The following is a 144,179-nucleotide window of genomic DNA, read 5'->3' as shown; positions in this document are numbered from 1 at the left end:
TCTTCACTTTCTGCCGTAAGAGTGGTGTCATCTGCATATCTGAGGTTATTGATATTTCTCCCGGCAATCTTGATTCCAGCTTGTGTTTCTTCCAGCCCAGCATTTCTCATGATGTACTCTGCATAGTTAGTTAAGTTAAATAAGAAGTTAAATAAGCAGGGTGACAATATACAGCCTTGACGTACTCCTTTTCCTATTTGGAACCAGTCTGTTGTTCCATGTCCAGTTCTAACTGTTGCTTCCTAACCTGCATATAGATTTCTCAAGAGGCAGGTCAGGTGGTCTGGTATTCTCATCTCTTTCAGAATTTTCCACAGTTTATTGTGATCCACACAGTCAAAGGCTTTGGCATAGTCAATATAGCAGAAATAGATGTTTTTCTGGAACTCTCTTGCTTTTTCGATGATCCAGCAAAAGCTGTCTGTATATGTTTTCTTTTGGGTTTCCCTAGTGGCTCAGATGGTAAAAAATCTGCCTGCAGTGTGGAAGACCTGGGTTTCATCCATGGGTCAGGACAGTCCTCTAGAGAAGTGAATGGCTACCCACTCCAGTATTCTTACCTGGAGAATTCCATGGACAAAGGAGCCTGGCAAGCTCCATGGGGTCACAAAGAGTCAGACACAACTGAGTGACTAAAACACACGCACACGTACACACACACACACACACACACACACATTTTCTTTTAGCTCATTCAGCACCTTTAAAATAGTTACTTTAAATTCTGAGAGGGTAACAGGCAGGAAGGCCAGGGGTCTCCAAATAGAGGAAATAGCCTGCAAATGTCAGACATTTTTATCTCTCTTAAGCGGCAGGAGGAAACAAACTAGCAATATTTTTTCCTTCTCTATACAAATTTAAAGGGAGGTTTCTCTTAAAATACTGTGTTGCCATAATGACACCCGGTTTCACCTGAAGTTAGCTATTGTCGAGCCTAGAGATAACCAATGCCTTTTTCTTATGGAAATGTTTGTCTTAAGCTATGCTAATGTACCATGCCTTTACCCCAAACTCTGTCTCCAAGTCGGTTCCGCCTCTTGGCCCAGAACCTACTTGACAAACCAGTATGGATATTGTTCCCCTAATCTATGTAAATGAAACTATTTGTATGGTGGTCTGCCCTTCTTCAAGATTCAAGTTAATCATTTTATGGCCCAGGATAAACCATTTGGTGCCAAGATTATCCCAAAATACATCTTATGGGTGAGGGGCCTGGTGCCATTCTGAATTTTAAGACATTCCTTTCTTTCATTAACAGACTGCTAGTGACTATATAACATCCAGCTAAAGACTAGCAGGGAGGTACTCTTTCTGCCCCCTTCTGATGCCTATGTCAGAAGCTTTCTCTATCTCCTTTATACTTCAATAAAACTTTATTACACAAAAGCTCTGAGCGATCAAGCCTCGTCTCTGGCCCCGGATTGAATTCTTCTCCTCCGGGGGCCAAGAATCCTGGTGTATTTGCGTGATTCAACAACAACCTTTCATCTTGGGGGCTCGTCCGGGATCCTTCAGGACAAGGTAAGGAAGCTTGGAGCTTTAGTTCTTTGTTCTCTTAGCAAACACGTTTTCTGCTGTGCTTTACTAACTCAACCGTGTGCTTGTGTGAATGAATGGCATGCCCTGCGTGAAACAAGTAAGGAGCCCTGCTCTGCGGTTCCACGGTGATCTCATACGGCTTATGACAGAAACCTGTCGGGGCGTTATACCGACCTGCCAATGCCAAGAGGCACCCAATGTCTCCTTCGGGAACCGACCAGAAATGGGCAAAGCGTGTGGACCAAACTCTCCTTTCTCGGTCAAACTTTTCGGTCTCTTTGACCATTTCATAACTCCTTGGGAATTAGAAGTACTAACCTAATCTATCGGATGATAGACTTTCAAGGGACTTGTGATCTATACTGTTACTGTGTACTGTGGCTTAGGTCCCAAACTTGGATTGGTAGTCAAGAAAGTGTCTAGCCTCGCTAGGAATCGAAAGTTCGGAAGCTAGATGGAGCTCTAGCTCCCAGAACATCTCTGAGGTTAAAGGTTACTCAGATTGGGACTGCGATGGGTTTTTTTTTTCTTTGGTAATGCTGGCTCTTAGTGGATCAGAGGAGGCTGTTATACTGGTGTGGTGATGCTTGGAAAGAACATCTCAGTTTTATGTTCGCGTCGGTCTTATTGTGGTCAGGAAATACTCAGGGTCGTGCACAGGCACTCAGGTGACGAATGTTTCCTACAGCGGTCTTAGCTTGGGAGGCATTCCGGAAGGTTACTCTGATTCACCCCGGGTGACATCAGAGGCAAGCAAGGTTAAGGGTGAAGAGCTGGACGTCAAGTAGGGATGCTATCAAGTCTACCCCTGGTACATCCCCACCCCGTCTCGGTGGTAGAACCGGGAGGGACGAGTACGGCCCCTGCGTCGGTAAGGGACAGACTAAGTCCGACCAGGAAGGAAAAGCTTTTGGTGTAATGTCTGTCTACAGCCCCATCTAGAGCAGGGAGGGACGCCTCCGGTAGAAAAAACGGCGCTGGTCGCTTTTTTTCTCTCTTACAGATGGGAGCTAACAATTCCAGCCTCACTCCTTTGAACTGTATCCTGAAAAACTGGGATAGATTTGATCCCCAGGGCTCAAAGAAGACACACCTGGTCTTCCTATGTGATACTGCATGGCCACGGTATCCATTGGAGGACGGCGAACGGTGGCCAGTTGGAGGGTCTCTTAAGTATAATACTGTTCTACAATTAGACCGGTTCTGTAAGGAACAAGGGAAATGGGTAGAAGTAGCATATGTGTTGCCCTTTTTCTCTCTGCGAAATATGCCAGACTTATGTCCTAAGGGTATAGATTTGGGCGTGAAACCTTCAGCTCCCTCCTGTCCTCTTCCTTTGCCCCTGTACCTGAGACTCCAAACTGGGATTCAAACTGCCCACATGGAGGTCCAAACAACTCCTGTCTCAGTACGACCTCAGACTACTCTGGTTTCAGTAGAAACTCAGACCATCGAAGTAAGCGATGAGATGGAGGACAGAAGACAAAGAAAAAAAAAAAAAAAAACAGGTTTCTCCAATCTATCCCTGGGACCATATGCGCAGAGCAGCCAGAGAGACTGAGGAACAGCCACACAAGCTGTTGCCTCTTTATGAAACACCCACCGGGAGAAATAATCAGTCTGTGAGAATTAATAAGCCTTTTTCTTATCAAGAAATACAAAGAATCAAGGAAGATCTGGGAGGACCCAGAAAAATATATTAGAGCTTTTAAAGGTGTTACTCTGCTTTATGACCTCACTTGGAAGGATGTGATGTATATCTTGGGACAAACGCTGACTCCTGAGTCAAAGACTCGAGTTTTGGGAAAAGCGGTTGCTTATGGAGATGAGTGGCTTGGTAATGAATCAGTAGGGAAGAGGGAGAACGAGATAGCGGCCCTCCCCACTGGGAATCAGGCGGTCCCAACTACAGAACCAGACTGGGACTACAACACAGCTAAAGGAAGATGGGATCAGAGTCATTTTGTTAGATGTATTCTTGAAGGACTTAGGCAGGCGCGTTCTAAGCCTTTAAACTATGGCAAATTGGCAGATATAGAACAGGAAGAAAAAGAAGCTCCTGGTAAATTCCTAGATAGACTGAGAGAAGGCCTTCGCAGATTCACTGAGATTGATCCCGAAAGTGAAGAGGGAAAAGTGATCTTAAAGGATAGATTTCTCACTCAGTCGGCTCCAGATATCCGCCGTAAGCTATTAAAACAGGCGTATGGACCAAATCAGTCTTTAGATACTCTGTTACAGCTGGCTCAGACAGTCTATTATGGTAGGGAATATGAAAAAAAGAAAGAAAGGCAAAAAAAGACAAAGGAAAAGGCGGAAGCCTTCGCCATGGCTATGAAAAACGTTCTTAAACAGCCTGAGAAAAATGCCCAGAGGGGCCCAGGTGAAAAGGGATGGGCTTGCTACTGCTGTGGAAAGGAGGGGCACCTCAAGCGGGATTGCCCTCAGGCATCTAAGCCGCCCCCGGCTCCATGTCCGGTCTGCAAAGGACCACACTGGAAGAGAGACTGCCCCCAGAGGTGTAGGTCTCCCGGGTCGGACTCTCAAGACAATCAGGACTGAAGGTGCCCGGGGGTCCCCACACAAGCTCCCGTCCTAATTACACCTGAAGAACCCCGGGTATTAATAGTTGTGGGGGGCCAATCCGTCGATTTCCTTTTAGATACTGGGGCAACTTATTCTGTGCTTACTGAAGCCCCTGGCCCACTTTCTTCCCGATCCGCTTCCGTAATGGGACTGTCTCGACGAGCCAAAAGGTATTATTTCAGTTAGTCTTTATCTTGCAACTGGGATTCTGTGCTGTTTTCACACGAGTTTCTGATTGTGCCAGAATCTCCCTCACCCCTTTTGGGAAGGGATATACTGAGCAAGGTCCATGCCTCTGTTTTCATGAATATGGAGCCCTCCCTTTCTCTCCCTTTAGTTGAACAAAATGTAAATCCCAGAGTATGGGCTGATGGAAAATCTGTGGGTCGAGCACAAAATGCTATTCCTGTAGTTGTTAAGCTCAAAGACCCACACGTATTTCCACATAAGAAGCAGTATCCACTGAAACCTGAAGTTAAAGAAGGGTTAAAACCCATCATCGAAAATTTAAAAGAACAGGGACTATTAATTCCCTGTAACAGTCCTTGCAACACTCCTATTTTGGGTATAAAGAAATCAAATGGTAAATGGAGACTAGGTCAAGATTTATGAATAATAAATGAGGCTGTAGTTCCTTTACACCCCATGGTGCCTAATCCTTATACTCTATTGTCTGAAATTCCTGAACGGGCCAAATATTTCTCAGTAATTGATTTAAAGGATGCCTTCTATTCAGTGCCTTTGGCGGAAGAAAGTCAATTCCTATTTGCCTTTGAAGACCCTACGCAGCCAGCTTCTCAGTTAACCTGGACAGTTTTGCCCCAGGGATTTCGTGACAGTCCTCACTTATTCGGACAAAGTTTGTCACGGGATTTACAAAACTTTAACAGCTCTGAAGCAGTGGTGTTACAATATGTAGATGATATTTTGCTCTGTGCTGAGACAGAGGAAGCTTGTTCGCGAGCCTCAGAAGATTTCTTAAACTTTCTGGCAGGCTGTGGTTACAAGGCATCAAGAGAAAAGGCTCAGCTTTGTCAACAATCGGTTAGATATCTGGGCCTAATGATATCAGAAGGGACTAGGCCATAGGCCCTGAGAGAATTAAACCTATACTAAATCACCCCCTACCTATGACTTTAAGACAATTGAGAGGATTTTTGGGAATCACAGGTTACTGTCGCATTTGGATTCCGGGTTATGGGGAACTTGCCTGGCCTTTATATAAACTTATAGCTGAAACTCAGCAGGCCCAAACCGACAAACTGGTTTGGTCTCCAGAAACTCAAAAGGCTTTTAAGGTTCTTCAGACTGCTGTCCTGCAAGCTCCAGCTCTGAGCTTGCCCACAGGGTCAGAATTTAATTTGTTTGTCACTGAAAGAAAAGGTGTGGCATTGGGAGTTTTGACACAACCCCGAGGGCCTCACCAACAACCTATTGCTTATCTAAGCAGAGAATTAGATGTAGTTTCATGTGGGTGGCCCCACTGCCTAAAAGTAATTGGGGCAGCGGCTTTATTAGCACCTGAAGCTTTAAAAATAATTAATGGACGAAACCTTACTGTACTGACTTCTCATGATGTGAGTGGAATCTTAAATTCTAAGGTTAATATTTGGATGACAGACAGCAGGCTTCTTAAGTATCAGTCATTGTTGTTAGAAGGACCAGTAACTAAGCTTAAAGTTTGTGGAAATTTAAATCCTGCCACTTTCCTTCCTGAGAAGGAAAATGAAACACCTGATCACGATTGTTCTCAATTCCTAACTTTAAACTATGCAGCTCGGGAGGATCTAAAGGATATCCCATTAGACAATCCTGACATGGAAATATTTACAGATGGCAGTTCTTTTGTTCAGGATAGAAAGCGTAAAGCAGGTTACGCCGTGGTGACTGCTGAACAGGTTTTAGAAGCAAAATCTCTCCCCCAGGGAACTAGTGCTCAGTTAGCGGAGCTTGTGGCCCTGACCCGAGCTCTAGAGTTAAGCAAAGGGCAGCGGGTAAATATCTATACAGATTCTAAGTATGCTTATTTGACTTTACATGCTCATGCTGCAATATGGAAAGAGAGACACTTTAAAACAGCAACAGGAGAACCTATTAAGCATTTCAGAGAGATCGAGAGACTTTTAACTGCTATATATTGTCCTAAAGAAGTAGCTGTTATGCACTGCAAAGGGCACAGCAGGGATGAGAATAAAATAGCCGAAGGTAATCATCTGGCTGACTGTCAAGCCAGAAAAGCGGCACTTTACGAAACCCCTTCACTATAGACGCCTTTGATCTGGACAGGTCCTGTGGAACAGGAAAGACCACAATATACTGAAGAAGAATTAAAAAGATATGAGAAACGAGGAGCAAAGATTACTGATAAAGGATGGTTACAGTCCGAGGATGGACGATTAATAATTCCTGAAAATGCTCAGTGGAAAATTCTTAAGGGTTTACATCAGAGTTTTCATTTGGGTGCTGAGAGTACTTACCAAATGGTTTCTCGTTTGTTTGAAGGTAAAAATGTAATGAAAACTTTAAAAAATATTATCAAAAGGTGTGAGATTTGTCAAAAAAAATAACCCAAAGACTGAAAAGCTAGCAAAATCTAGATTACAACGAAGTGGGAAGTATCCTGGAGAGGATTGGGAAATTGATTTTACTCATATGCCAAAAGCCAATGGATATTCTTGCTTACAAGTTTGGGTAGATACCTTTACTGGATGGATTGAGGCTTTTCCCTGTCGTAGTGAACAGGCTAAGGAGGTTATAAAGATTTTAATCCATGAAATTATCCCCAGGTTTGGGCTGCCACGGAGCCTTCAGAGTGACAATGGCTCCGCCTTTAAAGCTGCTGTAACCCAGGGGGTATCTAAAGCTCTAGGAATAGAATATCACTTACACTGTTCCTGGAGACCCCAATCCTCCGGGAAAGTTGAAAAAGCTAATGACATTATCAAAAGGCATCTGCGCAAATTAACTCAAGAGACGCAGGACAAATGGATTAAAGTCCTACCCATAGCTTTAATGAGGGCTCGAACTACTCCCCAAAAAGAGGGACTGTCCCCCTTTGAATGTATTTATGGAAGGCCTTTTTTACGCACAGACATTGTTATAGACCCTGAAGCCTTGGAATTAACTAATTATGTAACTCAGCTCTCAGCTTTTCAACAGACATTAACAGAACTCCGGGAGAAGACTCCTGACCCAGCCTCCGAGTCAAGCAGGCCTCTATTTGAGCCAGGAACCGAGGTCCTCATAAAAACAGTGGGATCTGGGGGGCCATCCCTCGAGCCTCTCTGGGAAGGTCCTTACCAGGTTATTCTTTCCTCTCCCACAGCTGTCAAAGTGCCAGGAATTAATTCGTGGGTACATCATACTCGAGTTAAGAGGTGGCACCCTGACCAAAATTAAGTGACTTCATTTTATGTCTTTACTTTCTATGCTCTGACTTTGTACCTTTTAGATGGACCTGATAACCTATGTGAGCTTACTTCTGCTGACTCCAAATATCCTGAGTCTGCCGTTGGATCCTCAAGACAATGTCTTCCTGTCCTGGGCTCACTCCTATGCTGCATTCCACAATCGGTCTAACTGCTGGGTCTGCGGAGCGCTCCCCTCTTCGTCAATGGAAGGCTTCCCGTGGTGGACATCCCCACTTCAAGGAAAAGACTTTCTCCAAGTCTGTGAATACCTTCGACAACAATCACATGCAATGCCTCTTCGTCATCTGATGACATCTACCAACCCTAAAATGGACTGGTGCAACACTTTGTACTCTAACTATGGACATAATATGACTTTTCATTTTGATTATACATTGTCTCGGTTCAATGACTATTTTGCTACATATAAGGTAAATAGGTCTAGATCTAATGGCTTTTTACCTGACGTTTATCAAATATGGGATGAGGTTACATGGCTAACTCCTGAAAAAGGATGTTTAATATCTACTGCCTCTATATGCTGGGGACAAACAGAGCCGTCCCCAAAAGTTAGCCAACAACTTAATTACAATGATTGGAAACAAATGGGATATTTGTCTCAGGAAACATGCAATGTAATCATTCCCGTGTTTTCCAATCCCAGTTCAGGTTCTCCCTTTGTCTGGCCAGGCACAAATTGGGACTGGATATCTCAGTCGCGCTGGCTTGCTCCAAACGGGACTTACTGGATATGTGGCTCTTACCTATGGGCATGGCTCCCCCCTGGTTGGATAGGGAGATGCACCCTGGGTCTAGCCTTTACTCATGGCTTTATATTTTCAGAGCTTCCAGAAAAGCCTGCTAATTTACCCCACCTTAGAACTCGCTGGGCAAGGTCTGTATTTCATTGGTATGATTATTTGGCTGCAGCGTTTGTTCCCTCTTTGGGAACTACAGATGTTATGTTACGAGTGGATGTTTTGACTAATTTTACTCAACAGGCATTACAGGATTCTCAAAAGGCTATTTCAGCTCTTAATGCTGAACAAGCACAAATTAGAAAGGTGGTTTTACCAAACAGATTGGCTCTAGACATTCTGACAGCTGCACAAGGAGGAACTTGTGCCATTATTCATACCCAATGCTGTACATATATACCTGATATGAGCACGAATGTTACTCATTTTACTAACCACATGAACAAGATGATTAGGGCCATGGACACTCCTGAAGCCTCAATTGCTTCACTTTGGAAAACGTTAACTAGTTCCCCATGGTGGACAACTATCTTAATTACAATAATTCTGGTTGTTTTGTTCTTGCTGTTTGCTCCCTGCATCTGTAATTGTATAACTGGATTTGTTTCTAGCCGCATGAAAGCTTTTAAGTTACAAATGGTTGCTCAAACTCCTGCTACTACTGTAGCTTCCTCCAGCTACTATTTGGGGCCCCTGGATCAGATATCCTCAATATGAGGATTAGGAGAATATGTTGCCTCACCAATTTAGGGACAACACCCCTTGTCAGCTCGGAAGTAGTTATGAAGTGAGAATGACGCCCCTTTTCCCTAGGCAACATAATTCTCCTAAAAGAAAAGGGGGGAATGAGAGGGTAACAGGCAGGAAGGCCAGGGGTCTCCAAATAGAGGAAATAGCCTGCAAATGTCAGACATTTTTATCTCTCTTAAGCGGCAGGAGGAAACAAACTAGCAATATTTTTTCCTTCTCTATACAAATTTAAAGGGAGGTTTCTCTTAAAATACTGTGTTGCCATAATGACACCCGGTTTCACCTGAAGTTAGCTATTCTCCAGCCTAGAGATAACCAATGCCTTTTTCTTATGAAAATGTTTGTCTTAAGCTATGCTAATGTACCATGCCTTTACCCCAAACTCTGTCTCCAAGTCGGTTCCGCCTCTTGGCCCAGAACCTACTTGACAAACCAGTATGGATATTGTTCCCCTAATCTATGTAAATGAAACTATTTGTATGGTGGTCTGCCCTTCTTCAAGATTCAAGTTAATCATTTTATGGCCCAGGATAAACCATTTGGTGCCAAGATTATCCCAAAATACATCTTATGGGTGAGGGGCCTGGTGCCATTCTGAATTTTAAGACATTCCTTTCTTTCATTAACAGACTGCTAGTGACTATATAACATCCAGCTAAAGACTAGCAGGCGGGTACTCTTTCTGCCCCCTTCTGATGCCTATGTCAGAAGCTTTCTCTATCTCCTTTATACTTCAATAAAACTTTATTACACAAAAGCTCTGAGCGATCAAGCCTCGTCTCTGGCCCCGGATTGAATTCTTCTCCTCCGGGGGCCAAGAATCCTGGTGTATTCGCGTGATTCAACAACAACCTTTCAATTCCTAGTGAGTCAACTCATAGACTTCCAATTTCTTTAAGGTTAGTTTCTCTAGTATTGGGTTTCCCTTGTGGCTCAGCTGGTAAAGAACCTACCTGTGATGAGGGAGACCTGGGTTCGATCCCTGGGTTGGGAAGATCCCCTGGAGGAGGGAACAGCTACCCCCTCCAGTTTTCTGGCCTGGAGAATTCCGTGGACAGTATAGTCTGTGGGGTTGTAAAGAGTCGGACACAACTGAGAGACTTTCACTTCACTTCTCAAGTATTATTTTGTTCCTTTGGGTCATGTTTCCCTGTTTCTTTGTAATTTTTCTTTGTGACATTTTCTTGAGATCTGTGTATTTGGAAAAAACAAAAAACAACCACTTATTTATGTCTTTATGAACTGGACTTGTGCTGAAGTAGCTCTTCACCAAGGAATACAGATAGAGGTTTTAAGAGTTCTCAAATGTTGACTGATCTCTTGCTTCCCTTGGGTCTATCTCTAGAACTACAACTCTAATATTTCCAGGCACTGTCCTCTGTTTTAGAAATTTCCAAACTATGTCATCTCTAGGGCTAGGGCTCCAGTTTAGGTGATACAGGTATCAGTCCCTTAAGCAATCCCCAGACAAGCCAGAACCTTGAACACTTTTGTTTCCACCCTGAGGATGAAATCCCATTATGGAAGTTTCCTCCTAGTTGAGTGATGCTATGCTTGGTAGAGGAAGGGGCATGGGTGTTTAAAATATTACAAATTTCTCTACCTCTTGTTGGAATCCTTGTTGGATTTGCAGAGGCTTTGGCACTGCATTTTTTCAACTTGACTCTATAGTTCTCACAAAGGTATTCTAGGCTAAATAGTGTTAACCAAGTGTCTCTATGGGCTTCCCTGGTAGTTCAGCTGGTAAAGAATCTGCCTGCAGTGCAGGAGATTCCAGTTCAATTCCTGAGTCAGGAAGATCCCTTGAAGAACGGATAGGCTACCCACTCCAATATTCTTGCTTGGAGAATTCCATGGACAGAGAAGCCTACAGTCCATGGGGTCCCAAAGAGTTGGACTTGACTGAGCGGCTTTCACTTTCACTTTCTTTTTAAGTGTCTCTGTGGGGTACATGTGTCTGTTTCTTCCTTGTCTGCCAGCCAGCTGAAATCCTCAGAGATGACTTTTAGTTCCAGATCTTAAGAGGATTTCTCTTGCCTCCAATATTGACATTAGTGGGAATTCATATTCCACCACTTTCTCACAGTTGGAATTTCTTAAAATGATCTCTAAATTTTCAGTTGATTCCTAATGGAAACGCAGTGGTGAAATCAGTGGATTAAATCATAAGCTTAATATTTACAATTTTTTTCAGAAACAGCAGGTAAAGCAGGAAGTAATTTCTGAAGGCAATTCTGCTTCACATGGCATCACTTAGATGGATAATCATTTACCCTTTCTATGGCAGCAAAAGAGTTTATATATGACAAAAGATACTTAAACATCTTCTTTGAAGTTTTAATGGTTGAATGTTATTATCTGGCCATTCACAGTTAGCTGTATCTGTAATGAATATAACAGGCACAGTGCTTTTTAATCCTAGACGTTGTTAGCATCCTGTGCAAGTTTGACGTATGAAGCTGGGCACTCAAAGCTGGTGCTCTGGGACAGCACAGAGGGATGAGGTGGGGAGGGAGGTTGGAGGGGGGTTCAGAATGTGCACTCATGGCTGATTCATGTCGATATATGGCATACAGCATCACAGTATTGTAAAGTAATTATCCTCCAATTAAAATAAGTAATTTAAAAAAAAAAACTGCACCTTTATATGTAAACTAATCAAGCCAAAACTCATAACTTCTACCACCCTCTTCATCTAACTCTCATACAGCAAGCCAATATTTCCTCTAAGTCACTCCAGGACAACAAGATGGCAGAGGAGTAAGTGGACATAGGGTAGTTCTCTCTCCATGGATGCATCAGGAATACATCTTCAGATGCAGAGGATCTCACAAAAGAAAAAGCCCTAGCTCTGGCAACAATGGACATTGGAGGTAAAAACATGCAGGAGCAGGGCCAGATTAGAGTCTGAGCTGTCCCCACAGCAGGTCCAGAGAAAAGCCCAGTATTGAAGGGCCTCATAAAGAAGCAGAGGTGGAACTACCACTCTGCTTAAGGAGAAAGCAGGCACAGAGCTATTTTTATATTTTCCCCCCTTTTTCTTGGTTCTTTCTTTTCTTTTTCATACTTTTATCATATTCTGTCTTTATTAACCCTTCAATTTTTATTTTTATAACCTATTATTTCCACTTTTAAAATGCCTTATTTTTAAATAAAGTCCTTTTTCCTGTTTTTACATTCTTGATTGCTCTCCTCTTTGTTGACCCCCATTTTATCCTTTTTTCCCTTTTTTTCTCTTCTCTTTGTAAGTGTGCAAGTTTGTCTCAGTGTTCTTGGTTGTTGAGTATTTCTTTCACCATTAGTCATGGGGTTTTGTCTTCTGTGCTGTGAGGCCTGTGAAGTCTTCACACTACAGTAAGGGACTGGGCCTGAGCTCCCAAAGTAGGAGACCTGAGTCCAGGACTTTGGACCACCAGAGAATCCTCGACCCCATAGAACATTAATTAATGAGAACTCTCTTAAAGGCCTTCATCTCAACACTAAGACCAAGTCCCAGCCAAAGGCTAGAAACCTCCAGTAACAGATGCCTCACACCAAACCATTAGCAAGACAGAAACACAATCCTGCCCATTAGTAGACAGGCTGCTCAAAGCCATACTGAACCCATAGACACCCCAAAACACACTACTGGATATGGCACTGCCCTTCAGAGAAACAAGATCCCACTCCAGTCACAGGAAAATAGGCACAAGTCCCCCCAGCCAGGAAACCTGCATGTGGCACTGGTCCAACCCCACTCATGGGGCCACACCCCACAATCAGGAGGAACTACAACCCTCCAACCTGCAGAAAGAAGACTCCAAACACAGTAAATTAAACAAAATGGAAAGACAGAGAAACATGTAGCAGATGAAGGAACATGATACAAACCCACAAGACCAAAAAAATGAAGAGGAAAAAGTCTACTTGAAAAAGAATTCAGAGTGATGATAGTAAAGATGATCCAAAATCTTATAAGCAAAATGGAGGCAGAGATAAATAGACTAGAGGCACAAAGCAAGAAGTTATGAGAAATGTTAACAAAGACCTAGAAGAAGTAAAGAATCGACAATCAACAATGATCAACACAATAACTGAGATTAAAAATACACTAGAGGGAAACAATAGCAGACTGTCTGAGGCAGAATAATAGACAAGTGAGATGGAAGATAGAATGGTAGAAATAACTGAGGCAGAGCAGAATAAAGAAAAAAGAATAAAAAGAAATGAGGATGGTCTCAGAGAACGCTGTGACAACATTAAGCATATAAATATTACAGTTATAGGGGATCCCAGAAGAAGAGGGAAAAAGGTATGAGAAAATATTAGAGATTATAGTCAAAAAGTTCCCTAACATTGGAAAGGAAATAGCCACCCAAATCCAGGAAGCCCAGAGAGTCTCATATAGGATAAACCCACAAAGAAACACAAGACACATACTAATCAAACTAATCAAAATTAAACACAAGGAACAAATATTAAAAGCAGCAAGGAAAAAGCAACAAATAACATATAAGGGGATCCTCATAAAGCTAACAGCTGATCTTTCAACAAAAATACTGCAGGCCAGCAGGGAGTGTCAGGACATACTTAAAGTGATGAAAAAAGTTACAAACAAGATTACTCTTTAGCAAGAATCTCATTCAGATTCGAAGGAGAAATGAAAAGTTTTACAGACAAGGAAAAGTTAAGAGAATTCAGCATCACAAAACCAGCTTTACAACAAATGCTAAATGAACTTCTCTAGACAGGAAACACAGTGAAAGAAAAGGCCTAGAAAAACAAATCCAAAACAATAAAATAAATAGTAATAGAATCATACATATCAATAATTACCTTAAATGTAAATTAGTTAAATGCCCCAACAACAAGAAACAGATTGGCTGAATGTAGAAAACGACACCCCTATATATGCTATCTACAAGAGACCCACCTAAGAACTAGGGACACACACTCACTGAAAGTGAAAGGCTGGAAAAAGATATTCCATGCAAGCAGAAATCAAAAGAAAGCAGGAGTAGCAATACTCATGACAGATAAATAGACTGTAAAATAAAGTCCGTTACAAGAGACAAGAAGGACACTATGTAATGATCAAGGGATCAATCCAGAAGAAGATATAACCATTATAAGCATATATGCACCCAACTTTGAAGCACCACAATACATAAGGCAAATGGTAACAAGTATTAAAGGGGAACTTGACAGTAACACAATAATAGTGCAAGACTTTAATACCTGACTCACACAAATAGACAGATCTTTCAGATAGAAAACTGATAAGGAAACACAACTTTAAATGATACATTGAACCAATTGGACCTAATTGATATCTATAGGGCATTTCATCCAAAAACAGCATATTTCACTTTTTTCTCAAGAGCACATGGAAATTTCTTCAGGATAGATAACATCTTGGGTCACAGATCAAGCCTTGGTAATTTTTTTTTTTAATTGAAAGCATTTCAAGCATCTTTTCTAACTAGACCAGATATCAAGTACAGGAAAAAAGTACAAAAACACACAAGCACGTGGAGACTAAATAGTACACTTCTGAATAACCAACAGATCATTTAAGAAATCAAAATACACCTAGAAACAAATGATAAAGAAAATATGACAACTCAAAACCTATGGGATGCACTAAAAGCAGTGCTAAGAAGGAAGTTTATAGCAGTATAAATCTACCTCAAGAAACAAGAGAAACATCAAATAGACAACCTAACCTTACACCTAAAGCAACTAGAAAAAGAACAAAAAAACCTCCAAAATTAGTAGGTGGAAAGAAATTATAAAGATCAGGGCAGAAATAAATGAAAAGAAAATGAAGGAGACCATAGCAAAGATCAATAAAATTGTAAGAAAACTAGTTCTTTGAGAAGATAAACAAAATTGACAAATAATTAGCTAAACTCATTAAGAAAAAAATGGAGAAGATCAAAATCAATAAAAGTAGAGCTGAAAAAGCAGAGGTTACAACAGGCAATACAGAAATACAAATGATCATAGGAAACTACTGCATGCCATAAGAAGCAACTATATGCCACTAAAATGGACAACCTGTAAGAAACAGACAAATTCTTAGAAAATTATAATCTTCCAAAACTGAACCAGGAAGAAATAGAAAATATGGAGACCAATCACAAGCATGGAAATTGATACTGTAATCAAAAATCTTCCAACAAACAAAAGCCCAGAGCCAGATGACTTTACAGGGGAATTTTACCAAAAGTTTAGAGAAGAGCTAATACTTAACCTGTTCATCAAACTCTTCCAGAAAATCTCAGGAGAAATAAGACTCCCAAACTCGTTCTATGAGGCTACCATCACCCTGATACCAAAATCAGACCACAAAAATGAAAATTACAGATCAATATCACTGATGAACATACATGGAAAATCCTCAACAAAATTCTAGCAAATAGAATCCATCAATACATTAAAAAGATCATACACCATGATCAAGTGGGCTTTACACCAGGGATGCAAAGATTCTTCAGTATACACAAATCAATAAATATGATACACAATATTAACAAATTCAAAGCTAAAAATCATATGATCATTTCAGTAGATGCAGAGAGAGCTTTTGACAAAATTCAGCACCCATTTATGATAAAGAAAATAATAACAATAACTCTCCAGAAAGTAGACATAGCAGGAACCTACCTCAACATAATAAAGGCCATATATGACAAATCCACAGCAAACATTATTCTCAATAGTGAAAAACTGGAAAGCGTTTCCTCTAAGATAAGTAACAATACAAGGGTGCCCACTCATAGCCACTATTGTTTAACATAATTTTAGAAGCCCAAGCTATAGCAATCAGAGACAAAAAGGGATAAAAAGGAATCCAGATTGGAAAAGAAGAAGTGAAACACTCATTGTTTGCAGATGAGATGGTACTATCTATACATAGATAACCCTAAAGATGACACCAGAAAATTACTAAAGCTAATCAATGAATGTAGCAAAGTCTCAGGATATAAAATTAACACAGAGAAATCTCTTGCATTCTTATAAACTAACCATGAAAAATTAGAGACACTAAGGAAACAATCCCATTCACCACTGCAACAAAAAGAATAAAATACCTAGGAATAAACCTACCTAAAGAGCCAAAACACCTGTATGCAGAAAATTATAAGACACCAATGAAAGAAATCAAAGATATACAAATAGATGGAGACATATACCATGTTCCTGGATTGTAAGAATTAATACTGTGAAAATGACTATAGTATCTGAAGCAATCTACAGAGTCAATGTAATCTCTATCAAAATACAATGGTATTTTTCACAGAAGTAGAACAAAAAATTTCACAACTTGTATGGAAACACAAAAGACTCCAAAGCAATCTTAAGAAAGAAAAACGGAGGTGGAGGAACCAACCTTTCTGACTTCAGACTGTACTACAAAGCTACAAGTCATGAATACAGTATGATACTGGCACAAAAATAGAAATATAGACCAGTGGTACAAGATAGAAAGCCCAGAGACAAACCCATGCAATTATGGGCACGTTATGTTTGACAAAGGGGGGAAGAACACACAATGGAGAAGATACTGTCTTCAGCAAGTGGTGCTGGGAAAACTGGACAGGCATGTGTAAAAGAGTGAAATTACAACAGTTCCTAGCCACCAAACAAAAAGATAAACTAAAAATGGATTAAAGACCTAAATGTAGAGACCAGAAGTTATAAAACTTTTAGAGGGAAACATAGAACACACTGACATAAATCACAGCAAGAACCTCTATAACCCACCTTCTACAATAATGGAAATAAAAACAAAGATGAACAAATGGGACCTAATTAAACATAAAAGTTTTCGTTCCAATCCCAAAGAAAGGCAATGCCAAAGAATGCTCAAACTACCGCACAATTGCACTCATCTCACACGCTAGTAAAGTAGTGCTCAAAATTCTCCAAGCCAAGCTTCAGCAATACGTGAATCTTGAACTTCCAGATGTTCAAGCTGGTTTTAGAAAAGGCAGAGGAACCAGAGATCAAATTGCCAACATCCTCTGGATCATTGAAAAAGCAAGAGAGTTCCCCCAAAAGACATCTATATCTGCTTTATTGACTATACCAAAGCCTTTGACTGTGTGGATCACAATAAACTGTGGGAAATTCTGAAACAGATGGGAATACCAGACCACCTGACCTGCCTCTTGAGAAAGCTGTAAGCACATCAGGAAGCAACAGTTAGAACTGGACATGGAACAACAGACTGGTTCCAAATAGGAAAAGAAGTACGTTAATGCTGTATATTTGCACCCTGCTTGTTTAACTTTTATGCAGAGTACATCATGAGAAACGCTGGGCTGGATGAAGCACAAGCTGGAATCAAGACTGCCAGAAGAGACATATCAATTACCTCAGATATGCAGATGGCACCACCCTTATGGCAGAAAATGAAGAACTAAAGAGCCTCTTGATGCAAGTGAAAGAGGAGAGTGAAAAAGTTGACTTAAGGCTCAACATTCCGAAAACTAAGATCATGGCATCTGGTCCCATCACTTCATAGCAAACAGATGGGGAAACAGTGGAAACAGTGGCTGACTATTTTTCTGGGCTCCAAAATCACTGCAGACAGTGATTGCAGCCGTGAAATTAAAAGACGCTGACTCCTTGGAACAAAAGTTATGACCAACCTAGATAGCATATTCAAAAGCAGAGACATTACTTTGCCAACAAAGATCCGTCTAGTCAAGGCTATGGTTTTTCCAGTGGTCATGTATAGACGTGAGAATTGGACTCTAAAGAAAGCTGAGCACCAAAGAATTGATGCTTTTGAACTGTGGGGTTGGAGAAGACTCTTGAGAGTCCCTTGGACTGCAAGGAGATCCAACCAGTCCATCCTAAAGGAGATCAGTCCTGGGTAGGGACTGATGTTGAAGGGACTGATGTTGAAGCTGAAACTCCAGTACTTATGGCCACCTGATACAAAGAGCTGACTCATTTGAAAAGACCCTGATGCTCAGAAAGATTGGGGGCAGGAGGAGAAGGGGACTACAGAGGATCAGATGGTTGGATGGCATCACCTACACAGAGGACATGGGTTTGGGTGAACTCCGGGAGTTGGTGATGGACAGGGAGGCCTGGCGTGCTGCGGTTCATGGGGTCTCAAAGAGTTGGACACGACTGAGCAACTGAACTGAACTGAAACTTAAAAGCTTTTACACAGTGAAGGAAACTTAAAAAGGGTGAAAAGACAAGCCTCAGAATGGAAGAAAATAATAGCAAATGAAACAATGGACAAAGGATTAATCTCCAAAATATATAAGCAGCTCATTCAGCTCAATACTAGGAAAACAACCCAATCAAAATTGGGCAGAAGACCTAGCCAGACATTTCTCCACAGAAGACATACAGATAGCTAATAAACACATAAAAAGATGTTGACATTGCTCATTAGTTAAGAAATACAAATCAAAACTACAATAAGTTATCACCTCACACCAGTCAGAATGGCCATCATCAAAAAATCAAACAATAAATGCTAGAGAGGGTGTGGAGTAAAGGGAACCCTCTTGCACTCTTGGTGGGAATCCAAGTTGATACAGCCACTGCTGCTGCTAAGTCACTTCAGTCGTGTCTGACTCTGTGTGACCCCATAGACAGAAGCCCACCAGGCTCCTCCATCCTTGGGATTCTCCAGGCAAGAACACTGGAGTGGGTGATTCAGCCACTAGGGAAAATAATATGGAGATTCCTTTTAAAACTAGGAATGAAAGTACCATATGACCCAACAATCCCACTACTGGGAATATACCCTGAGGAAACCATAATTGAAAAACACATACATACCCCACTCTTCACTGCAGCACTATTTACAATTGCTAGGATATGGAAGCAACCTAGATGTCCATTGATGAATAAATGAATAAAGAAGCTGTGGTACATGGTACACATACACAATGGAATATTATTCAGCCATAAAAAGGAATGCATCTGACTCAGTTATAATGAGGTGGATGAACCTAGAGCCTATTATACAGAGTGAAGTAAGTAAAAAAACAGACAAATATCATATATTAATGCATATATATGGAATTGAAGGGGCTTCCCTGGTGGCTCAGATGGTAAAGAATTTGCCTGCGATGCAGGAGATCTGGGTTTGATCCCTGGACCAGGAAGATCCCCTGAAGAAGGGAATGGCAATCCACTCTAATAATCTTGCCTGGAGAATTACATGGACAGAAGAGGCTGGCAGGTTACAGTCCATGGGATAGCAAAGACTCAGACATGACTGAGCAACTAACACACACACTCATGGTATCCATAAAGATGATGAACCCACATGAAGGCCAGCAGTGGAGATGCAGACATAGAGAACAGACTTGTGGACACAGAGGAGGAAATAGAGGGTGGGACAAATTGAGAGAGTAGCATTGAGACATTTACATTAGTATGTAAAATCAGATAGCCAGTAGGAATTTACTGTATGATGCAGAGAACTCAAATCTGGTGCTCTGTGACAACCTAGAGGGGTGGGATGGTGTGGGAGGTAGGAGGTAGTGTCAAGAGGGAGGGGACATACTTAACACCTATGGCTGATTCATGTTGATATATGGCAGAAACCAACACAGTAGTGTAAAGTAATTATCCTCCAATTGAAATTTAAGAATTTAAAAAGTAGATCACTCCAGTGCCAGGTACCAGGAAACTAAGGACCACCTCAGTAGTCTGCGGAAATTGTTATAACTAGCCCATTATAAGCCGCCTGCTTTGGCTTTTCCATTTCTTACCGCAAAAGAACCAAGGAAGGAAAGAAAAAAAATAAAGATTTTGCTCACACTTTCTTCTTGTTGCTTCTGTTTCCTGACCCTGTGCTTCTTCATGTGGTCCTGCATGCTGTGCCTTGCCCCCTTCTTTGGGGAACTGTAAGTGATACATTATTTAAATGCAGTTGTATCCATGTCTGTCATCTTACCATACCTCATTAACATAAAATACTGGCTATATTTTAGAACAATAATGACTGATAGCCATAACTGAAAGTCATCTTGAGGTGATAAGAGAACAGCTGACACATTTGCTTTCCCAGTAGAGTGGAGAACTAGACTACTTAGTCTAGCCTGATACCAGGGAGTAGAAAGCCACTGTATTTGCCTCACCTTTGAAACTGGAAGCAAAGGCTTTTCAGATTGTTCCAGTTTTTTCTCCCTAGACACTATGCCATAGAGTGTGGTGAGATAAAGGAAAGAAAGGGACTCTATATTCTAACAAACATTTAACACCTATCTTTATCAAACTATTTCAAAAAATTACGAAGGAAGGAACACGAGCAACATCATTCTATGAGGTCAGCCCCAACTCCCTGGCAATTATGATTAAGAGCTAACACTTCCCCAGGGTATTTAATTATCACTCAGAGGCTCCTATAAGATATAAGATATAAAGTTTAGCCTGCTAAACCACTGGGAAGTTTAAAAGTTGTCTGAGCTGTAGTACCTTCTTTCTATGAGAATAAAGTATGGCAGAACGATCTAATAATTTCAGTGATATAGTGGTTTTAACAAAACTTGAAATAAGGCGTTTCTTACATGCTATTTGCACCAGACATTCAGCACACTGTGTTTTTCCAGTGAGTGGGAATGGTACTCATCCTGTAATGCTTGCAATAAAATGTCTAAAGAGACTTGTGATAAAGAAGTTCCTTACAAATCCATTCCAAGCTACTCTCAGCAGTGTTCTTTTGGTGAATGGAAGTGATAGCCCATCTGTGATGCAAGTGTGAACTATTTAAAAACACTTATAAAGTCATTCCTTACAAGTTAGGTGCACAGAGTTCAGCACCAAATTTTTTCAGTGTTTGTAGTAATACGCATTCTGTAATACATGTGGTGATGTGTTAACTAGACATGTTAATAATAAGATAATTCTTACAAACTACAGTTGACTCTTGAATAACATGGGGGTTAGGGACACCAACCTTCCACACAATCAAAAATACACAAATGACTTATAGTAGTCCCTCCATATACATGGTTCCTATGAAACCGAGGTTCCTCTGTATCCATGGTGCTGCATCCTCAAACTGACCGATCATGGCTTCTGTGATAGTACAGTATTTACTATTGAAAAGAATCCATGTGTATGTGAACCCACATAGTAACCTTTGTTACTCAAGGGTCAACTGTACCAGCAATAACTGTTCAATACTATGTTCTTTAGGAAGTGGAAGTGATACCCATTCTCTAATGCATATAGCATTGTTAATTGAAACTTGTAATAAAGATGCTTCTTTTTAAATTTAATTTAATTTTATTTATTTATTTTTTTGTATTAGTTTTGCCAAATATTGAAATGAATCCGCCACAGGTATACATGTGTTCCCCATCCTGAACCCTCCTCCCTCCTCCACTGGGACGACCCAGAGGGATGGTATGGGGAGGGAGGGGGAAGGAAAGATGCTTCTTACAAGTGAATTGAAGTAGCACTCAATGTTCTTTCATGAATGCAACTGAAAACCATTCTAGATGCAAAGTATTAATAAGACTTGTAATAAAGATTTTTAAGTTGAGATATAACATACTATATTAGCTTCAGGACACAATGTAGTGATTTGATATTTTTATACATTATGAAATGATCGCCACAAAGAAACTAGTTACTGTTTGTCACCATACAAAGTTGTTACAATATTACTGGCTATATTCCCCATGTGTACATTTTTTGTTGTTCATTTGCCAAGTTGTGTCCGACTCTTCACGACTCCATGGACTGCAGCATGCCAGGCTTCCCTGTCCCTCACCATCTCCCAGAGTTTGCCCAAGTTCATTGAATCAGTGATGCCATCCAAGCATCTCATCCTTTGTCACCCTCTTCTTCTGCCTTGCCCTCAATGATTCCAAGCCTCAGGGTCAGCTCTTTGCATCAGGTGGGCAAATCGTTAGAGCTTCAGCTTCAGCATCAGTCTTTCCAAAGAGTATTCAGGGTTGATGTCCTTTAAGATTGATTGGTTTGATATCCTTGCTTTCTAAGGGACTCTCAAGAGTCTTCTCCAGCACTACAGTTCAAAAGCTTCAATTTCTCGGTGTTCTGCCTTCTTTATGGTCCAGCTCTCACATCTGTACATGACTACAGGAAAGACCATAGCCTTGACTATATGGACATTTGTGGGCAAAATGATGTCTTTGGCTTTTAACACACTGTCTAGGTTTGTCATAGCTTTCCTGCCAAGAAGCAGTTGTATTCTAATTTCATGGCTGCAGTCACCATCCAAAGTGATTTTAGAGCCCATGAAGAGGAAATCTGTCACTCCTTCCACTTTTTCCCCTTCTACTTGCCATGAAGTGATGGAGTCAGATGCCATGATCTTAGGTCTTTCAATGCTGAGTTTTAAGTCAGCTTTTTCACTCTCCTCCTTCACCTTCAATCAAGAGGCTCTTTAGTTCCTCTTCTCTTTCTGCCACTAGAGTGGTATCACCGCTGTATTTGAGGTTGTTGATATTTCTCCTAGCAACCTTCATTCCCACTTGTAATCATCCAGCCTGGCAATTCACATGATGTGCTCTACACATAAGTTAAATAAACAGGGTGAAAATAAACAGCCTTGTCGTACTCCTTTCTCAACCCTGAACCAGTTAGTTTTTCCATACAGGGTTCTAACTGTTGTTTGTCACACCGTTGTTTGTAACACTGCCTTGTTGTGGTGAAGGGGCTGGCATAACTCAATGAAGCTATGAGCCATGCCATATAGGGCCATCTAAGATGCACAGGTCACAGTGGAGAGTTCTGACAAAATGTGTTCCACTGGAGGAGGGAATAGCAAACCACTCCAGTATACTAGCTGTCAGAACCCCTGTGATTCCACATATGGGTTTCCCTGGTGTGAGTGAGTGTGAAAGTCGCTTAGTCGTGTCTGACTCTTTGTGACCCCATGGACTATACAGTCCATGGAATTCTCTAGGCCAGAATACAGGAGTGGGTAGCCTTTCCCTTCTCCAGGGGATATTCCCAGCCCAGGGATCAAACCCAGGTCTCCATATTGCAGGCAGATTCTTTACCAGCTCAGTGTTAAAGAATCCATCTGCATTGTAGGAGACACGGGTTTGTCCCTGGTTGTGAAGATCCCTTGGAGTAGGACATGGCAATCCATGCAAGTATTCTTGCCTGGAGAACCCCATGGACAGAGGAGCTTGGCAGGCTACAATCCATGGGGTTGTCGGACACAACTGAGCAACTTAGCACACATGTACATATGCACCATTCCAGATATAAGTGAAAACATGGTATTTGTGGTTTTGTTGAGGATTTGTGCATTTATATTCATCAGTGAAATTGGCTTGTAATTTTATTTTTTCATGATATCCTTGTCTGGTTTTGATATCAGGGTGACGCTGACCTCACAGAATGATTTGAGAAGTGTTCCTTCCTTTGTAATTTTTAGAATAGTTTGAGAAAGATAGGTGTGAACTTTTCTTGAAGTGTTAGATATAATTCACCAGTGACCTTGTCTGGGTCTGAACTTTTGTTTATTGGGAATTTCCTTATTACCAATTCAATTTCATTGTTGATTATTGATCTGTTCATATTTTCTGTTTCTTCCTGATTCAGTCTTGGGAGATTGTAAATTTCTAGAAAACTTTCCACTTCTTAGGTGTTGTCCATAGTAATCTCTTGTGATCCTTTTTATTCTGTGGTGTTGGATGTCATTTTTCTCTTTTTATTTCTAATTTTATTTGTTTGGCCCCTCTCTACTTTTTTCTTGATTAGTCTGGCTAAAAGTTTATCAATTTTGTTTATCTTTTCAAAGAACCAGCTCTTACTGTTATCAATTTTTCTACTGTTTTGTAAATCTCTATTTATTTTTTATCTGACTTTCATTGTTTCTTTCCTTCTATGTCTTTGGGTTTTGCTTGTTCTTTTTCCAGTTCCTTTAGGTGTAAGGTTAGGTTGTTCATTTGAGATCTCATTTCCCGAGGTTGGCATGTATCGCTATAAACTTTCTTTCCTCTTAGAACTACTTTTCCAAATCCCATAGATATTTGGATCATTGTGGGGTTTTTTGTTTTCATTTGTCTCCAGGTATTTTTTTAATTACCTTTTTCATTTCTTCATTGACTTATTGGTTGTTTTGTAACATATTTTTAACTGCCATATGCTTGTGGGTATTAGTCTTTTTTTCTTTCCTTGTAGTTGATCTCTAGTCTTAGAGTATTGTGGTCGAAAAAATATGCTTGATATAACTTTAGTCTTCTTAGTGTTATTGACACTTGTTTTGTGATCTATCCTAGTGAATGTTCCAGGTGAACTTGAAAAGAATGTGTTTTCTGCTACTTCTGTTTTATTAATAATGTTAATTTAATAATTTTTTTTTTTTTTTTTTTTGGCTGTGCTGTGTCTTCCTTGCTTTGCATTGGCTTTCTCTAGTTGTGGAGAAAGGGGGCTACTCTTCATTGTGGTGTGAAAGAGTTAAAGCTTAGGCAGGCAGTCCAAGGCCCTTTAAGGAGGAGGTGAACATTCTGGATCATGCCTTCCTTAAGCCTTGTGCAACAATGTGCCTTACCCAAGAACTGGCCTTTCTTTAGGTCCAGAACTAATGATAATACAGCACAATGTCCTACTCATGGAAATGCTTTTCTTAGGCTCTATGTTAATGATTATAATTGTAACAAATCATGCGTGGGAACCTGTTTCTCAAGACTTGTACCCCTGATCACACAGCAACAGTATGTCTATCCCAGAGATGTTGCCCGGAACCCATTCTCCCTGGCTAATCATCTCAGGATGTATGCCATGGGAAATGGTCTGGTGGAACTTTTACAACATTGAGGTATTCTTTTTATCTATTTTCAGCAGCAAATTGAAAAGTATATAAGGCCCCACTTAAACTAGTGAGGTGGGGACTCTCCTGCTCACTTCTGATGTCTATGTCAGAAACTTTTCTGTCACTTTCACTTGAAATAAAATGTACACAAAGTTCTGAGTGACTGAGACTGTCTTTGGTCCCAGAGTTAAATCTTCTCCTTTGGAGATCAAATCTGGTGACACTGTTCACTGAACACCGTAAACTATCATCTTGGGGTCGCATCCAGAATCATCAAGACAAGGTAAGAATGCTCAGAGCTGGGACTCCTTTGTTCTTTTACTGTAAAATCTCTACTTTACTAACTCAGAAGCATATGGACTGAGCTGCTTTCCCTGGTCAGCTTTTCCTGGTCTCTCTGACCATTTCATAACTGTTTGGGGAATTAAAGCTACTAACCTAATGTGCTGGATTGTAGACTTTCAGGGGACTTGCAATCCATGCTGTTCTTGTGTTTTTCTAGCCAGACCCCCATTTCAAGTTTTACAGGACACTGCAAGTACGAACACATTAGGGAACTAGCTGGAGCTCTAGCTCCAGAGACATCTCTCAGACTGGAAATCACCATCCTGACCCCAGAGACCCAGAGGCAAGTTCTTGTCATGGCTATGCCTCCGGACTGTATGGATGGAGACATTGCTGGTGAGCATGAGATTCCTCAGAACACAGATTGGGGAACCCCAGATTTGGGCAGATTGGAAACACAGCAAGCTTCTTCCCTTGGTAGTGCTAGCTCTTAGTGGACCAGAGAAAGCCCTCTGGTGGCTCTTGTTTCAATTCCTTAGATTATATATATATATATATATATATTTTTTTTTTTTTTTTTTTTTTTTTTGGTACACTCTGCTAGACAGGAATAGAAAGGTTGACTTTGACACTCCATGAACGTGAAAGATTATTTTTTCCTCACAGGCCAGCCCTCCATCACCTCCTTTGTTATCGCATAGACTCATGTGGCAACTTTCAGAAGGGATATCTTGGGTTTTCTGTTCATCCGTTTATGACTATTCACTTCTACTGTGGTCAGGAATATGTTCAACAATGTGCACAGGCACACAAAAGACGGATGTTTCCTCTAGCGGTCTTAGCTCGGGAGACATTCCAGAAGGCTACTCTGCTCTACCCAGGTGGCACCAGAGAAAAAGGGGAAATGAAGCCAAGGTTTTAATGGTGAGGAACTGGACATCAGTCTGGGATGCCATCAGGTCTACCCCTGGTGCATCTCCACCCCACCTCAGTGGTGGAACAGGGAGGGGTGACAGTGAGACACCCGCATCAGTAAGAGACAGGTTAGGGGAGGAACCTTAGGTGGGAGACCTGTCTCCACCCCCATCTAGAGCAGGGAAGGGTGCCTCCAGTAGAAAAAAGCCATGGCCCTGGATGCTGCTTTTTTCTCTCTTACAGATGGGAGCTAGCAGTTCCAGAGCCACCCTCTTTGAACTGTATCTTGAAAAGATGGGATAAGTTTGATCCTCAGACCCTAAAAAGTCCCCAGCTTCCTTTGCTTTAAGAGAAGACTTCACCTCCCTAGACAGACAATCCCTGCTGGGACAACATCTTATAGTCAGTCCCCACCCCTGTCATCAGAACCAATTCGAACAATCTTTGGTTTAATTTTAGCTATGAAACTATGACTAGAAAAAGGAGAGATGATATTTTTGACACTGAATGGCCATGATATCCTGAGAAAAGTGGTTAAAATGAAATCTTTTTGAAATCGCAAAACTGGTTCTTTTTGCATGTGCAATTAGGAAAAAACTGGCTTATTAAAATATTTTTATTGGAGCTCCAACTCTGCTTGAAAAACAAAAACTGGCCTGGGGAAAAACCTGAAGTTAACTCTTATCATGTCCTTCACATGTACAGCCCACTCTTTCTGGGACTTCAGCCATGAGAAAATTGGTAGAACTTCATGACAAGAGGAGAGAAAAAGGGCAAAGAGACATTTTAAAGTTCAAGTGGAAAACTGTGAGGTCTCTCTCTGTCTCGATGTATGTGTGTCTCAGTGTGTGTTTCCATCTTTGGATAACATTGTTGAAGGCTAATTGGTCAATGAGCTCTTTTTAATTGGCCTAAAGAGAAGTAAGTGCTTACAAATCAAACAATTCTAAATTCAAGAAAATTAAACTAAAACGAATTTCAGGCTTGTGTGTACTGGGAAATATTCACTATTGAATTGATACCTGGTATTGATGTTTGTTTATTGATCTAATTAACATAGACATTGTGAAGATACTTTTGCAAATGACATAGCTTTGGGTGATTTATGTTCACCAATCTACAAAATGATAATATAAAGTACAGTTCATTGTTGCTTAAGTAAGATGTGTGTTTTTAATAAAAAGGTATAAGGAATGGAATTACATTCTATTAAGGAAAAAGGAAGCAAGGCTAAACTTACACATGGCTGTTCTCTAAATGGGCAAATGAAGTGATAAGTACAGAAGTGTAAAAAGGTTTTTGGCTAGTAAAAGAAGAGTTTTGTACATGGTACAAGTTTCTTAAGACATTAAACTGCCTTTGAAACCTTTGATTGTTTCTTTGACTAAGTAAATAACTATTGTTTCACAGTGAATATAAGCTGGTACCAAACTGGAATTTGGTTTTCTTTCCCTGATTAAAAGAACAAAGTTTTCTTGAAACATAAGCTAAACTAAGTTGCTTCAGTCGTGCCCGACTCTGTGCGACCCCATAGACGGCAGCCCACCAGGCTCCCCGTCCCTGGGATTCTTCAGGCAAGAACACTGGAGTGGGTTGCCATTTCCTTCTTGAAACATGGCTTTTGATAATAGACTGTGGCACACATAGACAAAGCTCACTCTGCTTCTACAAAATTAAACCATCAGGGAATTTTAAATGGATAAACAATGGCTATAAACCAAATAGTTGGGGCTATGGGAAATACAAGATGGCCGCTTGGCTTTTCCTGGCTCCCTGACAGACTTCACTTTTATTTAATAGGATAAAGCCTTTCCTGGCTGTAGGGTTAATATCTCACAATGGAGAAAACATGGTTAAAATGTGTTTTCTGAGATCTCCAGTGATTGGGGCACCCACTTTGCTGGACAGGTCATACAGACATTGGCAAAGAGCTTCACGAGCTTCTTAGAGACTATTGCTTTCACTGGCATCCTCGGTTGTCAGGCAGGGCTGGCAAAACAAAGGGATTGGTTGCATGAGATTAGACTGCTTAATATGGTTAGAATTTTCATGACTTTTTGTCTGACATATTACTGGCTTCTAATCTTTGTTTTCAGATATAAAGAAGCTCTTCTCAAGTTACTGATGATTTAAAACAATTTAGTAATTTACACCTGTGGGTAAAATTAAAACATTTTTTCTTTCTGCCTCGTCCTTCCATAAATTTGAGACATTTGGGTTCTGAACAGCCTCATCAAGTTAAAAAAGACTGTCTCCCATCATACACAGAAATCTCAAAGTGTACTGGGGAGCACTAAAGAAAAACCCACACAAATAGAGGCCTGTGGCATCTATTATATTTCACTGAATACTAAGTTCTAGTTTTGTTAATTAAGGTCTGTATTTATTAAGATTCACTTCTGAAATAGTTCCTTGTGATTATGCTACATCACTGAGGGGTTTAATTAAGTTATTAAAAAGGACACTCTGAGTTTGTTTCTAAAGCTTATCTCAGTAACCAGTCTTTGAATAAAGATCAGATGCCCCAAGATCTTCAACCAGGAGATTAACAGCAGGCTATAGTCATTAAAGAAACTAAGTCAGATGACCTGGAGGTGTCACTGGGCTACACCTAATGGAAGTTCTTACTTACGATTTTACTATTACTGCTAACTAGTTGCTACACTGCCTGCTTTAGGAAGTGTTGTCCCTTACATTATCAAGTGTGTGACTGAGGCACTGATATAATGATGGTATACAGTTCCATATGAAATCCATAGTTATAATGGTGTGACTCTGTATATGAGAAGAAGCAACACGAGGGAATATTTTCTGGACCAAGAGACTAGTGAGACAGGTGCGGTCCACAGACTTGACACTCACAGGGCCTAGTCCAGTAACAGCACACCCAGTGGCCTATCAGTGAAATCTGTGACAGACCTGGGAATGAGCCTTCCCAGCACTGTGGGACAGATGGTCATGAAATGCCCCCAAACCATGGTCAAACTCGTGGCCATAAAGGGACTCCGCAACTGGAAACTGGCACTTGCTGTCTGCCTCTACAAAGGTTAAATCATGGACACTAAAAAGGTTAAATCACGGATGCTGATCTTCAACATCCCCTGAATGGAATTCAGGGTGGAAATCAGAAATTAGGTACTCACTCTGTGCTCTGGGAAAATGGACAAAACAGGCCTTCAGATAGTTAGATATTTTCAGGTAAATATTTTCTAGAGCCCATATTTTTGCATCTTCTCATACTTAGAAAAACGCTAAAATTGTTAATGGTGACAACTACTTAGCTTATATGTTAATACCATAATAAGAGGCTAAAGCCTACTTGGACAAACTTAGACAACTGGCTACCTGCATATAAGTCTCCCTAAACAGCTGTCTACATTGGGGTTTAGACTCCTTCTAAAAAGAAATGGTAAGATTTATTTTGTCTGTTAAGGTTCATGTTATCAGTCTTTCAACTACTTCTAACTGGGTTTGTTATACCTACATTCAAAATGTATATGAACATGCCAAACAGCTCCAATCTTATAAACAGGGCAGCCCAAGTGCTGACTCTAACTAGACCAGGATCAAAGTTACTACCAAATGTGACCTGATTCTTACTCTTGCTTGGACCCAGGTTTCTTTTAATTTCTGTTTGCATGGAATATCTTTTTCCATTCCTTCATTTTCATTCTGTATGTGTCTTTAGATATGGAGTCTCTTGGGGCAGACTATTTATAAGGGTCTTATTTTTGTATCCAATCTATGGGCTTCCCTGGTGACTCAGCAGTTAAGAACCCACCTGCCCATGCAGGAGATGCAGGTACAACCCCTGGGTCAGGAAGATTTCCTGGAGAAGGAAATGGCAACCCTCCAGTATGCTTGCCTGGGAAATACCATGGACAGAGAAGCTTGCAGTCCATGGGGTCACAAGAGTCAGACACAACTTAGCAACTAAAGAACAACAACAACAATCCAGTCTACATCTTTTAATGGAGAATTTAGTTCATTTACACTTCAAGCAATTATTAGAAAGATTGTACTTACTGACATTTTGTTAATTGTTTTGAGGTTATTTTTCTAGTTCTTTGTTTTTCCCCCCTTTCTTCATTTGTGGTTTATGACCATCTTTCAAGTTATGTTTCAATTTCTTTCTCTTTTTTGTCTGTATTATAGGTTTTTTTGGTTTGTGGTTACCATATTTATACATATAGAAAAAGATGTATATATGTATATAATGCATTATATATATGCTTATTTTAAGTTTAGCAGCCTCAATTTTTACTCTATTCTCACCTCACACTTACTGCTTCTGACATATTTTACATTCTTGTTTTATGTATTCCTTAACTATTTATTTTGGATATAGGTAACTTGACCAATTCTTTCTTTTAGCTCTCCTACTAGTTTTATGGGCTTCTCATGTGGCACAGTGGTAAAGAATCCACCTGCCAATGAAGGAGATGCATGTCCGATTCCTGGGTTGGGAAGATCCCTTGGAGTAGGAAATGGCAACCCACTCCAATATTCTTGCCTGGAAATTTCCATGGACAGAAGAGTACGGTGGGCTACAGTCCACGGGGTTGCAGAGTCAGACAGGACAGAGCACACACACACACGCACGTTTTATAAATGGCTGAACTTTACTAGATGTTTGGCTTTACAAATGAGATTATTCCTTTTATAATTTTCATATTTCTTATTGTAAGCTTTTCTGCTTAAGGAAATCCCTTTAACATATCTTGTAAGGCTGGTTTCATGGTGACAAATTCTTTTAGCTTTGCTGTTTTGTAAAATTTTTGATCTCTCAATCAAGTCTGAATGAGAGACTTCCTGAATAGAATATTCTTGATTTCAGATGCTTTCCTTTCATGACTTAAAATTTATTGTGCCACTCCCTTCTAGTGTCCAGAGTTTCTGCTGAAAAATCAACTGATGATCTTATGGGTGTTTCTTTGTATGTAACTCATTACTTTGCCCTCACTTCTTCTAATATTCTTTTTTTTTTAAATAAATTTATTTATTTTAATTGGAGGTTAATTAATTTACAATATTGTATTGGTTTTAATATTCTTTATTTTTGCTGTTTAAATTATAATGCTTGTTGGTGTGATCCTCTTTGAATTGATCTTGTTGGGATTCTATATGATTCCTGGGCCTAGAGTGTGTGTTTTCTTTTCCAGGTTTAGAAAAGTTTTCACCTGTTACATCTTCAAATATGTTCTCTGTTCCTTTCTCTCTTATTCTGCTTTTGGGACCCCATAATGTGAATGTTAGTACACTTGATATTGTCCCACCAATCTCTTAAAACTGTTCTCATTTTTAAAAAATTATTTTCTGTTCAGCCTGAGTGACATCTACTACTCCATTTTCAGTTCACTGATTCATTCCTTTGTATCATTTAATCTATTGTTGATTCCTTCTTGTGAATTTTTAATTTCAGTTACTGTATTCATCATCTCTGGTTCTCTTTGTTAGAAACTTCTAACTTCTCACTCTGTTATTCCTTTTTCCCCCCACATTCTTTGAGCATCTTTACGATCATTACATTTATTATTTATAGAGTAGATTGTTTATCTCTACTCATTTATCTCTTTTTCTTGGATTTTACTTTGTTCTTTTGTTTGAAGCATATTCCTGTGTCATCTCATTTTGCCTAATTGTTTTTATTTCTATGTATGTGGGAGGTTGGTTGTTTCCTGATCTTGGAGCAGTGGCCATATGCAGGAGACATCCTATGAGGTCCAGCAGCACCCTCTAGTTACTAGAGCTACATACTCTAGGTGTGCCCTCTGAGTGTGCCTCATGGGCCCTTCTGTTGTGGTCGGCTGACTACTATGGACATGCTGATTGATGTGGCTAGTCTCCAGCCCTGTTGATTGCCAGGCCCGGCTTAGTATGAAATTTGTTGACTGCTGGTGGGCGGGGGCAGGTCCTGTCACAGCTGGTTGCATGGTCTGAGGAGTCCCAGTTCTGGTACCCACATGCTGGTGGATGGTACCATAGCCCAGGTGGGGGGAGTCCTCAGATAGTGTCAGACTGCTGGTGGATGGAGCTGTATCCTAGGATAGCTTTCTGTGGGGCTGGGAGCCCTGGGGCTAGTGTCAGCCTGCTACTATGTGGGATCACGGCCTAAGGGCTCACATGACTGGTGTTGGCTTGCAGCTAGATAGGTTCAGATCCAGGAGTAGCTGTTTGTGTGGTCCCGTGGGCCCTGGAACTAGGGCCAGCCCAACTATGAATGGGGGTGGGTCCTGGGCCCTGTGATGGGAGGGGCAGGGTCTCAGTGCTGCAGGGGACTTAGCACTTTCTACGGCAGCCAGTCTGCTGATGGGTGAAACTGTGTCACTATCTGGCTAGTTGCTTGGGCTGGGGCATCCCATGACTAGTGTTGACAGGTTGGTGAGCTGGGCTGGGTCCTGTTCTGAATAAACTAGAAGGAGGATAGAAAAATGATACTTGCCAGTGTTCTTATGGTAGGATGAATTCCCAATAATGAATAATGACTCTCACCAGCATCTGTGTACCCAAGGTGAGTTCCAGTTGCTTCCTGCCTCTCTGGGAGGCTTTTTAATGTCAGCAAGTGAGTCTGAGCTGAGCTCTTTTCAAATTACTGTTTCTGTCCTGGGTCCTGGAGCATGTGAGATTTTGTGTGCCCCTTAAGAGTGGAATCTATTTTTGATATAACATTTTATATCTTTTTATTTTGTGTATCCCTTAACTACTTATTGTAGTTACAGTTGATTTTACTACTTTTGTCTTCTAACCTCCATGCTGACTTTTTAAGTGGCTGGTCTACTGCCTTTACCATGTACTTGCCTTTACCAGTGAGATCTTTTTTGTTGTTTTGTCTTTTTTTTTTTTTTTTTTTCCATATGCTTTGTAATTCCTAGTTGTGGTCTCTTCTAATCTGCATAAAGAAGACTAATACTTCTTGTAAGGTGATTTTATTAATGCTGAACTCCTTTAGTTTTTCTTCTCTGGGAAACTGTCTTTCTTTCAAATCTAAATGATAATTTTGCTAGATAGAATATTCAGCCTTTTAAATATATCTTACCACTCCCCCTGGCTTAGAATTCTCCATTTATTCTCCTCCTGTCTGCTGAAAAATCAGTTGATAGTCTTATGGGGGTCCCTTTGTATTAGCTGTTTTTTTCTTGATGTTTTAAGATTGTCTGTTTATGACATATGCCATTCTAATCATAATATATCTTGGTGTGGAGCTCTTTGTGCACATCTTGTTTGGAACCCTCTGTGCTTCCTGTACCTGGATTTCTGTTTCATTCCCCAGGTTAGGAGGAATTTTAGTGATTATCCCTTCAAATAAATTCTCTCTGGAGAAACAGACATAGAGAACAGACCCATGAACCTGGGGGGGGGGGGGGGGGAGGAAGGAGGGGAGACAGAGAGGGGGAGTTGTATGGAAACAGTAACATGAAAACTTACAATGACATATGTAAAATAGAGAGGCAATGGGAATTTGCTGTATGACTCAGGGAATTCAAACAGGGGCTCTGTGACAATCTCGAAGTGTGGGATGGGGAGGGAGACAGGAGCGAGGTTCAGGAGGGAGGGGACATGGGTCTACCTCTGCTGGATTCTTGTTGATGTATAACAGAAAACCACAAAATTCTGTAAAGCAATTATCCTTCAATTAAATAAAGTGGCAAAGATTTTTTTCTATCTCTTTCTCTGTTCATCTGAGACTCAGTTCGGTTCGGTTCAGTTCAGTCGCTCAATCGTGTCCGAGTCTGTGAGACCCCATGAATCACAGCATGCTAGGCCTCCCTGTCCATCACCAACTCCCAGAGTTCACTCAAACTCATGTCCATAGAGTCGGTGATGCCATCCAGCCATCTCATCCTCTGTCATTCCCTTCTCCTCCTGCCCCCAATCCCTCCCAGCATCACAGTCTTCCAATGAGTCAACTCTTTGCATGAGGTGGCCAAAGTATTGGAGTTTCAGCTTTAGCCTCAGTCTTTCCAACGAACACCCAGGACTGATCTCCTTTAGAACAGACTGGTTGGATCTCCTTGCAGTTCAAGGGACTCTCAAGAGTCTTCTCCAACACCACAGTTCAAAAGCATCAATTCTTCAGTACTCAGCTTTCTTCACAGTCCAACTCTCACATCCATACATGACCACTGGAAAAACCATAGCCTTGACTAGATGGACCTTTATTGGCAAAGTAATGTCTCTGCTTTTGAATATGCTATCTAGGTTGGTCATAACTTTCTTTCCAAGGAGTAAGCGTCTTTTAATTTCATGGCTGCAGTCACCATCTGCAGTGATTTTGGAGCCCAACTATGATCCAAATGTTAGTACACTTGATGTTGTCCTAGAGGTACCTTAAACTCTTCTCATTTTAGAAAATTATTTCTTCTTTTTGCTGTTTTGATTGGGAAATTTCCTATTCTTTCAGATTTCTTATCCATTCTTCTGTATCAGCTAATTGACTGTTGAATGCCTCTATGATTTTTAAATTTCAGCTCTTTAATTTGGTTAGTTCATTATTATGTTTTCTAAGATTTTGTTGAAGTTCTGAGTTCCTCCATTCTTCTCACAAGTTCAGTAACTATTTCTCTGAACACGTTGTCAGGCAAATTACTTATCTCTGTTTCATTAGGGGGTTTTCCTGCATTTTTGTTGTTGTTCTTTCATCTGAAACATGTTCATCTCTCTTTGACATTTGTTTGGTTTTTATTTGAGTTAGGCAAAACAGCTACTTTTCCTGGTCTTGTGTGAGATCATCCTGTGTCGATCATTCCACCTGGTGGCTCTTTCAGGTTGGCTGGGGCTGAAGTGGGTGCAGCCTGAGGGAGATGGAGCTGGAGGGGTAAAGGACAAGCTCAGTCTACAGGGCGAACTGTCCTGAGGCTGAATTGGCAGGTTGGTGTGAGCTGAAGTGGGCAAGAGCTGTGGGCAGCCCTAACGCAGCACAACCCCCAAGGGTGTGGATAGAGCTGGAGTAGGTCTGGGACAAGGAGACTCTCAGGGGCCTCAAAATGGCACTCATCAACGCCAACAAACAGGGATAGTTTCATCAGGTTCCTGCCCATTTGGCAGAACCTCTAGTGTTAGTAAATGGATTTCCTTTCAGATAGTGTAGGTACCTTTTAAACCACTGTTTTTTCAAATACCCAAAAGCAGGTGTGTGCAGGCTGGTGCCTCAGCAATATGCCTCTTTACTACAGATCATTGCACTGAGCGTGGGATTCCTATCTCCATCTTCCAAATCTGGTTCTGTGGTCCCTTTATGTGTAGCGGTTGTTCATTCTGCCCTCAGGTAGGTCTTCAGGAGAAAGTGCTCTGTGTGTAGGAGTAGATTAGTGTGTCCGTAGCAGTAGAGTATTCCTATGCCATCATCTTAGCCTCCTCTGACTATAAAAAAAAAATTTTATTGGCTAATTGGAACATGTTTTCAACACTGTGTTATCTAAGTAAATGGGAGTGACAATATTCCAGAATGTATTTACTGAAGTGTTTAAAAAGACTTGTTATAAAATTGTTTCTTAAAAGCTATTTGCAACAGGTGTTCAGTAGAGTATTCTTTCAGCTGAGCAGGGAATAGCCAATAGAGGACAAGAAGGGAAAGAAAGAGTAATATGGAAATTAGAAAGTGAAGTGATTCTTGGGACCAAAGTTTGCTTGTTCTAAGAAAACATTTAAGTTCTACTTTTTAAGCAAACTTTAATTGTACAATATGGTGTTATCAACTGTAATCATCAGATTTTTCCATTAGATCCTCAGACCTTACTCAGTTTATAGCTCAGAGTTTGTACTATTTTACCAACTGCTCCCTGATTCCCCACACTCTGGCACCCACTTTTCTACTGTTTCCATAAGTTTGATGTTGTTGAAGTTCCCCACATAAGTGATACCACACAGCACTGGTCTTTCTCTGACTTATTTTGTTTAGCAAAATACTCTCAATGTCCATCCACATTGTTGCAAGTGGCAAGATTTTTTCTTTCTTTCTCATGGCTGAATTTTACACACACACACACACACACACATCATATGCCTTCTTTATTCATTCACCAATTGAACACATTTCCTTTGGCTATATACCCAGATGTATGACTGCTGGATCCTAAGGTGTGGAGAATCTGTACATCCTCACCGACACTTGTGATCCCTTCTCTTTGTGGTGATAACCATTCTAACGTGTGTGAGGTGACAATGGTAATTTTGACATGCATTTCCGTGCTGATTAGTGCTGGTAAGCATCTTTTCATGTACCTATTGGGCATTTGTATGTCTTCTCTAGAAAAATGTTAATTCACTTCCTCTGTTTTTAATCAGATTGTTTGGGTTTTGCTATTGAGTGTATGAATTCTTTACATATTTTGGATTTTAATCCTTTATGAGAAACATGATTTTCAAATATTTTCTCTCATTTCATAGACTAACTTTTCTTTTGTTGATTGTTTTCTTGACTGTGTAGAAAGTTCTTAGTTTGAGGTAGCCTCACTTGTTTATTTTTTATTTTTCCTTTGCTTTTGATATTCAAAAAATTATTGCTAAGACCAATATCAAGGAGCTTTCCCTCTGTGCTTTCTTCTAGAAGTTTTACAGTTTCAGGTCTTATGTTCAAGTCTTGAATTTATTTTTGTAAAAATTTCCCCAGAAAACTGGAGAAACTTAAGCATCTACCAGGACTTCCTTCTCAACAGTTAGGGCTTCCAGATAAACTTGACTACGACATCTTACTACTTCTAGACCCTTAACTGTAATATCCTTGACATCCTCTTGGCCAAAGTCAATTAGTTCTGACTTCAGGTCCAAGATAGCAACATAGGAGGCTCCTAAACTCAATTCCTGGAGAAGGCAATGGCACCCCACTCCAGTACTCTTGCTTGGAAAATCCCATGGATGGAGGAGACTGGTGGGCTACAGTCCATGGGGTCGCAAGGAGTCAGACACGACTGAGCGACTTCACTTTCACTTTTCACTTTCATGCATTGGAGAAGGAAATGGCGGCCCACTCCAGTGTTCTTGCCTGGAGACTCCCAGGGATGGCAGAGCCTGGTGCGCTGCTGTCTATGGGGTCGCACAGAGTCAGACACAACTGAAGCGACTTAGCAGCAGCAGCAGCAGCAGCAAACTCAATTCCTCCTCTGGGTACACTAAATCTATAGCTACACAAGAAGCAGTTCCCTCTAAAAGAAATCTTGAAAGTAGTTGAGCAATGCCCACATCTCAGCTGAATAAGAAAATACTCCCAGTGAAAGTGCTCACCAGTCTCCCAAAGGAGTTTGTGAATACATCTAGCTCCCTAGTTTTAGCAGCTGCCATCCAAAGGACACACTCTTTGATCACCTGTCTCTGGTGGCCAGTGAGGCTTGTGTTTGCCGGGCCCCACAGGTCTGTTAAAAAAAACAAACAGATTTTAACCCACTATCCTCCCAAGGTTTACAGAGGACACAGACAGAAATTCCTTCTTGCTGTCCTTCCTTGCAAGAGGCTTATTTACCTATTTTAAAATCTTCTGCCAGAGGGTTAGGCTTCTAATGTAGGATACACCCAGAGGCGATCCTCACCTCTGACACACTGACATGTCTTGGCACACCCTCAACTACTGCTGCTAAGTCGCTTCAGTCGTGTCCAACTCTGTGCGACCCCATAGACGGCAGCCCACCAGGCTTCCCAGTCCCTGGGATTCTCCAGGCAAGAACACTGGAGTGGGTTGCCATTTCTTTCTCCAACTACTGGGAGCCACTAAAAACAAAGAAGATATCTTGGACTATCACAAAGGTTTGAGAGAAAACCAAGAGCTCAGGACAGGCTAAGTGATAAGGTTCATCTCCTTCATGAGACCACTCTATTAATATCAAGACTGAAAGAGGTGACTATTTCATCTAATGCACAGAAACCAACATAAATAATGAAGAAAAATGATCAATAGAGGTGTCAACGACAAATTGGTACTTGCCATGGGCATTTGCCATTTACCTCTGCAAGGATTAAATTACAGGTGCTGCTGCAGCTGCTAACCTTAAGCATCCTGCAGAGAATTCAGGGTAGAGATCAGGAAGGAGGCACTCTGTGTCTGGAAAAACTGGCAGGACAGGTCTTTAGATAGATGTTTTCAGGAGGAGATTTTGCAAGCCCAAATGTTGCACCTCCTCATATCTAGAAAAGCACTAAATTCCTTCATGGTGACATCTGCTCCTTGTGACTTACAGAACTATTCCACAAAAATATGTGCTTGACTGTAAGAACTCCCTTTCACCAAAATCACATATATATTGACCTTCCCCCTTTAACTCTTTGGAGCAGTTTCTCAGAGCTATCTGAAGTGCTCTCTGCCAGGCTGCAGTCCGCATTTTGCCCCAGATAAAACTTAACTCACAACTCTCACCTTGTGCAATTTTTTTTAAGTCAGCAGAAAAATATGCCCCCTCTCCTAAAAATAAGATATAACTCTAGAAACAGATCTAAATGAAATGGTCATAAGTGATTTACCTGATAAACAGTTCAAAATAATAGTCATAAAGATGCTCAGTGAGCTCAGAACAATGCATAAACTAAGAAAGAATTTCAACAAAGAGACAGAAAACATAAGTACTGAACAGAAATCACAAACCTGAAGAATATAATAACTGAATTGAAAAGTTCAATAGAGAGATTCAACATCAGACTAAACAGAAAAAAAAAAAAAAAAAAAGATTAGCTAACTCAAATACAGGGAAGTAGAATTTGTCCAATCAAAAAAGAAAGGAAAAAACAAAAACAAGTGAAGAGAGTTTAAGGGACTTAGGGGACAGAATCAAGTGGGTCAACATATGCATCATAAGAGTCCCAGAAAGAGAAGAAAGTAACCAAAAGGTTATTCAAAGAAATAATGGCTGAAAACTTCCTTAAGCTGGGGTAACAAATAGACATGCAGATCCAGGAAGCACATAAAACTTCAAATAAGATGAATCCAAAATGACTCACACCAAGACACATTATAATTAAGTTGTCAAAAATTAAAGACAAGGAGCAAATCTTAAAAGCAGCAAAAGGGAAAAAAAGACCTGTGATACAAGGGAATCCCCCAGCAGAGTTTTCATCAGAAACCATTGCTGGGAAAAATAAAACCTGCCAGTCAAGAATACTTGGCAAAGCTGTCCTTCAGAATTGAAGAAGAGATATAGAATTTTCTAGATAAGCAAAAGCAGAAAGAGTTCATTACCATTATACCAGCCTTACAAAAACTATTAAAGGAACTTCAAGCTGAAACAAAAGGACATTAATTAGTAACAAAAATCTAAAACTATAAATCTCACTGGTAAAGTTAAATATATAATTAAATTCAGAATAATGTTGTAATAATGGTTATGAACAAACAGTTAAAAATCTACAAATCACTTTTAAGTCTAATAAAAGTTAGAAGGCAAAAGTATTTAAAATAACTAAATACAGTAATTTATTAACTGATACTAAATGCAAAAATATTGTAACGTTAAAGACATAAAACATTGAGGGGGAGTGTATGAAAATGTACAGCTTGGTCCAGAGGATCAATATTGCTGAGTAAGATGTAGAGCTCACCTCTCCCCCACAAACACATCAAAAATACATCAACAGAGTGAACAACTCTCACAGAAATTTACTAGAAACTGGTAGATCTCCTATACTACCAAAGTTGCATGGAAAATGTCCATGTTAGTGGGCAGAAGTGGGAGAAGAAAAGGTATCAGAATGGGACTGGTACCCTGGGAGGAATCTGTGAAGAAGGGAAGGTCCATACTAGCAGACTCTCACCTGGAGAGTCCCTTTGCCTGTTCAGAGGGCTGCTGGGACACATAGAGAGGCTGGAAGAGCCTGGATTCTGCTTGCAAAAAGTGTACTCATGCTGACCTGCTTGCAATCAGAGTGAAGAGAAACCGGTGATAGCAGCTGCCACCTCACTGAAACATGTGAAGAGAGGATGTTAGTACTTACAGTGGCTAGGCATTAAATCCTGGGTGGTTGATCCCTGGGAGAGAACTTGGTATAGTTGTGTTGAGAGAGCCCAGAGTGTCTGAGGTGGTCCAAGCCGAACTGAGGAGTTCATTAGCAGGGGCATGGCTGGGGTGGGTCTGGCCTTGAGCCCAGTGACAGCACTTGCACTGTGAGAATGGGTCCAGTTGTGGTGGGCTTTGTTGCAGCACATACCGGGTGGCACCACAGAAATGCAAATCTCCATGGACAGGACCTGGAGAGGAGTACACAGTAGTTTGCTTCCCTGTAGAAGCACTCCAGCTGCACCAACCCTGCACTGCAGTTTGGAGCCAGACCTGGGGCAGAGAGGTCCTGGGGAAGGTCTGCCACAGAGTCAGCCCAGGTTGGTCCCAGGTGGATGCAAAATCTCAATTCTTACCTCCTCAGTACTCAGCACCAGCCATTCCACACCACAGCCTAGCACTAGATCTAGGATGAACACAACAGAGAAAGGATATTTACCTTGAGCTGCTTTGGGCAGAACTGCAGATGCTCACACAGGTGGCACATAAGTTCCCTGTGGCCATATGGGCTTAACGTGCTTTAGCAGTCACCTCCTTTGAGACAGGGCATGCACTCAAGGGCAACAAAGCCTTACCAAACCCAACCTTCAGGATTTCTAGTGCAACAACTGCAGAGCAGAACCTACCCCCCAGCAGGGCTGTGGTAGCCACTGAGCAAAGAGGAGGCCCTGCCTACATCCAGCACAGGTCTGAACTTCACAACAGCAACCACACTCTTTTTTTTTTTTTTTTTGAGAGTTGTAAGTTAACTTTTATTTGGAGTAAAACATGAAGACTATAGCCGGACAGACAGCACTTCAGACACCTCTGAGAAACTGCTCCTGGGTTATAGTCTTTCAGTTCAGTTTAGTTCAGTTCAGCCGCTCACTCGTGTCCGACTCTTTGCGACCCCATGAATCGCAGCAGGCCAGGCCTCCCTGTCCATCACAATCTCCTGGAGTTCACTCAAACCCACGTCCATCGAGTCGGTGATGTCATCCGGCCATCTCATCCTCTGTCGTCCCCTTTTCTTCCTGCCCCCAATCTCTCCCAGCATCAGAGTCTTTTCCAATGAGTCAACTCTTACAGTCTTTTTTGTTTGTTTGTTTGTTTGTTTTGTTTTGTTTTTAATTTTATTTTTAAACTTTACATAATTGTATTAGTTTTGCCAAATATCAAAATGAATCCATCACAGGTATACATGTGCTCCCCATCCTGAACCCGCCTCCCTCCTCCCTCCCCATACCATCCCTCTAGGTCGTCCCCGTGCACTAGCCCCAAGCATCCAGTATCGTGCATTGAACCTGGACTGGCATACATGATATTTTACATGTTTCAATGCCATTCTCCCAAATCTTCCCACCCTCTCCCTCTCCCACAGAGTCCATAAGATTGTTCCATACATCAGTGTCTCTTTTGCTGTCTCGTACACCGGGTTATTGTTACCATCTTTCTAAATTCCATATATATGCGTTAGTATACTGTATTGGTGTTTTTCTTTCTGGCTTACTTCACTCTGTATAATAGGCTCCAGTTTCATCCACCTCATTAGAACTGATTCAAATGAATTCTTTTTAATGGCTGAGTAATACTCCATTGTGTATATGTACCACAGCTTTCTTATCCATTCATCTGCTGATGGACATCTAGGTTGCTTCCATGTCCTGGCTATTATAAACAGTGCTGCGATGAACACTGGGGTACACGTGTCTCTTTCCCTTCTGGTTTCCTCAGTGTGTATGCCCAGCAGTGGGATTGCTGGATCATAAGGCAGTTCTATTTCCAGTTTTGTAAGGAATCTCCACACTGTTCTCCATAGTGGCTGTACTAGTTTGCATTCCCACCAACAGTGTAAGAGGGTTCCCTTTTCTCCACACCCTCTCCAACATTTATTATTTGTAGACTTTTGGATCACAGCCATTCTGACTGGTGTGAAATGGTACCTCATAGTGGTCTTGATTTGCATTTCTCTGATAATGAGTACAGCAACCACACTCTTATCAAGGGGATAACAGCCAGCATACTCTAAGGAAAGACAAGGCTTGCAACATGTCCAAAGCAGTCCTTACACCAAAAACACTGGACTCACACAATCTACACAGTGATGCTCCCACTTAAGCAAACCCCTTTAAGACCACAGTAGATAACTGTTTCTCCTTAATTCATAGAGACAGAGAAAGTTAAGTAAAATAAGAAAAGGAAAAGAACTATTCCCAATGAAAAGAACAGGAGAAATCCTGTGAAAGAACAAACAATAAAACAGACCTCACCAGTCTACGAAACCCCAACTTTTAAAAAAGGTATTAAAAATGCTAAAGGAACTAAAAAAGGTTACTCATAGAAATGCAGAACACATAGCAAGGAACTAGAAATTATAAATAGAAATGTATAACATGTAACAAGGAACTAGACATTATAAAAATATGCCAATCAAAATTAGGCAAGTCAACTGCCAAGGTAAAAACCAACCTTGAGGCAACAAGCAGCAGACTAAGTAAGAAATAAGTAATCTGGAAGATAGAATATTGGAAATGACCTAATCAGAGCAGCGTATGGAAAGACAAACTTAAAAAGTGAAAGCAACATGAGATCTATGAGATAATTTAAAGCATGCCAAAGATTGAGGGCAGGAGGAGAAGGGGAAGACAGAAGATGAGATGGTTGGATGGCATCACCGACTCAATGGATATAAGTTTGGGTAAACTCCAGGAGCTGGTGATGGACAGGGAGGCCTGGCGTGCTGCAGTGCATGGGGTTGCAAAGAGTTGGACACAACTAAGCGACTGAACTGAACTGAAACTACATATAATCAAGGACAATGAGAAGAGAGAAGGGGATCAAAAATGTATTTAATGAAATAATGGCTGAGAACTTCCCAAACTTAAAAAAAGAACACCAATACTCAGGCACAGGAAGCACAGGAGCCCCAAACAAGATGAACCCAAACAGACCCACACCAACATATATCAGAAGTAAAGTGACAAATTTTACAGAAAAAGGATTTTAAAGAAAGCAAGAAAAAAATCTTAAACTCAATTACAAAGAAACCCCCATAAGGCAATTAGCTGATTTCTCTGCTGAAACTCTGCAGGGCAGAGGGAGTGGCATATATTCAAAATTTGAAAGAGAGAAATCTGAAACCTAGTATATTCTACCAAGCAGATTATCATTAAGAATAGAAGGAGAAACAAACAATTCCTCAGACAAGCAAAAATGAAAAGAATTTAGCAATATAAAACCTACCCTAAAAGAAATATTAAAGGATCTTCTCTAACAGAAAAGAAACGAGAGTCTATGGGAAGGGGAAAATCACAATAGAAAAAACAAATATAGAAAAGGATTGAAGATCACTTAAATAAACCAGCACATAGATTAAAAAACAACCAAAAATTTTTGTAAAAGTGATTATAACTATTAACAGCAAAAGGATAAACATGAAGATGTAAAATAGGGCATCAAAATCACAAAATGTGCAGAAGGAAAGTAAAAAAAAAACAACAACTGATCTTTAGAATGTGTTTGAACTTACATGACTACCAGTTTAAAGTAAGTAGGTATGGTTATTGGTTGCCATATTAGAAAACCATGGTAACTAAAACCCAAAAACATAAAAGAGTTATAAAAACCAAAAGTCAAGGAATTCAAGCATAATACAAAAAGAAACCATCAAACCAGAAAGGACAAAAAAAAAAAGTAATGAAAAAAATCAACTGGGAAATCAAATTTAAAATTACAATAAGTACATATCTATCAGTAATTACTTTAAATGTTTGAGTAATTGAGATACTATTTGATTGACTATCTCAATAAAAAATATTTGAAATAATTAAGATACTCATATGGTTTCTATCTTTCAATTAGTTAACATAGCGTATCACATTGATTGATTTGCAAATATTAAAGAATCCTTGAATCCCTGGAATAAAGCCCACTTGGTCATGATGTATGATCTTTTTTAATATGTTGTTGGATTCTGTTTGGTAGAACTTTGTTGAGGATTTTTGCATCTATGTTCATCAGTGATACTGGCCTGTGGTTTTCTTTTTTGGTGGCATGTTTGTCTGGTTTTGGTATTAGGGTTATGGTGGCCTCACAGAATGGTTTGGGAGTTTACCTTCCTCTGCAATTTTCTGGAAGAGTTTGAGTAGGGTAGGTGTTAGCTCTTCTCTAAATTGGTAGAATTCACCTGTGAAGCCATCTGGTCCCAGGCTTTTGTTTGTTGGAAGATTTTTTATTCCAGTTTCCAATTCCATGCTTGTAATGAGTCTGTGAAGATTTTCTATTTCTTTCTGGTTCAGTTTTGGAAAGTTTTGGAAACTTTTCTAAGAATTTGTCCATTTCTTCCAGGTTGTCCATTTTATTGGCATATAGTTGCTGAGAGTAGTCTTTTATGATCCTTTGTATTTCTCAGTTGTCTGTTGTGATTTCTCCATTTACATTTCTAATTTTATTGATTTGATTCTTCTCCCTTTTCTTCTTGATGAGTCTGGCTAATAGTTCGTCTATTTTATTTATCTTCTCAAAGAACCAGTTTTTAGTTTTTATTAATTTTTGCTATAATCTCCTTCTTTTTATTTCTGCTCTGCTTTTAATGACTTCTTTCTTTCTACTAACATTGGGGTTCTTCTTTTCGTCTTTTTCTAGTTGCTTTAAGTGTTCAGTTCAGTTCAGTTCAGTCACTTAGTCGTGTTCAACTCTGCGACTCCATGAATCGCAGCACGCCAGGCCTCCCTGTCCATCACCAACTCCCGAAGTTCACTCAAACTCATGTCCATCGAGTCGGTGATGCCATCCAGCCATCTCATCCTCTGTCGTCCCCTTCTCCTCCTGCCCCCAATCCCTCCCAGCATCAGAGTCTTTTCCAATGAGTCAACTCTGCGCTTCAGGTGGCCAAAGTATTGGCGTTTCAGCTTCAGCATCACTCCTTCCAATGAACATCCAGGACTGATCTCCTTTAGGATGGACTGGTTAGATCTCCTTGCAGTCCAAGCGACTCTCAAGAGTCTTCTCCAACACCAAAGTTCAAAAGCATCAATTCTTTGGCACTAAGCTTTCTTTATAGTCCAACTTTCACATCCATACATGACTACCGGAAAAACCATAGCCTTGACTAGATGGACCTTTGTTGGCAAAGCAATGTCTCTGCTTTTTAATATGCTGTCTAGGATGGTCATAACTTTCCTTCCAAGGAGCAAGCATCTTTTAATTTCATGACTACAATCACCATCTGCAGTGATTTCGGATTCCAGAAAAATAAAGTTAGCCACTGCTTCCACTGTTTCCCCATCTATTTGCCATGAAGTGATGGGACCAGATGCCATGATCTTAGTTTTCTGAATGTTGAGCTTTAAGCCAAACTTTTCACTCTCCTCTTTCACTTTCATCAAGAGGCTCTTTAGTTCTTCTTCACTTTCTGCTATAAGCGTTGTGTCATCTGCATATCTGAGGTTATTGACATTTCTCCGGGCAATCTTGATTCCAGCTTGTGCTTCCTCCAGCGCAGCGTTTCTCATGATGTACTCTGCATAGAAGTTAAATAAGCAGGGTGACAATATACAGACTTGACGTAGTCCTTTTCCTATTTGGAACCAGTCTGTTGTTCCATGTCCAGTTCTAACTGTTGCTTCCTGACGTGCATACAGCCTTCTCAAGAGGTAGGTCAGGTGGTCTGGTATTCCCAGCTCTTTCAGAATTTTCCACAGTTTATTGTGACCCACACAGTCAAAGGCTTTGGCATAGTCAATAAAGCAGAAATAGATGTTTTTCTGGAGCTCTCTTGCTTTTTTGATGATCCAGCAGATGTTGGCAATTTGATCTCTGGTTCCTCTGCCTTTTCTAAAACCAGCTAGAACATCTGGAAGTTCCTGGTTCAGGTATTGCTGAAGCCTGGCTTGGAGAATTTTGAGCATTACTTTACTAGCATGTGAGATGAGTGCAACTGTGCAGTAGTTTGAGCATTCTTTGACATTGCCTTTCTTTGGGATTGGAATGAAAACTGACCTTTTCCAGTCCTGTGGCCAGTGCTGAGTTTTCCAAATTTGCTGACATATTGAGTGCAGCACTTTCAGAGCATCATCTTTTAGGATCTGAAAAAGCTGAACTGGAATTCCATCACCTCCACTAGCTTTGTGTGTAGTGATGCTTCCCAAGGTCCATCTGACTTCACATTCCAGGATTACTCAGTCATTAAAAGGAACAAAATAATGCCATTTGCAGCAGCACAGATGGATCCAGAGATTGTCATACTGAGTGAAGTAAGTCAGACAGAGAAAGACAATTATATGATGTCTAGTATATGTGGAATCTGAAGAAGAGGTACAAATGAACTTCTCTATGAAGCAGAAATGGAGCTACAGATGTAGAAAACAAACATGATTACTGGTGGACTGGGGAAGAGGGGAGAGAGAAAAATTGGGAGGTTGGGACTTATATGTACAAACTACTATATATAAAATAGATAACTAGGGAGATCAGATCAAGATGGTGGAGGAATAAGATGTGGAGCTCACCTTCTCCCCACAGATACATCAAAATACATCCACATGTGGAACAACTCTCATACAACTTCTACTGAATGCTGGCAGACCTCAGACTTCCAAAAGGGCAAGAAAACCTCCATGTAACTGAGCATGGCAAAAGAAAAAAGAACAAAAGAAAGAGAAAGGAATCTGGATGGGCCTTGTGCCTCTGGGAGGGAGCTGTGAAAGAGGAAAGGTTTCTGCACACTGGGAAGTCCCCTCACTAGCAGGAATTGAGAGAGCTTCAGAGCCTTGGAGGACAGGGCAGCAACAGGTGTATTGAGGTCAAAGTTGAGAAAGACCCTCAATTAGGGTCAGTGCCAACTGGCACTCCCCAGCTAAGAAGCTGTCCACTCCCCCACTGGGGTAGGTGAGGGCTGGGTACTGAGGCTCAGGCTTCAGGGGTCACACCCTGGAGAGAGGATTGGGGTTGTGTGAAGAGAGCCTGAGGGGGATAGGGTGTAGTGCATCACACCTGAGGGAGTCCAGGAAGAAGCCTGGGCCTGCCAGACAGATAAGGGATCATTGTTGGGAAGCATGCGAGGACAAGAGTCGGCCCACAGTAGGAGCTTCTTTCTCCAAGCTCACAGGCAGCAGATAGCACCTGCATGAGCTCCAGGGGCCAACCCAAGTGACAGCACAGACTGCTGTTGCTGCTGCCTGTGAGCAGGCGAGGGCACCTGCTCAGGTCACTGCCTCCACCTTCCTGGGAGCTTACACAGCTACCACCACTAAGGGCTCTGTAATCTAGGGCCAGCTTCCCTGGGAGGGGGTGTGACCTGCCACTGATTCTGCTGAGGAGGGACCCCCTGCCCCCACCTTCCTGGGAACCTGCGTGAGCTGTGAACCTGAGCATCTGCACATCCCCTTATCAAGGTGGTAATAGCCAGAACATGGTGAGGAAAGGACAGCAAGCATCCAAACCCAAAACAGCCCTCATACCAAAAAATATCAAACCCATACAAGCTATGCAGGGATGCTCCAATTTATAAATAATCCTGCAAGACTACAATTGTTACTGTTTTTCCTAAACTAACAGACTAAGAGATATATAAGCAAAAATGAAGAAGCAGAGGAACCACTCTCAGTTAAAACTAAGAAAATTCCTCTGAAGGAAAAGTGAAATAAACCTCTTCAGTCTAACACTCAGTTCAAAAAGAAGGTAACAAAATTGCTGAAGGAATTAAGAAAGGATAGTGACAGAAATGAAGATTACTGTAAAAAGGAACTAGAAACTATAATGAGGAAACAAGAAAATTTAGAAAATCCATTTGCCAAGATGAAATCTGAGCTCAAAGGAATGAATAGCAGAATGAATAATGCAGAAGAATAAGTGACCTGGACGATAGACTAATGTAAATTACCCAATCAAAACAGCATACAGAAAGAAAAAAAAAAAGCAAGCAATATTAGAGACCTATCAGATAATATAACACAGGACAATCTATACATAATAGGGATTCCAGAAAAAGAAGAAAGAGAAATGGGATTAAACATGTATTTGAAGAAATTATGGCTGAAAATTCCCAAAATCTAAAGAATATATCCAGAACAGATACCCAGAACAGAAAGCACAGATGGTTCCAAACAAAATAAACCAAAACAGACCTACACCAAGACATATTATAATAAAAATGACAAAGATTAAAGATAAAGAGAGAATTCTAAAGGCAGCAAGAGAAAAAAGAGTTCCTTACCAAGAAACCCTCATAGGGCTATCAGGTGATTTCTCTATAAAAACACTGCTGGCCAGAAGGGAGTGGCAAAATATATTTAAAGTCTTGAAAGAGAAAAATCTGCAACCTTCCCACCAAGATTATCATTTAAAATAGGAGGAGAAATAAAGAATTTCTCAAATAAGCAGAAGCTAAAAGAATACATTAATACTAAACCTATCCTAAAAGAAATAATGAAAGGTGGTCTCTACATAGAAAAGAAACAAGAAGAAAACAGGCGGGAAGAAATCACAAGTAAGTCACTTAAACTGGGCTTCCCAGGTGGCACTAGAACCTGCCTGTCAATACAGGAGACATAAGAGACAGATAACCTATTTATACGGAGAAGGCGATGGCACCCACTCCAGTACTCTCGCCTGGAAAATCCCATGGATAGAGGAGCCTGGTAGGCTGCAGTCCATGGGGTCGCTAGGAGTCAGACACGACTGAGCGACTTCACTTTCACTTTTCCCTTTCATGCATTAGAGAAGGAAATGGCAACCCACTCCAGTGTTCTTGCCTGGAGAATCCCAGGGACGGGAGAGCCTGGTGGGCTGCCATCTATGTGGTCGCACAGAGTCGGACACGACTGAAGTGACTTAGCAAGCAGGCAAGCAACCTATTTATGAAAACAATGATAAACACAAGCAACAGCAAAAGGATAAACACAAATATGTAAAAAGGGACATCAATATCATATAATTCAGGAAAGGAAAATAAGAAAGTGAAGATTCTTTTTTTAGAATGTGTTTAAGTCTATAGGACTATTAGTCTAAAGCAAGCAGATATAGGAAGGGGTTAACATAATTTAAAAACGGAAACCACAAATCAAAAACAATAGAACAGATTCACAAAAACCTAATAGAGAATACAAGCATTAAAAAGAAAGAAATTGATCAAACCACAAAAAGAAGCCAAAAAAAAAAAAAAAAAAAAGGAACAAAGAAGAAACAAAGAATCAACCAGAAAACAAGGTTTAAAATGGCAATTAATACATATGATTCATGTCAATGTATGGCAAAAACCACAATATTGTAATTAGGCTCCAATTAAAATAAATTAATTAATTAAAAAATAAAAATCTATTTAATTGTAAGAAAAATACATATGCATCAACAATTAACTTAAATGTCAATTGACCGGATATTTGGCTCAGCTGGTAAAGAATCCACCTACAATGTGGGAGACCTGGGTTTGATTCCAGGGTTGGGAAGATCCCCTGGAGAAGGGAAAGGCTACCCACTTCAGTATTCTGGCCTGAAGAATTCCATGGACTATACAGTTCATGGGGTCACAAAGAGTCGGACACGACTAAGCGACTTTCACTTTCACTTTCTTTCCAATCAAAAGACAAAGAGTGACATACTGGTTTAAAATAAAAAACACAAGAGCTTATAATATTCTGCTTACAAGAGATCCACCTCAGGACAAAAGACACATACACTGACAGTGAGGGGATGGAAAAAGATATTTCGTGCAAACGGAAATGACAGGAAAGCAAGAGTTGCAACGCTTATATCGGACAAAGTAGACTTTAAAGCAAAGGCTATAAAGAAAGATAAAGAAGGACATATATAACGATAAAAGGATCAATATAAGAAGATATAAAGATAAAAGGATCAATAAAAAAAAAGATTTTACACTCATTAACATATATGTACTTAACATCAGTTCAGTTCAGTTCAGTTGCTCAGCTGTGTCCGACTCTTTGAGACCCCATGAATCGCCACACACCAGGCCCCCCTGTCCATCACCAACTCCTGGAGTTTACCCAAACTCATGTCCATCGAGTCGGTGATGCCATCCAGCCATCTCATCCTCTGTCGTCCCCTTCTCCTCCTGCCCCCAATCCCTCCCAGCATCAGGGTCTTTTCCAATGGGTCAACTCTTCGCATCAGGTGGCCAAAGTATTGGAGTTTCAGCTTCAGCATCAGTCCTTCCAATGAATACCCAGGACTGATCTCCTTTAGGATGGACTGGTTGGATCTCCTTGTAGTCCAAGGGACTCTCAAGAGTCTTCTCCAACACCACACTTCAAAAGCATCAATTCTTTGGCACTCAGCTTTCTTCACAGTCCAACTTTCACATCCATACATAGAAGAACCCAAATAATAAAACAAATACTGACATAAAGGGAGAAATTAATAACAATACAATAGTAGTAGGAGACTTTAATATCCCACTCATACCAATGGACAAATCTTCCAGACAGAATCAATAAAGCAACAGAGGTCCTAAATGATACAACAGAACAATTAAACAATTAATATTTTTCAGGACACAAAATCCCAAAAAACCAGAATACACATCCTTTTCAAGTGTACACAGAACACTGTTTAGGACTGAACACATCCTAGGGCACAAAACTAACCTCAACAAATTTAAGAGTACAGAAATTATATCAAGCATCTTCTCTGATGCCAATGGCATGAAACTAGAAATCAACCACAGGAAAATAAATTAGAAAAAAATGATTACATGGAAACTAAATAACTTTCTATTAAAAAGCAAATGGATCAAAAAGGGAATCACAAAGGAAATTTAAAAATGCATTGAAACAAATGACAATGAAAACATAATCATACAAAACCTATGGTCCACAGCAAAAGCAGTGCTTAAAGGGAAGTTCACAGTGATATAGGCCTTCATTAAAACAAACAAAACAAGAAAAATCTCAAGGAAGTCTAACCTATCACCTAAGAAAATTAGAAAAATAAGAACAAACAAAACCTAAAGTCATCAGAAGGAAGGAAATAATAATAATCAGGGAGGAAATAAATAAAATAGAGGTTAAAAAATAATAGAAAAAATCAACAAAACCAAGAGCTGGTTTTGAAAGAGTAAACACGATTGATAAACTTCTGGCCAGGCTTACCAAGAAGAAAAGAGAGGAAACCCAAATAAACAAAATAACAAATGAAAAAGGAGAAATCTCAACTGTACCACTAAAATACAACCATTAAGAGAATACTATGAACAATTACATGACAACAAATTTGACAACCTAGAAGAAATGGACAACATTTTAGAAACACACAGCCTACTAAAACTGGATCAAGAAGAAACAGATAATTTGAACAGACCAATCACTAGAAATTAAATAGAATCTGTAATAATAATAATAATAAATTTCCTACAAACAAAAGTCCACGACCAGATGGTTTCACAGGCACATTCTACCAAACATAAAAAGAAAGTATACTGACTATTCTCAAATTCTTCTGGAAGACTGAAGAGGAAGGAACATTCCCAAAGTCATTCTATGAAGCTACCATCACCCTGATACGAAAACCAGACAAAGACACCACCAAAAAAGAAAACTACAGGCCGATATCCTTGATGAATATAGATGTAAAAATTCAACAAAATATTAGCAAACTGAAGCCAACAAGATATAAGAAAGATCATACAGGGGATTACTCTGGTGGTCCAGGGGTTAATACTTAACCTTCCAATGCAGGGTGTGCAGGTTTGACCTCTAGCCAGGAAGGTAGGACCCCACATGCCTCAGAGCAAAAAAAAAAAAAAAAAAAAGTAGCAATATTGTAACAAATTCCATGAAGACTTTAAAATATGGTCCATTTAAAAAAAAAAAAAAAAAAGATTATACACCCTGACAAAATGGGATTCATCCCAGGTTCACAAGGGGATGCTTCAACATATGTAAATACATCCATCAATGCAATACACCAATCTATCCTAAAGGAAATTAATCCTGAATATTCATTGGAAGGACTGATGCTGAAGCTGAAACTCCACTACTTTGGCCACCTGATGTGAAGAACTGACTCATTTGAAAAGACCCTGATGCTGGGAAAGATTGAAGGCAGGAGGAGAAGGGGATGACAGAGGATGAAATGGTTGGATGGCATCACCACCTTGATGGACCTGAATTTGAGCAAACTCTGAGAGTTACTGATGGACAGAGGAACCTGGACAGATGGACATGCTGCCGTCCATGAGGTTGCAAAGAGTCAGACATGACTGAGCAACTGAACTGAACTGAACTTTATACTAACAATGTATCAGAAAGGGAATGTAAAAAAAACCAATACCTTTTAAAATTGTACCAAGCCCCACTCAACCTAGGAATAAAACTGACCAAGGAGGTGAACAACTTACACACTAAGAACTATAAAACATTTTAAAAAGAAATAAAAGATGATTTAAAAAAAAAAAGATGATTCAAAGAAACAAGAAGATATCCCGTGCTCTTTGACTGGAAGAATTAATACTGTCAAAGTGGCAATAATACTCAAAGCAATCTACAGATTTGAGTCCTATCAAATTACCCATGATATTTTTCACAGAATTGGAACAAATAACCCCAAAATATATATGGAAAAATAAAAGACCCAGAATTGCTAAAGCAATCCTGAGGAAAATGAACAGAGCACAAGGCATAACTCTCCCAGACATCAGACAATACTACAAAGCTAGAGTATCAAAACAGTGTGGTATTTGGTACAAAAACAGGTATATGGATCAATGAAACAGAATAGAGAGCCCTGAAATAAACTCAAACATCTATGGTTAATTAATCTTTAACAAAGGATACAAGAATATAAAAGGGGGAAATGGCAGTCTCTTCAGCAAGAGCACTGGGAAAGCTGGACAGCTGCATGTAAATCAATGAAGTTAGAATACACCTGCACACCAAGCACAATAATAAACTTAAAATGGCTTAAAGATTTAAACACAATATATGACACTATAAAACTCCTAGAAGGCAGAATAGGCAAAACATTCTCTGACATAAATCATGTTTTCTTAGGTCACTCTCCCAATTCAATAGAAAGAAAAACAAAAATAAACAAATGGAACATTATCAAACTTATAAGCTTTTGAACAGCAAAGGAAACCAGAAAAAACAAAAACAAAAGATAACCTACAGAAGGGGAGAAAATATCTGCAAATGATACGACAGACAAGGGATTGATCTCCAAAATCGCTTATCAGTTCAGTTCAGTTCAGCTGCTCAGTTGTGTCCAACTCTTTGCGGCCCCACTGACTGCAACACACCAGGCCTCCCTGTCCATCACCAACTGCCAGAGTTTACTCAAACTCATGTCCATTGAGTCCGTGATACCATCCAACCATTTCATCCTCTGTCATCCCCTTCTCCTCTCACCTTCAATCTTTCCCAGCATCAGGGTCTTTTCATATAAGTCAACAATAACAAACATTGGATGAAATCTCAAAAATGACAGAATGATCTCTGTTTGTTTCCAAGGCAAACAATTCAGTATCACAGTAATCCAAGTCTATGCCCCAACCAGTAATGCTGAAGAAGCTGAAGTTGAACAGTTCTATGAAGACCTACAAGACCTTTTAGAACTAACACCCAAAATAGATGTCCTTTTCATTATAGGGGACTGGAATGCAAAAGTAGGAAGTCAAGAAACACCTGGAGTAACAGGCAAATTTGGCCTTGGAATGCGGAATGAAGCAGGGCAAAGACTAATAGAGTTTTGCCAAGAAAATGCACTGGTCATAGCAAACACCCTCTTCCAACAACACAAGAGAAGACTCTACACATGGACATCACCAGATGGTCAACACCGAAATCAGACTGATTATATTCTTTGCAGCCAAAGATAGAAAAGCTCTATACAGTCAACAAAAACAAGACCAGGAGCTGACTGTGGCTCAGATCATGAACTCCTTATTACCAAATTCAGACTGAAATTGAAGAAAGTAGGGAAAAGCACTAGACCATTCAGGTATGACCTAAATCAAATCCCTTATGATTATACAGTGGAAGTGAGAAGTAGATTTAAGGGCCTAGATCTGATAGATAGAGTACCTGATGAACTATGGAATGAGGTTTGTGACATTGTACAGGAGACAGGGATCAAGACCATCCCCATGGAAAAGAAATGCAAAAAAGCAAAATGGCTGTCTGGGGAGGCCTTACAAATAGCTGTGAAAAGAAGAGAAGTGAAACGCAAAGGAGAAAAGGAAAGATATAAGCATCTGAATGCAGAGTTCCAGAGAATAGCAAGAAGAGATAAGAAAGCCTTCCTCAGTGATCAATGCAAAGAAATAGAGGAAAACAACAGAATGGGAAAGACTAGAGATCTCTTCAAGAAAATTAGAGATACCAAGGGAACATTTCATGCAAAGATGGGCTCGATAAAGGACAGAAATGGTATGGACCTAACAGAAGCAGAAGATATTAAGAAGAGGTGGCAAGAATACACAGAAGAATTGTACAAAAAAGATCTTCACGACCCAGATAATCATGATGGTGTGATCACTCACCTAGAGCCAGACATCCTGGAACATGAAGTCAAGTGGGCCTTAGAAAGCATCACTACAAACAAAGCTAGTGGAGGTGATGGAATTCCAGTTGAGCTATTTCAAATCCTAAAAGACAATGCTGTGAAAGTGCTGCACGCAATATGCCAGCAAATTTAGAAAACTCAGCAGTGGCCACAGGACTGGAAAAGGTCGGTTTTAATTCCAATCCCAAAGAAAGGCAATGTCAAAGAATGCTCAAACTACCACACAATTGCACTCATCTCACACGCTAGTAAAGTAGTGCTCAAAATTCTCCAAGCCAGGCTTCAGTAATACGTGAACGGTGAACTTCCAGATGTTCAAGCTGGTTTTAGAAAAGGCAGAGGAACCAGAGATCAAATTGCCAACATCCACTGGATCATTTAAAAGCCAAGAGAGTTCCAGAAAAACATCTATTTCTGCTTTATTGACTATGCCAAAGCCTTTGACTGTGTGGATCACAATAAACTGTAGAAAATTCTGAAAGAGATGGGAATACTGGACCATCTGACCTGCCTCTTGAGAAACCTGTATGCAGGACAGGAAACAATAGTTAGAACTGGACATGGAACAACAGACTGGTTCCAAATAGGAAAAGGACTACGTCAAGTCTGTATACTGTCACCCTGCTTATTTAACTTCTATGCAGAGTACATCATGAGAAATGCTGGGCTGGAAGAAACACAAGCTGGAATCAAGATTGCCAGGAGACATATCAATAACCTCAGATATGCAGATGACACCAGCCTTATGGCAGAAAGTGAAGAGGAACTAAAAAGCCTCTTGATGAAATTGAAAGAGGAGAGTGAAAAAGTTGGCTTAAAGCTCAACATTCAGAAAACGAAGATCATGGCATCTGGTCCCATCACTTCATGGGAAATAGATGGGGAAAAAATGGAAACAGTGTCACACTTTATTTTTTTGGGCTCCAAAATCACTGCAGATGGTGACTGCAGCCATGAAATTAAAAGACGCTTACTCCTTGGAAGGAAAGTTATGACCAACCTAGATAGCATATTCAAAAGCAGAGATGTTACTTTGCCAACAAAGGTCCATCTAGTCAAGGCTATGGTTTTTCCAGTAATCATGTATGGATATGAGAGTTGAACTGTGAAGAAAGCTGAGCGCCGAAGAATTGATGCTTTTGAACTGTGGTGTTCGAGAAGACTCTTGAGAGTCCCTTGGACTGCAAGGCAATCCAATCAGTCCATCCTAAAGGAGATCAGTCCTAGGTGTTCTTTGGAAGGAATGATGCTAAAGCTGAAGCTCCAATACTTTGTCCACCTGAAGCGAAGAGTTGACTCATTGGAAAAGACTCTGATGCTGGGAGGGATTGGGGGCAGGAGGAGAAGGGGACGACAGAGGATGAGATGGCTGGATGGCATCACTGACTCGATGGACATGAGTCTGGGTGAACTCCGGGAGTTGGTGATGGAGAGGGAGGCCTGGCATACTGCAATTCATGGGGTCGCAAAGAGTCGGACACGACTGAGCGACTGAACGAAACTGATCACTTATATGTGGAATGACTTCCCTGGTGACTCAGACAGTAAAGCATCTGCCTACTATGTGGGAGACCTGGGTTCGATACCTGGGTCAGGAAGATCCCCTGGAGAAGGCAATGGCAACCCACTCCAGTATTCTTGTCTGGAAAATCCCATGGACAGAGGAGCCTGGCAGGCTACAGTCCAGGAAGTCGCAAAGAGTCGGACACAACTGAGAGATTTCACTTTCCATATGCGGAATGAACCTATCTGCAAAACAGAAACAAACTCATAGAAACAGAGAACAGATTACGGTTGGCAAGGTAGTGGGGAGGGCGAGGGAGGGGCCAGGAGTTTGGAGTTGGTAGATGCAAACTGTTACATTTGCACTGGATAAACAAAAAGGTCTTAACATACAGGGAGCTATGGTCAATATCCTGTGGTAAACCATAATGATAAAGAATATTTAAAAAGAATGTATATATGTGTATAACTGAGTTATTTTGCTGCACAGCAGAAATTGGCACAACATTGTAAGTCATCTATACTTCAATAACAAAACTAAAATACATAACAAATAAGGACCTACTGTTTTCACAGGGAACTCTACACAACACTATAATGGCCTATCTGGGAAAAGAATCTAAACAGTGGATATACATACATATATATAGCTGATTTACTTTGCTCTCTCTCTCTATATATAAACACACACATATATATAAAGAGATGTAGAGGTTATTGCATAAAGATAAAAGGGTCAATCCAACAAGGGTAATTTTAAATATTTACTCAGCTATTAAAAAGTATGCATTTGAATCAGTTCTTATGAGGTAGATGAAACTGGAGCCTATTATACAAAGCGAAGTAAGTCAGAAAGAAACACACCAATACAGTATATTAACACATACATATGGAATTTAGAAAGATGGTAATGATGACCGTATATGCAAGACAGCAAAAGAGACACAGATGTAAAGAACAAACTGTTGGACTCTGTGGGAGAAGGCAAGGGTGGGATGATTTGAGAGAATAGCATTGAAACATGTATATTAACATATGTGAAATAGATCACCAGTCCAGGTTCGATGCATGAGGCAGGGTGCTCAGGGCTGGTTGCACTAGGATGACCCTGAGGGATGGGATGGGGAGGGAGGTGGAAGGAGGTTCAGGATGGGGAACACATGTACACCCATGACTCATTCATGTCAATGTATGGCAAAACCCACCACAATACTGTAAAGGAATTAGCCTCCAATTAAAATAATAAAAAAAGATGAATACCCCCCCAAAAATATTTTGTACCTGCATTAGGGAAAGCAAATATATATTTTTAATATATGTATATTATTATATATTTGTATAACTTACATCTTTATTAAATATGTTTATGTTTATATTAACAGACATTAAGGGAAAATAGAAATACAGAGTAATAATTGGGGACTTTAGTATCCCACTTTCAACAAAGGATAGATCATATAGACAGAAAATAAGGAAAAATTAGACTTAAAACTATGTATTACACCAAATGGACTTAATAGACATATACAGAACATTTCATCTATCAACAGAATACACATTCCTCTCAAACACACATGGAGTATGCTCCAAGATAGGTCATATCCACAAAGCAAATTCTTAAATAATTTTCTTAATAAATTTCTTCTGCAAGAAGAAACCTGGAAAATTCACAAATATGTGGAGATGTCATAATATACTCCTGAATAATCAATGAATCAAAAAAGAAGTCAAAAGAGAAAGCAAAATATATTTTGAAACAAATGGAAATGAAAATACAACATACCAAAGCATACAGAATGCAGCAAAAGCAGTTCGAAGAGGGAAGTTCATAGTAATATACACCTACATTAAGAAAAAGAAAGAGCTTAAATAAGCAATCTAACCTTACACCTCAAGGAACTAGAAAAGTCCAAAGTTAGTAGAAGGACAGAAGTAACAAAAATCAGAGCAGAAATGAATCACCAGATAACAGTAAATACCAGTGAAACAAAGAGCTGGTTATTCGAAAAAAGAAATGAAGCAGACAAAACTTTAGCTACTCATCAATGAGAGGAATCAAACAAAACTATAAATGAAAGAGGAAGAAGATACATTACAACTAAGAACACATAAAAGATCTTAAGAACTACTACGAACAATTATATACCAACAAATTCAACAATCTAGAAGAAATCTAGAACTGTCAGAACTAATAAACTCAATGAAGTTTTGAAATACAAAATATACAAGTATCAGTTATGTTTCTATATACTAAAAAATAGAAAAAAATTAAGAAAACAATCCTATTTACAATTGTATCAAAAAGAATAAAATAACTAGAAATAAATTTAATCAAGGTGGTGGAAGATCTATACACTGAAACCTAAGACACTGATGAAAAATTTGAAGATGATACAAATAAGTGTAAAACTATTCTATGCTCATAGACTGGAAGAATTAATATTGCTAAAATGTCCATGCTACAAAAAGCAATTTATAGATTCAATACAGTCCCTATCAAAATTCCAGTGGCATTTTTCTCAAAACAGAAAACAAAACAAAAAGCTAAAACTTTGTATGGAACCTCAAAAGACCATGAATAGTTAAAGGAATTTTGAAAAACAGGAACAAAGCTGGAGATACACAGTTGTTTGTAACTATATTACAAAGCTACAGTGATCAAAAAAGTATGATATTGGCATAAAACACACACATAGGCCAACAGACAGAATAGAGAACTCAGAAATAAACCCATGAGTGGTCAACTAATTCACAACAAAAGAACCAAGAATAGACAATAATAGGGAAAGGACATGCAATAAATGGTTTGGGAAATACTAGACTGCCACATACAAAATTGTCCTAGGTATTTCGGATATTGAGAGTCTGTTTAAATTCTAAGGAGAACGTTGATCTTATCATTTTGGCAGATAATCAGGTCACCAGTGGGTCAGTCTAGGTCGAAGCCCACAAGTTCGGGGAGCCCAGGAATTCACCTGTAATTGTACTGAATCACTCACTGAATCTGTCTCTTCCCCATGCTTGCCCAGATACTTGACAGTTCCCTGGTCCTTGCTTTTCAAGGCCACTGGCCAGCAATTTGGGGTCTTATTCCCCCTCCATCCCCAAGCTTGCTGCACAGCTCCTGTAGCTGCATGCAGTCCTCAGCTGCAGGAGGGCAGAGAGAGAAAGCAGTGGGTAGTTGCCATGCACTCTTGCAGCCTCTCCTCCTCTGGCTAGAGGGTAGCTCTTCTCTCAGGGTTTTAGGTACCTGCCTGGCTGACAGGGCCACCTCCACATTACTGCCCAGGAGCTGTGGTGGTAAGAAGGGGAGAAAAGGAAGGGGCTTGTAGGAACTTTATTTCTATTCCTTGGACCAGAGATATTCTCTGGAGCCCTTTCTGTCCACATTGGGCACACTTCTAGGTTTCAAGTTGGGCAATTCTGAAAGAAAAAACATGCAACTTTGAATCTGACCTGCTTCATCTGCCTGATACTTTTCAGTTCTCTGAGATCTGCATTCTGCCTCTGTCCAGGATTTACAGCTCTGGTCATGGGGAGACCAGTGGAGGGTGCTCACTTCATCCTCCCATTAAAGAGCAGTCCTCCTGCCCCTCTGCTTGCTTCTCCATGGACCTCTTAACTGTCCACCATGCTACACACATCACGTTGTTGTCCATGTCCCTTCACTGGGACGGAGACCCCCCCAGGCAGAGCCTTGCTTGCCCAGTGCTTGAACAGCCCTGGCACACTAGACATGCCCAGCAAATGCTTTTTTGAATGAACAAGACAGGTTGAAGTGTGCCACGACTGAGAAGCTGTGTGTCTACTCGATCTTAAAACTTCCTTTGAGGTCCCCTGTTTTCTCAACATACCTCAGACAGACAGAAAGGCATGTCCCATCTCTTCCTTTGATTTGCAGTAAGCCCACTGGCTCCCCAGTCTATCACCTCCTCACCAGGCCATCTGCACCCAGCCCAGGCTAAGCAGCCTCATTTGCACCTAACCCAAAGCCACCACCTCTACCAGGGCCGCTGGCTTGCAATCCTGCCTCCACAGCTGCAACTGACTTTACAGTCATGCTTCAGACTCTCCAGTGATTCTCACTCATTAGGGCACATGACCCAGGCCCTCCATGCCTCTTTACCACACACTTGTTTGCTGTTCTATAAAGACTGGTTCTTTGCTGGTGCAGTTGCAACTTGGCATCTTAACCCTGCCCCTCTGCTTGGTTTCTTCACTGCCAAGACCCCAGCAGCCCTTGTCCCCCCAAAAGCTGAATGCAGAAGTCCTGGGCCTGTACCCAACTCTACTGCCCCCAAGTCCCAACCTCAGCTGACCTCTGTATGCTTCTGTTAAGTTGGGTACAGACCTAACATGCAGTACCTCTGATTCTGGGACCCATTATGAGTCCTGGATTTCTTTTTCTTTTTAAAGGTACTTTCAATTGAGAATATGCCTGTCTTGCATGAAAGCAGGTAAGGTGGGAGAGTGTGGCAGATGTGGGTAAGAACTTGACAAAAGGATGTGAGAGCTGAAAACCTTCTGCCCCTCTCTGGACCAAGCAGCCAGGCCCGCAGCTCTCATTTGTCCTGGAAACCCACCTCAGCCCTTGCCCCACACTGCTGCCACTTCCCACAGGGCCAGACTCTCCCTTCAGGGCTGCGGCCCTCACCCATTCCCTTGTTCTGTCCACAGCACTCTTTCCTTCTCCCCTGTCCTTTGAGGGGATTAGTGGAGATATCAGAGTTCCTCCCAGCCTGGCTGTCAGCCAGAGGCTTCCATACCACCCATCCTGTGAGCAGGCAAGGCAGAGCAAGAGTCTGCCAGGGCAAGAGGGACCTGAGGAGGGAGGTCAGGAGTGCTGCGGAAGGTCCCCTGCCAATATACAGACCCCATTCATAGGTTAAGAGAGCAGAGCCACGGGGGTAGCCTTGTGGCAGCTCACATGTATGCACGTATGTGAGCACACAGGCAACACAGATGTGAGTGCAAGGCACAAATATGTGTACATGTAGTATATGCATGCACACACACACGTGCTCACAGGCACGCACACGTGGGTGGGCAAACACGTGTGCATACTCATATACTTTGGTTCCTTTGACAGCATAGTAGTATCCTTACTGAAATGCAGGCTTGTGCCCCAATTGTGTTGAGTGATTTGAAGAAAGCAGTTAGGATTTTATTGTGCCTCTGCCTAGGAGTGACAAGTTCCCTGGGAGCAAACGGTGACAGGGCTGGGAGCGCCAACCTCTGGGGGTCTTTCCCCAGAGTCCCTGTTTCTGCTAGCCCTCGCATTTCAGGTTTGTCAGAAGCCCTGGCTTCTGTTCTTCACGCCCAGCCCTGCTCAGCAGCCCCACCCAGCCTGGGCTGTGGGGAGTGGGGACTGGTGAGGCTATTTTAAGTCCAGCTCTTGGCCTGCCTTACACCCAACTCTGCTACTGGCCACCTGCCGCTGCCTGTCAGGCCTGGAATGCTGATTGGCAGTTGGCTGGGGCGGGGGCTGGGGACAGACCGTTATAAAGCTGGGGCACCCTGGAGTCACCCGCCCCTGTCCACAACCCACCAGTCTCCACCACTATGTCTACCCACCGCCTTGTGATGGTTCGGCATGGTGAGAGCACCTGGAACCAGGAGAATCGCTTCTGTGGTTGGTTCGATGCAGAGCTGAGCGAGAAGGGGGCTGAGGAGGCCAAGAGGGGGGCCCAGGCCATCAAGGACGCAAAGATGGAATTTGACATCTGCTACACATCGGTGCTGAAGCGGGCCATACGCACCCTCTGGACCATCCTGGATGGGACGGACCAAATGTGGCTGCCTGTGGTGCGTACCTGGCGCCTCAACGAGCGGCACTATGGGGGTCTCACTGGCCTCAACAAGGCAGAGACGGCTGCAAAGCACGGGGAGGAGCAGGTGAAGATCTGGAGGCGCTCCTTTGACATCCCACCACCCCCCATGGATGAGAAACACCCCTACTACAAGTCCATCAGCAAGGTGAGGTGCTGGGATGTGGGAGGGCAAAGGGAAGGCCTGGGGACCAGGGCTTCAGGGATGGAAGCCGGGTTGAGGCGGGGGTGCCCACCTGGGGAGTGAACAGCAGCATGGATGCCCCCAGGAGCGTCGGTATGCAGGCCTGAAAGCTGGGGAACTGCCCACGTGTGAGAGCCTCAAGGACACCATTGCACGGGCCCTGCCCTTCTGGAATGATGAGATCGCCCCTCAGATCAAGGCTGGCAAGAGAGTGCTCATTGCAGCCCACGGGAACAGCCTACGGGGAATCGTCAAGCACCTGGAAGGTGAGGCCCATCCTCACATTCGGAATGGGCAGAGGCGGGTGGGATGACACATTCCCATGAACCAATCAACCCCCAACTGCTCTTTTCATAGGACAGTCACTTCGTTGAGGCAGCTTTGTAGACATTAGCATCAGGGTAGGGTTTTTTAATTGTGAACTCCAGTTCACAGCCAGGAGGGTTGAGAAACCTTCTCTGTTAAAAAAAAAAAAAAAAAAAAATTTCTCTGTGTACTGGGACACCATGTAACATGAGTCTCCTTCTAAGGATTCTGGGTGAAAATGTCTGCCACCAGACTCAGGGCCCAGGCCCTGTACAGGGGTCCACTGGCCTGGATTCCCTAGGTGAGAAGGGGGAAGGCCCAGGGGCTGGCATCCTGCTGAAGGACACCGACTCCTGAAAAGTCAGGGCCATCTGGTTCTAAATCCCAGTTTGCTGAGTGAACTTGGTCAAGTCATGTTACTGGTAACCAAGGGCAAGGTCCTGCCCACACCCGGGCTCATACCCACTCCAAACAAAGATTAGTCAAAAGAAGGGAACAGGGTGTGGAGAACAGTGGAGACCTTAGGTTTGTAACTTGGCTTTCATTAAGAGAGCAACACGTCCCAGCATGACGGGCTCCTTCATGGACGCCCCAGCTGCCTTTCTGATGCTGAGTCCACACAAGCGCCTCACATTTGGCGTTGGGCCAGGCGGACGGAAGACCACCTGCCCTCCCTCCTGGGACTTCCTGCAGCCTGGTCTAGGAGAAATGAATGCACTGAGGCAAAGCTGATTGGGGTCTTGCACTGACCAGAGCATGTTCTCTTAAGCTCTCCTTGCATTAAGAGTGGGGTGACAGGAATACCAAAGGTCGAGCTGCTATTCCAGGCCACGGACTGGAGGCCAGCAGGCTTGGGTTTCCTTGGAAATCTCTCCTTTACATGTGGCAGGACCTCCCATCCGCCGTGGCCGTAAGCAGCCCTTCTCGCTGTCCCTCCCTGCCCCCTCCCCCTTCTCAATGCACTGGTACTCCTTTGCTCAGAATGTCCAGAAACTGTAACTCTCTAGAAACCAAATGGTTAATGTTTTCCCTGATCCCAAACATCCAGAGTCTGGCCAGAGTTCACGCTGGGCCAAGGGGGCTGATGGCCTTGCCCCAGATCAAGACAGCTTGGGGTGGAGTGAGGTCCTTGGTGTGCCACAGCTATTTCTGTAGGCTGCTGTCTCAGTGCTGCCTTGACCTTCTCCGGGCATACTCCTGTGGCTTTGCTGTCAGGGGTGGGAGGATTGCTGCCTGGCTGACAGCACTGTGGCCATAAAGGTCACGAAACCTGCTAAATGCACGAGCAGGTGGCTAGCTGCTCAGCAGGCTGGGCAGGACTAAGGACCCTATTCCTCTGGTCTAGGGATGTCGGACCAGGCCATCATGGAGCTGAACCTGCCCACGGGGATCCCCATTGTGTACGAGCTGGACCAGGCACTGAAGCCCACCAAGCCCATGCGCTTCCTGGGGGACGAGGAGACCGTGCGCAAGGCCATGGAAGCTGTGGCTGCTCAGGGAAAGGCTAAGTGAAGGGTGGGTGCTGGCAATAAAGGCACCTCCTTCCACAGCGTCGAGTTCAGCACGGCCCCAGACGTCCGGCAGGTGGCTTGGCAGAAGCCCACCCTCTACCCCAGCACTCACTCAGGGCTAGTTCCACAGGTCTGCAGCCTGGGATGCCATAAGCACAGCCCCAGGCCTGTGCTGCTTGCCCAACCCACCCCCAGTGATGGTGGCCAAGAGACTCCCTATGCCTGGCTATCAGGTGGCTCCTGACAACTCACCACATAACCCCTGAAGCTGAAGAGCCACTTGGTAGCCTTCCTCTAAATTAAGAGTGCCCAAGGTCACCTAAGGGGTGTTCAAATGATGCAGCCCACCCCGTGGTGAGCCAGGACACCACTTCCTTCACACTGGTTGTCCTCTACTGTCTTTGCAGCCCCAGGGTGGGAAGGGCAAGATGGTACCCTGGGCCCTGCCCTATGAGTGTCCCCTTGTCCAGGGACAGATAAGCCCACAGGTGGTCTTAAAGCTGGCAATACATGATTCATGGAGCTCCCATGGCTGGGTTGAGCCTTGGAGCTGTCCTAGGAAATCGGGACATGGTAGGACCTGCCTGCAGCTCAGCCTAAGTAGACAGGAAGTGCCGTCTGCAGCCAGGCAGGTGAGGGGGCACTGGGGTTGGCCCCCAGCCCCATTGGGTGGGGCTGGCAGCCTCCTCAGCACATCCTTTGTCCCACGCTGCTTCCGTCCGGCACTAGCAAGAGGAGCTGTAATTGCCCAGACGTGGTGGTGCAGGTGCCTCGCTCCATGCACACAAGGACATGGGCTGTCCTGGGTGAGGGGAAGTTCCCTATGGCAGGGATCAGAGTGCTCCTCGGCCCCTCCCAGAGAACTGAGATGCAGGAGGCTGACTTCAGTCACATGTAGATCTTTATGCCTCTTCAGGTGGCTAACGGTCGGTCAGAGGGTGTACACGTGAGGGCTACAATAGGATGAATCAGAGCTAGCACCTGTGTGGGGCAGGTGTTACTCCAAAGCAGACATGAGTGGGCTGGGGCAGAAATAAGGAAAGACAGCAACAGGCCACCAAGGTTACTTTTCCTGAACCTCTCAGGCACACTGGGGCCAGGAGACAAGACTGAGCCACATGGAAGGAAATGCAGTGTCTCTTGATGTTTTTACCTCCTTCTTCATATATTCAGATGGGGGCTTGGTTGTCCCTGTCTCCACTGCCTACAGCCCAGGCAGAGGGACAAAGAAATGGGGAGGACAGAGTAGGATCCAGAAAGACTGTGGTCAAAATTGTCATGACCCACTCTGACTTTGGTCATAAACTAAGTTCATTGTTCCCAATGATCACTGACATTCTAGTTATAGAAATCATCCCTTGGAGCCAAGAGGAATAGGAAAAAAAGGCAAATGCAGGAGGCCTCGAGGTGCCCCTGCTCAGACCCCCCGCCACCTGGCAGTGCCATACTCCTGGGGCAGAGGTTACTGAGGACTGGCTCTGGGCAGGCCTTGGCTCAGTGTCTTCTGTTGGGGGTCAAGGGCCAGGCTGGTTGGGTCAAGTTTGGGAAGCTCTGGTAGCACGTTTGGAGATCACCAGGTTATTGCTGCATTTGGGGTAACAGAGGCCAAGCCACCCAAGCCAGAGGGAGCCAGAGGACTTGTCCTCACCAGCAGATACCATTCCTGGAAAAGTGCCATATACAACCCTCACCCGACCTCTTCCAGCAAGAAGGAAATCACATCTGGGTGGGCAAGGGAAGGACACCCCTTGGCTTCAGCCAGCAGTCGAGAGTCCTTACTCAATGAGCTCCACATAGTTGGCAGGAAACATGCCAAAGTGGCCATCTGGCCCATAGCCACGCCACCAGCCTTCGTCAATCACCTCAATGCCGGTGATGAGGTTCTCAGGGTCAAAGGAGATCTCGGTCTCGTCGGCTGCAAAGAAGGTGAGCCCAGATGCTGTGCTGAGAGCTCAGGGACCCTGGCCACCAGCCTGTCCTGATGCTGCTCCTGTGGCCAGTCCCCAAGGACACATCTTTCTACACAGTCTGGCTCTGGGACCACTGTCCCAGTGAAAGGCTAGAGTATAGCACTTCCACACATCAGCCTGCTCCCCGAAGCCTCCACCCGAGGTCAACGGGAGGGGTACCAGCATCTAGGCCTGACCCATCCCTCTGGTCATATTTCTAGTTCCCGAACAAAGTGGGCAACCAGGATTCACACCAGTGGACAGCAAGCAGCTGCTCAGAGCATGTGGGGAGGCCTGAGTTGTGCAGGACACCCACCCATTCTTCCTTCTCACCCTCCTGTTTTCATTTCCGACACCTCCTAGGGCTATTTCCTTGAGGGGACCCCTAAATCCTGCCTCCTGATCTTGAGCCCTGTGGTCTGAGGTGGTTGGACAGCACATTACCTGCCTGGTAGTCATACAGGGCCCGGGCACAGAGCCCTTTCCCACTCAGCCCAGGGTAGTGGTCAATGGGCTCAGAGCTGGCATCTTGCTGCTGCACCTGCCCATGGACGGGAAAGAAGAAGCAAAGTCTAAGGTCTTGATTACCCCAGATTCAACCCTGCTTGTGACCAGGGCTCACCACAGACTTGTGGGGAGGGCACGTGGGACAGGGCCTCCTCCAGAACTAAGCAAGATAATTCACAGGTAGTGAGTCACGGAAGTTAGGTGTCCCATGATGCGAGAGCCAAGGAGTGCATTTCTGGGTATGTGGCCCCTTCACAGATCTGCCCTGCTGCAGAGAACCCACCGCTGGAGGCTCCTCATAGAAAGTCTCCTGCTCTGGGGGCTCCTCATACACAGCCTCTTCTTCCACCTGCACCGAACACGGAGGGATGCTGGGCACCGGCTCCTCGCGGAGATCTGTGTGAGGGGACACAGCTCACTCTGATCCAGGGGAGGGGAGAGGACAGCCCACGTCTCCCTTCCACCCTCAACCCCCAACGGGGCAGCCAACAGCCTTGCCTGCCCTGGGCCTTGAGGTGGCATGAGGTGACTCTCTGCTGATGGGGGTATCTGGTTGAGTGAGTTGCTTCTGCAGGAAGGGGCTCTTCAGCTTGCCTACAAACCAATGGCAAACATGTAAGACATGACACAGCTGGAAAAGAGGAAGAAGCAAGTACTTGCTTTTTCTGTGCTCTGTATTGCTCAGAGGGGGGACCTGTTCTGGGACAGTGAGCATCACACAGGGAGTCAATGTGGACATGCAACAGCTACAGGAATACTACCTAGCATGCACACATCATATATGTGTATCGTGGGCTTTGTACAGTGTTCGAGGGCTGGCCAGCAGTGTAGTCTGATACAGCCTTTGAGGGCCAGAGAGAGGACTGATCCAGGCCCCTGAGGCCCAGATAACAGCCCAGCACGGGAGGTGTGCCAGGTGTACAGGGCTAGGACTGGTGAGTATTCTTTCCAGAGCCACACATGGCCCCTCCTGTCCCACCAGGTCTCTGGAGGAAGAGGTCAAGAGCAGGAAGGTGACACTTGGGTCCCAGGCTCGCATCCCAGAAGCTACCCACACGAGCACAGGTTCTCCTTACTCATCCCTTTCACGTTCTGATACATCTGTCACTAATTCAGGGCGGCCTGTACTGGGACCCCAGACCCCCTCAGCCATCCCCTGCTTCACAGCTGGACCAAGGGAAGTCTCACCTGGCTGGGGGCTGGAGATGGATGTGGTAGACATGGCCCTCTCCTTCTGCTTGAAAATCTCCCGTGGGTGTGCTGGCTGTGAACAAACAAACTCCTAGAGGAGTGCACGTGGACCCGGTAGTGAATGAGGCCCAAAAGTCCATCGGCCTGCCTGGCTCCCTGCAGCTGTGCAGGGGGGTCAGGAAGCAACACCCCAAAGCTGAGGGGCTCACAGGTCTTTTCCAGGACCACAGGAGACCCACATCGGGCCAAACTTCTGCCCTCAGCCTCCTCTCCACTGCCAGCTCTGAGACACCACATGTCCTGTGTTCAGATCTGCCTAGCCCCCTGCAGGCCCCTTAAAGGAAGCCCCTCTCTTGGGCATGTGGGGCAATATGCGTGCATCTGGAGGAATCCATATGGCTATCATCGCTCCCAGCAGGCAGCCTGCACACCTGTCCTGGACAAGCCTCCACGTATTACTTCGGCCTCTCAAGGTGGGAGCATCCAAGACTCACCTGCTCCTCTCTGTTCCTTGAAAGCACCTCATGCTGTTCATACTTCCTGCTGGGAGGGGCAAAGGGAAGAGCTGCAGCTGGCCTCAGCATACTCCTTACCTGCTTCTGGGGGACACTCCTAGGGAGAAGGAGAGTTAGCCCCTCCGGTAGGTGCCGGCCCCAACCTCACCTCTGGAGGCCAGCCTCGCCTCCCTGCTCCTGATAGCGCTGCTCCCGGAGGGCAGCCTCACGCAGCTCCCGCTCCCGGCGCTCCTGCTCCAGCTGCTGCCGCTCCTCCTCTGCGCGCCGCTTCTCCTCTAGCCTGCGGTTCTCCTCCTCCTTCTGCAGGGAGAGTCGCACCCGCCTGTCCCACTCAGCCTCTGCACTGCCAGCAACATAGACCTGCCCTCTCACCCCTGTCCTATTCAGGCAGGCTGCATAGGCTGTGGTCAAGCGTGAGCTCTAAAGCAACGCCCACTAGCTATGTTACTTAACACCTCTAACCCTTAGTTCAACCATTTGCAAAAGGGTGCTAAAAGGGTTATTTATTCAAATCCCTTATTGAACAAATATCAGTGAACTTATCATAAGAAATACTGAGATGTAGCAGCTCATGTTTGGTGCACAGACAATGCTTCATAAATGGCAGCACTTACCTCTGCTTTGGCCCAGAAGCTGTCTTTGCCAACCCTTTTGATCTCAGACACAGCATTGGTCTTCTGGTACACTGAGCCCTGAGAGGGACAGAGAATTCACTACAGGGCCACTGACAGGAGCACAGAATGGCGAAGAACTGCTGTGATGGCCATGGCAGAAGCAGTGGCACTTGGCCCAGTGCCTCTTAAGGAGGCCTGAAACAAAAACAGCCTGAAAGGCCCTGGAAAACAAGTGGGGATGCTCAGCCCCAGAGAAAACTGGAGTCGTCTCTGGTTGCACCAGACCCTTGTGCACGGAAGCCAAGGCAGGAAAGGCCCGTGGACCTGCCTGAGAATCCTGGAATCTGGGCCGTGCTGAGGCAAACTCTGGATAGGGGTCCCCTCAGACAGCTAACTGCAATGCAGCACCCACAGAATACCCAAGAACCTCAGCTTTGTGTTGGGAGACTCAGCTCCACACCAAGCACCAGGCCACAAGCCCAGAGGTGTCTGGCCACAACTCAAGAGAGGCTTGCCCTGAACACCAACAGGAGTTTCTCCAAAGCAACCACTGTCCAAGGCCGCACAGGATACTCTGGTGCCATGGCCTGGAGGGTGGATGGAATTTCTCTGCTGAGAACCCCTGACCACACAGGCACAGCATAAGAGGCTCCAGCACCACCACACAGGGTGAAAGGCTACTCCTCATGCACACTGGTGCCTGCCTCAAGGAGGGAATTCCTGCTCCTGTCAGGCACAGGGTCACCACAGGCACCTCAATCAGGCTCCAGGACTAGAAGCCAGACAGGTGGCAGCCCAGTCCCTTTGGGAATAAAGCACTGAATGTGCGTTTAATCAGTCTGAAGTTAGGGATTGCACACTCCTGTCCGGTTGCCCTCAGGCCCACACAGCACTCACCACTGGGGCCTGGGGGCCCGTGTCCTGGAAGCGGCTACTCTCCTTGTGGAAGGTGTAGTTAGCACCTGAGGCCCTGGCCACCTTTTGCATGATGCACTCGGGCTCCACATCCTCCTCGGCCCTGGCATTGATGGTCACATGGGCCCCCTGCAGCAGGAGCAGGACTTGATGAAAAAAAAACCATTGCAGCCCCGAGAGAGGACAGGCTGCACACCTCAGTCTGCACAGCACTGTGGCTGCACAGGGCTCAGGGTCAGGAGGCCTGCTCTCACCAAGGCCTCAGGAAAACCAGCTGAGGGAAACCTACCGTTCTTGTCCCAGCTTTCATGGAAGGCCCATGCCCTCCACAGTGTGGCCTGTTCAGTGGTGCTACAAGACAGCCCTGGCATTAAAGAGCTTCTTTCTAGTGAAATGAAAACTAACCTCAAAAGGCACCTGGAACCAAACACATTTTCTGCAAAAAGCAAGTTACTATTTCTCCATGAGAAATGAGAACTATGAACTTATTGGTACTAAATACCAATAAGCTTGGGACCCTCTCTTTTATCTCCTAGATGGAGAAACTGAGGTATATCTGAAGAAATGTTGGCAGAACCAGAAAACAAAGTCCTGTATCTCCTTGCCAGTAACCAAAGAAATGCAAAGAGTAAGCTAACAAGTGAACAACAAATACTTTTTGATCACAATGCTTTTGAAATGAAACAAAGTTCCATTATATGATGACTAAAATAAATATATGCAGAAATGGACTGGGGAAAAAAAGCATTAAAGGGAACATGCACATTGAGGTTGTGGACATAAGCAACTATCCTTCTCCTCCAGATCCTGAAAGTACTGCTGAAAATTTGTACTCATAAAACAAGTGGAACCCAAGGCTTAGCCCTGCCGTAAGACCTGCTCCAGCATGGCCTCCTTGTGGTCCTTCGTCCCTAGTGAGACCAGCTTGCAGGGGCTCTGGCTACATCCTGGGCAAGAGTGGAGCAGCCTCAGATGTAAGGCACACTTCCAACTCTGGATGGGATTCCTGCTATCTCATACCCTGGAACCTGGGGATCTGGTGAATGCTGGGAGGCCCCGTATGGAGCAGCCCTCACCTTCAAGAAGCCGGCCATGGTGCTCACGTGGTTGGCGCATGCTCCCTTCCGCACGTCATTCACGCCCTCACCGGTCTGCAACACAGCACATTCCTCGGTGTGACCCAGGTCTCCTTGCAAAGTCACCGCCCACCCCAGGGACTCGGCAGATTCCCTGTGTTCCAGGAAAGAGAAAACTGCAACCCTAAAGCAGAGGACATGGTGAGACCCCAAACCTCCAAGTTAGGGGGAGTCTTGGAGAAGGACGGTCACCTGTGGTAAGTTTCCTTAGAATTCCGCAGTCCCCACCCAGGGGAGCCATTTCATTAGAGTCCCTGTCCTATACTCCCAGAGCCCTCCTAGCCCTTATCCAGGCCCTCTGTTCCCTCAGGATGACTACACTGAAAGGGACAAGAACAAGAGTGTCCTATGATTGCCTGTACTCCATTTCACAGGAATAATTCGGGGCCAGGACAGTGAAGTCTGCACAAGTAAGGCCCCAGGTGCCCTTTGGGCCACACTGAATGAAACCACTATTCTGTTCAGTCACTAGATTCAAGCTGTTGGGAAGTCAAGTTCTCCCCTGCTCCAGTCACAAAAAGCAAAGAAGGAAATAAGAAAAGGGAGTTTTTCTGGATCACATCTAGATGAGAACTCGGAAGCCCTCAAGTTCCACATACCCAGTTGATGAGGACAAACTTGGGCAGGCCGGAGTTGGGGTCCTTGACCCTGCAGAAGGCGTACATCACCTTCCCACTGTTGAGCTCCTCCACCATCTCCTCCAGGCCCCCCTCTGCAGCAGTCACAAGGAAAGTCAGAGGTGGCCCAGGCACCCCAGCCCACCCTGGCACCTAGTCCACCAGGAAAGGAAACCCAAGCTGCTTCTAAGCCAGGGTTCTCAGTCCTATCTGAAACAGAATCAGATTCCTAGGCCTATCCCCATCAGGCTGACTTATGAGAACTAGATGGAATCCAGGGTCTGCATTTGTGAAAAGCACCTCAAGTGATTTTTAAGCTACGCTAGTCTAAAAATCACTCCTCCTGCAAACCCACAGGTAATTCTGGAAGTAAAAATGTCATTTCTGCTGCAAACCAGGCAGGCACAAGACCTCCGATGGAGGAGCTCTGCAATAGTTTTACCACAGCCTGAACTCCACTAACCGCCCTGGGACAGCAGGGCCTGCTCTGAGTCACCCTGTCCTCACATGTCTGCTCAGACTCCAGGGCTACCCAGAGGCTCCTGAGCAGATGTTAACTGCCCATAGCCATACAGGGGCTCAGCTCTTAGACTCCCTGAGTAGGGACAAGGGAATGATGCGGAAATAGGAGTGGACGACCCTATGCCACTCTACCCTGACACTTAGGCTGTAAGCCCCAGCATGTACTGGAGTTCTGGATTCTTCTCAGGTACCCCAAACATTCCCAGGTTGTGAGAAGGTGCTGGATCAGGTATTTTATCTATTGGGCTCCACAGAACCTGGGGCAGTCCTGCGGCCCTGCTCTGGGCACCCACAGCAGAGCCTGTGAATACCACTGCGAATGGTGGCATGAAAACTGAACTCTGCAACTCAGTTCCCTATGACATCACAGTGCACCTGATACCACTGTCAGTGGCAGTCCTTCTAGAAAGATGACCACCAAGAACAACTGCTCATGGAAGAGGTTTTCTACCAACAAGTTACTAGAATCATTCATGCAGCAAGCAGAGAACATGCCAGTGAGCATGCACTGAATAATGAAGCTATGTCACTCAGGTCAGGTGAGCTGGCCTTGAGAATTGAGGAGTCAAGGGTATGAGGTGGGGGATCTACAGTTTATACCCCTCTGCCCAGCACTGGCCAAGAGCCTGTTCTTCCCAAGACTTCCTATCTCTCTGTATTTGAACAGCATTTTTCCAGGTCACCCCATCCCAGCTGACCATATACACTGATGTGACCTCTCCCAGGTGAGGGTATGCCCAGCAGATATTCAGTCCAGCAGAAAGAGGGCAGAAGGAAGGATGTGTCTGCACCTTCTCTTCCTCCACTAACACCCAGCTCTGTGGGACTGTCATTTTGTCTCAGCTACAGCCCGGGGATAAGGACAGAGCACAGGCCAGGCCTTGGGCTGTCTGCAAGCTAGAGAGGGCAGGCCTATTCCCCATTTCAGCTCTTCCCAATTATGACACAGAGAACACTGCTGCCTTGCACCTCCAGGCAGAGACAGCCAAAGAGTATGTATTTGCACTTAGAAACATCTGAAACCCAAAGCAAGCCAGAAGGAGCTGTGGGCACTGTGGGCTCCACACTGCTGGGGGAAAGCCTCTGTCCTGCCTAGCTGGCTGCAGTCACTCAGATCAGGGGAGCAGGGAATTCCTCAGCATTGACACTGATGTGGGGTAGGCTCATTGTTAGCCAGGGAAGGTGTCACTGGTCATGCCACGTGCAGGGAATACCTCTGCACCCTGAATGTCCTTCCTCCTGCTGTGATGGCGTCAATGCCAGCAGAGATAGAGCACTGATGTCACAACTCTCCCTGCCGCCCCCCCATCTCCTGATGCTCTTGTAGCCCATCCACTTCCTCATTTGACCATACTCACCTCCAGTGCCAGCCACACGGATGTCATTGCTGTTTCCTTCATAAGTAAAGAGGGCCCTGAAACAAAACACAAACAAGCTCATAACCAGTGCCCTGGTAACCTTGTGCCCTCACTGAACCCACCAAAGCTTCAAGCTGCACCCCAAGAGCTCGGCCTGACAGTAACAAGTGGGTTGACACAAGCCCCACTCTGAGGCAGGATCTCAGTAGGCTGCTGGGGCTCCCAGAGCTGAGCCTTCTCATCTGGAATTGGCCCAACTTACCAGAGCAGCTTGTCGTGAGGACCAAATCTATGGAGATGGGAAGCATGCATCTACTTTGCAGAAAACTAGGCTGTGAAATTTTATGGCAACATTCTACACATTTATGTGTGAAACATTTACCTGTCAATGGTGGTAGTGGTTTACTCATTAAGTCCTGTCTGACTATCGCGACTCCATGGACTGTAGCCTGCCAGGTTCCTCTGTCCATGGGATTCTCTAGGCAAGAATACTGGAGTGGGCTGCCATTTCCTTCTCCAGGGATCTTCTCGACCCAGGAATTGAAACTGGGTCTCCTGCACTGCAGACAGATTCTCTACTGAATGAGCTATGAGGGAAGCCCACGTATGTCCATATGAACAAGCAAAAAATACTTGCATATTCCTGAAACCAGAGCACACCAAGGAGAAGTAGGAAAGAGAAATATGTGCATTTTTAATAACCAATGCCCTTGTGCATGTCTGCAGTCTTCTGGAAAGTCTGAAAGATTGGTGGAGCAGGTCTGTCTGGGCTTGAAACTCTTCCAGCAAATGCAGAATTTTATAGGTTGCATCTGGCATCAGAAACCATAGAGGCCATGACTCAACATGAAGTCAGTTTCCTCACACGACAGGCTCCTATGGGCAAGTTCTATAACCTAGCAGAGCCTTAGGTCTCCACAGGTGACCCTGGGTCATACCTTCCTTCTATTAGACTATTCATAAGAATGCTGGCAAAGATTTGGGCTTATAAATCTGTGCTCTATTAGTGTTGAGAAGTATGGTAAATTGTATTAAATCTGGGCCATGGAAGGTCCTTTGACCAGAACAAAGGTTAGTCAAAGAGAACATTCTAGAAGAGATAGCATCCATGCAGTCCACATAAAGCCCAGCTATCAGCATGAACTCTGCAGAAGCTAAGCTCCAGAGAGTGCTGGCAGACCCCAAGGTGAAGATGATAATCCATGGGACGGTAAGTCAAAGGCAAAACCCAGTCTGGTGTGTCATCTCCCCATGCTCCAGAGCACAGGTGTGCCAGACAGAAACTGCAGGGTCAATAGTCTGAGAGGAACCAAATCAAGTTCCACTCAGCTTTCCAAGGGCCTAGAAAACACCACTGGGCAGAGCTGCCTAAGCCTAAGAAAGTCAGAAGAAATTATACTCAGGTCTAAAGATCTGGTAGACATCCAGAATCTGGTGGCCAGAGTTCTGACCAGCCTTCCTCCTGGAGGAAAGAAGCCCATTCCTCTTGAAGGCCACAAACCTTGGCTGCAGAAGACAGGCACACTGGACAAGCACCAAGAAACAGAGACTGCGGCTCAGGCTTAGCTTTTCCAAGAAAAGCTCCAGCAGCTAACGAGCCACGCCCCATGCCTACCATCTACCCCTCTGACTTCATTCCCCTTTACTCTAGGCTCTAGCCTAAGCCACCTTCTTGAATGTTCCCAGTTCAGAAGTTCATCCAACATTCAATCAAACAATGCTTCTTCTAAATCAACATTAAAAAAAAAAAAAAAAAAAAAGATGTGTTGGCTTGTGCAGGCACACAGCACAAGGAGCATGGGGGCACTAAGTATCTTATCATTCAATCACTTTCAGAAACAGTCTGAAAACCTGTTACTTGCTAGTGATGGAATGCAGCTATGAATAATCCTTAATAGGACATAACCACAGAACTTACTAATGGGAGACAAAACACACACGCAAACACATCACACTAACATATTGTCAGGTAGTGAAGTGGGTACAGGAAGTGAGCAAACATGCCACAACCCACGGGAAGAATCTGGTTTCTCCAGGAGAAAGACCCAGTATAGACAGCTGATGTTAGGTCTGCTCCCTATTCCACCTTGCTTTAGGGCCTGTTCCAATGCACCCACTCTGAATGTGAAATTTTATGACTGGAGACCACTTCTTCCTTCTCTGCCATTTTTTCTGTATTCCTCTCAGTACCCCTACACCTGGGACAGAGATGGGGCCCACTCTACCCTTTCTGGTGATGAGAAAAGGTGACAAGAAAATCAATGAGGATGCCTAGTGTGTGTCTGAGGAAGTCAACCAGGGAGATGGGAATATTTGACTGCAACCAAAGGGACAGGAATCCAGAAAGGCCTCTCCAAAAAGGCAATACCAGAGCTTGAGAAATAAAGTTTGGGGAGCCCCCTTGGATGATGTAGAAAGGCGCTCCAGGCAGAGGAAGCAGAAAGAACAAGGGTTGTGAGGAACACCAGCTTGCAAGTTTAAGGAAAAGAAAGGCTGCTGCTGCTAAGTCACTTCAGTCGTGGCCAACTCTGTGCGACCCCACAGACGGGAGACCACCAGGCTCCCCCGTCCCTGGGATTCTCCAGGCAAGAACACTGGAGTGGTTGCATTTCCTTCTCCAACACATGAAAGTGAAAAGTGAAAGTGAAGTCGCTCAGTCGTGTCCGACTCTTAGCTACCCCATGGACTGCAGCCTACCAGGCTCCTCCGTCCGTGGGATTTTCCAGGCAAGAGTACTGGAGTGGGTTGCCATTGCCTTCTCGAAAGAAGGCTAAAGTTGTGGTAAACAGGTGGGGCAGTTAGGAGCCAGGTCATGCAGGGCCTGTCAGCCATGGCAAAGAGTCCAGGCTGTATTTATGCAACAGGAAGCCACTGCGGAGTTTAAGCAGGGAAGTGACATGGTCAGATATTTTTTCAGCAGGTCTGTACATGCAGACCTGCCCACACTGACGTAGCACCAGAGATTCTGCAGACCCAGGAAGCTGGTATTCTGAAGCTCTTCCCTAAAATGCCTGGGAGTGAAGGAAAGGATAGGCACTAGTGTTCTCAATATCCCAATAGTACACTATACAAAAGCCACTGGGCTGGGCACCAGGGAAAGCAGAGATGAGAAAGCAGTAGCACTTGACATGTGGAGAAAGCCACAGTTGTTCAGCCTCGCCCAGAGAGCCCTTTCCCGGGCAAAGGAATAACGCTCCTAAAAGCTGGTCACCTTACTTCTTTATACTCAGCATATTTCTTAGAACTGTAAATGCTTAAAACTGGTCTGTGAATGCAATTTAATACATATGGAAAGTAACAGAATTACAATGCATACAACGACCCTTGTTGCAGGACAGAACAAGGGTCTATGTGTGGGCTACCCTGGGCTCTGCCAGAGATTTCAGATTCAGGCCTTCTGTACTATAAAGGCCCTATTACCAACATTCCAGCAAAGGATGTTACTGGAGGTGAAGACGGGACCTTTTTCCAAACACACAACCAGCATCTTCCTTTCATTCATTCCCCTATAGTTCACGCATATGAAGTAGTATTCTTCTTGATGAAAGGGAGGTTCTTAAAATCCCTGGAGAGCCAAGGACCTAAACCCCTCGATCTCTCTGTTTGACGCCCCCAAAGCAAGGCTCCCATTTCCAGTCTGGCTGCTAGACCACCCTTCATTCGGAATGAAGGCAGATGTAGCTTCCGCTTTCTCAAGGAGGGCTGAGAGGGCTTTCTCAAAGTGCCCCATTGTCCACGGAAGTCCCCGAGCAGGAAACGAGAACCAGGCGAAGCCATCAGGCACAGCCAGGCCCAGGATCCAACAAGGCCCGCGGGCCGAGACCGGTGGCTAGCTGAGTGGAAGGGCTGGGGACTTAGCGGGCCCCCACCCGGGTTTAAGCTGCACAAGCAGTGGGGCACAGCGTGACGGAGGTGGGAACCTAATCTCGCGGGGTGTGGCGCAGGTGCGCGGCCGTCAGCGTTCCGCGCGCCCTGGCTCCCCGGCCCCGGCCCGTTCCCGGCCCGCTCCCGGCCCGCTCCCGGCCCGCCCCGTCGCCCACCAGTCGGTCGAGGACTTCTCGTTGACCACTTGCTGGTAGGCCTCCAGCAGCGCCGGCCCATTGCGGCTCAGGTTCACAGCCATAGCCCACACCTCAGTCTCCGCGACAGTACCGCCGCCACCGCCTCCGCCGCTTCCCCGACCTGCCTCGCTAGGCAGCCCAAGGCCCCGCCCGGCGGCCGGAAGCCCCGCCCCGACGGCCGGAAGCGGAAACGGGGCCGGCGGGACCCTGGGTGAGCGGGCGAGTGTAGGCTGGGCGTTTGTTGGGCTGCGGACGGGTTGGAAGCTCTTGGGGGTGTCGAGGTGTGTAGATAGCTGTATGTGGCGTTGGAGGGAAGGTGTGGCCTTCTGCGTGTCCCCGTGCTCTGTCCTGCCGAGCCAAGGCACGCTCTCTGAGTCTGGCCGAAAGATACTACCCAGCCCCTTATTAGTTACACTCGTGGAGCACTTTCTTACTCTTACCACAGTTAAAAGCACTTGTTAGAGGATCCTGTGACGGGCACGGGGGTCCCTTGATCGTCTATGTGAACTCCGAATAGAAGTTTTATCTAAGAATGAAGCATGCGTGAAAATTAATGAGCAGAAGAATAAAAACAAACACTGAGTGATGGCCACACTGCCACAAAGAAAGAAAGTGAAGTCGCTCAGTGGTGTCCGACTCTTTGCGACCCAATGGACTGTAGCCTACCAGGGCTCCTCCGTCTATGGGATTTTCCAGGCAAGAATACTGGAGGGGATGCCATTTCTTTCACCTGGAGATCTTCCTGACCCAGGGATTGAATCCAGGCCTCCCGCATTGTCAAATCAGATCAGATCAGATCAGTCGCTCAGTCGTGTCCGACTCTGCGACCCCATGAATCGCAGCACGCCAGGCCTCCCTGTCCATCACCAACTCCCGGAGTTCACTCAGACTCACGTCTGTCGAGTCAGTGATACCATTCAGCCATCTCATCCTCTGTTGTCCCCTTCTCCTCCTGCCCCCAATCCCTCCCAGCATCAGAGTCTTTTCCAATGAGTCAACTCTTCTCATGAGGTGGCCAAAGTACTGGAATTTCAGCTTTAGCATCATTTCTTCCAAAGAAATCCCAGGGCTGATCTCCTTCAGAATGGACTGGTTGGATCTCCTTGCAGTCCAAGGGACTCTCAAGAGTCTTCTCCAACACCACAGTTCAAAAGCATCAATTCTTCGGCACTCAGCTTTCTTCACAGTCCAACTCTCACATCCATACATGACCATAGGAAAAACCATAACCTTGACTAGACGAACCTTTGTTGGCAAAGTAATGCTCAGCTTTTCAATATGCTATCTAGGTTGGTCATAACTTTCCTTTCAAGGAGTAAGCGTCTTTTAATTTCATGGCTGCAGTCACCATCTGCAGTGATTTTGGAGCCCAGAAAAATAAAGTCTGACACTGTTTCCACTGTTTCCCCATCTATTTGCCATGAAGTGATGGGACCAGATGCCATGATCTTCGTTTTCTGAATGTTGAGCTTTAAGCCAACCTTTTCACTCTCCTCTTTCACTTTCATCCATAAAAAAGTTCCTCTTTACTTTCTACCATAAAGGTGGTGTCATCTGCATATCTGAGGTTATTGATATTTTTCCTGGCAATCTTGATTCCAGCTTGTGTTTCTTCCAGTTCAGCATTTCTCATGATAGGCAGACACTTTACCATCTGAGCCACCAGGGATGTCCACAGACCTACCTCAAAGTGCAGTTGTGTTTCTCAGACCTCACCTGCATTTTCTAGAGAGGTCAAGGATGGGGTAAGGAAAGAAAGATGAGAACCTGCCCAGTGCTGGTCCTGTTACCCAGCCAGACTTGGGTCCACTTGTCCGTTGGTCCCAGTGCAGTAGAGCCAGTCTACTAACATGAGGTTGTGGTGGGAAAAGTGCAGCAGTTACTGTCAGCACCAAGCAAGGAGTCCAGGCAACTAGTGCCCAGACCACCCACTGGCTTTCAGAAGGTTTTAAAAGATAGGGTGAGTGAGGGGGGTTGTGGGGTTCAAGATCAGCCTGTGGACATTCTTCTAATTGGCTGGTGGTGAGGTAATCAACAATCAGCATCATCAACCTTCTGGTTCCAACCAGTCTGAGGTCTACCTGCCAATGAGCAGCATGCAGTCAACTTCTTCCACTTGGCAGGGGTTTCAGTATCTGTAAAAAAGAAATAGCTCAAGGATGTAGCTCAGAATATTGTCTATAGCTCTTAAAAGGAACTAATGGTCCTTGACTTTATTTAGTGATGAAACTTATTATTTCACCTTGTTTGACTTTTCCTTTGTTTCTGCATTGTCTCACTTATCTGCTTAAATTTCTTCTTTGAAACTCAGGGAAGGCCTAGGAGGCTAAAGTTTTTCTACAGACAAGAGGCACGCAGAGGACCCGGTGGTGGTGGTGGTGGGGGGGTGGGGGTGGTGGTGTCTGTCCCAGGGAGGCCTCCTAGGGTCTTGCTATTATGGTTCTTATTCTTTCCAGGCCCTAGCTGACTGATGGAAGGAGCTCCCCATGCGTCAATCTGCACCTGACTGTGACTGACCTATCTGGAGAGAAACAGAGACACATGCCTGGCCTATAGCAGCTCACAGCTTCCTTCTCGCCTTAGAGAACTCTCATTTCCCTAAAATTCATATCCACAGTCCCGTAGCCCGTTAGAATTCCATGTTTGAAATTCAGTCTTTCAGTTTCAGAAAATATCAAGTATATCCTTTGTACTATATAAACTGTACCACAGGATCCTGAGCAGGATCTGGTAGTCAAATATGTTCATTTTTCTGCAGCAATGTCTGAGAAATCAGCTAAGTGGCTTATAGAAAGACTCTAACAGCCTCATGACAGTTCAGGTCAGATTTTGCTGCTAAATCAATTACCACAATCTTAAGGTGTTGGGGTCTGGACTGCATATTTAAGGACTTGTAAGCCTTATTTGGGGAAATATACTGTTCATTTGTTACATCTATTTTCATTTCTGTTCACATCACTGCTTGTCTTACAGGCAGAAACTCTGACATCTCTCTGATGGGCAGAGCAGTTACCTGGTCCCACCCTGGGGAAACCCTGGGTCCTAGCCAAATACTCCCTCCGTTCAGCAACTCTATCTCCAGCCCTCCTCCCTCCCCCGGTTCACCCTGGATCTTTTCTTCTACAGTGTACAGGTCTCATTTCCCCACTTTGACTTCACCAATGTGTTTGCATCAGAAAACCAAACTCTTGTAAATAGAGGACTCCCAGATCTCCCAATCTCTAGTCTTTTTTGTTTTGCTTAGTAACATCTATGCTATCATTTTTCCCTCAGACCCAACCTTCAGGTGACTTCCTGATCCACCACAGTTCAGTTCAGTTCAGTTGCTCAGTCATGTCTTTGTCATGACTCTTTGTGACCCCATGGACTGCAGCACACCAGGCCTCCCTGTCCATCACCAACTCCTGAAGTTTATTCAAACTCATGTCCATTGGGTCAGTGATGCGATCCAACCATCTCATCCTCTGTCATCCCCTTCTCCTCCCGCCTTCAATCTTTCCCAGCATCATGGTCTTTTCTAAGGAGTCAGTTCTTCGCATCACGTGGCCAAAGTATTGGAGTTGCAGCTTCAACATCAGTCCGTCCAATGAATATTCAGGATTGATTTCTATAGGATGGACTGGTTGGATCTCCCTACAGTCCAAGGGACTCTCAAGAGTCACCTCCAACACCACAGTTCAAAAGCATCAATTCTTCAGCACTCAGCTTTCTTTATAGCCCAACTCTCATATCCATACGTGACTATTGGAAAAACCATAGCCTTGACTAGACGGACCTTTGTTGGCAAAGTAATGTCTCTGCTTTTTAATATGCTTTCTAGAATGGTCATAACTTTTCTTCCAAGAAGTAAGCGTCTTTTAATTTCATGGCTACAGTAACCATCTGCAGTGATTTTGGAGCCCCCCCAAAATAAAGTCTGCCATTGTTTCCACTGCTTCTCCATTGATTTGCCATGAAGTGATGGGACCAGATGCCATGATCTTCGTTTTCTGAATGTTGAGCTTTAAGCCAACTTTTTCACTCTCCTCTTTCACTTTCATCAAGAGACTCTTTAGTTCTTTCTCGCTTTCTGCCATAAGTGTGGTGTCATCTGCATATCTGAGGTTATTGATATTTCTGCCAGCAATCTTGATTCCAGCTTGTGTTTCATCCAGCCCAGCGTTTCTCATGATGTACTCTGCATAGAAGTTAAATAAGTGTGGTGACAATTTACAGCCTTGATATATTCCTTTTCCTATTCAGAACCAGTCTGTTGTTCCACGTCCAGTTCTAACTGTTGCTTCTTGACCTGAATACAGATTTCTCAAGAGGCAGGTCAGGTGGTGTTGTATTCCCATCTCTTTCAGAATTTTCCACAGTTTGTTGTGATCCACACAGTCAAAGGCTTTGGCATAGTTGATAAAGAAGAAATAGACATTTTTCTGGAACTCTCTTGCTTTTTCGATGATCCAGCGAATGTTGGCAATTTGATCTCTGGTTCCTCTGCCTTTTCTAAAACCAGCTTGAACATCTGGAAGTTCACAGTTCACATATTGTTGAAGAATGGCTTGGAGAATTTTGAACATTACTAGTGTGTGAGATGAGTGCAATTGTATGGTAGTTTGAGCATTCTTTGGCACTCCTTTCTTTGGAATTGGAATGAAAACTGACCTTTTCCAGTCCTGTGGCCACTGCTGAGTTTTCCAAATTTGCTGGCATATTGAGTGCAGCACTTTCACAGCATCATCTTTCAGGATTTGAAATAGCTCAACTGGAATTCCATCACCCCCACTAGCTTTGTTCAGAGTGATGCTTCCTAAGACCCACTTGACTTCGCATTCCAGGATATCTGGCTCTAGGTGAGTGATCGCACCATCATGGTTATCTGAGTCATGAAGATAATTTTTTTTATAGTTCTTCTGTGTATTCTTGTCACCTCTTCTTAATATCTTCTGCTTCTGTTAGGTCCATACAATTTCTGTCCTTTATTGAGCCCATCTTTGCCTGAAATGTTCCCTTGGTATCTCTAATTTTCTTGAAGAGATCTCGTCTTTCTGATTCTATAGTTTTCCTCTATTTCTTTGCACTGATCACTGAGGAAGGCTTTCTTATGTCTTTTTTGGAACTCTGCATTCAAATGGGTATACCTTTCCTTTTCTCCTTTGCTTTTCACGTCTCTTCTTTTCACAGCTATTTGTAAGGCCTCCTCAGACAGCCATTTTGCTTTTTTGCATTTCTTTTCCATGGGGATGGTCTTGATCTTGTCTCCTGTACAATGTCACGAACCTCCGTCCATAGTTCATCAGGCACTCTGTCTATCAGATCTAATCTCTTGAATTTGTCACTTTCACTGTATAATCATAAGGGATATGATTTAGGTCAAACCTGAATGGTCTAGTGGTTTTCCCTACTTTCTTCAATTTAAGTCTGAATTTGGCAATAAGGAGTTCATGATCTGAGCCACAGTCAGCTCCCGGTCTTGTTTTTACTGACTGTATAGAGTTTCTCCATCTTCGGCTGCAAAGAATATAATCAATCTGATTTTGGTGTTGACCATCTGGTGATATCCATGTGTAGAGTCTTTTCTTGTGTTGTTGGATGCGGGTGTTTGCTATGACCAGTGTGTTCTCTTGGCAAAACTCTATTAGCCTTTGCCCTGCTTCATTCTGTACTGCAAGGCCAAATTTGCCTGTTACTCTAGGTGTTTCTTGACTTCCTACTTTTGCATTCCAGTCCCCTATAATGAAAAGGACATCTTTTTGGGGTGTTAGTTCTAGAAGGTCTTGTAGGTCTTCATAGAACCATTGAACTTCAGCTTCTTCAGAATTACTGGTTGGGACATAGACATGGATTACCATGATATTGAATGGTTTGCCTTGGAAATGAACAAAAATCATTCTGTTGTTTTTGAGATTGCATCTAGGTACTGCGTTTTGGACTCTTTTGTTGACTATGATGGCTACTCCGTTTCTTCTAAGGGATTCTTGCCCACAGTTCAGTTCAGTTCGGTTCAGTTGCTCAGTCGTTTCCGACTCTTTGTGACCCCATGAATTGCAGCACGCCAGGCCTCCCTGTCCATCACCAACACCCTGAGTTCTTCTTTTTCTGAATGTTGAGCTTTAAGCCAAACTTTTTCACTCTCCTCTTTCACTTTCATCAAGAGGCTTTTTAGTTCCTCTTCACTTTCTGCCATAAAGGTAGTGTCATCTGCATATCTGAAGTTATTGATATTTCTCCCAGCAATCTTGATTCCAGCTTGTGTTTCTTCAAGCCCAGCATTTCTCATGATGTACTCTGTATAGAAGTTAAATAAGTAGGGTGACAATATACAGCCTTGACATACTCCTTTTCCTATTTGGAACCAGTCTATTGTTCCATGTCCAGTTCTAACTGTTGCTGCCTGACCTGCATATAGGTTTCTCAAGAGGCAGGTCAGGTGGTCTAGTATTCCCATCTGTTTCAGAATTTTCCACAGTTTATTGTGATCCACACAGTCAAAGGCTTTGGCATAGTCAATAAAGCAGAAATAGATGTTTTCTGGAACTCTCTTGCTTTTTCAACGATCCAGTGGATGTTGGCAATTTGATCTCTGGTTCCTCTGCCTTTTCTAAAACATCTGGAAGTTCACAGTTCACACAGTAGTAGACATGGCCATCTGAGTTAAATTCACCCATTCCAGTCCATTTTAGTTCGCTGATTCCTGAAAGGTCAACGTTCACTCTTGCCATCTCCTGTTTGACCACTTCCAATTTGTCTTGATTCATGGACTTAACGTTCCAGGTTTCTATGCAATAGTGCCCTTTATAGCATCAGACCTTGCTTCCACCACAGTCCTTTTAGAATCTCCATAGTTCAGAGGAGTTCAACCCACAGTCTTATTGTTTTTCTTCCTTATTCTCTTTGGCCTCTCGTGTCTTTGTTTCTCTTCTTTCTCTGGTAATATTGCTATAAACACATCCTAGTTACCAGTTTCCCGAATCCCTAGTGCCTACTAGGGAGCATTTTTCAACACTTTAGTCAACTTGGGGAGGGCCCACCTTGCCTGAATCAGGTTGTTCAGACAAAAGAGGCAGGTAGGTCTCTTTGTTCTGGAAATAGATCAACTCAGTGTGGTGACCAGGTTTATCCATACTGATGAGGGAAAAGCAGGGGGACCCAGGCTCCACTGAAAGAAGACTGACCGTGAAGAGGGGTCCTTGGTGTGGGAACGTGGGGGCATTAGGATTCTGTTTTCTGCTTTAGTGTGTGGTAGCCTATTTCAACTTGACAGATTAGGTAGGGCCTCTCAGAGGTAACACTGGAGCAGACTAGATATGAGGGCTGGAGGGTGGCAGATGTGGCTATGGAAGATCTTGGTGGAAGTGTTCTAAGCAGAGGAAACAGAGCTCTGAGGTGAAAGCACAGAGAGAAAGAGAAGGAAGGAGGAATGGGTGCAGGTTGGATCCTATACCACCCTGTGAGTTAGGGAGGACTTTAGGTTTTATTCTTAGGTGTGATGGAATCCTTGTGTGCTGTGCTTAGTCACTCAGTGGTGTCCAACTCTGTGACCCCATGGACTATAGCCCGCCAGGCACCTCTGTCCATGGGGATTCTCCAGGCAAAAGTACTGGAGTGAGTTACTGTGCCCTCCTCCAGGGGATCTTCCCAACCCAGGGATCGAACCCAGGTCTCCCTCATTGCAGGTAGATTCTTTACTGTCTGAGCCACCAGGGAAGTAGGATATTTTTCAAATTTTCCTCTAGCTGCTGTGTGTAGATCCTCTCCATGTTCTTCTCCCTCCTACTCCAGCTTTTTCTGGAGTTTCTGTTTCCTTTTGGCCGTCTCTCTCTTGTTGGTTGATTGTCCCTTGGTTTGAGAATGACCCTCAAACTATGACCCTCTTCACAGTCAGTCTTCTTTCAGTGGAGCCTGGGTCCCCCTGCTTTTCCCTCATCAGTATGGATAAACCTGGCCACCACACTGAGTTGATCTATTTCCAGAACAAAGAGACCTACCTGCCTCTTTTGTCTGAACAACCTGATTCAGGCAAAGTGGGCCCTCCCCAAGTTGACTAAAGTGTTGAAAAGTGCTCCCTAGTAGGCGCTAGGGATTCAGGAAACTGGTAACTAGGATGTGTTTATAGCAATATTACCAGAGAAAGAAGAGAAACAAAGACACGAGAGGCCAAAGAGAATAAGGAAGAAAAACAATAAGACTGTGGGTTGAGATGTTCCCAGAGGTCATTCCTAGGACTCTTCTCTTTTCTTAGCAAATTGGCCCCATCATTCACACAAGCCTCTATACTTTTCTTGCATGTAGGTAAACTCAGATCTGCTTTGCTTCTTGAAGCTCTCCTAGTGGGTTTAGGTAACAGATCCAAGGAATTAAAGCAGAACTCCAAATAGTCAGTGTCCTTCGAACTCTGAGGGCAGTTGACTGCGTCCTGAAGGCATGTGAGCCCAACTGTAGAGGGAACATGCTGGCAAACTCCCTTTGTAGTCCACTGTCTAGAAGGAATCGACAACAGCAGTGTCCCCCAGTGTTTACATCCATTCAAGCTGATACAATAAAATACCACATGCTGGGTGGTTTATGAACAACACAATTCCTAGAGCCTGGAAGTCCAAGATCAGGGCACTGGTAGATTTGGTGTCTAGTGAGAGCCCACTTCCTGGTTCTGATAGGCAGGAAGTTAGCTGAGAGCAACAGAGAGGTGGACCATTCAGCTACCTGTCCAATAGCTGCCTAATCCCACAAAGCAATTTACCAGCCCTGCCCCTAATACACCCACTAGTACTACAAAAATAGTCAGGGGGCTGTAAAAAGCCCCCACCTGCCAACTGGTGGGACTTTCCCCACTTTAGCACATGTACTCACCTCACAGTATCCTGTACTAAAGTAATCTTTGTCAGCCACTGGACTCATTAACTGCTCATAAATATTCCATGAATGTGCTGTGCTTAGTTGCTCAGTTGTGTCTGACTCTTTGTGACCCCAGGGACTGTAGCCCGCCAGGCTCCTCTGTCCATAGGGATTCTCCAGGCAAGAATACTGGAATGGGTTGCTCTGACTTTCCTCCAAGGAATCTTCCCAACACAGGGATCAAACCCAGGTCTCCTGCATTGCAGACAGATTCTTTACCAGCTGAGCGACCAGGGAAGCCCATTGCATGAATATATACATCTAATTATAACAGACTAAATTATAGGAAGAACATGCACAGTAGAGCACCTTGTTATATAAACTGCAGCTATCAATCAATGACACCCCCCAATTACGCAAATGACCCTGCCTTAAAAACTGTACTCCAGCCCTCCAGGGCCATTTGCCTCCCCTGCACGGCCCTCCTCTCGAAGTGTTCTTTCTGTACTTTTTATGTGTATACTCAGTTCAGTCGCTCAGTCGTGTCCAACTCTTTGCAACCCTATAGACTGCAGCACACCAGGCTTCCCTGTCCATCAACTCCCGGAGCTTGCTCAAACTCATGTGCATCGAGTTGACGATGCCATCCAACCATCTCATCCTCTGTTATCCCCTTCTCCTCCTGCCTTCAATCTTTCCCAGCATCAGGGTCTTTTCTAAGGAGTCAGTTCGTCACATCAGGTGGCCAAAGTATTGGAGCATCAGCTTCAGCATCAGTCCTTCCAATGAATATTCAGGACTGATTTCCTTTAGGATTGACTGGTTTGATCTCTTTGCTGTCCAAGGGACTCTCAAGAGTCTTCTCCAACACCACAGTTCAAAAGCATCAATTCTTTGGCTCTCAGCTTTCTGTCCGACTCTCACATCCATACATGACTACTGGAAAAATCACAGCTTTGACTATATGGACCTTTGTTGGCAAAGTAACATTTCTGCTTTTTAATATGCTGAGTTGTCATAGCTTTTATCCAAGGGGCAAATGTCTTTTAATTTCATGGCTGCGGTCACCATCTACAGTATACTCAGTCTTGTCCAACTCTTTGTGATCTGTTCTTTCCTGATTGTTAATAAACTTCCTTGCAACAGGTAAGACCTTAGATTCTTCTTTGCATCCTTACCAAGAGGCCCATAGGAGAAAGGGTCTTGACACTCTCCTTCTGCTGACAGTTCATAGTGTTCTCACATGGCAAAAGGGACCAAGAAGCTCTCTGGGGCACCTCTTTTATAAGCACACTAATGCCATTCATGAGGGCTCCACTGCTGTGACCTAATCACCTCCTAAAGGCCCCACCCCGCAATATCATTACCTTGAGGGTTAAGATTTCAACACAGGAATTTTGAGGGTACATAATCATTGACACCACAACAATCTGTAGAAAATAATAGGTTTTTATTCAAAGTCTTCATCCACAGAAGTGTCAATTAGCAAGAAAATAATTTTCTTAAAAACCACCAGGATTACATCTCTATGCTCCAGCCACACATGGCCATATTACTACAGAAAGGGGGAAATGAAATCATTGGTTTTCCTGCCCTAAAAAGAAAACTTATTTATGCTGCATGGTAAGTAGAATCCAGTAAGCAAATACTTCACATCTTGAGAGATTAAAAACAAAACAAAAAAACCCCAAACCTTTCTAGTTGAATCCCTGTTATGATTTAAACAGAGGGTAAGCAGTCAAGGGTAGAAAGGTGGGAAGGCTGCAATCCTGAGCTTGATCTGTGACTCAGGCCTGCAGGTAGGGAATGGCCAATGTGGTCTGCTTGTCATTTAAGGCTTGGCTATGAGGGGCTGCCACAAGTCAGTATGTGGTGTCTCACAGAAAGGGCAAAACTGCCTCCTTCAGGAGAAGCAGTGCTCTTTCCTGCCATCCTAACCCTTTAGAGAGGGCACACTTGCTGCTCACATAGCTCTTGCTGTGAGGGCTTCTAGCTTCTCAAGTCTTACTGAAGCCTTGACCTCAAAGACCTGGAGACATGTGTGCCTCAGCCAAGCTCCCTGCTGTAGACAGATGGGCTCACAGCAAGGAGTCAGCAGAAATTTTAGGTTCAAAGGGAACAGAAGGTACAGGTGATGGGGATTTTGCAGTTTAACTACAACTCTGCCAACATTTTAAACCCAAAGATGTTGACAGGTTATTGTTAGTTCCTCCTGTTCCAGGATGGTGTCCTGAGCTTGCTTCTGGTCACATGGCATGTGGGATCATAGTTTCCCGACTAGGGATTGAACCTGTGACCCTTACAGTGGAAGCACAGACTGCTAACCACTGGACCACCAGGTTATTCCTACTGCTGGATATTTGACACAGAAGGAAGAACTAGCCAAGTTCCCTCAGATGGGTAGTTAGCCTTTCACCCCTTGCCTCTGCCACCCCCAACTTTACAGCCCATGCCTCCATCTACATCCTTATTTCTGCAGCTGGTAGATCATTTTGCCCATTGAGCATGCCTGGCCTTCTAGGGCCCTGGCCAGGTCATTATTGCTCCTGGGAACAAGATTCGAGATGAGGCTGGGCCCAGGCCTAATGTCATTTTGTTCCTTTCTTCATGTGGATGGAGGGACAGATGTAGCTCTGCGCCCGTGTCCTTGCCCCTACAAAGCCCCTGGCCCAGTGATGTGCTTGTTTCCCTGGGAGTCTATGGTGCAAAATGGTTTTACACACCAGCTTATATGAACTATGCCATCCACTTAATATGAAAATTGCTGTTCATCCTGCACTCCTCTGCCTTCAATGATTCTCCAGAAAGGTGAGCCCTGTGCCACCAAGAAGGTAACAGGGCCCCAATTTCAGAAGGGCCATGTGTGGGAGTGTTGCCAGGTTGCTGAGTGAGGTCCCAGAATGTGCTGTGCTTGTTGGGGAACACAGTCCTTTGCCTGTAGGACCCTCCTTCCTATCCATCCATCAGGTCCTACCCTAGTTTTAGCTCCGTCCTGAGGCCTGTGTAGTTCCAGTGAACTCCCAGAAAGCAACCACATTTTCTTTGTATAATTCTTTTCCTTTCCCCTCCTCTTCACACCTTGCACTTGGCAAGTGCTCATTCATTGCCTGGATAAAGCCACCTAAAGTCAATAGAAAGTAATGACCAGCCAGTGGTGATGGACATTCCCCGTGACTAGCCCCTTGAGCTACTGTGGTGGCTGGTGGTGGTGGGGTGGGCAGCATGGGTGAGATGCAGGCTCTGTGAGGGCAAGTCTGTCATTACCTCCTAAAGTGGAGCCCAGTCAAGCCTGTGCACCCAGAGGTAAGCTCTGTTGCATGGAGCTGGACAGCTCAAGTGGGCCTATCTGAAGGTAAGGATTAGGAGCCTGGGAGAAGTGCGGTGGAGATGGGGTAATATGGAGATGTGACAGTTTTTAGGAAAATCAAGAAACCACTATTTGGTTTGAGAAAGGTTGTGCAGATTTTCTGTGGCTTTTAGTTTTGTTTTTAATAAAATCCCTCTGCCAACAGAAAAGAAACCCCAATGGTGGTCATGATGAGGCCAGAAGACTGGCTGGGAAGATCACCAGGCCTGAGGGAGCCAGTGTGCATGCCTGCCTGCATGGCACCAGGCTGCTGTTGTGAGGGTGCTGGTGAGATAGGTTGGGGCCTGGGTCCCTTTACTGGAGTGCTGGCACCTGGACAAACAGCTCCTTGAGCAACAGAACACAAAGAAACTATAAGGGACTAAAAATAACTTGATGAATGCACAGTTGGGGTCAATTCTGACTAATACAAAAAGACCAAAACCCAACTGTCATTTCTGAGGTACGGGGAGCACATAGCACTGCCATGTGGGCTGGCAGACCACCCAAGCCACCCTTCCAACCTGACCCACTGGTCCACCCCACCCTCAACCTCATTTAAGGGACCAGCTTGCCCTGCCACCTGCAGGGGTCAAGCAAGGGCACCGGTTCACTTGTTCTTACTCCCCACTGCTGCAGTGTGAGTTCCAGTAAAGCCTTGCCTAAATTTCTTGTCTGATCTCTTATCAGTTTCTATTGATTAGAGTCCAAGGACTCAGGTTGGTAACACTGGTAAGCCATCCTGTTTCTCAGACTAGCTTTCATAGCTAGATCTAATCCTCATTCAACCAGTGCTGCCAGGGAGGAAGCATGTGTCACAGTGAGAAGAGCTGGAGGAACAGAGGCACAGAAGAGGGGGTAGGCGAGGGCAAAGGGACAGGTGGCCCGTGCTGCTCCCAAGGCTTTCTCTGCCTCTCCTAGAACAGGCCTTCCGGCCAGGAGCTCTGTTGATCAGTCTCACAAGCACCTCTTTATCACTTTAGGATACTTTGTCCTGAATTTGAGAGACAGAAACCTGCCCATCCTTGAGCCTCTGTGGTCAGGTGGTGTGGGATCCCATGGTGCTGACACATGGGTCAGCTGTGAGCTGCCAGGCCCATTGGACATGGGTGTTCTGGTGTTTTAATCCCTTGTCGGGAGATTTTGACCCTTTGCTATATTCTTGGAACTCTTGGGTCTTCCTGTAGTCTGCCAAAGGATCAAGATCACAGCTCCATCCAGCAAACGGAGACACTATTGGCCACAGTTAAGCCATTTGTTCATGTTGGATTAATTGCTTAAGATCATGCAATTCCCTGCTATCTCTGGTCCATGGAGAAAACAAAGTATCACTGCACAGTTAGATTTTTAGATCTGCTGTTAAGTTACTGACCTGGGACTCACCTTGGAAACATGATATCTACACCTGTGTGATAACTGGGAGCTGCCTGCACACAATGCATTTTAAAATAAGGGTTTCAACTTAAGATGCCTGTCCTTCAGGCTGACCTGAGCCCTGGAAGGCTTGAAAAGCAAGTTTCTCAGGGGTACGGAGTCCAAGGAACTTGCCAGGGACAGGCCTGCAGAACATCACTGTGCTGGCCTGTCTATCACTTGGCCTGGCACAAGTAAAGGGCTGTCCAAGTACGGAGTGCAAATCAAGCAAAGGGTGAATGGTAATTCATAGTGGGGATCCCAAAGGATAATTTTACTTTTTCTACTGCATTATCTCCAACAGAGATAGCAGGCTTGGGAAAATTTTAACTAGACAGAGAAAATTCATGAGCTTCTGGGGAGTCAAACCTATTATGCTTCAAAGGCTGAAAATGGCACCCTCCAACTCAACACCAACTTGGGCCTGGATATTCTTCTGACTTGTCTCTGAAATTTGAATCTGTCCCACCTTCCCATACTTTGTTATATTTGGTTCAAGGAGCATTATGGCCACTGTCTGAAATGGCAGAGTTGTGTGATGGCAGTGTTCCCAGGGGACACCTGAAGTTTATCATTTTGTTTAAGTAAAGACCAAAGGGGTAGCAAAGAGAGAAAAAATTAACAGGGCAAATCCTCACCATGGTACAAATCAGGGAATGGGTCCCATGGAACACAGAAAGCAGCCCTGTAACTGAGGATCCTAAATGCGGGCCCCCGTAAAGTAAATGCAGACCAGGCTCAGACTGCTGCCTGCTTTGCTAAGGAAGTGGTGGTGACTAATCCCAGTGAAGCTGTGCTACAACTTCAGAGTTTCTGGAGCAGGTCAGGCTCACATGGTCACCCCAGGTGCAAGGTCTGCAGGCCTCCTTCCAAACTCCACAGACCTGGCCATCTGGTTGAAGAATTTTAGTGTTTCTCCACTTCCTGGTCCTACTTTCCCAAACATTATTCTCATAGGGCTGTTCTGGGAGTGGACTAGCTTTGAAAACCACTTAGAAAAGACTAGGCCAAATTGGATGTTTAGAGATGTGAAGTCCCTCAATTTTCCTCCTCTCTTTGGAGGTTCAATTAGAATAATCCCTTTACTACCCTTCTCCTCACTAACCTAATCTCAAACCTCTGAACTCTAAAGGCAGCTCTTGAAATGTGTTACATCAGAAACTTAAGAGAGGAGGCCAGTTACCCGATGGGCTACCTGTTAAAAGTTTCCGTATCTTCTGTTCTGCCTGGAAAAAAAAAGAGACTTAAATGTCAGTTATCATTTAGGGTTATGAGTACATTACATTTTTATTTACATTTAACAGTTCCCCTCTCTCCCTGTGTTGTGTTCAGTGAATGGCTCACACTTTAACTTTATGTGGGCTCAGAGTGGGAGGAGGTAGGGGTGGTGAAAATCTCATCAGATAGAAAAGCATAACCCCAATCTTTTCAGGTTTCATAATTTTGTTCTTGCTTCTAAAAGGACAGTCATCTCTCATGGCATGTTATGTGCTTTATATCCTGACTTTCTATTTACAGCTTCTTGGTGTGGGAGGAGAGTGCCAGCACGTGGCACTGCCGAGGAAGACTGGTGGGAGCTGTGGGGCAAGGCCTCCACTTCCCAGTGACACTGTTTCCAATTCCCAGAACTCCTGGGATGAGGTGAGAGTCCTCAGGATGTGGTTTGTGGCAGACACGATGTGAGGAAAGCCTGCCCGCTCCTCCCTGGGCACTGAGTTCTAAAAGACAAAGAGCACGTGGTAAGGGGCCAGACTGGGGCCCCTGTGTGGCGCCATGGTAAGCGATGCCGCCTAAAGTGAGGCCAGGCAGGGGAGGCACACAGGTCCCCCGAACAGGTGAGCAGTGAGTTGGGGTGGAGGGACCGATTCCAATGTAGCCAGGAAGGCTGCAGATCACAACAGTGACTACTGATCTGGCACCAGAGACATGACGTTGTCAAAACCATGATGGCTGAGAGTGGTACCAACATGCTGTGGTTGGAGAAAGTGGGTAATCAGCATTTGTTTGCAGAAGAGATGACGCTCTGTGAGTGGCTCAGCCAACAGCTCAGCTCAGCTTCTCTTGGACAATGTCTCCTGTAAAACCTCTGAGGCACTTACATAGCATATTTCTGTGTCCATTCTCTTGCTAGTCTGTTGTACCTGGAAGAAAAAAGCAGAGGAAGTGACACCCTAATTCATAAAGGTCACTTCGTTTCAACGCGCAGTAGAGAAAAGAACTGATACAGGAGAAATGCTGTTGCTTCTCATCAAATGCCTAAGATGGATGAATGAATGAAGTAGACCACCTGGAGCAGGAACATGTCATTCACGGCCACAATCCCGAGCTTGGTGAGTCCTAGTAGTTCTTCACAACGATCTGCTGTGGAATATTTAAGAGCATAATAGACCTCCTCCCTCCCTCTCTCTTGTCTTTCAACATGGATGCATTTGGATCAGGAAGAGATACACAGAGGTCAGCTTGGGACAGTCCCTCGTATCCAGCACATGGGCTCCATGAATCTGGCCACCAGAGTGTGAGTCAGTGCCACCACTGGCAGCCACAGAGCAGGTTTGGTGCCCATTGAGAATATGTGCATTTATCCACATTACTGTAATGAAACCTGGTGCCATGACACTGTAAGAGAGCTATGTAACCAGAGGAGACAGTGAAGAGAATCACTTCTAGTATATCTAAAATATATCATAATAAGTGTTGAAATAAATACAAATTAAGATCTCATCAATTAAAAATCACTTTTTCATACAGGAGAATTGAAATGAGGGAAATAATGAGCTCTATAAAGGTTTCAAGAAATATATGCTGGAAATAGCACATTCCATTCTAATCTCTTTAAATAGAAGAAAAACAATGAACTAAAAGACCTACTGGAGAGTTCTTTTAAAAGCCAGCAACTCCACCCTCTGCACCCTGCTCCTGCCCAGAGCTGCTCACAGGGCTGCCACTGCTGATGCCTGGGGCCCTGCCACGTCTGGCTCTTTCTCACAGTGCTGTCAACGCTCAGAGGTTTTCACACAATGTACCTGCCCCAGCAGCCACAGACATCTGCTCAGGCTACAGTGCACACAGTTGTGTCTGGCCACATGAGTCAGAATTCTACAGTTATGAGTCTGGTAATCAGAGTTAGCAGTGAGGGTCTGTCAATAAATCAGGAATACACTGCTTACTTCTTAGCCTCATCTAGCAAACTGAGCACAGCAGTGTTTCCCACCTCAATCAGCCTTGGCCTCACCCTGGGCATATCTGAGCAGACACCCCATTATCTTGTGATAAAATCCTTGTATTTTAATCCAGAATTTTTTTGCTGTCAGATTCTTCTGAGTCCATTGTTGGCTGACCACTGATATTATTGGCCTCAAGGGCAGGTTTGGCAATAATATTTTAGGATTCAGTAATGGCAGCTAATGAGCTATAACAGGAGGGAAAACTGCTTTTATCTTCTTCTCCCTCCTCAGAGTCAAAGGATATGTTAGTGAGAGAGGCAGGAGTCTCAGCCCAGCTCAGAATGGGCAGGATGATGTCCATGGGAAAACCTTGTTGGCCTGGAAGCACCAGCTTAGGGTATTTCTGGGAGCTACCTGGAGCAGCTGGGGCCCAAAGGCAATCCAAAGAAGACACATACTTCTCTCTATCAGCCTTGTAGGTATGGGCTATTTCTGGCACGAGAGGGTCATCAGGGTTGGGGTCGCAGAGCAGAGAACAGATGGATAAGAGAACTGGAAAGAAAAGAAACAATGAGTCAACTGCAGTCACAAGGCTCCCAGGTCACCCCAGGTCCAGTGAGCCCCTCAACTTGAACTCTCTGTTGACAGAGCAATTATTTTCTCTTCAACATCCCATCAAAATGATTCTGATACCCCAAGAGTCATGAATGTATTTACTTTGTCCATCTACCAGGTGAACAGCAACTGTACCCTGTGGTGTCCCACCTACATCTGCTCTAGGGCACGTCTGGCCTCCCTTTCCTGATCTCAGAAGTTCTTTGGCTCCGTGCCATGTATCTTTGTTGTTTGGTCCCAGGGGCCCTGTTCACTATTAAAGAAACCAGAACTCAGAAGATTCTGGTGACCTGTCCAAGGTTACAGACTTGGAACACCCACCAAATGGGTAAAAACAAGATTCAGAATCAGGTCTGTGTGACTGCCAAGCAAACGCGCACTGCCCTACACTCTCAGTTCTGCTCTGGACCTGTGAGGACACTCCCACCAGGGCTGTGGTTGGAGGCTGAGGAAGCGGTGCTGCTGGGATTGTTAGGGTCTAGGCTAAATGCATTGTCAATCCTAGATTTGCTCTGGAACCCTCTGTACCACCCCAAACAAGTATCATCCTTGCCTCAGTGAATCTATCCAAGCCTTGACCACAGTTAAACTATGGTAAACCAGGTATGCTATGACTGAGGGATGATTTGTCTTTTTAAAGCTATTCAACTCTCCTGCTGTTCTGAGCTCAAAGGATGTGTCATGAGAGGGCTAATTTCTTCCTTCCTTCCACATTCAAGTGCCTACTCCTGGCCATTCTGATTTCCTCTCCCTACTTTCTTAGAGAGTGTCCTGACCCCCCACATCCAAAGGCATGCTAGGCAGTGGGGTGAGGATTCAGCTCAGAGAGGAGCAGGCCCCCAGTGTGGAGTTGTCTCCTGGAGGCCTGAGTACTAGAGTCAGCTCTGCCTCCACGGCATCTGCACCAGCACATGGGAGTGGGCAGCTTTCCCTGTAGATTTACCACGCAGTCTCAAAGAGCCTGCTCCGGTCAGCTGTCCTGGTGCCTTGTAGCCTACCCCCTGCTGCCTAAAGCTCTGCCACCTGCACTGCCTCACACTCCACTCGGTTTGTTGGGCTCTGGTACCCTGGCTGCTTTTTTTACCACCTTACTCACTCCACTGACAGGTAACTCACACCTTCTTTGTTCAAGTCTCAGTATTCATACAACCATGTTCAGTCTGTCTTAGTTGGGAAGGAATATCTGCATCCTTTAAGCCCAGTTTAGACTGGTTTCTTCACCCTCGCGCAGAGCGCAGGCCCTGTGTCCTCTTCACTCAGGGCTGGTTCACAATCCATGTTGCATAAATGAATAAATGAGAGAATGGAAGAGGCAATGTAATATTTACTATTTGCCTTTTTTACTTTTAGATCAAAAGTATAAATAGGATCAATATTTTCTTTTGCACCCGTGCAACAGTCTGGCTGGAGCACCCTGCTGCAACAGATCCAGGGGGACACGGTGGGGGTGGGGAAAGCACCACTTCAGCCTCCTCCCCTCCAGGCTGTGACCACGGGCTAGGACTGTGGCTGCTTCCCCGGAGCCTGAATTTGCTCTCAGGAGTGTGGGGGTAGAAACACAGCTGTGACAGAGACGGGCATGAGACAGGCACTCACAGCATCAGAACCTAGTGTACACATCTACCTTTTTACCTTTTGACACAGTCAGTGCTGGAGACCACTGGGACCGCAGGATGTCAAGGCAGATGCTGCCGTTGCTGTTGATGTTGGGATGATAAATTTTGGTTGTGAAAACAACCTGCAGAGATGAGAGACCTCAAGTCAGACAGACCACAGGGACATTCTAGATTGTTTATCTGTCTGGAAAATGAACCAAGTAAGGTGGAAATGACCACTACTGGGGTATACCTGGCCCTGCACAATCCTGGGTGAGCTGGGCATTATTCCAAACCAGAATGGGATACAGGAGGGTGCACCTGGAGGAGAAGTTCCCCAACCCATTCCCTGCTGGGCTCTTGAACTAGACGCGGGGACTGACACCATCTCTCCCAGAATAGTGTGCTCTGAGGGCTAACAAGAAGAGCAATGGCCAGGACTCAGAAGTCTTCTTGAATAATGGAGTTCTTAAGCCAGATGATGAATACGTAGGCATCCATTATATGATTATCTACAATACTTTACATGCCTGAAATGGTTTATAATAAAACAGGATTTTTTTTTGTTGGTTTCATTTTAAAACAACTCACTTCAGAATATGAGGAGAAGGAAGGCTGTGTATGTGAGGCTCAGCATCTGTTACCAAATGACTTTTTCCAGGAAGGGTTTCCCTGGTGGCTCAAAGGGTAAAGAATCTGCCTGGAATGCAGGAGACTTCCTGACAGTCCCTGGGAGGGAAGATCCAGTATACCCACCGTAGTAGTCTTGCCTGGAGAATCCCATGGACAGAGGAGTCTGGCAGGCTACAGTCCATGGACTGTATAGAGTTGGACATGACTGAGCGACTAACACTTTCACTTTTCACTTTTTTCCAGGAAGCATCAAACTTCCAAAGTGACTCAGGCACTAAATATTTGCCTTATTCTTTATTATCTCCTGTAGAGAAGATCATGCAACCTTGCCAGATTCCCCCCATAGACCCAGAAAATTCTTGCCCAAACAGCAATCTTACTTTATCTTGTTCTCCTGTGGAAAGGAGATTTTTAAAAAGACAGAAACTCTTCTATTGTAGAAGACACAACATTTTGGCACACAACTCTCCTTGTTACAGTAAATCCAACTCACAGGGCTGACTTCAGTTTCTAATAATAGGTGCTGCTTTTACTTTGTCCTTGGGCAATCAGGAATCCTGAAAATGCCCAACAGACATACAGGATTATATCCTATCTGTTTATTTTTAAAAATATCAGCAGCAACTTACACACGAATGAAGGGTATAAGATGCTACTTTACAAGACACTGCAGCAAATCTCAACAGGGAAATGGGAGAGTGGGGTAGATTCAAGACCATGAAACATGCTTTTTCAACCAAACCCCTGAAATAACAGTTATACTTAAAAGAGGTATTTTACTATCTGTCCCCCTGTGCCCAGCACAACCCAGTCTTCTTCGTTAAAAGCTGGCAAAGTCTCCAGAATCTTAACCACATTTAACTCTGATTTAAAATATGGAGGCACCAATGGCATCTGGTGGCAATGACCAAGAAGAGCTGTGGGCTGGGAAGCCCAGAGGGGCTTCTTCTCATGGCTTAGATAGAATGTGCACACAGGGGTGAAAGGTCTGACTTTAACTGAGCCATTAAGGTCAACCTCAGGGCAGTAAGACACATCACAAACCCTGAGACAGGGGGCCCTGGCACAGATTCAAGACTTCTGTGTAAGTCTTGCTAAAATGCAAAACCTTAGGTCAATCCTAAGAAAACAGCACACAAACCCCAAATGGGCGGGGGGACTCTGACAATGATCATTACCTCTCAAGAGCATCAAGGTCATGAAAGACCAGAGGAAATGGAGGTTCTGTTACAGACTGTGGAGATGGAGGAGACAAGACAATAAATACAGTGCAGGGTCCTAGAACACGAGGAAAACTGGTAAAAAAGTAAGGCCATCAGTTTAGCTCTGAGCGTGTGGCCAACACTGACTTCCTGGATTTATACTTGGACTTCAATAAAGTAAGATGTTGACTTCAGGGAAAGCTTGACAAGGCATATATGGAAAGTCTGTACTATCTTTGCAACATTTTTCTAGGTCTAAAATTAATTTAAAATAATTAGTTACCAAAAAATAGGATGACATATCTGGGTTCAAGTCCCACCCTCCACTATAAGCCACACCATTTTCAGGAAATGGAGTGCCCATTCAAAGCCTCAGTTTCCTCATTCACAACCAGAACTGACCATTTTATTTTAAAAATAAGAATTAAAATATATATTGGTATATGAAGCAAAACCCTGGACGAATGTACATTGTCCCTATCCCCTGTCCTCACCCTTGGGGGCTTGAAAGGATAATCGGTAGGGCTATTAGCTGTGATATTCTCTGGGGATAGGTTTATAAATAGACTGATTTCCATCTGTGTATTAGTTAGTTCTCCATATGCTCTAATTTTTAAAATAACCCACTTTTATCAATTTTTCAATCAGAAAGATAAAAATATGTTAAAAATGATACGAATAACATACAATCACTGCTGTGTGACCACATCTGCCTGTGCTGTTGGCTCACCTTGGAACATGCCACCTGCGTTGCCATAACAACCAGTCTCTGTCCTACCCAGCCTCTCACCACAGCAGAGCAACTGACTGCACACCGTGGGTCCCCTTGGGGTCATCGTTCCCACCCTCAAAGGCTTGCCCTCCAGTTCCCTGTGACCCTTTCCATGCTCAGGGTGATCCCACCACCACCTGCCCTCACTGTCCTATCCCACTTTCCTGCTCTGCGCTTTTCCTCAGCATGGCGTAGCTCTCATACTAAACTTCTCCCGCATGGGACTATGAATCTCATGAAGGCAGGACTCCTCCAGGTGCAGGAAGGAGGTGACGTGCCAGGGTCCTAGGCCATCATCTCTCCACCTGTGAACATTCAGGGCCATCCTGTGCAATTCAGGATGCTGAGCAGCATTCCTGGCCTCCACTAGATACTAGAAGCAATCCTCTCCTCACCTCCCATCTCAGGCTTTATTACCACAAAAATCTCAGTGTCCCTGGGGCAGGGGCTGAGAAGCCCTGTCCTAGACTGAAAGGGACTCCAGAGAAGGGAGCTGGAGCCTGAGACACATCTTAACTCAGCCACCCGACAAGGAACACCCCTGAAAACATGGCTTCAGTAGGAAGCCCTCACCACGCCAGCCCTTGCTCACATGAAGAGTGAGTCCTGAAAGTCCAGAGTTTAATTCCTGGAAAGCTGTACTCCTGGTGGTGGATAAGGGCCCCTGGGAAAAGCCCCAGGTGCAGCTTTCTGTACCAGTGACTTCATCACACACTGTCCCTGTCCCCTGTCCTCACCTTTGGGGGCTTGAAAGGATAATCGGTAGGGAAGTGGATGGTCAGGAAGAAAACGCCTCCTTGGTAAGGACTGTCATTCTGGAGGATGAGACACCGAAAGCAGATTAGTACAAGTGCAAGAGGCACAACAGGCAAAGCAAGGGCTGCGCTCAGCAGCTGCTACCTACCGGGCCCATGATGGTAGCTTGCCAGTGGAACACTGCAAGACAAAAAAGAGACAGGAAGGTGAGCCTCTCCAGCAAACACGTCTCTCCACCAAAGAGGAGCTGCTCTGTTCAGAGGGTGCTGTTTACACACAAGCCTGCCCTCACTTCTGACACCAACCACTTCTATAAGGGTTTCTGTAATTTAATTGGACTCCAGACTCATGAAAGATTGTTGTGCTCACAGCTCTGATTTATCACAGTGAAAGGCTGAGGTCAATGTCAGCTAAGGAAAGAGCTCATGGGGAAAGTAACAGGCAGAGTCCAAACGTAGACCTTCAACTGTTCTCTTCCCTGGAGTCCTGGCATTGATGTGTGACAACACACAGAATACTGCCTACAGGGATGCTCACCCCTGGCTCAGCGTACAGAGTTTCTACTGGAACTCCATCAGGTTAGCAGGATGGATTAATGGACTATTCACATGGCTGATCTATGTCTCCAGTTCCTCTGGCAATGATCCAAAACCTCCATCTTAAACCAGCTGGCTGGTCTGTCTAGTGTGGCCTGCCCCCACCTAACTCACATTGCTGGTTTGGGTCAAGGCCTTCAGCTAAACAGACAGTCCTATCAGGCAGGGTAGTTTAGACATCGCCTTCCTGAGGCTAGGGACAAAAGCCAGATCTTTTAAGGACAAAATTAAATTCTTTACTATCCAGGTGCCAGTGAACTACAATTCAATCTTCTCTCTGCACAGAATTAAGCCTTAGGTAGGCTTTAGCCACTTTCCACATTACTTTTATAAACCTCTCTTCTCCTTAGTTCTTCATTATTTACTCTGAAGCCTTCTCCAAAGGGTCTCTTCCAGGAGTCAATCACTGCCTGTGGCCCGGGGCTTCAATGGCTATTTCCCACCTGTGTCCTCTCACACATCCCCAGGACTAGGTGACAAGCCAAGAGCAGCCCCTCGTGTTCTTCCCTCCCAGGTTCCCACCAACCTGGTGGTCAAGCCATGTCCCTCCTTACAGCGTTAGAGCTTTCTCCTGCTGCACGTCACGCCCGCTGCCCTCTCTGGAGTCAGGCTACTTTTACTGCTGTACACATCCCTAGAAAAGCTACTGTATGCTCAGCAAGACTGGCCTAGAGCAGGCGGATGACTCAGTTCCAAAGCTCCCAGGACACTGTCCAGTCTTTGTGGAAAGTGCCTATATACCCACCTGGGGGGTGTGCTGAGAACATCTGAGGGATCTGTTATTCTCTAGGGAATTCTGTCTCATGGATCCATCATGGGTGTGAAATCAGCCCCAATTTTCAGACCTGGTCCTGTACTGGGTTTCCTGCCATCTATTCAAATATCCCACAGACTCTGCCCTTGCCAGAAATTGCCACAGCATGAGGAGGGGAAGGAACTGAAGGGACAAGAGAAGAGGTTTCCCAAGCCCCTACAGGTATCCAAAGATAGTCACAGCAGCCCTTGCCCTTTTTCAAATGTTTCAAGAAATGCTACTGATGGGAACACTTTTATCTACAATGAGGCTGCCTAAGCTAATAAAGTGTCACTTCTTTCTCTTTTGACTGCTTTTATTCCAACTCATACTAATCATTAGCTGGTAGGTATACATTTTCCTAATGATAGTATAGAATGGAATTCCTTATTAAATGTTTTTTGATAATTAATATACAGAGAAGGGGAGGAGTAGATAATATGAGTGGTTCCTTCTGGCAAACAGGCGACCCTTTGGTCTCATTCACTTTAACCTCTGAAGTCTGCTGAGGGGCTGAGCAGAACCCAAAGGCACAGTCAGAACAGAAGGCTCCAAAAGAGACAGGAAGAGAAAGGAAATTGCAGAGGGATGCCGGAAATGGGCTGTTAACTCACAGGGCAGGCATGAAATGGCCCCCAAAAGTTAGCTAGTTTCCAAGACTGTGCAAACCTCATCAAAACTCAGGTACTGAGTATGGAGAGTGGCTAGACTCTCAGATAAAGATGGCTGCTTCCTAGTACAGGGCTGCAGTGAAGGGTGAGAATGTGTGGTGCAGAGGAAAACCAAGGGGTACCTTTAGAAAGCGGAAGCTGAATCATTACCAGTTCAATCTTCTCAGTAACCCCAGTTTACATTATTTTAAGCAAGAGGTAAGAGGGGGAAATATGTTACTGAGACCTATGACACTTGGAAGGACAGCACAGATCAAGTAACAAACCGGTGAAGCCACACTTGTTTATTAACTCTGCATATGCAATGGGAATCATTTCTGTTCTGCTCTAAAGAATTATTTAAACTCTCACATAAAGCTTTTGGAATCCTCCATTTTCAGAAGCTGTCTGCCCACTTTCAGTTCCTCTAAGCATCAGCCCACAGAACATGCAGGAACACACACATATGACTTCTCCCTCACATATGACTACTTCCTCTTTTTTTTTTTTCATCTCTGTGAAATTTTTCTTTCTTGCATTTTAACACAGTGAAAGTTTTTTAAAAATGTAGCATATGCCTTCCCTCTGCCTGCATACGAGAGACCCAGGTTTGATCCCTGGGTCGGGAAGATCCTCTGGAGAAGGGAATGGCTACCCACTCCAGTATTCTTGCCTGGAGAATTCCATGGGGTTGCAAAGAGTTGGACACAAAAATATAGCATAAAATATGTCATTTAAGCCATTTTTAAGTGTCATGTCAGTGGCATTAAGTGCATTCACAATGCAGTGCAACCACCAACATTATCCATTTCTGAAACTTTTCCATCACTCCAAACAGAAATTCTGTACCATGAAATATTTTCCCATTTCTGCCTCCTCTCAGTGTCTATAAACCTCTCTACTCTACTTTCTGTCTCTATATCTGCCTTGTCTAGCTAGATAGTTCATATAAATGGAATCATATAATATCTGTCCTTTTGTTTCTGGTTTATTTTATATGGCATATTTTCAAGATTCATCCATGTTATTGCATGTGTCAGAACTTTATCAACTTTTATTGCTAAATAATATACTATTGTGTATATATGTATACACACACACATATATACCACTTTGCTTATTCATTAATTTGTTAATGAGCATGTAATGGGGGATTGTTAATGGGGGGTTATAAACAATGGTGCAATGAACACTGATATATGAGTTCTGTTTGAGTACCTGTTTTTAATTCTTTGGTGTCCTTGAAGGGCACCACCCCCCTTTTTACACAGTCTCTCCCTCTCCAGCCTACTTTTCCTTCAGATGCAGCTATTAGAGCCTCACAGTAAAGGATGAGCATCCCGGAGCCTAAGATGCTCAGAAAGTAGAGGTGAAATAGGATAGCAGAGTAGATTTGAGATATCCAAGTGTTGGGCGGCATGGCCTATGGCCAGTCGGCTACAGAGGGTGGCAGAGGGCTGCCCACTGCAGCTCCTTCAGTCTCCCCCTGGGAGCAGAAGTGGGAGAAAAGAACTGTCCCTTCCCTTCGCAGAGGCAAGGAGCTAGCCCCATTTCCCACCCTTCACCAACCCTCCAGTTCTACCCCCAAGTGCAACAGCAACAGGTCTTCCATGATTAGCTTCATGACCATTTTTCCAGCAATGCCCCAAGTTTTAGTTGGCTTTCCAGATGGCTTTCTTGTGCCTCAATGGAGGGAAATGTTGATTTCCAGCAACATCTTGACCAGCTGGGCTATGAAGTCAATGCATCTAATGAAAAAGCTACTCACAAGTAAAGGAAGACAAAGCAACAGTAACAACGGTAGGTTTTCTTAAAACAAAAAACAAAAAAAACACTGAGGGATGGATAAATTTGGGGGTCTTAATTGCAAGGCTCATGGGATCTGGAGCCCTAAACAGTACTTACAATCATCTCCCACAGGTCCTGCAGAGCACTGGGCAGGGGGGTCCCTCTGCAAGTCAGTTAATTCCTGGAACACAAAATAGTGAGCTCAGAGCCAGGGTGTGAACTGGGGATACTGCTCTACACCCCACACGTTTTGGCCAGAAGTGCATTCTCCTAGTGGGAGGGGGCTTCCAGACTTCAGGAGAGGGGTGAGCCTGGCTAATGAAAACAAGTGATCTGCAATACCCTTGAAAACAAGGGTCTGCTCATGTCTGTGAAGATATGTGTGAAAAATGTATTGCCATATCCAATTAATAAGCTAGAAAATTGAGAGGTAAAGAGGTTGAGTTACTTACCCAAGGTCACAGAGCTGAAAGGGGGCAGGGCCCCAACACCACTCAGGTGGAGAAGGGCAGGGGCTGGGCTTTAGCTCTGAGCTTCTGAATGGAAGCACTTAGCCCAGAGGAAGTGCCTAGTCAAGGACAGGCCTCCTGTATTTCAATCTCTCTGCCCTACTACTGCCCTACTCGCCACTGGTTGTATGGGAGTCCTAAGGCTCCAAGTGGGAGATGAAGGACTTGTGAGCCAGTCTAGCACAGCTATACTATGTACCAATGGGGGAAAACAGGAATCACATTATAACTAGATTCCCTAAATGGGATACAACTTGTGGACATAATCCCCAAAAGTCATCCTAGCCCAGATTAGCCTCAAGGTCTAAGATTTTGGGCAGTGACTTAAAAACTATAGTTTGTATGAACTAGGATGTTTCCTAATACTCCTCACTCTCCCTAGGTTCCAGATCTGGGTAAACTTCTTGTGGTCTCCAGAGGGGTTCCAAAGAGAAGGAAGGCACAAAGAGAGGCACAAGTAATGGTCCATCAGGTTGCAGGGAAACTCCTCAGAGGATGGCAAATCCCAGGGTCTAGGGCATTATGTATGAAGTTTAAACCTGGCTGATCACATTCCTCCTTACCTGAACAATGCTTGAAACTGAGCTCATCTACAAAGAACCTCCTGATCCCACCTTGTAATCTCTGGGCATGCTGATCATTCTAATAATGCCTGCCTCTCTGGCCATTCTGTACTTATCCCACCTACACACAAATACAATTGGCCACAGTGGGAATATTTATATTACAGAAGCCGGCAAGTACCACAAGTCAGGGCCAAGTTTTATCCCAGAGGGTGGTTGGTTTTTAAATACCTACTAGTATACCACTGGTCAGTTCTTAGCTGCTAATGCTTCTCAGTCGCTTCAGTCATGTCCGACTCTGCGACCCCAGAGACGGCAGCCCACCAGGTCCCCCGTCCCTGGGATTCTCCAGGCAAGAACACTGGAGTGGGTTGCCATGTCCTTCTCCAAGGCATGAAAGTGAAAAGTGAAAGTGAAGTCGCTCAGTCATGTCCGACTCTTAGCGACCCCATGGACTGCAGCCTACCAGGCTCCTCCGTCCATGGGATTTTCCAGGCAAGAGTACTGGAGTGGGCTGCCATTGCCTTCTCTGTCTTAGCTAGTATCTAATGTATCTAAATAGGTTACTCTTTATAAGCACTAAGTACCCAGTGTTACTAGTTGTCCCAATAGAAATGAGCTTGGGGAACAACTAATGTCAGGTGACGGGACCAGAGGACATGATCAGAAATGCAGCATGCCTACAGGAAGCTCCACAGAACAGTCCCTTGCCTGCTTACCTCTACTTTGCACTTCCACACCTCTACAACCACTCTGTAGGGGACTGTTTATACACTCTGCAATCCTGTATGAATGAATGAGCTCTGTGATGAGGCCAAGGCAAATCCTGGGGAGATCACATGAGCAACTGGGGGCAGGAAAGCTAGCAGAACTGGCCAATTCCCACCAACTCACCAGGTTTCTCCATACCTCCAGGCATCTACATGGGATGTTCCCTGTCCCTAGCAGGCAAATACCTTGTAAAGGGTGTGGTGAATGGTTACTAAGAGTTGATGATTCCTGAAGGCCCAGAAGTGGGTCTCAACTGACAGAGACTCCAACTAGCACCAAGGAGTTTCAAATGCTAACTGGCATTTCAAGGAAGAACAGTGATTTGAAAGAAACTCGTCTACCAATATATTGCATTCCTGTGCTTTCCCAACAGAGGCCAGAAGACCCAGGTCTGAATTCCAGCTTTGTCACTGGGAAAACAACTTTGACCTCTTTGGGCCTCGGTATACATTATCTGTTGAGTTGTAATTACATTTGCCTGCCAACTGGCCAGCACTAATATTTGGCTATAATTTTGTAATGTTTATAATGTATACAAATGTACTTGGTAAAAAATTAAGGATGACACTGTATAGAGGATTCAATTATTAGCACTATAATAAGAAGAATGAGGCATGTATAGAGATACCTAGTACTGGAAGAGTATAGAAGAAACTAATAACACTAATCACACCTTGGAAGAGGAACTGGGTGGCTGGGGACAGGAGTGGATGGGAGAGGTTTCCCTGTAGACTCTTTTGCATTTTTTGAATTTTGAACCATGGGATGGTTCAAATGATAAATGCATAAATATTTCATAAATTGTAAAGGACTAAGCACATTAACATTGTGTAATACTTATTTTTTATAAGTAACTTATTTTTATAAGTAACACTGATGATAAGTGAGTCTTGAAAAGGAAAAAGGTTAAAGTAGAGTGGATTACCAGAGGAAAACAGTGATGCAAACATAGCACACACTCATTTCTCTTACTGTGCTGTACTCAATTCAAGATCTCATTCAATGCAAGACACAAGCTTATAGGCAACTAAGAAAGAAAACACACTGGCAATGAAACTAAGACCAAATGCATTCTTTTCTTTCCATTTTTTAATTGGAGTCTTTTATTCTTGCATTGTAAGAATTTTTACATATTCTGGATATATATCCCTTTTCAGATGTTAATATTTCAGAAATACTTTCCTCCATTCTGTGGGTTGTATTATTGCTATCTTTAAATTTTTTTTTTTTTTAAGTATAGTTGATTTACAGTGCTGTGTTAGTTTCAGGTGTACAGCAAAGTGATTCAGTTTTATAATTTTTTTTTCTTTTTCAGATGCTTTTCCATTATAGGTTATTGCAAGATATTGAATATAGTTCCCTGGGTTATACAATAGGTCCTTGTGTATTTTATACTGTGTATCTGTTAAACCCAAACTCCTAACTTATCATCCCCTCTTCCCCTTTGGTAACCATAAGTTTGTTTTCTATGTCTGATTTTTACTTTGTAAATCAATTCATTTTTGTATAATTAAAAAAAAAAAACTCCACATATAAGTGATATCCTATGAGATTCTTTACACTTAAAATTTTAATTTTAATTTGAAACTAAGCTTTAAGTCAAAGCTATGGTTTTTCCAGTAGTCATGTGTGGATGTGAGAGCTGAGCATGGAAGAATTCATGCTTTTGAAATGTGGTACTGGATAAGATTCTTCAGAGTCCCTTGAAATACAAGGAGATCAAACCAGTCAATCCTTTAAATCAACCCTGAACTTTCATTGGAAGGACTAATGCTGAAGCTCCAATACTTTGGCTACCTGCTGAGAAGAGCTGACTCACTGGAAAAAATCTTGATGCTGGGAAAGACTGAGGGCAGATGGAGAAAAAGGCAACAGAGGATGATGAGATGGTTGAATAGCACCACTGACTCAATGCACATGAGATTGAGCAACTCCAGGAGACAGTGAAGGACAGAGAAGCCTGGCATGCTACAGTTCATGGGGTTGCAAAGAGGCAGACACAACTTAGTGACTAAACAACAACAACACAAAGCTTACTTGGGCATATGTTTTTATTTTTAAATCATTCATGCATAGCAAAAAAGGAGTGGAAGACAAGTGAAATAAATGAATGGGCTCTCCTCGTTTAGAGTCTATACTAACCCTGGGTCATGGGTATCCTCCCAGTCATCCCCTGTGCATTCCAGGCAATGGTGATGTGGCAATTCTTAAACAGTCCTCCATGAATGTTTCTGGAGTTTTCTTACAGAAAGGCCCACAATACACAATCTTTTGCACAAACTTCAGCAAATACAGGTGAGCCAGCCTCACTGACTAGAGGGTACATGGTATCTTCCTTTCTGTGGTCTATGAAGCATTTGGTTAGCTTGGCATGGAAATAAAGAACTGCAATCCCTTTTCCAGCAACATTTATTCCATTAGTATAAAATTTATTCCCCACTGTTTTGTTTCTGTGCCTGTGTTCACAAAAGCTTTAATCTTCAGCATTAAATCAAAATATCTTTTTGGAGACATTTTTAAAGCAATTAAACTCAACACATCAACAATGCACTTAACCTCAATATACACTGCTGTGACATGGCTTTCACACAATGACAGTCATACTGCCAGTGATTTTAAGCAGCATCCCAATTTCAAAGGTGTGAAAATGTAAAAAACTGTTCATCTTAGAGTAGATGTAAATATGGTATTCTCTATACTTTCCTGATTTTGCAAGTTATCTCTAAAGAACAATTAACATTTATAGTCAGATCATTACATCTACCACTGTGTACAAGAATCCCTTAGAAGAAACAGAGTAGCCCTCATAGTCAACAAGAGTCCAAAATGCAGCACCTGGGTGCAATCTCAAAAATGACAGAACGATCTCTGTTTGTTTCCAAGGCAAACCACTCCACATCTATGCCCCAGTCACTAATGCCAAAGAAGATGAACAGTGCTATAGAAACCTACAAGACTTTCTAGAGCTAACAGCAAAAAAAAAAAAAAAAAAAGACATCCTTTTCATCATAGAGGACTAGAATGCAAAAGTAAGAAGTCAAGAGTAACAGGCAAGTTTGGCCTTGGAGTACAAAATGAAACAGGGCAAAGGCTAACAGAGTTCTGCCAAGAGAACACATTGGTCATAGCAAACACCCTCTTCCAACAACACAAAAGACGACTCTACACATGGACATCACCAGATGGTCAATACCAAAATCAGATTGATTATATTCTTTGCACCCGAAGATGGAGAAGCTCTATACAGTCAGCAAAAACAAGACTGGGAGCTGACTGTGGCTCAGATCATGAACTCTTTATTGCCAAATTCACACTTAAATTGAAGAAAGTAGGGAAAATCACTAGACCATTCATGTATGACCTAAATCATATTCTTTATGATTATACAGTGGAAGTGACAGATTCAAGGGATTGGATCTGGTAGACAGAGTGCCTGAAGAACTATGGGCGGAGGTTTGTGACATTGTACAGGAGGCAGTGGTCAAAATCATCCCCAAGAAAAATGCAAAAAGGCAAAATGCTTGTCTGAGGATGCCTTACAAATAGCTGAGAAAAGAAGAGTAGTAAAAGGAAAAGGAAAGATATATTCATCTGAACACAGAGTTTCAAAGAATAGAAAGGAGAGATAAGAAAGCCCTTCTCAGTGATCAGTGCAAAGAAATAGAGGAAAACAATAGAATGGGAAAGACCAGAGATCTCTGCAAGAAAATCAGAGATATCAAGGGAAAATTTCATGCAAAGATGGGCACAATAAAGCACAGAAATGGTATGGACCTAACAGAAGCAGAGGAGCTTAAGAAGAGGTGGCAGAAATACACAGAGAACTATACGCAAAAGATGTTAGAGCCAGATAACCACGATGCTGTGATCACTCACCTAGAGCCAGACATCCTGGAATGTGAAGTCAAGTGGGTCTTAGGAAGCATCACTCTGAACAAAGCTAGTGGGGGTGATGAAATTCCAGCTGAGCTATTTCAAATCCTAAAAGACAATGCTGTTAAAGTGCTGCACTCAATATGTCAGCAAATTTGGAAAACTCAGCAGTGGCCACGGGACTGGAAAAGGTCAGTTTTCATTCCAATCCCTAAGAAAGGCAATGCCAAAGAATGTTCAAACTACCACACAATTGCACTCATCTCACATGCCAGCAAATTAATGCTCAAGGTTCTCCAAGCTAGGCTTCAACAGTACATGAACTGAGAACTTCCAGATGTTCAAGCTGCATTTTTAAAAAGGCAGAGGAACCAGAGATCAAATTGCCAACATTGGTTCAATCATTGAAAAAGCAAAAGAGTTCCAGCAAAACATCTATTTCTGCTTTATTGACTATGTCAAAGCCTTTGACTAGGTGAAAGTGAAGTTGCTCAGTCATGCCCGACTCTTTGTGACCCCATGGATAGTAGCCTGCACCAAGCTCCTCCGTCCATGGGATTTTCAAGCCAAGAGTACTGGAGTGGGTTGCCATTTCCTTCTCCAGGGAATCTTCCCAACCCAGGGATCAAACCCAGGTCTCTCACATTGTAGACAGACACTTTACTGTCTGAGCCACCAGGGATCACAACAAACTGTGGAACACTCTTAAAAAGATGGGGATACCAGACCACCTTACCTGACTCCTGAGAAATCTGTACACAGGTTAAGAAGCAACAGTTAGAACCAAACATGGAACAATGGACTGGTTCTGAATTGGGAAAGGAGTACAAGGCTGTATATTGTCACCCTGCTTATTTAACTTACATGCAGAGTACATCATGCAAAATACTGGGCTGCATAAAACGTAAGCTGGAATCAAGATTGCCAGGAGAAAAAAAAAATTTCCAGGAGAAATATCAATAACCTGAGATATGCAGATACCACCACCCTTATGGCAGAAAGCGAAGAAGAACTAAAGAGCCTCTTGATTAAAGGGAATGAGGGGAGTGAAAAAGTTGGCTTAAAGCTCAACATTCAAAAAACAAACATCATGGCATCCAGTCCCATCACTTCATGGCAAATAGATGGGGAAACAATGGAAACAGTGACAGACTTCATTTTCTTGGGCTCCAAAATCACTGTAGATGGTGACTGCAGCCATGAAATTAAAAGAAGCTTGCTCCTTGGAAGAAAAGCTATGACAAACCTAGACAGTATATTGTAAGCCAGCTTTTAACTCTTTCACTTTCATCAAAAGGCTCTTTAGTTTCTCTTCACTTTCTCTTAGTTCTACTTTTTACAAATCTTATCAGTCTATATGTTCAGACATATAAGTTCAAACCTACACCCTTATCTCCCTCACCTTACTCCCTGCCCTCAAAATGTCTGATTTCCAACACAGGCAATAACACTGCCATCCAATCAGTTATCCATGTTGTGCATCCCCCTCTCTCACTTTCACCACATATTCTTTTTCAAGTTCTGTCGATTGTACCCTTTGCATGTCATTCAAGCACAGTTCCCATCTTGGCATCTGCTCCACGGTTGGTCACTTGGACGACAGCTTTGCTGGACGTTCACGGTGCCCTCAGTTCCCCCTCTGGCCACTCCAGGCTACAGCAGAGCCAGGAGCCTCTTTTCACGACACAGATTTGAGCATATCATTCACCTGTTTCAAAGTCCTAGGATAACAGATGACCTCTTTCAGAGAATAATTTGCTAAACATATTACTTTTAGGAGAGCTGTTTATTAAAAATGAACCTTACCCTTAGCATCCCCTTGATGCTTTTGAATCGTGGTGCTAAAGAAGACTCTTGAGAGTCCCTTGGACTGCAAGGAGATGAAACCAAACCAGTCAGTTCTAAAGGAAATCAACCCTGAATATTCATTGATAGTACTGATGCTGAAGCTGAAGCTCCAATACTTTGGCCACTTGATGTGAAGAGCCAACTCATTGGAAAAGACCCTGATGTTGGGAAAGACTGAAGGCAAAAGGAGAAGGGGACAGCAGAGAATAAGATGGTTAAACAGCATCATTGACTCAATGGACATGAATTTGAGCAAACTCTGGGAGATAGTGGAGGACAGAGGAGCCTGGTGTGCTGCAGTCTGTGGGGATGCAAAATCAGACAGCACTTAGCGATTGAACAATAACATCATACTCTTAAGAGATCCTGCAATCCCACCTCAGGCAATCAAACCTAAGCTCACCATGTTGCTTATAGTCACCAAGTCACAGCCGACTCTCGGGACCCCATGGACTATATCCCACCAGGCTTCTCTGTTCATGGGATTTTCCAGGCAAGAATACTGGAGTGGGTTGCCATTTCCTTCTCCAGGGGTCTTCCTAACCCAGGGATCGAACTAGAGTCTCCTGCATTGGCAGGCGGATTCTTTACCACTGATTGACCAAACTCACGATACAATGATGCTTATCACAGTATTATTTACTTCTTATAAAATTTAGAATATCAGTGGTCGTTAATTCATACTGAGCGCTTGATATATTCCACGCATGTACTAAACATATATCATCTAAGTCTAAAAAAAAAAAAAAAACCAACTTATAAAAACATGTGGACACGGAGGCTGGAAATGATTAAGTTCTTTGCCTTCTGACATCCATTTCCATGTGTTTATTCACTACAGGTAATGATTAACTAAATTAATGGTCATACACTTTTGGAAAGCTGATGTTAAAAACTACAGTTATGAATACTATTTAACTACATGAAAAATGCCTAGTTTAATGCTATGTGAAAAAGCGGGATGCAAAGTGTAATTTTTTTTAAGAAAAGGGAAAAGACTGATAGTAGATATACAACGATGTAAACAAATAATATTGCATAACTGAAAATACTTTTTCTTCCTCCTATTGTGCATTTTCCAAATTCTAGTTAATATATTAAATGCCCATAAGGACTCCCAATTACCTACAGGATAAAAAAGTTATCCCAGCACTGCCCCTAATACCCCTACCCTAGTCCTGCCCACCCACTCCCATCCCCTGTTCCAGCGGCACCTAAACCCCAGTCATGCTCTCCCCACTCCAAGCCCAGCCACGGCATCTCTCCAAGGCCGCGAACTCCCTTATTCCTTTTCTGCACTTGCAGAGTTCGTACTCATCCCCTAGAATCCAGCTCCAGCCTCGACTCCTCTGACCAGCCCTCCAGACACCCCCACAAGGGCATGCCCTTCTTCCTCTGAGGCCAGGCGCTACCTCTCCGCCCAGGCGCCCGGAACACAGCGTCCAAGGTGCAATGAGCCCGCACCTTGCCACAGATGCCGAGATGGGAGGCGGGGAAGGCGTGTGGAACGCTAACCCTCCGCGGCCCCGCCCGGGGCCCCGCCCCGTCCCGCGCGACGCTAACCCCACGTGACGCAGCCCCGCCCCCGCGCGCTGCGCGGTACCCTTTTAAGGCTGCGCGGGCGGCGGTTCCGCCTCCCTTCTGGCAGGTGTTACCGTTCTCTGCTCGGTCTCAGCCGCCGTTCATTTGGCGGCCGTGGCGCCCCCCACCCGGGAGTCGACGCTTCGGACTCGCAAGGAGCCCTCAGACGGAAGGACTGCTTACCTTTTGGATCCTCTTCAGCGCCATCTTACCCCCGCTGCAGGGGACGGGGGCGCCTGGCCCGGGGCTGCCAGAGGCGGCCCGCTGCCGGCTCGGCCGCCGCGCAGCGCTGCAAGCTGGGAACGGCCGCTTGCGCGCGTGCGCGCCGCGGGGCACTGTGGGTAGGCGTTCCGCGTGTGGCCGGTACCGGCGCGGGCAAGCCTAGCGGGCCTGGCCTGGGCAACCTGTCATGTCGGCTGCTGCCTTTCCTACGCTTTACGTCGCCCCGCCACCTTACCTCTGGGTCGGCGAGGGCCTGGGGAGGCCTGCGGAGAGGGGCACTGGTTGGTTTAACACAGGACGTTCCCGGGTCGTGCCCTTTTAGCTTCTGCCTGTATTCCATCTCAGGCTGTCACATATTCCTGTACATAGTGGTTCTTAGTGGTTCTGCTTTGAACTTAAGTCTGTAAGTATTCATACCTTTTCATTTGTTATATGTCAAATATGTTACAGTTCTTTCCATAGAAATACATGTAATAGAGCTTTATATGCAGTGGACCTGGAGGTGTGCATTTTCAGTAATGTTTCAGTCTTTTTTGATGGACGCCCAAGGTTGAGAACCAGGGCCTCAAAAGTGTGCATATCCAAACTTAAACTGTGTCCTTTTCCTCCTTAAAACCTGACAGGCATCTTGGTCAGAGTTTTGGGATTCAGTTCAGTTCAGTAAAGTCGCTCAGTCGTGTCCGACTCTGCGACCCCATGAATCGCAGCACGCCAGGCCTCCCTGTCCATCACCAACTCCCGGAGTTCACTTAGTCTCACGTCCGTCGAATCAGTGATGCCATCCAGCCATCTCATCCTCTGTCGTCCCCTTCTCCTCCTGCCCCCAATCCCTCCCAGCATCAGAGTCTTTTCCAATGAGTCAACTCTTCTCATGAGGTGGCCAAAGTACTGGAGTTTCAGCTTCAGCATCATTCCTTCCATAGAAATACCAGGGCTGATCTTCAGAATGGACTGGTTGGATCTCCTTGCAGTCCAAGGGACTCTCAAGAGTCTTCTCCAACACCACAGTTCAAAAGCATCAATTCTTCGGTGCTCAGCTTTCTTCACAGTCCAACTCTCACATCCATACATGACCAGAGGAAAAACCATAGCCTTGACTAGACGGACCTTTGTTGGCAAAGTAATGCTCTGCTTTTCAATATGCTATCTAGGTTGGTCATAACTTTCCTTTCAAGGAGTAAGCGTCTTTTAATTTCATGGCTGCAGTCACCATCTGCAGTGATTTTGGAGCCCCCAAAAATAAAGTCTGACACTTTCCACTGTTTCCCCATCTATTTCCTGTGAAATGATGGGACCGGATGCCTTGATCTTCGTTTTCTGAATGTTGAGCTTTAAGCCAGCTTTTCTCTGTCCACTTTCACTTTCATCAAGAGGCTTTTTAGTTCCTCTTCACTTTCTGCCGTAAGGGTGGTATCTGCATATCGGAGATTATTGATATTTCTCCCGGCAATCCTGATTCCAGCCTGTGCTTCTTCCAGTCCAGCGTTTCTCATCATGTACTTTGCATATAAGTTAAATAAGCAGTTTTGGGATTAGGAACAATTAATGTATGTCGTAAAGTCAATTTAATGTGTTGCAGCTCATCTAGGGTGCCAGCAATAAGGCTTGGAGTGGGGCGTGTGTTCCCAGCCAGAGACTGAGGCAGGGTCCTGGCAGTGAGAGCACCAAATCCTAACCACTAGACATGTGGTCAGTGACAAAGGCCCTGGCTCTTTGGCTTTGCAGAGAAGAATTGCCCCAAAGAAGGAAAGTAGTGAAGCAAATAAAGGATTTAATAGGAGGAAAAAGAATACAGGACTTGTGGATAGACACACAGGAAGACTGAGAGTGAGTCGCTGAGTCACACCCTCAGGGTAGTTAGAATTACTTTTATGGGGCATTTCTTCTGGGTTTCCTTTGGCCAATCATTTTGATTCTCCTGTTTCACAGCCCATATTTGGTATATCTCAGGATCCACCCACGTATGCACATGCATCTCTTAGCCAAGATGGATTCTACTGTAAAGGCGAGTTGGTAGAACAGCTCTTGACATCACTCCCACTTTGACGTCTAAGGAGCCTTTCTGTGCGTGTGTGGTCAGGGAAGTCTCCTGACTTTGAGAAATATGTGGTCTGGACTGGGCCCAAGCCTCCTCCCCTAATTGCATTGTTCTCATCTTGGAGTTTTTCGGTCTACAGGGAATTAATCTCCAATCGCCTGGGGCTATCTACCGCCTGCCTCACAGCCAATGTACATTTTTTTTTAGTGAATTAGAATACAAAATCTCAGTGCATTTAGCATAGTAAAGGTGAGAATTGTGAAAGTTATGTGTGTGTGTGTGTGTGTAGATGATATTTATCCTCCAAACTTAGGCATTTTGAGAGTGAAAGGGGGTGCCACTAGAAGACCAAAGGTATACCTGAGACTGTGACCAACCAGGACATATGGTCATCTATATGTGAGTACTCATATATACTGTATATGAGTGTATCACAATATAAAGTGTATCACAGACATTTCCATTGTCCTCAGCCATCTTTGTCCAGAAGTCCTTAAGGATGTCCCATTGCCTGCATGTATCACATTCATTGCAGGTAAAGCCCTTCAAAATCCAATGTCATCCAGTCTGGCTTAGTATCAAGAGGTTACTCACTGCTCCCTTGACATGCTTTTACTTCTGGTTGCCCTCTATAAAACTTTCTTTTCCCCCTAAAGCACACCTGTAAAGTCAGTTAAGCCTACCACTATCTCTCTTTGGTGTCACATGGCGTCACAATAGCTCTCCCTGCACAGAACAAGTGCTCCTCAATTTTTATGAGTATTTATATTATTTGTATGAGAATATGACCCTCAGTAACAGTGATAATTATCTCTGGATGGTGAGTTTACTAACGTTAATTTCCAGAGAATTTGCATCACTTGTATAATCTGGAAAAGAAAAGAAACAGAATTGTATTTAATAGCAAAGGAAAAATTCCATTTCTCCTTCCTTTCGGTAGTCTAGAGCACAGTCTTCTAAATGTCTTACACTGATTTTTAGTTTTTTTTTATGTTGAAGTAATTTTAGATGTATAGAAGTATTGGAAACCAGATATAACATTGTAAAACTTCTGTGCTTTAAATAGCACTATCAAGAAAGCAAAAAGACAACCCACAGAATGGGAGAAAATACTTGCAAATCGTGTATTTGATAAAGATTCAGTATCCAGAGTTGTTGCCCAGATGGCTAAAGCAGTAAAGAATCACCTGAAATGCAGGAGATGCAGGTTCAATCCCTGGATCGGGAAGATCCCCTAGAGGGGGAAATGGCAACTTACTCCAGCACTTTTGTCTGGGAAATCCCATAAACAGAGGAATCTGGTAGGATACAGTCCATGGGATTGCAAACAGTTGGACACGACAGCGTGTGTGCATGCATTCAGTATATATAAAGAACTCTTAAAACTCAATAAAAAAGATAAGCTGATTAAAAACTAGGGAAAGGATTTGAGTAGAAATCTCTTCAAAGAAGATAGAGAAATGGTCAATAAAGCACATAAAAAAGTTCAACCTCTTTTCCTCTGTGTGTGTCTTACCTCATGTCCAAATTTCCCCTTTTTATAAGGACTCAATCATTGGATTAGGGTTCACCACACCTAATGACCTCATCTTTACTTGACATCTGCAAAGATCCAAATTTAAAATAAACGCACTCTTCATAGGTACTGGCATTAGACTGTCAACATCTTTTCAGTTCACTACAGTTTGCTCAGTCGTGTCCGACTCTCTGCGACCCCATGAATCGCAGCATGCCAGGCGTCCCTGTCCATCACTATCTCCCAGAGTTCACTCAGACTCATGTCCATCGAGTCGGTGATGCCATCCAGCCATCTCATCCTCTGTTGTCCCCTTCTCCTCCTGCCCCCAATCCCTCCCAGCATCAGAGTCTTTTCCAGTGAGTCAACTCTTTGCATGAGGTGGTCAAAGTACTGGAGTTTCAGCTTTAGCATCATTCCTTCCAAAGAAATCCCAGGGCTGATCTCCTTCAGAATGCACTGGTTGGAATTCCTTGCACTCCAAGGGACTCTCAAGAGTCTTCTCCAACACCACAGTTCAAAAGCATCAATTCTTCGGCGCTCAGCCTTCTTCACAGTCCAAATCTCACATCCATACATGACCACAGGAAAAACCATAGCCTTGACTAGACGGATCTTTGTTGGCAAAGTAGTGTCTCTGCTTTTGAATATGCTATCTAGGTTGGCCATAACTTTCCTTCCAAGGAGTAAGCGTCTTTTAATTTCATGGCTGTAGTCACCATCTGCAGTGATTTTGGAGCCCAGAAAAATAAAGTCTGACACTGTTTCCACTGTTTCCCCATCTATTTCCCATGAAGTGATGGGACCGGATGCCATGATCTTCTTTTTCTGAATGTTAAGCTTTAAGCCAACTTTTTCATTCTCCACTTTGACCTTCATCAAGAGGCTTTTTAGTTCCTCTTCACTTTCTGCCATAAGGGTGGTATCATCTGCATATCTGAGGTTATTAATATTTTGTGCTTCTTCCAGTCCAGTGTTTCTCATGATGTAATCTGCATATAAGTTAAATAAACAGGGTGACAATATACAGCCTTGACGAACTCCTTTTCCTATTTGGAACCAGTCTGTTGTTCCATGTCCAGTTCTAACTGTTGCTTCCTGATCTGCATACAAATTTCTCAAGAGGCAGATCAGGTGGTCTGGTATTCCAATCTCTTTCAGAATTTTCCACAGTTCATTTTGATCCACAGAGTCAAAGGCTTTGGCATAGTCAATAAAGCAGAAATAGATGTTTTTCTGCACCTCTCTTGCTTTTTCAGTGATCCAGCAGATGTTGGCAATTTGATCTCTGGTTCCTCTGCCTTTGCTAAAACCAGCTTGAACATCTGGAAGTTCAGGGTTCATCTATTTCTGAAGGCTGGCTTGGAGAATTTTGAGGATTACTTTACTAGCATGTGAGATGAGTGCAATTGTGCGGTAGTTTGAGCATTCTTTGGCACTCCTTTCTTTGGGATTGGAATGAAAACTGACCTTTTCCAGTCCTGTGGCCACTGCTGAGTTTTCCAACTTTGCTGGCATATTGAGTGCAGCACTTTCACAGCATCATCTTTCAGGATTTGAAATAGCTCAACTGGAATTCCATCACTCCCACTAGCTTTGTTCATAGTGATGCTTTCTAAGGCCCACTTGACTTCACATTCCAGGATATCTGGCCCTAGGTGAGTGATCACACCATCATGATTATCTGGGTCATGAAGATCTTTTTTGTACAGTTCTTCTGTGTATTCTTGCCACCTCCTCTTAATCTGTTCTGCTTCTATTAGGTCCATACCATTTCTGTCCTTTATCAAGCCCATCTTTGCATGAAATTTTCCCTTGGTGTCTCTAATTTTCTTGAAGAGATCTCTAGTCTTTCCCATTCTTTTGTTTTCCTCTATTTCTTTGCATTGATCGCTGAGGAAGGCTTTTTTATCTCTCCTTGCTATTTTTTGGAACTCTGCATTGAGTTGTTTATATCTTTCCTTTACTCCTTTGCTTTTCGCTTCTCTTCTTTTCACAGCTATTTGTAAGGCCTCCCCAGACAGCCATTTTGTTCAATCCCTATGTCAGGAAAATTCCCCTGGAGAAGGAAATGGCAACCTACTCCAGTATCCTTGCCTGGAGAATCCCATGGACAGAGGAGCCTGGCGGGCTATGGTCCATAGGGTCGCAAAAAGCTGGACATGACTGAAGTATCTTAGCAAGCAGGCAAAGCTGTTTGAAATATAATAACAGCAGTACACAGAGTCCTTGTATACCATTCATCCAGCTTTTAATGTTCACATATTACATAATTAATTGATTGAGAAAACACCTATACAATCAGATCAGATCAGTCGCTCAGTCATGTCTGACTCTTTGTGACCCCATGAATCGCAGCACGCCAGGCCTCCCTGTCCATCACCAACTCCCAGAGTTCACTCAGACTCACGTCCATCAAGTCAGTGCTGCCATCCAGCCATCTCATCCTCTGTCGCCCCCTTCTCCTGCCCCCAATCCCTCCCAGCATTAGGGTCTTTTCCAATGAGTCAACGCTTCGCATGAGGTGGCCAAAGTACTGGAGTTTCAGCTTCAGCATCATTCCTTCCATAGAAATCCCAGGGCTGATCTCCTTCAGAATGGACTGGTTGGATCTCCTTGCAGTCCAAGGGACTCTCAAGAGTCTTCTCCAACACCACAGTTCAAAAGCATCAATTCTTCGGTGCTCAGCCTTCTTCACAGTCCAAATCTCACATCCATACATGACCACAGGAAAAACCATAGCCTTGACTAGACGGATCTTTGTTGGCAAAGTAATGTCTCTGCTTTTCAATATGCTATCTAGGTAGGTCATAACTTTCCTTCCAAGAAGTAAGCGTCTTTTAATTTCATGGCTGCAGTCACCATCTGTAGTGATTTTGGAGCCCAGAAAAATAAAGTCTGACACTGTTTCCACTGTTTCCCCATCTATTTCCCATGAAGTGGTGGGACTGGATGCCATGATCTTCGTTTTCTGAATGTTGAGCTTTAAGCCAACTTTTTCACTCTCCTCTTTCACTTTCATCAAAACGCTTTTGAGTTCCTCTTCACTTTCTGCCCTAAGGCTGGTGTCATCTGCATATCTAAGATTATTGATATTTTTCCCGGCAATCTTGATTCCAGTTTGTGTTTCTTCCAGTCCAGCGTTTCTCATGATGTACTCTGCATATAAGTTAAATAAACAGGGTGACAATATACAGCCTTGACGTACTCCTTTTCCTATTTGGAACGAGTCTGTTGTTCCATGTCCAGTTCTAACTGTTGCTTCCTGATCTGCATACAGATTTCCCAAGAGGCAGGTCAGGTGGTCTGGTATTCCCATTTCTTTCAGAATTTTCCACAGTTTATTGTGATCCACACAGTCAAAGGCTTTGGCATAGTCAATAAAGCAGAAATAGATGTTTTTCTGGAATTCTCTTGCTTTTTCCATGATCCAGCAAATGTTGGCAATTTGATCTCTGGTTCCTCTGCCTTTTCTAAAACCAGCTTGAACATCAGGAAATTCACGGTTCACATATTGCTGAAGCCTGGCTTGGAGAATTTTGAGCATTACTTTACTAGCATGTGAGATGAGTGCAATTGTGTGGTAGTTTGAGCATTCTTTGGCATTGTCTTTCTTTGGGATTGGAATGAAAACTGACCTTTTCTAGTCCTATGGCCACTGCTGAGTTTTCCAAATTTGCTGGCATATTGAGTACAGCACTTTCACAGCATCCTCTTTCAGGATTTGGAATAGCTCAACTGGACTTCATTTAAATTTCACCATCCAAACTGTGTCATTTTTCTGGTTAAAATCTGATTTAGGATCTTATGTTGTTTGTTTTTCCTGTCATCTTAGCCACCTGCAATCTTAGACAATTCTTTAGTACTTCTTGTCTTTGATGCCCTTGACACTTCGAGTATTGGAAAGTTATTTTGTAAGATATCCCTCAGTTGGGGTTTTCTGATTGGTTAAATTAAGGTTATGCATTTTTGGCGAGACATTTTACAGAAGTGATGTTGTATGTTTCTTGTGCAGCATATTACAGGTATATGAAACTGATGTCATTACTGGTTAAGCCTGGTTATTCTGTTATTAGATTTGTGTAGTATAAACTTAAATTTTTTCTTTATAAATTAATAAGTAGCCTGTGGGGAGAAAATTTAAGACTTTGCCTTTACCTTATTTTTTAGAATCAAAATTTCATCCAGTAATTTTAGATTCCATTGTGGCTCACAGCATTTATTTATGTGGTATGTACCAAATGGTAATTTTCTTTCTACCTTTGTTAAATGGAATTCTGCTGTAAGGAGTAGCTTTGTCCTTTCCCCTCCATTTATTTATAGACAGTCCCTGACTTACTGTGATTCCATCTATAATTTTGTGTTTTGCAAAAGCAAAAGTTGAGTACAAACTGTACATGGAATTTTGAACTTTGATCATTTCCTGAGCTGGCAAGAAGTAGTATGATACTCTTAATGATGCTGGGCAGTGACAGTGAAGCTGTCAGCCACACAGTCAGAAAGGTAAACTACAAATACACTTGCAACCATTCCATACATCCATTCTAAATCTTTACTTTCAGTATAGTATTCAGTAAAATACATGAGATATTCAATATTTTATTGTAGATTTTGTGTTAGATGACTTTTTCCAACTTTAGGTTACTGTAAGTGTTCTAGGCACATTTACGATAGGCTTGGCTGAACTGTGATGTCCAGTAAGTTAGGTGTATTAAATGTATTTTCAATTTATGTTGGGTTTATCAGGATATAACCTCATCATGTGTTGATTTGTGTTTATTTATTCAATTGTTTTATATAACAGTATGGACTCATGGATTTTTATTCTATCAATTTTAATCCATTAGTGTCATCATTTATTATGCTGCTCAAATTGTCCCAAATTGGGCCATTGAGACCTTGTTTAGTTCAGTTCAGTTGCTCAGTCATGTCCCACTCTTTGTGACACCATGAACCACAGCATGCCAGGCCACCCTGTCCATCACCAACTCCCCGAGTCCACCCAAACCCATGTCCATTGAGTCGTTGATGCCATTCAAGCATCTCATCCTCTGTCGTCCTCTTCTCCTCCTGCCCTCAATCTTTCCCAGTATCAGGGTCTTTTGAAATAGGTCAGCTCTTTGCATCAGGTGGCCAAAATATTGGAGTTTCAGCTTCAACATCAGTCTTTCCAATGAACACCCAGTACTGAACTCCTTTAGGATGGACTGGTTGGATCTCCTTGAGAGACTTCTCCAACACCACAGTTCAAAAACATCGGTTCTTTGGCACTCAGCTTTCTTTACAGTCCAAATCTCACATCCATACGTGACCACTGGAAAAATCATAACCTTGACTAGATGGACCTTTGTTGGCAAAGTAATGTCTCTGCTTTTTAATATGCTGTCGAGGTTGGTCATAAGTTTCCTTCCAAGGAGCAAGCGTCTTTTAATTTCATGACTGCCATTACCATCTGCAGTGATTTTGGAGCCCAGAAAAATAAAGTCAGCCACTGCTTCCACTATTTCCCCATCTATTTGCCATAAAGTGATGGGGCCGGATGCCATGATCTTCGTTTTCTGAATGTTGAGCTTTAAGCCAACTTTTTCACTCGCATCAAGAGGCTTTTTAGTTCTTCTTTACTTTCTGCCATAAGGCTGGTGTCATCTGCATATCTGAGGTTATTGATATTTCTCTTGGCAATCTTCATTCCAGCTTGTGCTTCCTCCAGCCCAGCGTTTCTCATGATGTACTCTGCATATAAGTTAAATAAGCAGGGTGACAATATACAGCCTTGACGTACTCCTTTTCCTATTTGGATCCAATCTGTTGTTCCATGTCCAGTTCTAACTGTTGCTTCCTGATCTGCATACAGGTCTCAAGAGGCAGGTCAGGTGGTCTGGTATTCCCATCTCTTTCAGAATTTTCCACAGTTTATTGTGATCCACACAGTCAAAGGCTTTGGCATAGTCAATAAAGCAGAAATAGATGTTTTTCTGCAAGTCTCTTGCTTTTTCGATGATCCAGCAGATGTTGGCAGTTTGGTTTCTGGTTCCTCTGTCTTTTCTAAAACCAGCTTGAACTCTGGAAGTTCACGGTTCACGTATTGCTGAAGCCTGGCTTGGAGAATTTTGAGGATTACTTTACTAGCGTGTGAAATGAGTGCAATTGTGCGGTAGTTTGAGCATTCTTTGGCATTGCCTTTCTTTGTGATTGGAATGAAAACGGACAGATGACAAGAGAGAACATAGACATTCTAGCAATCAGTGAACTAAGATGGACTGGAATGGGTGAATTTAACTCAGATGACCGTTATATCTACTACTGTGGGCAGGAATCCCTTAGAAAAAAATGGAGTAGCAATCATAGTCAACCAAAGAGTCCAAATTGCAGTACTTGGATGGGATCTCAAAAACGACCGAATGATCTCTGTTCATTTCCAAGGCAAACCATTCAGTATCATGGTAATCCAAGTCTATGCCCTGACCAGTAATGCTGAAGAAGCTGAAGTTGAACAGTTCTATGAGGACCTACAAGACCTTCTAGAACTAACACCCAAAAAAGATGTCCTTTTCATTATAGGGGACTGGAATGCAAAAGTAGGAAGTCAAGAAACACCTGGAATAACTGGCAAATTTGGCCTTGGAGTACAGAATGAAACAGGGCAAAGGCTAATAGAGTTCTGACAAGAGAATGCACTGGTCATAGCAAACACCCTCTTCCAACAACAAAAGAGAAGACTCTACAGATGGACATCACCAGATGGTTGACACTGAAATCAGACTGATTATGTTCTTTGCAGCTAAAGATGGAGAAGCTCTATACCGTCAGCAAAAACAAGACCAGGAGCTGACTGTGTCTCAGATCATGAACTCCTTATTGCCAAATTCAGACTGAAATTGAAGAAAATGGAGAAAACCACTAGACCATTCAGGTATGACCTAAATCAAGTCCCTTATGATTATACAGTGGAAGTGAGAAATAGATTTAAGGGACTAGATCTGATAGAGTGCCTGATGAATTTTGGATGGAGGTTCGTGACATTGTACAGGAGACAGGAATCAAGACCATCCCCAAGAAAAAGAAATGCAGAAAAGCAAAATGGCTGTCTGAGGAGGCCTTACAAATAGCTCTGAGAAAACGGGAAGTGAAAAGCAATTGAGAAAAGGAAAGATATAAGCATCTGAATGCAGAGTTCCAAAAAATAGCAAGGAGAGATAAGAAAGTCTTCCTTAGCGATCAAAGCGAAGAAATAGAGGGAAACAATAGAATGGGAAAGACTAGAGATCTCTTCAAGAAAATTAGAGATTCCAAGGGAACTTTTTATGCAAAGATGGACTCGATAAAGGACAGAAATGGTAGGGATCTAACTGAAGCAGAGGCTATTAAGAAGAGGTGGCAAGAATACACAGAACTGTACAGAAAAGATCTTCATGAACCAGATAATCACGATGGTGTGAGACCTTGTAGGGAGCCTCTAGGATGACCTCCAATAATACCTACCTCCTAGTATTCAGGCCCTTTTAAAATCTCTCTTTGAGTGTGGGCTAGGTTTAGTGACATTTCTAATGAAAAGAAAAGGTGATGGGATGTCACTGCTGAGATTAGGTTGAAGTGAAAGACTGGCTTCCATCTTGAGCAGAGAGTTGCTCCCAGATTCTCTTATTCCCTTGCTCCTTCAGGTCCTTGCTGTGATGGAAACCAGCTACCATATTGTTAGCTGTCCTATGGAGAGACCCCTGTGCCATGGAACTGAGAGAGGCCTCCTCACAATAGCTAGTGAAATAAAGGTTCTTGGTCCAGCATCCCACAAGAAACTGAATCCAAAACCTTGTTAGTGAGCGTGGAAGTTCATCCCTGGCATGATCCTGGCTGACAGTTTGATTGAAACCCCATGGAAAACTTTGAGCCAAGGCAATCTGTATTAGTTTGCTAGGACTGTCATAAATACCACAGAATGGGTGGCTTAAACAGCAGGAATTAATTTTCTCACAGCTCTGGAGGTTAGAAGTCCAAGATCAAGGGTCTAGCTGACTTGGTTTCCAGTGAGGGCCCTCTTCCTGGTATGTAGATGGCCTCCTCACTATATAGTTACATCATCATTTTTTGGTGTGTGTACATAGGGAGAGGGCCTGGGTGGGGAGAGCACTAGTTCTCTGGTGTGCTTTATACAAGGACACTAGTCCTATTGAATCAAAGCCCAATATTATGACCTCATTAACTTTAGTTATTACTTAGAAACCCCATTTCCCAGTATAGCCACACTGGGGGCTTGAACATATGGACTTTGGGGGAAAATAAATAAGGACCAAGAAAGAGGCAACTTAGCAAGAGAGAAAAATTAACAGACAATAAATGCTTTACTGCAGCCAAACACGGTGAAATAAAATGGGCCCTTATCCCCCTCAGCGTAGGTTAAGTGGGGAGCCTAGACTTCCATGATAGTCTTGCTGATATGATTTCAGAAAAGGCTAAGAGGAGCTGGGATTGTCATGGTGACTCAGTGGTAAGGAGACCTTTCCTCTATAGTGTTTTTAAAGTAATGTAGGGAACAATTGCAAGGCATTCTCCCCTACCCTCAAACTGGCAGTTGGTATTAGGGTTCTCCTGAGAAACTGGAGGAAGGTAGAAAGAAGAGGAGATTGACCAGAAACACTAAGGGCAGAAGACTGGTATCTTAAACTCAAGCATTCAGGCTTGAACTTTGTTCTGTTCAGGTTCTTGATAGATTGGATGATATCCACCCACGTTGGGGAGGACAGTTAGCTTTATTCAGCTCACCAATTCAAGTGCTAGTAATTGCTTCTGGAAACACTCTCACAGACATCCAGAAATAATCTTTAGCTATCTAGGCATTCTGTAGCCTAATCAAATTGAAGCATAAAATTAATTATCATACTCTCCCAGCCAGGGTGGTGGACTTTCACCCCCAACTTGGCAGAAATAGGCTGAGGTCTGCCTTTCTGTGGTGATGTCAGAGGCGCCTGTGAAACAGATTTAAGTAGGATCCAGTCTCATGATGTAGTAATCAAAAATGACCAGGCTACAACTGAAAACCACTGATAGATACCAAGAATCAGGACTATCTTGAGTAAGACAACCGTCTTGATACAGAGATGGGAATTATCTGACAAAGGATTTAAAGCAGGCATGATAAAAATACTTGGATGAAAATTTATGAAAATGCTTGAAACAAAACTGTAAAGTCTCAGCAAAGAAGTACAAAATATAAAAAGGAATCAAATGGAAATTTAAAAACTGAACAATACAATAAAGGAAATAATAAGCTCACTAGATGGACCCAGTAGCAGAGTGGAAATGGAAACAATAGTGAAAGGATCAGTGAAAGTAAAGATAAAGCAATAGAAATTAACCAGCAGAGAACAGATTGGAAAAAAAGTAAAAAGAGCCCCAGGGATCTGTGGTAGTATAACAAATGATCTAATATTTATTTCATCTGTGTCCTGGAGGGCGAGGAGAAAGAGGGTGGGGTTGAAAAGCTATTTAATGTCTGGAAAAAAAAATTGGTGAAAGACAGAAACCTACAAATTCAAGAAGCTGAGCTAACCCCAAATAGGATACACCCCCAAAATTATCTTGCCAAGATACATCATAATCAAAATTCTGAAAACTAATGGTGAAAAATCTTGAAAGCAGAAAGAAAAAGATAATACTTTACCTATAACTGAAAAGCAATTTGAATCATATTAAGTTTCTTAACAGAAACCAAAGAGGCCAGAAAGAAGGAGCATTACATTTCCAAGTGCTGAAAACAAAGAACTGTGATTCAGAATTTGATATGCAGTGAAAATATTCTTCAGGAATAAAGGGGTTAGATATCAAGACATTCTCAGATGAAAGAAAACTAGAAGGATTTGTCACCAGTAGATCTACCTAATTTTTAAAAAAAGTAAAAGACCTGCAGGAGGTTCTTGAATTGGAAAGGAAATGATAAAAAGAGGAAACTTGAAACATTAGGGAAGGAGATTGAACAATACAAAGAGTAAATATATTAGTTAATACAGTGGAATTTTTTCTTAAGTTTTCTAAATTGTATCTGAAGCAAAATTATAACATTGTCTGATAGTAACTACCATACAGTTGCACTCATTTCACATTCTAGCAAGATAATGCTCAAAATTTTTCAAGGTAGGCTTCAATACTATGTGAACCAAGAACTAGCAAATGTACAAGCTGGATTTAGAAAAGGCATAGGAACCAGAGATTAAATTGCCAGCATCCGTTGGATCATAGAAAAAGCAAGGAAATATGGATCACAACAAATTGTGGAAAATTCTTAGAGAGATGGGAATACCAGACCACCTTACCTGTCTCCTGGGAAATCTGTTTGCAGGACAAGAAGCAACAGTTAGAACCAGACATGGAACAATGGTCTGGTTCCAAATTGGGAAAGGAATACATCAAGGCTGTATATTGTCACCCTGCTTATTTAACTTATATGCAGAGTACATCATGCAGAATGCTGGGCTGGATGATTCACAAGCTGGAGTCAAGATTACTGGGAAAAATACCAGCAATCTCAGATATGCAGGTGACACCACCCTAATGGCAGAAAGTGAGAAACTAAAGAGTCTCTTGAAGGTGAAAAAAGAGAGTGAAAAAGCTGGCTTAAAACTCAACATTCAAAAACCGAAGATCATGGCATCTGACCCCATCGCTTTATGGCAAATAGAAGGGGGGAAAATGGAAGCAGTGACAGATTTTATTTTCTTGGGCTCCAAAGTCACTGTGGATGGTGACTGCAGCCATGAAATTAAAAGACCCTTGCTCCTTGGAAGAAAAGCTATGAAAAAGTGTATTAAAAAGCCAAGGCATAACTTTGCTGACAGAAGTCTGTATGCTCAAAGCTATGGTTTTTCCAGTAACATATGTTTGTGAGAGTTGGGCCATAAAGAAGGCTGAGTGCTGAAGAACTGATGCTTTTGAATTGTGCTGGAGAAGACTCCTGAGATTCCCTTGGACAGCAAGGAGATCCAACCAGTCCATCCTAAAGGAAATCAGTCCTGAACATTCATTGGAAGGACTGAGGCTGAAGCTGAAGCTCCAATAATTTGGCCACCTTGTGGGTGGGAAAGATTGAGGACAAGAGAAGGGGGCAGAAAACGATGAGATGATTAGCATCACTGATTCAATGGATGTGAGTTTGAGCAAATTCCAGGAGATAGTGAAGGACAGGGAAGCCTGGTTTGGTGCAGTTTAGGGGTTGCAAATATTCGGACGTGACTCAGCAACTGAACAACTAATAGTAAAGGATCTTAAAGGATTGAAAGGTTTTTGCACTTCACTGGAACTGGTGAAATCTTGACACCAGAGGACTATGAAAACTTACATATACATAATTTAATACAAGAACTAAATATCTACAGAAAGAGATACAAAACCACTATTGATAAATGGAATTCTAAAAATGGTACAAGTAACCCAAAGCAATAGAATAGAAGAAACAAATCCCACTGAAGTCCTAGCCCAGCAATAATTATATTAAATGTAAATGTTCGAATATATCAACTAAAAGAGAGGGACAGAGTACATAAAAACAATACCCTACTCTATACTCCCCAGAAGAAACTGAGTTCAAAATGAGTAGTGTTAAAAGTTGTTGTTGAGCCATGAAAGATGCCAGGATTCTTGGCCTCCGGAGGAGAGGAATTGAATCCGGGGTCAGTGACAAGGCTTGATCACTCAGAGCTTTTGTGTAATAAAGTTTTATTAAAGTATAAAAGAGATAGAGACAGCTTCTGACATAGACATCAGAAGGGGGCAGAAAGAATGCCCCACTGCTAGTCTTTAGCCAGAGGTTATATAGCTACTAGCAGTCTGTTAGAGAAAGGAAATGTCTCAAAACTCCGAGCCTGGCACCATGCCTGTCACCCACAACATGCATTTTGAGATAACATTGGCACAAGGTGAGTTGTCCTGGGCCATAAACGATTGACATGAATCTTGAAGAAAGGTAGGTTTCCAAGCAAATATAGTCTCATTAACATAGCTTAAGAGAACATTTGCATGAGTAAAACATACTGGTTTGTCAAGTGGGTTCTGAGTCTTAGGCGAACAACGTGAAGACAGTCTAGGGTAAATACATAGTTCATTAACATAGCTTAAGACAAACATTTCCATAAGAAAAATGCATTGGTTAGCTCAAGATTTGAGAATAGTTAAGTTCAGGTGGAACCAGGTGTCTTTATGGCAGCACAATTTTAAGAGAAACCTGTTTTAAAATTCATATAAAGAAGGGGGAAAAAAATCTAACACTTGTAGTTTGTTTCCTCCTGCTGCTTAAGAGAGAGAGAGAAAAAATGTCTGAGACTTGCAGCCTATTTCTTCCATTTGGAGACCCCTGGCCTGCCTTCCTTACCCTCTCATTCCCCCCTTTTCTTTTAGGAGAATTATGTTGCCTAGGGAAAGGGGCGTCATTCTCATTCTGTAACTGCTTCCAAGCTGATAAGGGGTGTCGTCACTAAATTGGTGAGGCAAGATACTCTCCTAACCCTAATACTGAAGGTCTCTGATCCAAGGACCCAAGTAATAGTTGGAGGGAGCTGCCACAGTTATAGGAGTTTTGCTAGGGGAAGCACACTGATTGAAACCACCGACCCTGGCCAGGCACCATAGTAACTATTTGCATGAGTTGTTTTATGACAGGAGATCCAGATAAGGAATACGGAACTAATAAGCCACCACCAACCAGAAGATGTCGGAAAAGGTCTAAAGGAGACACCATGTGTCTGTCCACGTCCTGGAATCCCTCTGGCTAGCATCCATCTTGGCTGAGCGATGCATGCGCCACCAGGAAAGACTCTGAATTAGAATGATTGGCCAAAGACCACCTGGAAACTAATCCCATCACCATAAAACCCGAGACTGCGAGCCATGTGGCAGAGCAGTTCTCCTGGGTTCCCTTACCCTACTGCTCTCCACCCGGGTGCCCTTTGCCAATAAAATTTCTTGCTTTGTTAGCGCATGTGTCTCCTCGGACAATTCATTTCTGAGTGTTAGACAAGAGCCCAGTTTCGGGCCCTGGAAGGGGTCCCTCTTCCTGCAACAGTTTGAGCAACCATTTGTAACTTAAAAGCTGTCATGCAATTAGAAACAAATCCAGCTACACAGTTACAGATGGATGGAGAAAACAGCAAAAACAGAGCAATTGAAATCATCACAATTTGGATAGTTTTCCACCATGAGGAACTAGTTAGCATCTCCCAAAGTGAGGCAATTGAGGATTCAGGAGTATCCATAGCCGGAATCCTTTTGTTCATATGTTTTGTAAAGTGAGTAACAATAGTGCTCATATCAGGTATATATGTATGCACTGGGTATGAATAATGGCACAAGTTCCTCCTTGTGCAGCTGTCAGAATAAGGCCAATCTGTTTTGTAAAACCATGTTTCTAATTTGTATTTGTTCAGCATTAAGAGCTGAAATAGCTTTTTGAGAATCTTGTAAAGCCTGTTGAGTAAAGTTAGTCAGAGCATCCACTTGAAGCATAACATCTGTAGTTCCCAGAGAGGGAACAAATACTGCAGCCAAATAATCATACCAGTGAAATACAGACCTTGCCCTGCAAGTGCTGCTGCTGCTGCTGCTGCTGCTGCTAAGTCTCTTCAGTTGTGTCCGACTCTGTGCGACCCCATAGATGGCAGCCCACCAGGCTTCCCCATCCCTGGGATTCTCCAGGCAAGAACACTGGAGTGGGTTGCCATTTCCTTCTCCCATGCATGAAAGTGAAAAGTGAAAGTGAAGTCGCTCAGTCGTGTCCAACTCTTAGCGACCCCATGGACTGCAGCCTACCAGGCTCCTCCATCCATTGGATTTTCCAGGCAAAAGTACTGGAATGGGGTGCCATTGCCTTCTCCGCTGCAAGTTCTAAGGTGTCGTAAATTAGCAGGCTTCTCTGGAAGCTCTGAAAATATGAAACCCTGAGGAAAAGGTAGACCTAGGATTCATCTCCCTATCCACCAGGGGGAAGCCATGCCCATACGTAAGAGCCACATATCCAATAGGTCCCGTTTGGAGCAAGCCAGCATGACTGAGATATCCAGTCCCAACTAGTGCCTGGCCAGGCAAAGGGAGGACCTGAACTGGGATTGGAAAACACAGGAATGATTACGTTGCATATTTCCTGAGGTAAAAATCCCAAGTGTTTCCAATCATTATAATTAAGTTGTTGGCTAACTTCTGGGGATGGCTTTATTTGTTCCCAGCATATGGGGGCACTAGATATTAGGTGTCCCTTTCTGGGAGTTAGCCATGTAATTTCATCCCATATTTGGTAAACGTCAGGTAGCCACCAGATCTAGACCCATTTACCTTCTTGTATGTAGCAGAATAGTCATTAAACCAAGACAATGTATAATCAAAATTGAAAGTCACATTATGTCTATCGCTAAAGTACAAAATGTTGCACTTTTTTTAGGATCGTTAAATGTCATCACATTAAGAAGAGGCATCACATATGATTGTTGTTGTCGAAGGTATTCACAGACTTGGAGAAAGTTCTTTCCTTGAAGTGGAGATGCCCACTATGGGAAGCCTTCCACTGATGAAGAGGGGAGCGCTCCGCAGACCCAACAGTTAGTCCAATTGTGGAATGCAGCATCGGAGTGAGCCCAGGACAGGAAGGCATTGTCTTGAGGATCAAACGGCAGACTCAGGATTTTTGGAGTCAGCAGAAGCAAGCTCACATAGATTATCAGGCTGATCTGAAAAGTACAAAGTCAGAGCCTACAAAATAAAGACATAAAATGACATCACTTAGCATCTGGTCAGTATGCTACCTCTTATATCAAGTGTGATGCACCCAGGAATCAATTCCTGGCACTTTGACAACTATGGGAGAAGAAAGAGTAACCTGGTAACGGCCTTCCCTTAGGGGCTCAAGGGATTGCCCCCAAGATCCCAATGGTTTTATGAAGACCTTGGTTCCTGGTTCAAATAGAGGCTTGCTTGACTCAGAGGCAGGATCAGGAGTCACCTACAATGCGGGAGACCTGGGTTCGATCCCTGGGCCGGGAAGATCCACTGGAGAAGAAAATGGCAATCCACTCCAGTACTATTGCCTGGAAAATCCCATGGACAGAGGAGCCTGATAGGCTACAGTCCATGGGGTCACAAAGAGTCAGACACGACTGAGCGACTTCACTTTCACTTTCCATAAATACATTCAAAGGGGGACAGTTCCTCCTTTTAGGGGCAATTTGAGCCCTCATTAGAGTGAATGTCGACATTCTAGGAATCAGCGAACTCAAATGGACTGGAATGGGTGAATTTAACTCAGATGACCATTATATCTACTGCTGCGGGCAGGAATCCCTCAGAAGAAATGGAGTAGCCATCACAGTCAACCAAAGAGTCCGTAATGCTGTACTTGGATGCAATCTCAAAAACGACAGAATGATCTCTGTTCGTTTCCAAGGCAAACCATTCAATATCCCGGTAATTCAAGTCTATGCCCCAACCAGTAACACTGAAGAAGCTGAAGTTGAATGTTTCTTTGAAGACCTACAAGACCTTTTAGAACTAACACCCAAAATAGATGTCCTTTTCATTATAGGGGACTGGAATGCAAAAGTAGGAAGTCAAGAAACACCTGGAATAACTGGCAAATTTGGCCTTGGAGTACAGAATGAAGCAGGGCAAAGACTAATAGAGTTTTGCCAAGAAAATGCACTGGTCATAGCAAACACCGTCTTCCAACAACACAAGAGAAGACTCTACACATGGACATCACCAGATGGTCAACACCAAAATCAGATTGATTATGTTCTTTGCAGCCAAAGATGGAGAAGCTCTATACAGTCAACAAAAACAAGACCGGGAGCTGACTGTGGCTCAGATCATGAACTCCTTATTACCAAATTCAGACTGAAATTGAACAAAATAGGGAAAACCACTAGACTATTCAGGTACTTTGCCAACAAAGGTCCGTCTAGTCAAGGCTATGGTTTTTCCTGTGGTCATGTATGGATGTGAGAGTTGGACTGTGAAGAAAGCTGAGCACTGAAGAATTGATGCTTTTGAACTGTGGTGTTGGAGAAGACTCTTGAGAGTCCCTTGGACTGCAAGGAGATCCAACCAGTCCATTCTGAAGGAGATCAGCCCTGGGATTTCTTTGGAAGGAATGATGCTAAAGCTGAAACTCCAGTACTTTGGCCATCTCATGTGAAGAGTTGACTCATTGGAAAAGACTCTGATGCTGGGAGGGGTTGGGGGCAGGAGGAGAAAGGGACGACGGGGATGAGATGGCTGGCTGGCATCACTGACTCGATGGACGTGAGTCTGAGTGAACTCTGGGAGTTGGTGATGGACAGGGAGGCCTGGCGTGCTGCAATTCATGGAGTCGCAAAGAGTCGGACACGACTGAGCGACTGAACTGAACTGAACTAAAGCTATAGGTAGAACTTTTATCCAATTGTCTTGTGTCTCTTGAGTTAATTTGCACAGATGTCACTTAATAATGTCATTAGCTTTTATCAACCTTTTCTGAGGACTGGGGTCTCCAGGAACAGCGTAAGTGATATTCTATTCCTAGAACTTTTGACACACCCTGGGTTACAGCAGCTTTAAAGGCGGAGCCATTGTCACTCTGAAGGCTCCATGGCAGCCCAAACCTGGAAATAATTTCATGGATTAAATAATTTTCATGGATTAAATAATTTAATCATGGATTAAATAATTTTATGGATTAAAATTCTTTAGCCTGTTCACTACGACAGGGAAAAGCCTCATCCATCCGGTAAACGTATCCACCCAAACTTGTAAGCAAGAATATCCATTTGCTTTTGGCATAGGAGTAAAATCAATTTCCCAGTCCTCTTTAGGATATTTTCCACTTCATTGTAACCCAGGATTTTGTTAGATTTTCAGTCTTTGGGTTATTTTTCTGACAAACCTCACGTCTTTTCATAATGTTCTTTAGTCTTCACTACATTTTCACCTTCAAACAAATGAGAAGCCATCTGATAAGTACTCTCTACACCTAAATGAAAACTCTGGTGCAAACCCTTAAGAATTTTCCATTAAGCATTTTCAGGAATTATTAACTGTCCATCCTTGGACTCTAAAAATCCTTTATCAGTAATCTTTGCTCCTCTTTTCTCATATCTTTCTAATTCTTCCTCAGTATATTGTGGTTTTTCCTGTTCCACAGAACCTGTCTAGATCAAAGGTGTCTGTAGTGAAGGGGTTTTGGAAAGTGCCACTTTTCTTGCTTGACAGCCAGCCAGCTGATTACCTTCAGCTACTTTACTCTCACCCCTGCTGTGCCCTTTGCAGTGCATAACAGCTAATTCTTTAGGACAATATATAGCAGTTAAAAGTGTCTCAATCTCTCTGAAATGGTTAATAGGTTCTCCTGTTGCCATTTTAAACTGTCTTTCCATATTGCAGCATGAGCATGTAAAGTCAAATAAGCATATTTAGAATCAGTGTAGATATTTACTTGCTGCCCTTTGCTTAACTCTAGAGCTCAGGACACAAGCTCCTCTAACTGAGCACTTATTCCCTGGGGGAGAGATTTTGCCTCTAAAACCTGTTCAGCCATCACCACAGTGTAACTTGTTTTACAATTCCCATCCCGAACAAAAGAACTGCCATCTGTAAATATTTCCATATCTGATTGTCCAGTGTGGTATCCATCAGATCTTCCTGAACTGCATAGTTTAAATTAGATATTGGGAACAATTGTGATCAGGTGTTTCATTTTCCTTTTCAGGAAGGAAAGTGGCAGGATTTAAATTTCCACTAACTTTAAGCTTAATTTTTGGTCCTTGGAACAACAAGGACTGATATTTAAGAAGCCTACTGTCTGTCATCCAAGTATTAACCTTAGAGTTTAACAGTCCACTCACATCATGAGAAGTCAGTACAGTAAGAAATCACCTATTAATTATTTTGAGGGATTCAGGTGTTAATAAAAGAGTTGCCTTAATTACTATTAGACAGTGTGGCCACCCATGTGACACTACATCTGATTCTCTGCTCAGACATGCTATAGGTTTCTGGTGAAGCCCTCAGGGTTGTGTCAAAACTCCCAAGGCTGTACCTTTTCTTTCAGTGACAAATTAAATTCTGACCCTGTGGGCAGACTCAAAGCAGAAGCTTGCAGAATAGCAGTCTGAAGAGCCTTAAAAGCCTTTTGAGTATCTGGAGACCAAACCAGTTTGTCAGTTTGGGCTTGTTGAGTTTCAGTTAGAAATTTATATAAAGGCTGGGCAAGTTCCCCGTAACCAGGAATCCAAATGCAGCAGTAGTCTGTGATTCCTAAAAGTCCTCTCAGTTGTCTTAAAGTCATAGGTAGTGGATGATTTCAGCAATATGTGAACCGTGAACTTCCAGATGTTCAAGCTGGTTTTAGAAAAGGCAGAGGAACCAGAGATCAAATTGCCAACATCTCTGCTTTATTGACTATGCCAAAGCCTTTGACTGTGTGGATCACAATAAACTGTGGAAAATTATGAAAGAGATGAGAATACCAGACAACCTGCCTGCCGTTTGAGAAATCTGTATGCAAGTCAGGAAGCAACAGTTAGAACTGGATATGGAACAACAGACTGGTTACAAATAGGAAAAGGAGTACGTCAAGGCTTATATTGTCACCCTGCTTATTTAACTTACATGCAGATTACATCATGAGAAATGCTGGGCTGGATGAAACACAAGCTGGAATCAAGATTGCTGGGAGAAATATCAATAACCTCAGATATGCAGATGACACCAGCCTTATGGCAGAAAGTGAAGAACTGAAGAGCCTCTTGATGAAAGTGAAACAGGAGAGTGAAAAAGTTGGCTTAAAGCTCAACATTCAGAAAACTAAGATCATGGTACCTGGTCCCATCACTTCATGGCAAATAGATGGGGAAACAGTGTCAGACTTTATTTTTCTGGGCTCCAAAATCACTGCAGATGGTGACTGCAGCCAAGAAATTAAAAGAGGCTTACTCCTTGGAAGGAAAGTTATGACCAACCTAGACAGCATATTAAAAAGCAGAGACATTACTTTTGTCAGCAAAGGTCCATCTAGTCAAGGCTATGGTTTTTCCAGTAGTCATGTATGGATGTGAGAGTTGGGCTACAAAGAAAGCTGAGGGCCGAAGAATTGATGCTTTTGAACTGTGGTGTTCGAGAAGACTCTTGAGAGCCCCTTGGACTGCAAGGAGATCCAACGAGTCAATCCTAAAGGAGATCAGTCCTGGGTGTTCATTGGAAGGACTGATGCTGAAGCTGAAGCTCCAAAACTTTGGCCACCTGATGCGAAGAGCTGACTCATTTGAAAAGACCCTGATGGCTGGGAAAGATTGAGGGCAGGAAGAGAAGGGGACGACAGAGGATGAGATGGTTAGATGGCATCACCAACTCGATGGACATGAGTTGGGTAAACTCCGGGAGGTGGTGATGGACAGGGAGGCCTGGCATGTTGCAGTTCATGGGGTCGCAGAGAGTCGGACACCACTGATCAACTGAACTGAACTGAACTGAGGGGATGATTTAGTATAGGTTTAATTCTCTCAGGACCTATGGCCCTAGTCCCTTCTAATATGATTAGGCCCAAATATTTAACAGATTGTTGACAAAGCTGAGCCTTTTCTCTTAATGCCTTATAACTGCAGCCAGCCAAAAAGTTTAGGAAGTTTCCTGAGGCTTGTGAGCAAGCTCCCTTTGTCTCAAAGCAGAGCAAAATATCATTTACATATTGTAACTGCCTCAGAGCTATTCAAAGTTTTGTAGATCCTGTGACAAACTTTGCCCAATAGGTGGTAGCTGTCACGACATCCCTGGGGCAAAACTGTCCAGGTTAACTGAGAAGCTGGCTGAATAGGGTCTTCAAAGGCAAATAGAAACTGACTTTCCTCTGCCAAAGGTACAGAATAGAAGGTGTATTTCAAATCAATTACTCAGAAATATTTGGCTCATTCGGGAATTTCAGACAATAGAGTATAAAGATTAGGCACTATGGGGTGTAAAGGAACTACAGCCTCATTTATTATTTGTAAATCTTGAACTAGTCTCTATCACCGAAAATAGTATTGCATGCACTGTTTCAGGGAATTAATAGCCCCTGCTCCTTTAAATTCTCAGTGATGGGTTTTAACCCTTCCTTAACCTCAGGTTTCAGTAGATACTGCTTTTTATGTAGAAATAAATGTGGGCCTTTGAGCTTGACAGCTATAGAAATAGCATTTTTGTGCTTGACCCACAGATTTTCCATAAGCCCACACTCTAGGATTACATTTTGTTCAATTAGAGAGAAAGAGAGGGTTCCATAGTCATGAAAACAGAGGCATGGACCTTGCTCAATATATCCCTCCCCAAAAGGGGTGAGGGAGACTGGCATGATCAAAAATTCGTGTGAAAATAGCACAAAGTCCCAGTTGCAGCTTAGAGCACGACTGAAATAATAATGTTTGGCTCATCCAGACAGTCCCATTACAGAAACGGATTGGAGTTGGCCAGGGGCTTCAGTAAGCACAGAATAAATTGCCCTAGTGTCTAAAAGGAAATCAATGGATTGCCCTCCTCCCCCCAGTTATTAATACCTGGGGTTCCTCAGGTGTAATTAAGACAGGAGTTTGTGTGGATACCCCTGGGCACCTTCAGTCCTGATTCTCTTGAGAGTCTGACCCCTGAAACCTATGCCTTTGGGGGCAGTCTTTCCTCCAGTGTGGTCCCTTGCAGACCGGACATGGAGCAGGGGGTAGCTTAGATGCCTGAGGGCAATCCCGCTTGAGGTTCCCCTCCTTTCAACAGTAGTAGCAAGCCCATCCCTTTTCACCTGGGTCCCTCTGGGCATTTTTCTCAAGACTGTTTAAGAATGGTTCTGACAGCCATTACAAGGGCGTCTGCTTATTCTTTTGTCTTTCTCTGCCTTTCTTTCTTTTCCTCATATTCCCTGCCATAATAGACGTCTCAGCCAGTTGCAACAGGTTATCTAAAGACTGATTTTGTCCATACACCTGTTGTAATATCTTATGACTATTCTAGCAGAATCGACTTGAAGACAGAGTCTAGGGTAAATATATAGTTCATTAACATAGCTTAAAACAAACATTTCCACAAGAAAAATGCATTGGTAAGCTCAAGGTTTGAGAAAAGTTAAGTTCAGGTGGAACCAGGTGTCTTTATTGGCAATACAGAATTTAAAAAGAAACTTCTTTTTAAATGTGTATAGGGAAGGGGAATAAAATCTAGCACTTGTACTGTTTCCTCCTGCTGCTTAAGAGAGAGATAAGAGATGTCTGACACTTGCAGCCTGTGTCCTCCATTTGGAGACCCCTGGCCTTCCTGCCTTTTACCCTCTCATATGGATAGGTTGAAAGGAAAAAGATGGCCAAAGATATGCAATACAAACATTAATCAGAAAAATGCATTAGCAGATATATTAATGCTAGATAAAGTAGACTCTAGGGCAGAGAAAATTGCTATGGTCAGAGAGGAGCATCTCATAAGAATAAAAGGGCAGTTTGTCAAGAAGACAGGGCAATCATAAATTTATATGTACCAAACAACAGAGCTGCAAAACACTTAAAGCAGAATGGATAGAGCTGAGAAGAGAAATAGACAAATCCATGATTATAGTTGGAGACCTTCAATTCAGTTCAGTTCAGTCACTCAGTCGTGTCTGACTCCTTACGACTACATAAATCGCAGCATGCCAGGCCTCCCTGTCCATCACCAATTCCCGGAGTTCACTCAGACTCACGTCCATCGAGTCAGTGATGCCATCCAGCCATCTCATCCTCTGTCATCCCCTTCTCCTTCTGCCCCCAATCCCTCCCAGCATCAGAGTCTTTTCCAATGAGTCAACTCTTTGCATGAGGTGGCCAAAGTACTGGAGTTTCAGCTTTAGCATCATTCCTTCCAAAGAACACCCAGGGCCTCTCTTTCGATAGTTTAGCTACATGGAAATCAGCAAGGATATATAACTGAACAGCATCATAATCAACAGGATGCAGCGGGCATGCATGCACACACACACTTTCCATTTCTCCTGTGGATAGTTTACCAAGACATATCACTTAGCATAATAGGACCATAAAACAGACTTGAAGATATTTAAAATACTTGAAGTCATACTGTGTGTGTTCTCACCACAAAGGAACCAAACTAAAAGACAATACCAGAAAGATAATAGGAAAATCTCTGAATAGTTGGAAGCTAAACAATAAATTGTTCAATAATCTTTGTTTCAAAGAGGAAATCTCAAGAGAGATTAAAAACAACACATTGAACTAAATGAAAATGAAAGTAAAATGTACCCAGTTGAGTGGACCACAACTAAAGTAGTGTTGAGTGAAAATTTTACAGCACCAAATTTTTACATTGGAAAAAAGGCAAAGTTGGGACTTCTCTTATGCTCCAGTGGTTAAGAATCCACCTTCCATTGCAGGGTATGAAGGTTTGATTACTGGCCAGGAACTAAGATCCCATATGTTACAAGGCAACTAAATTGCATGCCACAACTGGAGAAAGCCTGTGGCTGCAACAGAGACCCAATGCAGCCAAAAATAAATTTAAAAAAAAATTTTAAAAGGGAAGTCTGAAGAAAATAATGTAAGCTCTCACCTTAGGATCATATAAAAAGAAGAGCAGGGTAAACCCGGAGGTGCAGAAGTAGGAAAATAATGAAACTGAAAATAGAAAAGCAATAAAGTACACAAAAGATGGTTCTTTGAAAAGACCAATAATATTGCCAAACAACAGAAATTAACAATACCATAAATGAAATGGTATATTACACAGATCTTGTAGATGTCAAAAGAATAATAAGGAAATATAAATTTTACAAAATTGACAACTGAAAGGAAATAGATTAGTTCTTTAAAAAATCACCTAATATGAAATATATAATTTTGTAGTTCTGTAAATATTAAATTGAATTTTTAATTTAAAAATGCCCAAGAAGGGACCTTCCTGGTGGTCTAGTGTTAAGACTCTGAGCTTCCAATGCAGAGGCATGGGTACAGTCCCTGGTCAGCGTACCAAGATCTTAAACATGTTGCATGGTATGGCCAAATACATAAATGATTCAAACATTTTAAAAATAAAAATAAAAACTTCCGGGAAAGAATCAGATGTTTTCAATGGAGAATTATACCAAACATCTAAAGAAAAAGCAATTCTACTCATTATCTACCAGAAAACAGAAAAGGAGAAATTCCCCAACTCATTTTTCAGCCATTAAAAAGAATACATTTGAATCAGTTCTAATGAGGTGGATGAAACTGGAGCCTATTATACAGAGTGAAGTAAGCCAGAAAGAAAAACACCAATACAGTATACTAACGCATATATATGGAATTTAGAAAGATGCTAACAATAACCCTGTGTACAAGACAGCAAAAGAGACACTGATGTATAGAACAGTCTTATGGACTCTGTTGCAGAGGGAGAGGGTGGGAAGATCTGGGAGAATGTCATTGAAACATGTGTAATATCATGTATGAAACGAGTTGCCAGTCTAGGTTTGATGCACGATACTGGATGCTTGGGGCTAGTGCACTGGGACGACCCAGAGGGATTGTATGGGGAGGGAGGAGGGAGAAGGGTTCAGGACGGGGAACACATGTATACCTGTGGTGGATTCATTTTGATATTTGGCAAAACTAATACAATTTGTAAAGTTTAAAAATAAAATAAAATTAAAAAAAAAAGAAAGGAAAACAGATTAATAGCTCTCATGATAACATGTGCAAAAATCCTCAAAGAAACATTAATAAGTGGAATTCAGCAATATATAAGAGAACTATGGGATTCTGGGAAGATGACAGAGTATGAAGTGTCAGGAACTTATCTTTCCTAGACAGTTGTACTGTCAGAATCTGCTTGATATAGCTATGTTGTAACTCTCGAGTCTATTCAGACTTGGAACTTCAAGGAGAGGGTTTGAATGGGAATTACAGTTAATTTTGGTCAATTTCAGCAATGGCTACCCATCCTCCACTTATATCTCTGAGACAAACAGTTGTTCATTTCTACCAGGAGCAGTTTACATGCAGCTTGCTGACCCAGGGTGGGCAATAAGGACTCTGTGCTCCGAATATCAGGGATCTGTTTTCTGATTGCTGATTGCTGCTTCTGATAATGGAAGTACAGACAAAGAGGTGGGCAGTCATTGCTGCACCACCACTCCCATTGTTGCAAGCCCTTTGCTCTATAGCTTAAGCAAATTCCAGGAGATTTAAAGAGCTGGCAATTCTCTCTCCATTTTTATTTATCTCTTCTTCATTTTGGGAGCCAGACATTAAAGGACTAGGACATTTAAAAGCAACTACATATGCATGTCACCATACATGCCTAAGGAAAAAATACAGGCTCAGAAAGATCTGATAAGACCTTAAGTTTATACCTCAGGCGAATCCCTTGGAAAGAGAACATAAAACAACAAAAATATCAATAAAATAAACAAAAGCAAAAGGAAATCCCTTGAGAACTGAAACAATCTGATTTACAGACTTACTCCATTCCTGGACTCACTTATCAAGTTTTTAGAAAAAAATATAAGATGCGCAAAGAAATAGGGGAAAAATTCTATTCCAAGGGAAAAAATCAACAGAAACTGGTGAGAAAGGCCAGATAGCAGACACAATAGACAAAAAATCGGGGGAAAAAATGTCTTGAAGACGTTCATAAAACTAAAGGAAGACATGGAGAAGGTTAATAATGACGTATGAACAAAATGGAAATATGAATAAAGAGAAAATATAAGAACATACCAAAAAGAAATTGTGAAACTGAAAAGTACAATAGCTTGAATAAAAAACTCACTAGATGGCAATCAAGACAGATTTGAGTAGGAGAAGAATCAGTGAACTAGAAGATAAAATAATTGAAATTGTCAAGTCTGGGGAACAAAGAATAAAGAGTGAAGGAAAGTGAAAAAAAGTGCAAGGAATCTGTGGAACATCTTCCAGAGGATCAGCATACATTTTGGAGTTCCAGAAGAAGAGAGAAACAGGAGCAAAGGGAAAGAAATAATGCCTAAAAACTTCCCAAATTTGAAGAAACACCTGAACATAAGCACTCAAGAACCTTAATGAATACCTAATCAGAATAATTCTAAGTCATGTGATGTGCAGAGACACAAAAACTGTTGAAAGTAAAAGAAAATCTTGAAAATAGCAAGAGAGAAGTGACTTGTCACATAAAAGTGATCTTCAATAGGTTATAAGAAGATTACTCCCTTGAAACTTTGGAGACCAGAGGTCAGGGTTGACATATTCAACCTTGGTATATAGTCAACCTGGTATATATTCAATATATACCAGGGTTGGTATATTCAAAGTGTGTGCTGAAGAAAAACTCTAAAAAGTGTCAATCAAGAATCCTCTATCTGTCAAAAGCTGTCCTTCAGAAGGGAGCGAAAAATTAGAACAAAATCTAGCACAAGGTATAAATAATAAAGATTATAACAGAGATGAATGAAATATAAATTAGAAAGATTATAGAGAAAATGAGTGAAAACAAAGGATTATTTAAAGAACATGTAAAATCAATTTTTACCTAGATAGATTGAAGAAAAAAAGAGTCTTCTGGATAGATGGTGAAGGCAGAAGCACCACAAATCTGTCTACCCAACTCGACAACTATTATCTGGACAAATAACTTGACAGCTGCATTATCTTATGAAACTATTGTGGAGCTCTGGAGTCTGTTGAACACAAGTAACATTTACAGGAACATCTGGATGGTTAAATTTTATGTCAGCAGTCAACATTTAGCGCAGTGGCAGCTACCAGTTTCCAACATACAGTTACATTGAAGGCAGCTGTAACTGTGTTCCTGAAGTGGCTTGTACCCAACTTGTGAGAGTCAGGGTGGGCAACAAGTATCCTTTCTTTCAAGTATCAGGGATCTCTGATATAATTGTTGATTGCTACTTCTGATCAGCGAGGTGCAGATAAATAGAGCTAGAAGGGAGCCATTGTGGTTGCACCTCTTCCCATTATTGCAAGCTCCTACCCCTCCTAGCTCAAGTGTCTTCCAAGAAACTTAAAGAGCTAGCACTCTTCCTCACACTTTCATTTTCAGATTTTTCTTTGAGAGGCAGGAATTAAAGACAAGACTATTTAAAAAAGAACAATTGCATATATGGATAAAATTAGAAGGTAATTGCAAATGCCTAAGAAAATTCTCAGAAAATACGTAAGCCCTTGACTTTACACCTTAGGCTGATTCTCAGGACAGAGACAGTCAACAGCAGTCAAAAACAACAACAGCAAATTCTTGGGGAAGGGGGAAGAATATGATTTCCAGAGCTACCACATTATTACATTCAAATGCCCAGTGTTCAACAAAAACATCACAAGACACAAAGAAACAGAAAAGTGTGACCCATTCAAAGGCAAAAATGTATATCAACAAAATCTGACTCCGAATAGAGTTTATGGCAGAAGAGGGGCAAGATGGCATAGGAGAGGTCGTGAGATCACCCTTTTTTATGGAAACACCCAAATCACAAATAACTGTTGAAAAACCACTGACAAAAAATGCTGGAACGTGCCAAAAAGATACCTCATATCCAAAGGCAAAGAAGAAGCCACAAGGAGATGATAAGAGGGACACAATCATGATAAAATCAAATCTCAAACACACTGGGTGAGCAGTCCACAAACTGGAAAATAGTTATACCACAGAAGTTTTCCCACAGGAGTGAAACTTCTGAGCCCTACATTGGGCTTCTCAGCCTTGGAGTCTGGGAATGAGAGGAGTAGCCCTCAGAGAGTTTAGCTTTGAAGACCATTTGGATTTGGCCATAAGACTTCCACAGAACTTGGGGAAACAGAAACTCCACTCTTAGAAGGTGTTGTGTGCACCAGGACCTGGGAAAAACAGCAGTGACCTGATAACAGACTGGGCCAGACTTAGCTGCAAGTGATGGAGTGTCCCTGCAGAGGCAGGGGGCCTCTGTGATGTACTGTGGGGAAAGGGAGACTGGTAAAAGTGACTCTGTCAAGTGCTAATTGGCATGGGCCCTCTAGGAGGCTGCCACTTTTTCCCTAAGACCTGGCCCCACCCAACAGCCTGAAGGCTCCAGACCTGAGGTGCCTAAGGCTAAAGAACCAACAGAGTGGGGACATAACCCCACCCATTAGCAGAGAGCCTTCTTAAAGTCTTTCAGGATACATGGCTGCCCAATAATAAACATACACCCAGACATGATCCTGCCCACCAGAGGGATAAGACTGAATGCCACCCACCATTGGGCAAGTACTAGTCTCTCCCACCAGGAGGCCTCAGCTATGTGTGGCAGACAACAGAAGCAAGAAGAACTACAACCCTGCAGCAACATGGAACTGCAATCACAGAAAGTTAGACAAAATGACACAGCAGAGGAATATGTCCTGATAAAGGAAAATGATAAACCATGAACAGAACAACTAAGAACAGACTAAGAGCAGTGGAGATTGGCAATCTATCCAGAAAAACAACTAAGCGAGGTGGATCTGGCCAAAAAAGAATTCAGAGTAATGATATTAAAGATTATCCAAGATCTCAGAAAAATATTGGGGGCACAGACTGAGAAGACACAAAAAATGTTTAGCAAAGACCTAGAAGAACTAAAGACCAAACAAAGGTGAATGATAAAATAAATGAAAACTACACTAGAAGGAAACAATAGTAAAATAATTGAGACAGAAGAATGGATAAGTGACTTGGAAGGCAAAATGGTGGAACTGCTACAAAACAGAATTAAAAAAAAAATTAGAACAGTGTACAAGACTTCTGGGAAAACATTAAATGCACAATCATATGATAGGGGTCCCAGGAAAAGAAGAGAGAGAAAGGGCCTGAGAAAATATTTGAAGAGATAATAGCTGAAATATTCCCTAACGTGGGAAAGTAAACAGTCACCCAAATCCAGGAAGTGCAGAGTCCCAGCCAGGATAATCCAAAGGAGGAACACACTGAGACATATAGTAATC

General features: G+C 43.3%; 3 protein-coding genes and 2 long non-coding RNA genes across 17 annotated transcripts; 2 read left to right on the top strand and 3 right to left on the bottom strand.

Annotated features, from left to right (window-relative positions):
- Nucleotides 1-39,375: 39,375 nt before the first annotated feature.
- On the bottom strand, nucleotides 39,376-49,113 carry LOC139178713 (uncharacterized). The gene is made up of 2 exons (XR_011563192.1): nucleotides 40,336-49,113; nucleotides 39,376-40,170 (listed from the first exon to the last, which is right to left on the bottom strand). It is a non-coding gene; the product is annotated as an uncharacterized lncRNA (long non-coding RNA).
- Nucleotides 49,114-61,494: 12,381 nt separating this feature from the next.
- PGAM2 (phosphoglycerate mutase 2) lies at nucleotides 61,495-63,848 on the top strand. Its single transcript, XM_019984656.2, has 3 exons — nucleotides 61,495-61,957; nucleotides 62,079-62,259; nucleotides 63,645-63,848. The coding sequence occupies exons 1-3, from the start codon at nucleotides 61,544-61,546 to the stop codon at nucleotides 63,809-63,811; spliced, it is 762 nt and encodes a 253-aa protein (XP_019840215.2). The 5' UTR covers nucleotides 61,495-61,543; the 3' UTR covers nucleotides 63,812-63,848.
- An 845-nt stretch (nucleotides 63,849-64,693) lies between these two features.
- On the bottom strand, nucleotides 64,694-77,347 carry DBNL (drebrin like). Of its 8 annotated transcripts, none has more exons than XM_019984653.2 (13): nucleotides 77,175-77,347; nucleotides 73,135-73,190; nucleotides 71,237-71,349; nucleotides 70,578-70,652; nucleotides 69,484-69,630; nucleotides 68,587-68,664; nucleotides 68,121-68,272; nucleotides 67,952-68,000; nucleotides 67,455-67,548; nucleotides 66,765-66,860; nucleotides 66,550-66,662; nucleotides 66,204-66,300; nucleotides 64,694-65,725 (listed from the first exon to the last, which is right to left on the bottom strand). In XM_019984653.2, exons 1-13 carry the CDS (start codon nucleotides 77,255-77,257, stop codon nucleotides 65,586-65,588), a joined length of 1,293 nt encoding a protein of 430 aa, XP_019840212.1. In that variant the 5' UTR covers nucleotides 77,258-77,347; the 3' UTR covers nucleotides 64,694-65,585. The 8 variants fall into 8 exon arrangements, with proteins under 8 accessions (XP_019840212.1, XP_019840213.1, XP_019840214.1 ...); XM_019984654.2 differs by having other exon boundaries at nucleotides 67,952-67,997; XM_019984655.2 differs by having other exon boundaries at nucleotides 67,455-67,530; nucleotides 67,952-67,997; nucleotides 77,175-77,346.
- Nucleotides 77,348-87,448: 10,101 nt separating this feature from the next.
- On the bottom strand, nucleotides 87,449-112,800 carry LOC109576184 (ubiquitin-conjugating enzyme E2 D4). Of its 6 annotated transcripts, XM_070777275.1 has the most exons (10): nucleotides 112,667-112,771; nucleotides 110,861-110,924; nucleotides 103,456-103,519; nucleotides 99,660-99,691; nucleotides 99,493-99,570; nucleotides 96,186-96,291; nucleotides 94,397-94,490; nucleotides 92,874-92,915; nucleotides 91,970-92,000; nucleotides 87,449-89,709 (listed from the first exon to the last, which is right to left on the bottom strand). In XM_070777275.1, exons 2-9 carry the CDS (start codon nucleotides 110,867-110,869, stop codon nucleotides 91,973-91,975), a joined length of 453 nt encoding a protein of 150 aa, XP_070633376.1. In that variant the 5' UTR covers nucleotides 110,870-110,924; nucleotides 112,667-112,771; the 3' UTR covers nucleotides 87,449-89,709; nucleotides 91,970-91,972. The 6 variants fall into 6 exon arrangements, 4 of the variants coding, with proteins under 4 accessions (XP_070633376.1, XP_019840219.1, XP_019840220.1 ...); XR_002183331.2 differs by lacking the exon at nucleotides 110,861-110,924 and having other exon boundaries at nucleotides 94,353-94,490; nucleotides 112,667-112,794; XR_002183332.2 differs by lacking the exon at nucleotides 110,861-110,924 and having other exon boundaries at nucleotides 87,449-89,136; nucleotides 94,353-94,490; nucleotides 112,667-112,794.
- LOC139178712 (uncharacterized) lies at nucleotides 112,794-132,949 on the top strand. Its single transcript, XR_011563191.1, has 2 exons — nucleotides 112,794-123,172; nucleotides 130,676-132,949. It is a non-coding gene; the product is annotated as an uncharacterized lncRNA (long non-coding RNA).
- Nucleotides 132,950-144,179: the final 11,230 nt, after the last annotated feature.

The sequence above is a fragment of the Bos indicus genome, chromosome 22 (assembly GCF_029378745.1).
Source record: "Bos indicus isolate NIAB-ARS_2022 breed Sahiwal x Tharparkar chromosome 22, NIAB-ARS_B.indTharparkar_mat_pri_1.0, whole genome shotgun sequence".
NCBI lineage: Eukaryota > Metazoa > Chordata > Mammalia > Artiodactyla > Bovidae > Bos > Bos indicus.
The sequence above is the reverse complement of the archived record's forward strand: the minus strand, read 5'-3'. Positions and strand labels throughout refer to the sequence as shown.

Bases quoted from the DNA above. Each gene is read 5' to 3' on its own strand.
- PGAM2 (XM_019984656.2), top strand. From the start codon at position 61,544: ATGTCTACCCACCGCCTTGTGATGGTTCGGCATGGTGAGAGCACCTGG. The intron at 61,958-62,078 runs GTGAGGTGCTGG...GGATGCCCCCAG, and splicing joins ACTACAAGTCCATCAGCAAG to GAGCGTCGGTATGCAGGCCT. The intron at 62,260-63,644 runs GTGAGGCCCATC...CCTCTGGTCTAG, and splicing joins AATCGTCAAGCACCTGGAAG to GGATGTCGGACCAGGCCATC.
- DBNL (XM_070777276.1), bottom strand. From the start codon at position 73,946: ATGCAACCTATAAAATTCTGCATTTGCTGGAAGAGTTTCAAGCCCAGA. The intron at 73,191-73,824 runs GCACATATTTCT...GTTTTGTTTCAG, and splicing joins GGGCATTGGTTATTAAAAAT to GGCCCTCTTTACTTATGAAG. The intron at 69,631-70,577 runs GTGAGGGCTGCT...CTCCTGCTGCAG, and splicing joins CCATGGCCGGCTTCTTGAAG to GGGGCCCATGTGACCATCAA.
- LOC109576184 (XM_019984660.2), bottom strand. From the start codon at position 112,690: ATGGCGCTGAAGAGGATCCAAAAG. The intron at 103,520-112,666 runs GTAAGCAGTCCT...TTTGTGTTCCAG, and splicing joins CGCTGAAGAGGATCCAAAAG to GAATTAACTGACTTGCAGAG. The intron at 92,916-94,396 runs GTATGTGTCTTC...TTTTTCTTCCAG, and splicing joins TACAAGGCTGATAGAGAGAA to GTACAACAGACTAGCAAGAG.